Source organism: Pongo pygmaeus, chromosome 16, assembly GCF_028885625.2.
Source record: "Pongo pygmaeus isolate AG05252 chromosome 16, NHGRI_mPonPyg2-v2.0_pri, whole genome shotgun sequence".
Lineage (NCBI taxonomy): Eukaryota > Metazoa > Chordata > Mammalia > Primates > Hominidae > Pongo > Pongo pygmaeus.
In genome coordinates, this window is record NC_072389.2 from 102,851,705 (window position 1) to 102,995,883 (window position 144,179).

The following is a 144,179-nucleotide window of genomic DNA, read 5'->3' on the forward strand; positions in this document are numbered from 1 at the left end:
TCTAACTCACATTGTCATGAGAGGCCGTTTAACCTTCTTGCATCATATTGCCTTCATCTGCAAGTATTATGAATCACAGTGGTTTTGCTTGTCTTTTCAGTAGGATGTTGCCAAATAAAATACTGAAGTAGAAATCATGTCTTCTAGCTCTCATTTTATTCTCAGAACCTTGTAAGATAGCTCTCTGTGTCAGGCAGGCCCTTAATTAGTACTTCTATGACACCTGTTGAAGGATTTCAGGTGAAGAATCAAATAAAGGTAGTTCTAATTCATTGTACAATATCATTCCTACAATTATATGCTTCACAAAATCAGTTTACTGAATTCAGTTTGCGATGAGACATATTTAGAACAAGCTCATTGTTATTGCTTCTCTGAGGTGATTGAAAGACAGCTTTATAAAATGTTTACTATGAAGGAGTAAGCGAGAATTGGCATAAACAAGGGTTTTGCTGGGAAATTGTTTGATTTTCACCTGGTTTTAGGATCAATGACAGTGATATTGATTTCCATTTTTAATAAATTACATTTTCAAAAAACATATACAACGTAAGAGGCACCATGCAAAGCCACAGGAATTTATTTTAAAAAGTAATAATACTTGCTGTCCCAATTCAGGAGTGTATATGGTGTGTGTGTGTATGGTGTGCATATGTGTGTATGTGTGTGTTTGGAGGCAGAAAGGTGATCAACAGATAATTACAGTATTGTTGTAAACATACTGTTGTTGAAGTGGACACAAAACACTGTACAAATGCAGGGAAGTAGTGATCAATTTTCCAGATGGATCCAAGCTCTATAGCTAATTCTGCAGCTGCCATGGCCTTTGTGCTAATAATCAGTGTGTCAAAAGAGAGCTGCGTAGACCTGCCCACTCATGGTGAGACCATCATTTACCTCGCCTCTTGCCTTCATTGACAGAAGTACAGAGGGAATCCAGAAAACTCACCTATGGTGTGAGAAACAGGATAAAGTGGTCCTTAATCTGTGTGCTGTTTACACAGGTGGTTTCAAACTTCAATACATGTGGGTCTGTAGGTTCTCTATTCTTCAGTTAAAAGGGAAAAAAGATTCTATTGTGGACTAAATGTTTGCATCCCCTCCAAAATCACATGTTAAGACATTAACCCCCAGTGTCATGATATTAGGAGGTGGGGTCTTTAAGAGTTTATTAGTCCAAAAAACCCAAAAGCAAATGCAACAATAACAAAGATAAATAGATGGGACTTAGTTAAGCTAAAAAGAGTCTGCACAGCAAAAGAAATAATCAACAGAGTAAACAGACAACCCACAGGGTGGGAAAAAGTCTTCACAATCTGTACATCCGACAAAGGACTAATACCCAGAATCTACAAAGAAATCAACTCAAATCAGCAAGAAAAAAACAATCCCATCAAAAAGTGGGCTAAGGACATGAATTGACAATTCTCAAAAGAAGATATACAAAATGGACAACAAGCATATGAAAAAATGCTCGGTATCACTAATTATCAGGGAAATACAAATCAAAACCACAGTACGATACCTCCTCACTCCTGGAAGAATGGCCATAATCAAAAAATCAAAAAATAATAGATGTTGGCATGGATGCGGTGAAAAGGGAACACTTTTACACTGTTGGTGGGAATGTAAACTAGTACAACCACTATGGAAAACAGTGTGGAGATTCCTTAAATAAATAAAAGTAGATATACCATTTGGTCCGGCAATCCCACTATTAGGTATCTACCCAGAGGAAAAGAAGTCATTTTACCAAAAAGATACTTGCATACGCACACCTTTAGCAGCACAATTTGCAATTGCAAAAATATGGAACCAGCCCAAATGCCCATCAATCAACGAGTGGGTAAAGAAAATGTGACACATATATATATGCACCATGGAACACTACTCAACTTCAAAAAAGGAATAAAATCATGGCATTCACAGCAACCTGGATGGAACTGGAGACTATTAAGTGAAGTAACTCAGGAATGGAAAACAAAACATTGTATGTTCTCACTCATATGTGGGAGCTAAGCTATGAGGACACAAAGGCATAAGAACAAGACATTGGACTTTGGGGGCTCAGGGAAAAGGGTAGGGGGTGGTGGGGGATAAAAGACTATACAGTGGGTACAGTGTACACTGCTGTGGTAATGGGTGCACCCAAATCTCAGAAATCACCACTAAAGAACTTATTCATGTAACCAAACACCACCTGTTCCTCCAAAACCTATTGAAATAAAAAATCAAAATTAAAAAAAATGATGAGGGTGGGGCCTTCATGAATGGGATTAATGTCCTTATAAGAAGAGACATGAAAGAACTTGCTGTGTCTCTCTGCTTTCCCCTATGTGAGGATACAATGAGAAGACAGCCATCTGCCAACCAGGAAGGAGTCTCTTGCCAGATCCAAGCCTGTGGGCACTTTGATCTTGAAGTTCCTAGCCTCCAGAACTGTGAGAAATAATGTTTATTGTTCAAGCCACTCATTCTGTGGCAATTTGTTAGAGCAGCCTGAGCTAACTAAGACAGATCCCTAGAGTTTTGTGTGTACATAAGATTTCTCCCCCTGAGCCTCCATAGCATCATGGACAGGGGTGTCTCCTGAACACACCTACCTGTTTTTTTTTTTTTTTTTTTTTTTTTTGCAACTTCCTAAAAGCATCCTACACCTTCACACCATTATCTTTCTTGACTCACTCAGGGATAATTTACTATTCTGGCTTGTGGTAATTTTCTTTTCTGACTCCATCTTCACCCTTTTAAGGGACAGGTATCTTCTCTTCCACACACACCTGTTTGGTTTGGGGGTAGAATAGATGTCTTTCTCTCTCTGCCTCACTCCTTCCCTCCCACTTCTGTTAACACACCTCATATGAGTCTCATGTCATCACACTATATCATCCAATACCTTTCTTTTTGCAGTTATCTATGGGACCTGAGTCCCATGTTTTTCCATTGAGACTTTAGCTCCTGGCTCATAGTCCTTCTCTCCAGCATCATTGTCATAGTTCTTGATAATTTCATTATCCACATAGGTGATTCTTATCTTGGCTATTCATGCCCTTGACCTCCTCTCCCCCAGAAAGTCTTATTCTCCAATCTACTTCAGCCACCCCGTGTCCAGAAGTTAGGTCAAGCCATTATCAATACAATATGTCACCCATTACCTCAACTTCAAACAGGCCCCTCTCTGACCAGCACTTCTTGTTCTCCAGCTTGCCCCTAGTGCCCCAAATCCAACAATCCTCCATCCCCGCTGGAAAATTAAATCAACTAACCTACTTCCTTTTCACTCTCCTTCATCTCCTCATGCTCTCACTTCCCAGACCATTTACCTTCAGCTTCATGGGGGCATCATTATATTCATGCTCTTTGATTATTAAACTGCTCTTCTTTTCCCTTGCTTCAGCTTGCTAACCTGCAAAACCCCTACCTTAGTTAAGCCACTATTCCTTTTAATTTATCCAACTCATTTTAATAGTTGGAAAACGTATTTCAACCAAGCTGTCAGTGTGATATAACTTTATGCTAACTATTCTACTATATTTCCTCTCTTCATTTATTCTCTCAGTCTGAGGCTGGTGCTTCTTGAATTTTAGCACACATTGGGTCACCTGGGGATCTTCTTGAAATGCAGTTCCCGGTTCAGTATATCCAGGAGAGGGGACTGAAATTCTGCATTATGAAGGGACCCCAAAGTGCTGCTACTGTTGCTGTTCCATGGACCATACATTAAATAGCAAGATCCCAGGTTACTCTTTCATGCTTCTCTTTCCTGGAACCTCTATTTCCTCCCTCATTCACGTTTAATATGTGGCTTTGTCCTTCTTCTACTGAAAAATTAGAAGCAACCCAGAGCTTCCAGATACAATCTCTATTAGCTTTACTACACCTGTGCCCACATAGTCTGCTTTATCTCTTGAACCCGGGGATAGTCTGGTGCCTACACTTGGGCACTAAGTTCCATTTCCTCTCACCAGTCAAGCCCACAGCTCCAGGTTTCTCCTCTTTCTTCTGTACTATCAATTTTCTTTTTCAATTCTGCTGGTTCATTCTCATTAAGATTCAAAAATGCTGTTATGTCTTTCATTTTTGAAAAAAATAGTGATTATTATATTGATAATAAAGGCTCATAATCTGTCTCTCTGGAATCAATTTTCCCCTCTAGCTAGGAACCATGGTTCTGCTCTCCATTACAGAAGATTGTGTTGGAAGAGTTGTCTACATTCACTGTACCCCAAGTTATCCTGTTCTCTCCTAAGAAATTCACTCCAATGGCTTTGCCCTCCCCTTAGCCTGCACCTAACGGAAATGCTCTTTTTGAGGTCACCAATGACCTCCATGTTGCCAAGTCCAATATAAAATTCTCAGTCCTTATCCTAATTGACCTAAAAGCAACATTGGACATGGCAGACAACTGCTTTTCCTTAAAATAGTTGCTTCACTTGGCATCCAAATCATCACACTTACCTATTTGTTTGCTTGTTTGGTTTTTAATCTTCAGTAGGAAATTCTTCTGTCTCCTTCATTGATTGTCTCTTAACTCCCTGACTTCTTATGACTTGGATTCTTTTTAGACTAATTGATTGAACCTCCACTTTTTCTTATCTATACTCATTCTTCATAGAGTATAGACTTTATAGAGACCATAGACTATACATTCTCTCCCTCTAATTTAAAAATTTTAATCATGGGTCTAATATGCAAATTACTGTTTAAACTGAAACACTTTTGAGAGTGAAAGTGGGCCTTAAAATAATGAAAAGTAATTTTTGAAACATTTATTTATAGAAATACATACATTTGTTTTAATATACAGATGAATTTATAAAATAGTCCTATTCAAAAAATTTTCAAAAATAAATTTTTTTCTTAAAAAGTGAACATAACAAATTCATATGCATATAACTATTGATTAACAGACCATTAAATAATATAAGCAAATCGATTATTCTTGGTATTATTAATTTGCTTTAATGAGTTTCTTAATTGCATCTGTGTCTAATGCCATGCCATTGGTAACTTTTACAAAGAATATATTTTGTAATATGATCTCATTATTCTTCATATTTTATTAAAACAATAAAATACTAATTTTATTATTTAAATAAAAAATACTAAATTTATTATTTAAGAAAATTTCCAGTAGAGATCTTTAATGTTGCACTCCATGACTAACGTGTTTAATATTATCTCTATTCTTATAACCCTAAATTCAAATTTCATATTAAAATACACAAGTAAATATTTCAAGTCAAATATAGGCCATTATATAATAGGCCTATATAATAGGTCATTATAATGATGACACTTCTGTGATATATGGAAAGAATCTGGGTCTTTGAGAATGTTGTTGAACAACGGTATTTAATAACCCTGGAAGTGCTCTACTTCAGATTATTCTTATTGTTAAACCAGTCAAGTACTTTTTTTCTGTTAATTGCATAGAAAGGATTTTCATGGATAAAGTGTTTGCATTTTTTTACATGTGATAGTTTTCAAAATATTCAGTTACATCATGGTGTTCTACTATGTTGGTTCTGGTTTTCAGAATTTTCTATTTCATATCATCCCTCCTATCTCACTCACCCTGCTTCAACCAGCTCTTTTCATCTAAGTTAGATGTTATCTTAGCCCATATGTGATGCTATGACAAAATAGCTAAGACTGAGTAATTTATAAACAATAGAAATTTATTTCTCACCGTTTTGGGGGCTATACAATCCAAGATCATGGTGCCAGAAGATTCCATGTCTGGTTTCCTGTCTTTAGAGGACATTCTTCTTGGGGTGTCCTCACATCATGGAAAGGTGGAAAGGACAAATACCGTGTCCTCACATGGCAGAAGAAATATAAGGGAAAAAAGAGATTCATGTTTTATCTTCACATGGTAGAAGTGATGGAAGTTCTAGGTAGCTCTTTGAAGACTGTTCCATAATCCTATTAATCAGGGTAGAGTCTTCATGACATAATCAATTCCCAAAAGCGTTTCTACCACCTCTTAATACCATCACCCTGGGCTTTAAGTTCCAACATATGAATTTTGCAGAGACACATGCATTCAAATGAGAACAGATATTTCTTGATATTATTACCTCTAATCTCAAAGAGTTCATATTTTTATTTTTCTTACATTTTATTGCAAACATAGACTGAATTTTCACACATATATATGTGTGTTTGTATGTAATCTAGTTAGTCCTTCCCCAGATTAAGATCTTTCTCCACATATTCACTAGTACCTTCTTCCCTTGGTTGTTATTATTGATGTCAAATATTTTTGTAGACCCTGGGCAGGTTCATTCTGTTGAATATGCAAAGGCTACACAGAGATAGAGTGTGCCTATTGACAGAATGACTGAATTGCTTCTCAGTCCTTCACTGACCCCCTAAGTCCTTTGAGAATTTTCTCCTTCATTCAGAAGTTCCAACTTGCCTAATGCACACATCCCCTGTCCTGTGATTTGTTGTTTAGCTTTCATTTATTTTATGTGAATATACTGGTTAGTAGAGGGAACTGCATGGTTGTCCAGCTCTGAAATTTTATATTTATTTTGTGATAACCTAAAGCAACCAGTAGTTTATTTCTTCCTACCCGCCTGCTTTTTACCAGCAATAACAGACGAACTATTATACACTTCAGAGATTACCCCTCAAGTGGTTTTTCCAGGCTCGTCTCTTCCCACTTCTTACCTAAGAAAATTTTCTTTTAAATCATAAATTTTTTGCCTCTGGCCATGTTGTCATGCCAGAAATGGTGTCTAGGGTGTATTACAAAGGGACTTTAATGTCCTCAAGCTCTCAGGAGACGGCCAGCTCTGAGACAACCTTGCACCATGATGAGGTTTTCCCAACATTTAGCTGAGTTTTTTAATGCTGTGTAAGGGGGATGCTGTGTAAGGGGGATACTTACTGTTAGTGGGAGGCTGACATGTCACCTAAGAAAAGTTGTGCATATAGGGGGTCAGGAAAAAAACTTCATTTTTTGAGGATATAAAATATAATGACTAGAGCAGTAAGTATTCCTAGTCAAGCAGCAACAGAGCACTGAGCTGGCACCTGGTTGTGAAGGGCATGATGGTTGTGGATGTGTCCATAGACCTTGGGAGGCACCGGTCCCTGTCCTAGTGAGGATGTTGATCGCTGAAGAGCGGGGTGATTGTAAATACGTATGTTGCTTCAAAGGTGGTTTGAAGGAACAAAAATTCTGGTCTACAGTAATATTCTTCAAATAAACAACTGAAATCCACCTATGTGGAACATGATGTGAAATAGTAGGCCAATGTCTTTCCCTTCAGATAATGGAAGTGTGGGAAGGGCCACAACTCTGCGTGGGAGTTATATGTAGAGGGAAGATGGGTGGAAATCATCCTTTGTCTTAGACCCCATGTGTATTTACTGGAAATTCATCTGGGAATCCAGAAGTTAGTTCTGTGTTTTGGATTGAATTGAACACCCCTCATCTTCGTATGTGGAAGCCCTACCTGCCATCCCACCATGTGACTACACTTGCAGATAGGACTTTTGAGGAGGTAATTAAGGTTAAATGAGATTGTAAGAGTGGGGCCCCAATCCAATATGATTTGTGTCCTTGTAAGAAGAGAGAGAGAACAAGAAGGTGAAAGTACAGAGAAAAGACTAAGTGAGGACACAGGGAGAAGGTAGCCATCTGCAAGCCAAGAAGAGAGGCCTCACCAGAAACCAACCCTGCCAGCACCTTGATCTCAGACTTGCAGCCTCCAGAACTGTGAGAAAATAAAGCTGTGTTGTTTAAGTCACCCAGTCTGTGGTATTCTGTTATGGCAGCCTTAGCACACTAATATACCTTTGTGTTAACATTTTAAAATTTTGATTATCTTTCAAGTCTTTCAATGATAGCTTTTCGCCATTACAGCCCAAAAGTACAGATGAGGCCTTTAAAAAGGGTAGCTGACAGGTAAAGACTATTTGTCTCAACCTATACTTTTATGCCAATCTGACACACCTGCTGTAAGGGTTAATTTTAAGTGTCAGCTTGAATGGATTAGAGGATACCCAGATATCTAGTAATGCATTATATCTGGGCATGTCTGTGAGGGTGTTTCTGGAAGAGATTGGCATTTGAATCAGTGGACTGAGTAAGGAAGATCTACCCTTACCCAGTGGGACTGGGCACCATCTAGTTGGCTGAACGCCTGGATAGAACAACAAGGTCAAGAAAAGCTGAATTCTCTCTCTCTCTGTCTCTCTTTCTCTTTCTCTCTGGATCTGTGACACTCCTTTCCTGCTCTTGGACATCAGAACTCTAGGTTCTCTGGCCTTGGTACACTGGAACTTGCACTAGTGGCCCCTCCTTGGGCTCTGGCTTCCTACTGAGAATCACACCAGTGGCTCCCATGGTTCTCAGACCTTTGGATTTAGATGGAGCCATGCTATTGGCTTCCTTGGTTTCTGAGTTTGCAGATGGTCTATCAAGGGACTTCTCAGCCTCCCTAATTGTGTAAATCAATTCCCTAATAAATTCCTTCTTATTTATGTCTATTTATCTAATCTATCTATCTAATCTAATCTATCTATCTATCTGACTATCTATCTATCTATCTATCATCTATCTCCGATTGACTCAGTTTCTCTAGAGGATCCTGACCAATATACCTGGTAACCAATTAGGTGGACTAAGCACATGGCAACATCACCTGTTGTAACTGCCCAAGACCCTCTGATTGCCACCCCCAACTCCTCTACTGATTCAATACTTTCCCTGTTCCTGGATTTTTGCTTTATTTTATGTTAAGTCTTTATTTTTTGGTCCCAGAAAGGATTTCAGGGGTTTGGACTTCAAGATCTCATTTAAAATTCTGTGGGGAGCTGAAGGCCCGTGGGACATGACCCTCTCAGCATTCCACTGGAGGCTCTATGATCAAACAACAAACTGTTTACCGTGAATGCAGGATGTGGGCAACCTCATGGCTGCTCCCACTGCCAGGAGATTTGCTGAGGGCCATCACTTCCTGGCGCCGAGCTCCTTAAGGTTATCTACTGGGACATCTAGAGAATGCAGTCTTGCAACCCTACTCTGGACGGAGCAGCTGACCTCTTCTTCTACCCTCCTTCTTGCTATCTCTTTTGCCTAATGAATACGGAGGGCTGTGTAAAGCTCAGGGCCCTTGTCCACTAGAGGCAAGATGTCTGCTGACCCCTTATTCCATATATACTCTTTTTGTCTCTTGTCTTTTATTCCCGCATTTGCCCACCTTTATTCAGTCCCCCTAGGTCCGTGCGTGTTACATAGTGGCACCATGAACAGCGACAGAATCGGGTGCTCCACAAAATTTTGTGTCTCATTCCCCACTTGTTGGTTCTATCTTGCCTAGTTTACAAGGCTTTGCCATATCACTGCATCTTACCTGTCATACTGCTGTATTTTATTTGGTTGAATTTTGATATTAAAATGATCAAGTGTAATTAAGACAATGTCTCCTTCTGGTGCAAATTTTGGACAGGTTTGCTGGAATGTTCCCTATAAATTACAAACTCTATAATTAGTATTGGGAAAAATATATCACTGGTAAGTACAGAAGATAATCTATATCATGAATAAAACAGTTACTGCATATTGGCATTCAGATTTGAAGTAGAATTAAACAGTTTAAATGTCGGTTAACCTGGTAGTCTCATCAACCATATCAATCATGGCCATGGCTGTTAATAGTTTTAGCATGAAATGTACCTTGAATAAAACTGCAAATTATTAGATCTTGGTTTACTAAAGCTCAACGTAATAATCAGAAATTGAAATAATCACAAAGAAAATTTTTGAAAAGATAAGTGCTTTTAAATTGATAACACTTCAGGGCTGTGAGGCATATGAGCAAAATTTCTATGGACAATATATTTAAGATATAGGAAATGGCTGCTAATTTTAGTAAAAAGAAAATTTTAAAAAGCATAAGGTCATTCAGTTCATAATGTAATCAGGTTAGCGATTTCATAGACAAGAAACGATTAACTCCTCAAATTTATTCTTTTGTATAAAACTTTCAGAAACATGGGTGAGTCTAATACTCCCTTGAAGCAAAGGTCACAGCAATTATTATCTTTCCCCATGCTTAATTTCCAACTTTGACTTTTATGTGTCAGGAAATATATAGAAAATACAGAGTTGTGAAATGAATAGTTTACAGCAAAAAATGTTTGTTCAAGAGAATAGCTATAAAGGCTAGAAAGAACTAAGTTCAACATTAGCATTTGTAAAAGGTATGGAACATTTCAGAAATTCTTCCATTAAATATGAGTACGCTTAGATGAATAATAGATGATTATTGATTTAATTGATCAATAATTAGCTCATTTAGATCAAGAATGCAAATATTTTGCATTCTTCATATGTTTATACTGATGTCTTTTATTACACAGCTCCTGAGCTATAAGGTGATTTGCAAAGGTGAAAATGAGACTATACCCAGACTGTCTTCCTACTCCAGAAATGTTAGCCATGTAGGTAAAGCTGACGTATTTAACGTGTCTGTGAATAAAGGTATAGATTTCAACTATTATGGGGATTTCAGATAAAATACATACTGAAAATTTGTATTTTCATATTGCATGTGATTAACTCTTTGGATCAGTAAGCTTTTGTTAGATTGTTTTTCTTTTTCTTTTTTTTTTTCAAAATAAGAGATATGATTTGAAGAGTAATCATGAGTTTTTTAAATGCTATTCCTTATATTCAGTACATCACAAGGAATGTAGAGAAAGTTTAAAAAGAAATTATATTTTAACTTCAATACAGTGGCATCAATATCAGCTTTAGTGGCAGAAATAGGTTTCAGAGGACAACTTTCTGTTGTATTTCTCATGTTTCTTCATATCTTACAAGTAGAGTCACTGACAGTTTTTGTTCTAAACTATCTTTTCAAAGATATTTGTATAGAGAATAGCCTTGGAAGATAGAAACAGTTTCTCCTTCCAGAGAGCAAAGGGAAGAACTGTTTGCTATCCAGTATAGTAAAAATGTCTCCTTCAACATAAATGACCTGATGGAGCTGAAAAGCACAGCACATAAACTTCGTGAAGCATACACAAGTATCAATAGCCAATTTACCAAGAAGAAGGAAGGATATCAGAGTTTGAAGACAACATTGCTTCAATAAGGCATGCAGACAAGATTAGAGAAAAAAGAATGAAAAGGAATGAACAAAGCTTCTGAAAATATGGGACTACATAAAAAGACCAAACCTACAATTGACTGGAGTCCCTGAAGGAGATGGGAGAATGGAAACAAGCTGGAAAACACACTTCAGTATATTATCCAGGAGAAATTCCCAAATTTAGCAAGACAGACCAGCATGCAAATTGAGGAAATACAGAGAACACCACTAAGATACTCCATGAGAAGATCAACCCCAGGACAATAATGATCAGATTCTCCAAAGCCCAAATGAAGGAAAAAATGTTGAGGGCAAATAGAGAGAAAGGCTAGTTCACCTACAAAGGGAAGCCCATTAGACTAACAGTGAATCTCTCAGCAGAAACCCCACAAACCAGAAGAGAGTGGGGCCAATATTCAACATTCTTAAATAAAAGAATTTTCAACCCAGAATTCCATATCCAGCCAAACTAAGCTTCATAAGCAAAGTAGGAATAAAATCCTTTCCCAACAAGGAAATGCTGAGGGATTTTGTCACCACCAGGCCTGCCTTGCAACAGCTCTTGAAGGAATCACTAAATTTGGAAAGGAAAAACAGTACCAGCCACTGCAAAAACACACCAAAGTATAAAGACTAACGACATTATGAAGGAACTGCATCAACTAATGTGCAAAATAACCAGATGGCATCATGATGACAAGATCAAACCCACACATAAAAATACTAACCTTAAATGTAAATGGGCTAAATGCCCCAATTAAAAGACACAGACTGGCAAATTGGATAAAGAGTCAAGACCCATCAGTGTGCTGTATTCAGGAGACCCATCTTACATGCAAAGACACACATAGGCTTAAAATAAAGGGATGAAGGAAAATGTACCAAGCAAATAGAAAGCAAAAAACAGCAGGGGTTGCAATCCTAGTCTCTAACAAAACAGGCTTTAAACCAACAAAGATTAAAAAAGACAAAGATGGTCATTACATAATGGTAAAGGGATCAATCCAACAAGAACAGCTAAGTATCCTAAATATATATGCACCTAATACAGGAGCACCCAGATTCATAAAACAAGTTCTTAGAAACGTACAGAGACTTAGACTTCCACACAATAATAGTGGGAGGTTTTAACACCCCACTTTAAATATTAGACAGATCAATAAGACAGGAAATTAACAAGGATATTCAGGACTTGAACTCTGCTCTGGATCAAGTGGACCTAATAGACATCTACAGAACTCTCCACCCCAAATCAACAGATTATATATTCTTCTCAGTGCTACATGGCACTTATTCTAAGAGCAACCACATAATTGGAAGTAAAATACTCCTCAGCAAATGCAAAAGAACTGAATTCATAATAATCAGTCTCCTAGACCTCAGTGTAATCAAATTAGAACTCATGATTAAGAAACTCACTCAAAACCACATGATTATTTGGAAATTGAACAGCATACTCCCAAATGACTCCTGGGTAAATAATGAAACTAAGGGAGAAATCAAGAGAACATGTACCAGAATCTCTGGGACACAGGTAAAGCAGTGGTAAGAGGGAAATTTATAACCCTAAATGCTCACATCAGACAGCTAGAAAAATCTCAAATAAACATCCTAACATCACAATTAAAAGAGCTAGAGAAGCAAGAGCCAAATAATCCAAGAGCTAGCAGAAGACAAGAAATAACTAAGACCAGAGCAGAATTGAAGGAGACAGAGACACAAAAAACCCTTCAAAAAATCAATGAATCCAGGAGCTGTTTTTTTTGAAAAAATTAACAGAATAGATAGACTACTAGCTAGACTAATAAAGATGAAAAGAGAGAAGAATTAAATAGACCAATATGATAAAGGGGATATAACCATTGACCCTACAGAAATACAGACTACCATCAGAGAATACTAGGAACACCTCTATGCAAATAAACTAGAAAATCTAGAAGAAATGGATAAATTCCTGAACACATACACTCTCCCAAGACTAAAGCAGGAGGAAGTGGAGTCCCTGAATAGACCAGTAACAAGCTCTGAAATTGAGGTAGTAATTAACAGCCTACCAACCAAGAAAAGCCCAGGATGATAGATTCACAGCTGAATTCTACTGGAGGTACAAAGAGGAGCTGGTACCAATCCTTCTGAAACTATTTCAAACACGTAAAAAGGATGGAGTCCTCCCTAAATCATTTTATGAAGGCAGCATCATCCTGATACCAAAACCTGGCAGAGACACAGCAAAAAGAGAAAACTGCAGACCAGTATCCCTAATGAACATCAATGTGAAAATCCTCTACAAAATACTGGCAAACCAAATCCAGCAGCACATCAAAAAACTTATCCACCACAATCAAGCTGGCTTCATCCCTGGGATGCAAGGCTGGTTCAACATATGCAAATCAGTAAACATAATCCATCACATAAACAGGACCAAAGACAAAAACTACATGATTATCTCAATAGATGCAGAAAAGGCCTTTGATATAATTCAACATCCCTTCATGTTAAAAACTCTCAATTAACTAGTCATTGATGGAACATATCGCAAAATAATAAGAGCTATTTATGACAAACCCACAGCCAATATCATATTGAATGGGCAAAAGCTGGGAACATTCCTTCTGAAAACCAGTACAAGACAAGGATGCCCTCTCTTACTACTCTTATTCAACATAGTATTGGAAGTTCTGGCCAGGTCAATCAGGCAAGGGAAAGAAATAAATCGTATTCAAATAAGAAGAGAGGAAGTCAAATTATCTCTTTTGAAAACGACATTATTGTATACTTAGAAAATGCTATCCTCTCAGCCCCAAAATTCCTTAAGCTGATAAGCAACTTCAGCAAAGTCTCAGCATACATAATGTGTAAAAATCACAAGATTCTTTTACACCAACAATAGACAAGCAGAGATCCAAATCATGAATGAACTCCCATTCACAATCGCTACAAAGAGAATCAAATATCTAGGAATACAGCAAACAAGAGATGTGAAGGACCTTTTCAAGGAGAACTACAAACCACTGCTCAAGGAAATAAGAGAGGACACAAACAAATGGGAAAACATTTCATCCTCATGGACAGGAAGAATCAATATTGTGAAAATGGTCATACTGCCCAAAGTAATTTATAGATTCAATGCTATTCTCATCAAACTACCACTGACATTCTTCACAAATTTAGAAAAAACTACTTTAAATTTCATATGGAATCAAAGAAGACCGTGTATAGCCAAGACAATCCTAAGCAAAAAAAAAAAAACATAGCTGGAGACATCATACTACCTGACTTCAAACTATACTTCAAGGCTACAGTAACCAAAACCACATGGTACTGATACTAAAACAGATATATAAACCAATGGAACAGAACAGAGGCCTCAGAAATATCACCACACATCCACAACCATCTGATCTTCAACAAACCTGACAAAACAAGCAATGGGGAAAGGATCTTTTATTCAATAAATGGTGCTGGGAAAACTGGCTAGCCATATGCAGAAAACTGAAACTGGACCCTTTCCTTATACCTTATACAATAATTAACTCAAGATGGATTAAAGACTTAAATGTAAAATCCAAAATTATAACATTCAGGACATAGACATGGGCAAAGACTGCATGATGAAAGCATCAAAAGCAATTGCAAGAAAAGCCAAAATAGACAAATGAGATCTAATTAAACTAAAGAGACTCTGCATAGGAAAAGAAACTGTCATGAAAGTGAACAGGTAACCTACAGAACAGGAGAAAATTTTTGCAATCTACCCATCTGACAAAGGTCTAATATCCAGAATTTACAAGAACTTAAACAAATTTATAAGAAAAAAATAAACAACCACACCAAAAAGTAGGCAAAGGATATGAAAAGACACTTCTCAAAAGAAGACATTTATGCAGCCAACAGACATGAAAAAAAGCTCAACGTCACTGATCATTAGAGAAATGCAAATCAAAACCACAAGGAGATACCATCTCATGCCAGTCAGAATGGCAATTATGAAAAAGTCGAGAAACTATACTTGTTGGTGAGGCTTGGAGAAATGGGACCACTTCACTGTTGGTGGGGATGTAAATTAGTTTAACCATTGTGGAAGACAGTATGGAGATTCCTCAAGGATCTAGAACCAGAAAAACCATTTAAACCAGCAATCCCATTACTGGGTATGTACCCAAAGAAACATAAATTATTCTACTGTAAAGACACATGCACACATATGTTTATTGCAGCACTACGTACAATAGCAAAGACATAGAACCAACCCAAATGCCAATCAATGGTAGACTGGATAAAGAAAATGTGGCAAATATACACTATGGAATACAATACTATGCTGCCATAAAAAAGATGAGATCATGTCCTTTGCAGGGGCATGGATGAAGCTGGAAGCCATCATCCTCAGCAAACTAACAGAAAACCAAACTCCACATGTTCTCACTCATAGGTGGGAGTTGAACAATGAGAACACATGGACACAGGGAGGGGAACAACACACACCAGGACCTGTTGGGAGGTTGGGGGTGAGGGGAGGGAACTTAGAGTACAGGTCAATAGCTGCAGCAAACCACCATGGCACACGCATACCTATGTAACAAACCTGCATGTTCTGCACATGTATCCTGGAACTCAAAATATTTTTATTATTTTTTTAAAGAGGTCTTCTGGCCGGGCTCTGTGGCTCATGCCTGTAATCCCAGCACATTGGGAGGCCGAGGCAGTTGGATCATGAGGTCAGGAGTTTTAAGACCAGCCTGGCCAAGATGGTGAAACCCTGTCTCTACTAAAAATACAAAAATTAGCCAGGTGCAGTGGCAGGCACCTGTAATCCCAGATACTTGGAAGGCTGAGGCAGGAGAATCGCTTGAACCCCAGAGGCGGAGGTTGCAGTGAGCTGAGATCATGCCCCTGCACTCTAGCCTGGGCGACAGAAGAGCAAGACTCCGTCTCAAAAAAAAAAAAAGTCTCCTTCTGGATCAAACTTTGGGCAGGTTTACTTAGCACCCTCTTATAAATTATTAGGATTTCCTAAGCGCACTCAGAATTCCTCAGCCATGATGCACAATACTGTGTGTATAGCATCCTTCTGGCCCTGTGTTCCCATTATCACCTGGGAATTTTGGGAGACTACTGAAACTGACATAAACAATAATTTCATAGTGACTGCTTGGTTGTAAGTCATAAAGTCTTATGTCTTTTTCCAGCATTTGTAAAACTAAGGCAATTTTCTTTTATTTGAAAAACACACATGTAGAATAAAAAGCTCAGGCCTGATACAGTTGAGTTCCTCATAAATGTCTGATAGCAGCAGAAGTGTAGTAGCTACAGGAGTAGCAATGGTAAGCAACAATACAGAAATATACAAAGTCTCTTGTAATTTACAAAGACCCTCCAGTTTTCAATTTCAAACTATGGAAGTAACATATTTTCAAATGTACAAAGGTCATTTTGAAAGACTAAGTCAACTCCTGGCACAGCTTTGCTGGTCATTTTCCTGCAGCTTTGGCTATGTGTCCCCTTCTTCACTTTAATAGCCTTTATTTTTGTATACTTTCTTATTTATTAAAAACTCCAGCTGAGTTTATTCTTTTCAAATAATCAAATCATAGATGAATTGATTCTTAGTGTCCAAGCCAAAAGTAGAGAAAAATTTCCAAAACAATAAAGGACAAAAATGGTAATAAATAATAATTAATCTGATGGAAGGCAGGAAGGGAGAAAAGGAAAATAAGAAAATAATTCATTAAAATATAGAGAAAATATTAGATAAAACTTAAAAATCAAGATATATTAATATCAGTAATAACAATTGGTAAAAGCAAATTAGAAGGCATATTATTATTAAAATGTTATTAATTTTGTCTTTGTCTTCTATTTCCTTCCTTTTAGTGTTTCATTATTTACTATTCATTTTTATGTTGTTCCTAAGAATTAAGCATTTAGCTTAATTCACATTCTTTCTTAGTTTCTAACATATACATTTCAGACTATATATTCTCCTCTAAATACCAGTTTTAGCATCATGACACAAACTTTAATAAAGTGGAATTTTCATTGTGCATTTAATCCTGTATAGATTTCAATGTTAATCATTATTTCTTGACTGACCCCATAATTGTAGTGTGAGAATGTAGTCTTCTTTTAACAGGGTTTTCTTTTTTTGTATTTGTTAAGTCCGGCTTCAGATCCACTCTTGCTTATTTTATTTCTCAATTCTTTCACTTTCTTAACTATTTTTGTCCACCCAATTTTTAGCTCTGAAAAGAAGGTATTAAAAATATTGCAACATGGTTGTATATTTGTCCATTTTTTCTTGAAATTTTGTCAATATTTTTGATAATTTTTGATGCCAATTTTATGGATGCACAAAGACTCAAGTTATTTATGACATTCTAGAAATTTGGTTCTTTTGTCACTATTTAATGATGCTATGTATAAATAGTGATGAATTTTGCCTTAAAGTCTATTTAACATTTACATATTAGCTTTATTTTGGTTAATACATTATTCTAGTTATGCTATTAAAACTAGCATATAGTCATTTTTTAATTTAAAAAAATTAAAGGAAAACCTAATAAGAAAAAATGAGAATTTAGTAAAGTGGTGAGTTATAAAATAATCACACAAAAAATCTTCATAAATAGTCCTTTCATTAAACTGTTTTCTAATTACCTCATCTAAATGTACCATATGTTTCCTCTAGAAGCCTGATTGATACAGGTATCAATACAGGCGTCAGTTCAGCTAATGTGATGACATATGGTCACACAGCAATTAAATAGCCTACACAGGTTCCATACCCATGAGAACAGGCCTCCAAAGGCCTGTGATCCCTTAAACACATTGCCCCATTTCCAAATGTCCAAAAAATGGAAATATTTAATGTAGGCAATCAAACAAATGTTCAGGCCGTGGAGAAACTCCAAAATAGTTTAATAATAATAAGTTTTTCATTTAAGGTTTCCCAGGCCAAAGTGATGAATATTTTGAGTGATTCCTTGGAATTTCTGCATAACATTTTTTTATTTTTACTTCTGAATTAGAAACGTCATACTCAGCAGCTTTGACATGTAGTACTCAGCACATGGTGAAGAAAGTTTGTGTTAGGGGTTTAAAAAAATTCAGGAGTTTGACAAAGAAGGAATTAAAGAGGAGGCAGAACTTTTTAGCACTTATGGACAATGTGGGAGAAAAAGTGGAATATGCCAGACTTAGCAGGGGCTGGGGAGTTAGGCTCATATACTCCTTCTTTGTGCACCGTGAATGACATGGCATTTAAGCTGGGACATAACAGGTTATGAGATAAGGATGGACAGAAACAAATGCTATGAATAACTGGAGGCTTCAGATAGCACAGCACGAGTGCTCCTTGCACACACAGAGGCGCATGTATATACACAGACCCATGCCCCAAATCCTTAAATATATAGCAGAAGCACCGTAAAAAGTTGATGAGGAACCAAAATACTGTTCAGCTTTGCTAACTGTGCTCTGACATGGAGGAAATGACTGTGTATTGAAGAGGGTTCTTGCCCTCCCAACCTTCAGTGACTGAACTTTCCCCTTTGCTAAAGCTGTGACAATGCTAACAAATGGCACTCAAAACTTTCTTCCTGTTAAATATATCTATGATTTATCTGTAAGTCTGGGGCTTTTGGGGAGACAGCCTCTATACTCAAAGCATACCTGTAATGAGTTTGAATGATCAGGCTGCCATTTTCAAAAGCCCAACCTCTAGAATTTAACTATTCCATAGACCTCTGGAAGAAGTGGCAACAGAGGGCTTCACTGCTAAACTGTTCTAGGGAAACTTCTCATTGCTTACAATGCACCAATGTAGAAACCTCTTAGACTGGATGAGTCATATCAGGTAGGTGCTTTGCAAATCAGCCTGGTGTATTTTCTCACTTGGAGCCCAGGCTGTCAAACCCCACAATGTTGTCACACAAGGTGAACAATGTGGTAACCTGTTAATTTGCTGGATATAATGACAGCAATAATCTGATCAGGTTTGCCAGACTGTCTCCTTTTTAAGTGGACAGTGGACGCTCCTGTTAAGATTGTGTCACATTGAGACAAGTGTGTGATTACTGTATCCAGTTATGGCACTTACGTAACTTGAGACATCCCACTGCTGTGCGAGTAACCCCCATTTACCATCCTTTGCATCATTGGCTGTGATTGACATATTGATATGCTTGAACCTGTCTCCAGGTCCCTTATTTCCCTTTGAGACTACCTCAATCACAAATACCTTCAGCTGTACTCAAGTGCATTTATCAATATGTTAACCCCTCTCTGAAGATATTCCAACAGGAGTTATTTCTAGCCTATACTGAGAAAGCTACTTGACCACTCCAACTAAGGAGAAGAAAGGCAAACATGCTAGGGTTGTAGAAGATGCATCTTTAGACTTTTATGATACAGCAGGAATTGAATCTTTGTTTTCTTTTAGTCCACAGGGCAATTTTCTTCCAAGGTATTAGACATGCCATACAGTCCTCCTTGATACCTAAACCTGAGTCAAAAAGACAATTTGAGAATATGAAGACAGTAAAATCATTTCGGTTTAGGTAGATTTATTTTGACAATTGTTCATATGCAAACTTGTTCAAATAGTTACTATGTTCAATAGATATAATTTGGGAAATGTCATTTGAATGGTCCATGAAAGTACAAGATTGCAAAGAAGTTGTCATGAGATTTTTTTTCCCCAATCAACTATTTTTCTCAAAAAAAATTACACAATTATTCAAACATATTATTCAAACATACTTAGTATCACAACTGTATTACTTTAGCTTTACTTAAATTAAGGCCCACTTTAATATCCTGTTTACTGTCTTGTTTCTTTGGTTTGTTTTTATCGGGAGAAAAAAATGTTAAATCATAACAGGTGGAACAAACATTGGTAAAACAAAAAAAACTTTGTAAAATTTATATTTCAAATATCTTGTGAGATAAATAACGAAAAAGGCTGCTAAAAGAACTGGTTGATGGAAATAAGAAAGCTGGATAGATGCTGGCCCTAGTGGGGAATGAGCTAAAAGACTAGGTATAAACAGACATCCCAATGTGTGAAAATAAAAATATAAAGAGGGAGGATCTGCAAATTTTAGAAGTTAGTATGATGTCACTGGTCAGAAAAATTCTGGAAGTAATTATTATATGAGAAGCAATGATCATGGAACTTATGGACTCACCGTAAGTTCCAAAGAAGTGAGCCATGTGAGGAAACTTTATTTATTTGATAGAATATTCTTCAGCACCTCTTTTCTATCCTTTTGCTTTCTCCCCCTTTCTGCCACTGATTCATTCTTCACTCTGCACATTGAATTTTCGTTCTAGCTCATTTTCCAAATCTGAGTATGGGTCTTGACATGTTTCAATGGCTCTTTCATGCTTTATGACTAAATGTCGAAACTCCTTTTTGTGGCATACACAGTCCTCTGTGATTTGTCCATTTCCATAGCTTCTGCCTCCCCTAACCCCAAACAATTACCTCTGTCACACATTACTTATTGTTAAATTCCCATGTATCTTTCAATGCCTGGCTTGAATATTACTCACGCAAATTTCTTCTGACTCTTGCCTCCCCTTTCTCCACTACAGGATAGAGTCAGTCATTCCCACATCTTGGGGCAAAATAAAGTGTGCACTTACCTCTATGAAGTAATACAGGGAGAGGTGATACTTGTCCCCTTCCAAAACATCAATTTGAACAACTATCCACACATGACAATATTTTCACAAGGGCTAAAAAATCTAGGTAAGAGATTATAGCACCTGGGGATAGCACAGAAATAAGAAAAGATACATTAAAGAGGATAGAAAAGATAGTTTTGTGTTGCCTTCATCACCCCAGCCCCAAGCCTACACAGTAGAGCATAGAGAGAGATATCCTCCATGTGGGGTAAGGAGAATGAAGTGAGCACCTGACTTTGCTACAAATCCCAGCTCCAGGTCATCCCAGTGAAACCTGGTACGAGATCTATAATAGCAGACACAGGGTCCAGGCCCATCTAGTGCCAGGCTAGTCCCTGAAGACCAAGGTCTAGAATGGCCTCAACAGACCCAGGATCCAGGCCTGCCACTGAAGTCCAGGCTCTAGCTGTGCCACCCACTGACCCAGGCATCAGGCTGGACCTTTTGAGGACTCCAGCAGCAAAGCTGCTCACCCAGAATCTTTCCCAGACAGACAAGAACTATGTGAGTTCATTATCACTAGACTTGCCCTACAAGAAATGCTAAAGGAAGTTCTTCAAGTTGAAATAAAAACAATAGCAAATGCCGGGCGCAGTGGCTCATGCCTGTAATCCCAGCACTTTGGGAGGCTGAGGCGGGCGGATCACGAGGTCAGGAGATCGAGACCATCCTGGCTAACACGGTGAAACCCCGTCTGTACTAAAAATACAAAAAATTAGCCTGGTGTGGTGGCGGGCGCCCATAGTCCCAGCTACTCAGGAGCCTGAGGCAGGAGAATGGTGTGAACCCGGGAGGCAGAGCTTGCAGTGAGCCGAGATCGCGCCACTGCACTCCAGCCTGAGCGACACAGCAAGAGTCCGTCTCAAAAAAAAAAAAAAAAAAAAAAAAAGAAAGTGTAAAAGTCACTGAAGTGTAAAAATATCAACTACAAAATACTCTAATACTGTATAGTAGTGTGTAAGGCACTTTTAACTGTAGTATAAAAGTTAAAAAAAATTGAAAGTGGTGGAGGGGAGAGCATCAGGAAAAATAGCTAATGCATGCTGGGCTTCATACTTAGGTGATGGGTTGATAGGTGCAGCAAACCACCATGGCACATATTTGCCTGTGTAACAAACCTGCACATCCTGCACATGTACCCCAGAACTTAAAATAAAATAAACAAAAAAGACCTGGCTTTGGTAGGTATATCAAGAACTCTAGGGAATGAGGTGATGTATTGATACCTTGAGGATTTTCAGCATTAGGAACCTAGGAAGAGTATTCCCTTGACACAAACAACAGTATTCTCACAGAGTGGGAACATCACCAGCTGTGGTAGGGTGTAGACACCAACATGCAGTGGTTTTGTGGGAAACACATTTCCACAAGAGTACTGAAAAGGAAGAACTTCAGATGACAAGTGATGAGCTTATGTGAGACTCCAAACAAGACTCAAAAAATAAATAACTGGATGTGTGTTTAAGAGTCTAGGGGGATGCTGGAGGTATTTGCTGTACATAAAAGGGCAGAGCCAGTACAATTTGAGCTAATTACATAGTGCATAGTGGAGCAAAGACAAACTTACCCAGCTGAGGCCACTTGAGACCAACAGCCTGGCCACTATCAGTAAGTGAAGGCATCCTGGACCATTCAGTCGCCACAGGAGAACTTGACCAGAGAAAAGTAACTGCCAACTGGCAAATAGAATCATGAGAAATAATAAATATTAGTTATTTCCAAATAAGTAAAAGTAACTATAGCTACAATAATTTATTAATGAATATACAATGTATAAAAGATATAATTTGTGACATCTTTGACATAAAACAGGATAACTATAAGATGTTTTATGTAAACATCATGGTAACCACATAAAAAAGAACAGTAGTAGATACACAAAAGAGAAAGAGAAAGAAATCAAAGCACATCATACAAAAAAAATCATCAAATTACAGAGAAAGACAGCAAGAAATGAACAATGGAATGAAGGTGCTACAAACAGCCAGAAAACAATTAACAAAATAGCAGTAATAAGTCCTTACTATCATTAATTACTATAAATATAAATGGACTAAATTCTTCAATAAAAAGAAATCCAGTGACTCAATGGATAAGAAAAAATAAAGATCCAACTATATGGTGTATACAAGAGACTCACTTTAGCTTTAAGGACACACATAGGCTGACAGTCAAGGGACAAAGATATCGCATGCAAATGACAACCAGGTGCAGCAGAATGGCTATACTTATATCAGACAAAATAGATTTTAAGTAAAAAAAACTATCAAAAGAGAAAAAGGAGTTAATTACATAACAATAAAGTGGTCAATTTATCAAGAGGATATAGCAAGTGTAAATATATAAGCATCCAACATCAGGGTACCAAAATATATGAAGTAAATATTAACAGAACTGAAGGAAGAACTATACAGCAATACAATAGAGAATTGGAGGCTTCAATAACCCACTTTCAATAATGGATAGATGACCCAGACAGAAAATCAATCAGGAAGCAGGAGGCTTAAGCAACAACATGGACCCAAATAACATTTACAGAACATTTCATCCAACAGCAGAAAATGGTATCAAAAAGAATAAAATACCTAGGAATAAGTTTAAGACCACAAAAAATCCCACTTGGAACTAATAAGTGATTATAGGAAGATTTCAGGATATAAGGTTAGCATACAAAAGTCAGTTGCTATACTACATACCAGCAATGAACAAGTGGATTTAAAACTAAAAACACTCCATGCTCACAGATTGGAAGAATAAATATCATTAAAATGGCTATCCTGCCCAAAGCAATTTTCCAGATTCAATGCTACTCCTATCAAACTACCTATGTCATTCTTCACATAATTAGAAAAAAAAAATTCTGAAATTAATATGGAACCCAAAAAGAGCTCGATAGCCACACCAATCCTAAGCAAAAGGAACAAAGCTGGAGTCATCACACTACCCAACTTCAAACTATACTATTAGGACCAAAACAGCACAGCACTGTTACAAAAGCCAACAGATAGACCAATGGAACAGAGTAGAAAACTCAGAAATAAAGCTGCACACTTACAACCATCTGACTCTCAACAAGGCCAACAAAAACAAGTAATGGGGGAAGGACTCCCTATTAAATAAATGATGCTGGCCATATGCAGAAGAATAAAACTCAACCCTTACATTTACCACAGACAAGAATTAACTCAAAGTGGATGAAATATTTAAATGTAAGACCTCAAATTATAAATATCCTAGATGAAAAACTAGGAAACACCCTTCTTGACATCAACCTCAGCAAAGAATTTTTGGCCAAGTCCCCCAAAACAATTGCAACAACAAAAATTAAACAGTGAGACCTAACTGAAGAGCTTTCCATAGTAAAGAGAACTATTCATAGAGTAAACAGACGACCCACAGAATAAGAGAAAAATATTCACAAACTATGCATCCAACAAAGGTCTAACATTCATAATCTATAAGAAACTTAAACAAATTAACAAGCCCAAAACAAATAACCCCATTTTAAAAATAGGGGCAAAGGACATGAACATACATTTCTCAAACTAAGACACACAGGTGGCCAACAAATATATTTAAAAAATGCTCATCATCACTAACCATCAGAGAACTGCAAATGAAAACCATAACGAGATTCCATCTCACACCCAGTCAGAATGGCTATTATTAAAAAGTCAAAAAACAACAAATGCTAGTGAGGGTGCAGAGAAAAGGGAATGCTTATACACTGTTGGTGAGAATGTAAATTAGATCAGCCACTGTGTAAAGCAATTTGGAGAGTTCTCAAAGAACTTAAAACAGAGCTATATTTGATGCAGCAATCCCATTACTGGGTATATATCAAAAAAGAAAATAGATCATTTTACCAAAAAGATGTATACACTTGCATGTTCATCACTGCACTATTCACAATAGCAAAGACTTGGAATCTACCTAGGAACCAATCAATCGTTCACTGGATAAAGGAAATACGGTACATATACACCATGGAGTACTACATAACCATAAAAAGAATAAAATTACGTTCTTTGCAGCACCGTGAATGAAGCTGGAGGCGATAATGAGAATTAATGCAGAAATGGAAAACCAAGTACCACATAGTCTCACTTATAAGTAGGAGCTAAACATTGAGCACACAAGGGCATAAATGTGGGAACCACAGACACTGTGGACTATGGGTGGTGGGGGGTGCGAGGGAGGAATGGATTGAAAAACTACCTTTTGGGTACTATGCTCATTACCTGAAAGAAATATATCCATACAACATGTAACACCTGCACAGTATGCCCTGTATCTAAAATAAAAGTTTAATTTTAAAAATACTAAAAACACAATACCATTTACATTAGCTCTAAAAATGAAATATGTACTTAAAAATGAATTTTACTTGTAATAAAGTAACAATCTAAAAAATACATGCAGAAGCTCTATATTTTAAAAATCTCATAAAACCCTGAAAAAAAGAAATTTACAAAGCAAAAATGAGGAGATAATCTGTGTTCATGGATAGAAAGCCTAAATATTGTCAAGATCTCAGTTATTTCCAACTGATCTATAGTTTCAATGTAGTCCCAACAAAAATTCCAGGGAGTTATTTTGTGGATATTGTTAAACTGAGTCCAAAGTTTATATGGAGAAGCAAAAGACCCAAAATAACCAACTCAATATTGAAAGTGAAGAACAAAGTCAGTGTGGACTGTGACTATGTAACTTCCAGACTTATTATAAAGCTAGAATAATTAAGAAAGTGTGGCATTGGTGAAATAGTAGACACATAGATTAAAGGAACAGAATTGAGAGGTCAGAAATAGACCCACATATATATTATTAATTGATCTGTGATGAAGTAGCAAAGGCAATATAATAGTGCAATGATAATCTTATCAACAAATGGTACTGAAACAACTGCACATCTATATTAAAAAAGATTTTAGACACAGACCTGACACACTTTACAAAATTACCTCAAAATGGATCCTAGATCTAAATGTAAAATATAAAATTATAAAACTTTCAGAAGATAACAGCAGAAAATCTAGATCACCTTGGATATTGTGATATTTTAGGCATGATACAAAAAAGAAACAATTAAGGACTTTTTTAAAATCCGGAATTCCTGTTCTGTGAAAAACCTTGTCAAGAGAATGAGAAGACCAGCCACAGACCAAAAAAAAAAAAAAAAAAAAAAAAAAAAAAAATGCAAAAGACATGCTGATAAAAGACTGTTATTCAAAGTATAGAAAAAACAAAACCTTAAAACTCAGTAACAGCAAAAAGAAAACTTGATTTGAAATATCGGCAAAAGACCTGAAAAGACACTTCACCAAAGAAGATATACAAATGGCATTAGGCATATAAAAAGGCGTTCAATATCATATACCATTAAAGAATTGCAACTTAAAATAAAAATTAAGTCAACAATGAATTGCCACTACACGCCTATTAAAATGGTGAAAATCCAAAACACTGGCAACACTAAATTCTAGCAAGGATGTGGAGTAAAAGAACTCTCATTTATTACTGATGGGATGGCAAAATGGTACAGCCATTTTGGAAGACAGTTTGGCAGTTTCTTATCAAAACTGAACATCTTCCTATACAATCCAGTAATCATGCTTCTTGGTATTTACCCAAAGGAATTGTCTTTATGTCCACCCAGAAACTTTCACTTGGATCTTTTTAGCCCTTTACTCATTATCACCCAAATTGAAAGTGAACTGAGATATAGGTGAGTTAATAAATTGTGTTACATCCAAGCAATGGAATGTTATTCAGTGTTAAAAAAAAAAAAAAAGTAGCTATGAAGCCATTGCAAGACATGGAGAAACTTGAAATGTATATTACTAAGTGAAAGAAGCCAAACTGAAGACGTTCTAATTTGGGGTATCTTGACCTAATCAGGCTCAGCCACATTTTCACTTTTCTTGAACATTTTGTCTAATTGAAAGGCTTTACTGCTCTTGACAACCTTGTTTTGATCTTTATTCTGAAATAAATTATACCATTGGGAAGTTTTAACAATAAGTGTGTCAGTCATTCTAGTAATTTCAGTTCTCCAGGCAACATTGAGATAATTCATCTTTTTACTCAAAAGATTTATCAGTGTTTTTCTTTATGGGTATTTGTTGAGGAGATTTTCATTTTATTAACCATGAAAATCTTCAAATTTCTAGACTCTATTCTCTTTCATTTCAGCTTATGAACTATTTAATGAGTTCATCTCTCTCTTAAAATACCTTTTCAAATGCAGCCAGTGGTCACTAATAAATACTATACTAACTTTTAATTTCAAAGTGTAACCTTAAAGCTATAAATTTTAGGTGTATTGGCTACTTTCAAAATTATCTCATATAACTTTTTTTTACAATTGTTTACCACTGTTTATAGGGATTGATTTTTTCCCAGCCTTTCAGAAAAGCTTCCTTAATGTCGGTTCCCAATACAGTAACATTTATTTTATTATTTTTGTTATGAAAGAACCTTCCTTCTAGGTACCAGCTTTTGTATAGTCTATAAAAGCCCCAATAAAATAACACTTGCTATTTTTGCAGTGGAGGCATCCTCCTTCTAGGTATCAATTTCTGCACTAGTCTGCAAAGGCTATGTTACGTTATGGTAAAAAAACAACTCCAAAATCTTTTTTCCTTTTAAAAATTTTAGTATACATTTAAAAATATTTTTAATAAACTTAAAATTATAGATAAAATTGTATGTATTTATCATATATAACTCAAAAATCTTAATGACTTAAATCATCAAACAATTTTTTTCTCACCTTACATATCCATTTTGGCTATTGGGGGTTCTACTCCATGTGTTCCTCACTCCAGGAATCAGGCTGCCTAGTACCATTTGGAAATGAATAAGTAAACTTTTTCCTAAAATACCCAATAGTAAATATTTTATCTCTCAGGACAGTGTTTAATGAGAAAAAAGGGGTGTGAGATTAGTAGCTAAGCTTATATCAGGAGAAATGTAGGCAAAATGGCAATGGAATAATGTGCTCAAAGTGCTTGAAAAAAATTTCAAATCCATCAATCAATAATTTTTTATTAGAGAAAATATCTTACAAAAATTAAGGTGAAATAAAAACATTTCCAGCAGGGCATGGTGGCTCATGCCTGTAATCCCAACACTTTGGGAGGCTAAGGCAGGAGGATTGTTTGAGCTCAAGAGTTCAAAAACAGCCTGGGCAACAAAGTGAGACCTCAACCCTACAAAAAATCAAAAAATTAGCTGGGCATCGTGGCACAAACCTGTAATCTCAGTTGCTCAGGAGGCTGAGGTGGAAGGATCACTTGAGTCCAGGAGGTAGAGGCTGTGGTAAGTCACTATTGCGCCACTGCACTCCAGCTTGCCTGGGTGACAGGGTAAGACCCTGGCTCAAAAAATAAAATAAAATAAAATAAAATAAAATAAAATAAAATAAAAACATTTCTAAACAACAAAGCTAGAAAAAAATTCTAACAAAATAGCCTTACAACAAATTCTACAGAATTGTTTAGAATAAAAGGTTATGATACTGAGAGAATTTGAAACCACAAGAAGAAGTGAAGAACACTGGTAAAGGTAATATTTTGACAAAAATAATAAGTTCATGAATGTCACAGGATGCAACATTAATATATAAAAATCAATAGTCTTTCTGTGTAGTAGCAACAGAGGCATTTTTAAAAAATTCATTCAAAGTAGCACCAACATATCAAATAGAATGGAGTTCAATATTCATGGATTGGAGGGCTGAAATTTATTAAAATGACAATTTTCTCAAAACTGATCTATAAATTCGATATTATCCGTATAAACATTCCAGAAAGTATCTAGTAAAAATTGACAAGGCATTCCTAAAACACATATAAAAATGCAAAAGTCCTAGAATAAACAAAATGTTTCAGCTAAAACGAACAAAATTGGAGGACTTATACTTTCTTTTTATTATTATTATTATTATTATTATTATACTTTAGGTTTTAGGGTACATGTGTGCAATGTGCAGGTTAGTTACATATGTATACATGTGCCATGCTGGTGCGCCGCACCCACTAACTCCTCATCTAGCATTAGGTATATCTCCTAATGCTATCCCTCTCCCCTCCCCCCACCCCACAACAGTCCCCAGAGTGTGATGTTCCCCTTCCTGTGTCCATGTGTTCTCACTGTTCAATTCCCACCTATGAGTGAGAAGATGCGGTGTTTGGTTTTTTGTTCTTGCAATAGTTTACTGAGAATGATGATTTCCAATTTCATCCATGTCCCTACAAAGGACATGAACTCATCATTTTTTATGGCTACATAGTATTCCATGGTGTATATGTGCCACATTTTCTTAATCCAGTCTATCATTGTTGGACATTTGGGTTGGTTCCAAGTCTTTGCTATTGTGAATAATGCTGCAATAAACATACGTGTGCATGTGTCTTTATAGCAGCATGATTTATAGTCCTTTGGGTATATACCCAGTAATGGGATGGCTGGGTCAAATGGTATTTCTAGTTCTAGATCCCTGAGGAATCTCCACACTGACTTCCACAATGGTTGAACTAGTTTACAGTCCTACCAACAGTGTAAAAGTGTTCCTGTTTCTCCACATCCTCTCCAGCACCTGTTGTTTCCTGACTTTTTAATGATTGCCATTCTAACTGGTGTGAGATGGTATCTCATTGTGGTTTTGATTTGCATTTCTCTGATGGCCAGTGATGGTGAGCATTTTTTCATGTGTTTTTTGGCTGCATAAATGTCTTCTTTTGGGAAGTGTCTGTTCATGTCCTTCGCCCACTTTTTGATGGGGTTGTTCGTTTTTTTCTTGTAAATTTGTTTGAGTTCACTGTAGATTCTGGATATTAGCTCTTTGTCAGATGAGTAGGCTGTGAAAACTTACTCCCATTTTGTAGGTTGCCTGTTCACTCTGATGGTGGTTTCTTTTGCTGTGCAGAAGCTCTTGAGTTTAATTAGATCCCATTTGTCAATTTTGGCTTTTGTTGCCATTGCTTTTGGTGTTTTAGACATGAAGTCCTTGCCCATGCCTATGTCCTGAATGGTAATGCCTAAGTTTTCTTCTAGGGTTTTTATGGTTTTAGGTCTAACGTTGAAGTCTTTAATCCATCTTGAATTGATTTTTGTATAAGGTGTAAGGAAGGGATCCATTTTCAGCTTTCTACATATGGCTATCCAGTTTTCCCAGCACCATTTATTAAATAGGGAATCCTTTCCCCATTTCTTGTTTTTCTCAGGTTTGTCAAAGATCAGATAGTTGTAGATATGCGGCGTTATTTCTGAGGGCTCTGTTCTGTTCCATTGATCTATATGTCTATTTTGGTACCAGTACCATGTTGTTTTGGTTACTGTAGTCTTGTTGTATAGTTTGAAGTCAGGTAGCTTGATGCTTCCAGCTTTGTTCTTTTGGCTTAGGATTGACTTGGCGATGTGGGCTCCTTTTGGTTCCATATGAACTTTAAAGTAGTTTTTTCCAATTCTGTGAAGAAAGTCATTGGTAGCTTGATGGGGATGGCATTGAATCTGTAAATTACCTTGGGCAGTATGGCCATTTTCACGATATTGATTCTTCCTACCCATCAGCATGGAATGTTCTTCCATTTGTTTGTATCCTCTTTTATTTCCTTGAGCAGTGGTTTGTAGTTCTCCTTGAAGAGGCCCTTCACGTCCCTTGTAAGTTGGATTCCTAGGTATTTTATTCTCTCTGAAGCAATTGTGAATGGGAGTTCACTCATGATTTGGCTCTCTGTTTGTCTGTTGTTGGTGTATAAGAATGCTTGTGATTTTTGTACATTGATTTTGTATCCTGAGACTTTGCTGAAGTTGCTTATCAGCTTAAGGAGATTTTGGGCTGAGACGATGGGGTTTTCTAGATATACAATCATGTCGTCTGCAAACAGGGACAATTTGACTTCCTCTTTTCCTAATTGAATACCCATTATTTCCTTCTCCTGCCTAATTGCCCTGGCCAGAACTTCCAACACTATGTTGAATAGGAGTGGTGAGAGAGGGCATCCCTGTCTTGTGCCAGTTTTCAAAGGGAATGCTTCCAGTTTTTGCCCATTCAGTATGATATTGGCTGTGGGTTTGTCATAGATAGCTCTTATTATGTTGAGATAGGTCCCATCAATACCTAATTTATTGAGAGTTTTTAGCATGAAGGGTTTGGAGGACTTATACTTTCTAACCTCTAAACTTATTACAAAGCTACAATAACCAACACTGTGGTACTAGAATAAGTATATAAATATATACCAATGTGACAGAACTGAGAGTCTAAATATTTACCTTTACATATATAATAAAATGGTTTCTGACAGTGATGTCAAGGCAGTTCAACGGGGAAGCATATATTTTCAACAAATAATGTTGGTACAATTGGATAATGATATATATCTGGATGAATTTAAACCCTTTCCTAATGGCATGTGGAAAAATGAACTCAAAATGGAACAAAGAACTAAATGTAAGAGCTAAAAATGACAAAACTTCTAGAATAAAACACGGGAGAAAATCTTAATGACTTTGGATTTAGTTACGAGATTCTGGATGCAACACTAAAAGCACAATTCATGTAGGAAAAAGTTGATATGTTCTACTTTATTAAAATTTAAAAATTGCTTTATTACTCTTTATTATTATTTTTTCTTTGTGTTCTCAGATTGCATAATCTACGTTGATCTATCTTCAAGTTAACTAATTCTTTCTTCTGCTAGTTCAGATCTACTGTTGAGCCCCTCTACTGGATTTTTCTTTTCAGTTATTGTACTTTTCAGCTCCAAGATTTCTATTTTTAAAAATAATACAGTCTCTTCATTGAGATTCCTTAAGTGTTGTAACATTGTCATCAAAAAGTATTATTTTATATCTTTGAGCATGGTTTTCGTTAGTTCTTTGTATATATTTATAATGGCTCTTTTGAAGTCTTTTTTAAATCTGACACCCATTCACTCTCACTGGGCAGTTTCTATTGCCTAGAATTTTTTTTTCCTTGGTACATGTCAAATTGTCCTGTTGCATTGCTATATCTATCTATCTCTAAATATATATATATATTTGTGTGTGTATGTGTGTGTGTGTATGTGTGTGTATCTCAGACACTTAAAATAATGTGTTATAGCACTCTGGATATCTACCCCTCACACCCACCTGTCTAAGATTTGTTATTATTACTCACTCAGTGACTACCTTAATTATTTTAGTGAAGCCTACTCATCCCCACTGTATACAGCTTCTGATTCTTCCCCTTGGAAATGAAACCTTGGGCATATGCATTGTCATCTGGATTAATTATGGTTTTGGCAGAGCCATCTTTGATTGTCTTTTTTTTCTGACCACGTGTAACTGTTAAGTTCCATGAATTTCTGGCTGATTGCTCCATTATGTTCAATAATGACCTGGGGCGTATACTGCTGCACAGAGTGATCCAACTAAATTCAGGCTCCTGTAGGGGGAGTTTCTGAGGTCTGTGTTTGAGATTGTTTTCACCACAGAATGTCTTTCCTTAGCTATGTATTTCCCTGATTTCTTCTGGTAAAATATCCATATAAGGATTTAGCTTACATGTCTAAACAACCTGCCAGTTTCCTTTTAATTACCTTAAGCCACACAGTCCATTGATTTAGTGCTCCTAGGCTTAACTTTCCCATGCTGTTGCAATTCGAGCAGTTCCTTCAGGAAAAGAACGTGGACTGCTCTGTTTTATGGCCTGCCTCTACCCTGGGGCAGAATCTCTGAGTCAGGGCTCTAAGAGCTGAGCGGAGGGACAGCAGTGCATTTCTGTCTGACACTTCTTAGGAAGTGAGCAGTCAACTAGATATAGGGATGGGGCAGTTGTGGCTGAAGCCTCAGGTCTTCTCAGTTTGTTTCTCTCTGAGTGGGACAGAGAGGTGGCCATCTGGGTCTCAGAATACTCTACACACTACACCCAAGATAGAGCCCCTATCCCACAAGTTGGGGCGGGGCAGAAGAATGGTGCTCTTACCTCTTGGCTGTGCCTGTTTGGAACTCAGCCTCTGCAATAGGTAGCTGGAGCACCGTGAGCAATTTTGATGTACTGCCCCTCCTGAAGAGATACCACAGCCCTGCAGTTGGAAGCTGTGTGGAGAGGATTCCTGTATTCTTGGCTATACCTATTTGGAGAGGAGTTTCCATCATAGTGAGTTGGCGTGGGGAAAGGAGGGAGTGGACGATGGTTCAAACACCACAGGTGCTTACTGTTCTTAGCAAATTTGAGTAGGTTTTTCAATTACATATGTATATTTTTTCATTTGCTGTATGTTCTTAGGTACATTTCCAGAAACTTTAGATTGTCATTTTTCTAATTCTCAGCAGTTTCACTACGGAGCCTGTCCACACTGCTCCTCAGGCTGCCCACCAGAAGTCCATCTGTCAGGCCTTTTTGACCCTGGTTTCCCAAACTGTCCTGGAGACCTCAGGACAGAAAGAGAGTTCCCACACTGAATCTTTTCTCAGAAGCTCCAACATATCCTAAAGTTTCCATTGAGCCCTGTTTTGTATGGTCCTCAATAGCTGTTTTTATAGGGAAGTTGGGATTGGAAAGAAAGGAAATTCTGTTCCTGACACCAAGTTTCCAGACCTCTGTCCACCTTTTCCCTTATATAACTCCACTGTGCAGAAGAACAAAACACTCAACAATTTATTAATGTGAACAAACTTTTCCAAAAATACTTGGTCCACTATTTTAAAATTGGCACCATGGTAATGAACAAAATCTGACTCATTGTCTTCAGACCCTAAGTCTAATTCTACAAAAATCCTCCGTGATGCACATATTCTGCATGAATAATTTTATGGCTCTTTCACTTTGACCTTTGGCTATATTAAAGCAATCATAAGATTTACAGATGAGAAACATAAGAAATATATAATGATTAAAATTTAAAATACATAACATAACCTTTCATAATCAAATTGAATGTTTTGCTAATTTGTTCTCAAAAGTATATTGATTAAATGTGTTTTATAACTAAGAAATGTAAGAAAATCTAATTAATATGTGCCTGAAATGAAGATATTCATAACAATGAACTCTAGATCATACATGTTAATGCATCTTAGAGAATTCTCCAATATATTTAGTAATTGGGTCTCATTCTTGGCAAACATTTTAAATGATATTTCCTATAATTGTTTGTAAAAACATTTTATTTGCCATTTGAAATATTATTCATTCTTTATGCAGATAAATTTAAAATAATTTTTGTATACTCTCTTTTTTTCAGCATCAGTGCCTTAATTATTGATGCTGAGGGTGTTTTTTTCTTTTCGTCAGAAGTGTGGATTTTGTCAAGGACCTAACATGAATACTGGCACTAAACAGATGTGCATTGGTAAACATATGTGACTAAATGGATAAACACTTTTAAATAAAATTATATCTCTTTCTGAGCTCTTTGAGGATGTGTAGAGTACCTCACTCATTTTGGTATTTTGAGGGCCTGAACCTTCCGTAGCAGGCACTCAACAAATGTAGAAACACATGTTAATCAAGCACTTTATAATACGGTTCTATTTTTAAAACTTATTTTATACAACTTAGTTTTATCACTTATAAAAACAAATGCAATATTAATAAAATAATCTTTGGAAGTACAAAATGCATATATAAAAGGAAACATAGGCCTGGCACGGTGGCTCACGCCTGTAATCCCAGCACTTTGGGAGGCCGAGGCGGGCGGATCACGAGGTCAGGAGATCGAGAGCATCCCGGCTAACACAGTGAAACCCCGTCTCTACTAAAAACACAAAAAAATTATCCGGTGTGGTGGCGGGAGGCTGAGGCAGGAGAATGGCATGAACCCAAGAGGTGAAGCTTACAGTGAGCCAAGATCGCGCCACTGCACTCCAGCCTGGGCAACAGAGTGAGACTCTGTCTCAAAAAAAAAAAAAAAGGAAACATAAATTACTGAAGATTACACAATCCAAAAATGAGCAGTGACTGATTTAGTATAAATATGTACATTTCTATTTATATATTTCTTTTTGTGCTTAAATATTTTTAAATAGATATATTTTATCTTATGACTGTTTCACAACCAATTTAACTATTCCTTTATTGTAAGCCATTTAGAGAGCTTTTAGTTTTTCTCTGCTATAAATAGTGCTAGAGATAAACATTTTCCATATAACTCAATCTATATCTTGAATATTTCTTTTTTTTTTTTTTTCTTTTATTGTAATTATTATTATTATTATTATTATTATACTTTAGGTTTTATGGTACATGTGCCCAATGTGCAGGTAAGTTACATATGTATACATGTGCCATGCTGGTGCACTGCACCCACCAACTTGTCATCTAGCATTAGGTATATCTCCCAATGTTATCCCTCCCCCCTCCCCCCAACCCACAACAGTCCCTGAAGTGTGATGTTCCCCTTCCTGTGTCCATGTGTTCTCATTGTTCAATTCCCACCTATGAGTGAGAATATGCGGTGTTTGGTTTTTTGTTCTTGCGATAGTTTACTAAGAATGATGATTTCCAATTTCATCCATGTCCCTACAAAGGACATGAACTCATCATTTCTTATGGCTGCATAGTATTCCATGGTGTAGATGTGCCACATTTTCTTAATCCAGTCTATCATTGTTGGACATTTGGGTTGGTTCCAAGTCTTTGCTATTGTGAATAATGCGGCAATAAACATACGTGTGCATGTGTCTTTATAGCAGCATGATTTATAGTCCTTTGGGTATATACCCAATAACGGGATGGCTGGGTCGAATGGAATTTCTAGTTCTAGATCCCTGAGGAATCGCCACACTGACTTCCACAAGGGTTGAACTAGTTTACAGTCCCACCAACAGTGTAAAAGTGTTCCTATTTCTCCACATCCTCTCCAGCACCTGTTGTTTCCTGACTTTTTAATGATCGCCATTCTAACTGGTGTGAGATGGTATCTCATTGTGGTTTTGATTTGCATTTCTCTGATGGCCAGTGATGGTGAGCATTTTTTCATGTGTCTTTTGGCTGCATAAATGTCTTCTTTTGAGAAGTGTCTGTTCATGTCCTTTGCCCACTTTTTGATGGGGTTGTTTGTTTTTTTCTTGTAAATTTGTTGGAGTTCATTGTAGATTCTGGATATTAGCCCTTTGTCAGATGAGTAGGTTGCGAAAATTTTCTCCCATTTTGTAGGTTGCCTGTTCACTCTGATGGTAGTTTCCTTTGCTGTGCAGAAGCTCTTTAGTTTAATTAGATCCCATTTGTCAATTTTGGCTTTTGTTACCATTGCTTTTGGTGTTTTAGACATGAAGTCCTTGCCCATGCCTATGTCCTGAATGGTATTGCCTAGGTTTTCTTCTAGGGTTTTTATGGTTTTAGGTCTAACATTTAAGTCTTTAATCCATCTTGAATTGATTTTTGTATAAGGTGTAAGGAAGGGATCCAGTTTCAGCTTTCTACATATGGCTAGCCAGTTTTCCCAGCACCATTTATTAAATAGGGAATCCTTTCCCCATTTCTTGTTTTTCTCAGGTTTGTCAAAGATCAGATGGTTGTAGATATGTGGCATTATTTCTGAGGGCTCTGTTCTGTTCCATTGATCTATATCTCTGTTTTGGTACCAGTACCATGCTGTTTTGGTTACTGTAGCCTTGTAGTATAGTTTGAAGTCAGGTTGAATATTTCTTGATGAAGGGTATAAGAGGTGGAATTACCATGTCATAATGTAATACCTCTTTAGAGCTCTTGAGCAATATTGCCAAATTGCTATGGCTGTTAGATATATTTAGGATTGGGTCTTTTTTTTTTTTTTTGGCTCTAGTTGGCTCAGAGAGAAGTCTTTGAACCAGAGGTTTGAAATTTAATAATGTCAAGATTTTAAAAATTAGTCACCTCAAAACAAAATCGGCTTCTTCAAGAAGTCTGAGTTCTATTACTCTCCTATCTTCAGGCTTTGCACCAACCCTGGTGGGTCTGTTTTCCCCCCGTGCCCTACCACTCCCACACAACACCTTCAGATCCCAGCTTGGTGCATGGTAACGGCTATTGCTGCCACTGCTGTCAGAAGCACTGCTGTTCAGGGAGTGTTTGTTGTGTTCAGACATGCACTAAGAACTACCTCCCACGTCTTGGTTCTGTTTCACATAACTCTATTCTGTAGGGGTTCTTTTTAGCTCCTCTTAGAAAAGATAAAGAGCTTGTCCAGAATTACATAGGTAGGATTCATATGCATCTGTCTGCCTTGTGTTAAGCATGGGAGGGCTGAGGACTGGTGTTTCCATCAAATCAAGTGTCATTGGTCTCTATAATCTCCACTGTTGTGTAATCAACTTCCTCCTCATTGTTTATCCCATCTATGGCATCTAAGAGTGCACAACTCAATAAACCTAACCTGTATCTCTACTACGTCTCTTCTGTTACCAGAAAAATCCAGAGATATTTTTCCCCTTGTGCAAATATGGTGGTGTGCCTTGTGGTCCTTCTGAACTGTTAATCAGTTATACATATTTCATTTTGTTCCATCTGCTAATATGTCTGGAAAAAGTACGTCTGTAAGTCTGTATCTGTTGAGAACCCATTTCCTTCTTGTACACGTACAAGAGAATGTAATGGAAACTTCAAAGGAAAAGTGGGTTTTTATTGGAAACTACAAAAATACCTAGCACTTCTGACAAGATTGGGAAATAAAAATACCACTGAAGGTGGACTGGGGACATTTCTGCTGTCAATACCCGATTTCAGTTTGGGAAGAATTTATGTTTAAAGATTTTATTATGGAAGTTGTTTTGACTAGGACTGCTAATGTGTGTGTGTGTGTGTGGGTGTGTGGGTGTGTGTTTGAGAGACACACAGAGAGAGAGATTTGAACATGCCACAAAAATGGCTTAAATCTCAATGCTGATTTTAACAGAAACAGAGTGTAGTTAATCTACCCCAATTAACTCTTGTATACATAATTAACTCTCTGGGAACTATCCAAATTCTATCAGGAGGCGATGGGGAAATTCACTGTGAGGGTTCTATATCAGCTAAAAACCAGGATCTGAAATTCCTGTGAAAAGCAGAATCAGGTGGCGATGTTATTCAGACCCTGGGGCCAGGAACAAGAGAATCCAATGAGATCCCGCTTCCTCTGGAGGGCAGGGCTCCGGAGGGCAGCTCCACTTAGGCCTAAGTTGGAAAAGCCAGCTTGAGGGCACTGACAGAACCCCTAATTGTGTGATGCCAAGACAAAGATTATTTATATAGAAAAGAAATCTTTAAAAGTAATAAGTACCAGCAATGGTACAAAATATTTAGATAGAATTGTAGATTGTTAGACTTGGGAAATTTATAGTTAGAATTAAGTTTCATAGGTGAGGAAAGTAAGTCCCAGAGTTGTTAAGGGACCAGTCTAAAGTGACACAGCAAGTAAGTTAGAAAATGTATATCAAAGGAGAGCTCAGGTTTCTTGATGGCTTCTCTGGGTTACTTGTCATGAACTCACATTGCCTCCTTTCATAGTTTGCTTCTGGTAGATTATTTCAGATTTGTTCCGCTGGAATTTAGATATGTATTGCACATGCCATTTTTTACAGTACTTTGCAGTTTTGTTTATAGGTTGCACTGCTGGATTTATGTTACTTGGTGGGTCTAGTTCATATCTAGTTGTCCCTGGTTAACCACAGGAAATACGTTCCAAGGTTCCCAGTGGATGCCTGAAGCCACAGTTAGTACTAAACCCTGTATGCAGTGTTTTTTTTTTTTTCCTACATACATACCCACAATAGAGTTTAATTTTAGTAAGAGATGAACAATAATAACTATAATAAAATAGAACAGTTATAACAATATACTCTCATGAAAGTTATGTGAGTGTGGTCTCTCTCTCTCTCTCCTCCCCCATCTCTCTCTTTCTCTCTCTCATATCTTATTGTATTTTAACTCATGTTGTTTTCCATGAAAACAACATGGAAAATTACTACATTGGTGTGGTGAAATGAGATGTGACATTAATGTTGTCATATGTGTATAATCACTGATCTTATCTTCAGGCAGAGGATATACTATTGAAAGATACATCTAGAAAGTTATTACGGCCCCCAGTGAAATTAAATACTAACCTGCAGACTGAAAACTTCTCACCCTGATGGTCTAGTGCCACATCTAATTTTTATTAGAATGTTCATCGTCAGTCAGGGGATAACCGATCCTCAGTCCTCCAGGTCATCTGCAGCTTTCCCCAGTCTTCCCTCCTGTGCCATCACAGTTCCTAGATAAATGTTATTAGTTTCTAGTAATTTATTGCTGAAATAAATTACCACAAACCACGTGGCTTAAACCCACCAAAATTCATTATCACACAGTTCTGGAATCCAGGAGTCTGAAATCAGTATCACTGGGCTGAAATCAAGGTGTTGATAGGGCAGAGGGAATCTTTTCCTTTCATCTACCAACTTCAGGTGGCTGCTAGCATTCCTTGGCCTGTGGCCACATCACTCAAATCTCTATCTCTGTCTTCACATCATATTTTCCTCTACTTGTATTCAAATATATCTGTGCCTTTCTCTTATGAGGACAATTTTGATTACATTTAGAGCCTCCACCAAATAATTCAGGACAATCCTCTGATCAGGGTAGAGGGGGAGGTCTTAATCTAATCATACCTGCAAAATCTTTGACATAGAAAATAACCTTATAGGGATTAGGACCTGCTATCTTCCAGGACCATTATTCAGCCTACTACATAAGTCTACATTACCTTCTGGGCTTACACACGGAAAGCCACACAACACAGTGGCAAAACATGGGAAGTCTAAATTCTGCTTGAAAAGCTTAACAGCATTTACCACCTGGACATTATATGAATCATAAAGAGGAGATTTGGGAGTGATATTTTTATAGATAGTCTGATACTGTTAAATCCATATGAGAAACTGCTCTTCTCTGGCAAAGGGGTATAGATACAACATAAAGAAGTACAAAGCTGAGCTGCTGAGCCCTGGAGTTCTTTTTTTTTTTTTTTTGAGTTTGGGTCCTCTGATGGACAGGCTGGAGTGCAGTATACAATCATGGCTCACTGCAACCTCTAACTCCTGGGCTCATGGAATCCCGAATAGCTGGGCCTACAGACGTGCACCACCATGCTCTGCTAATTTTAAAACAGTTTTGTGTTTTTTGTTTTTTTGTTTTTTTTTAGAGAGATGATGGTCTTGCATTATTGCTCAGATTGGTCTTGAACTTCTGGCCTCAAGCAACCCTCCCACCTCAGCTTCTCAAAATACTAGGATTACAGGCGTGAGCCACCACTCCTGCTCAGTTCCTGGAGCTCTTTAGGCTTAGAAGTCAAGGAGACGAGGAAGTTTCCGAGAAGCGTTTTCTGTAGGAGAAGCCAGCAAACTAGGAGAAAAGCGAAGTAAGAAGAGCACTCTGTGAAGTCGGCTGGTGCACTTCATCAGAGGAGGACTGAAACAGTTAGCAAAGAGGATGTTGATATGGTTTGGCTGTGTCCCCACCCAAATCTCATTTTGAATTGTAGTTTCTATAATCCTCACGTCCTGGGAGGGACCTGATAGGAGATACTTGAATCACGGAGGCAGTTACCCCCATGCTGCTGTTCTCATGATAGTGAGTGAGTTTTCATGAGATCTGATGGTTTTATAAGGGTTTTCCCCCCTTTGGCTAGTCACTTCTCCTCTGTCCGCCATGTGAGGAGCAATGTATTTTCTTCCCTTTCCGCCATTATCGTAAGTTTCCTGAGGCCTCCCCAGCCATGCTGGGGAGGTGAATCACTGAAACCTCTTTCCCTTATAAATTACCCAGTCTTGAGTATGTCTTTGTTGGCAGCATGAGAATGGACTAACACAGATGTCATTGATGAGAACAGTCTTGGGAAATGGTGGGGACAAGCTGGATTAGAACATAAGCAAGGGGATATGAAAAGAACAACATGGAGCTGGAGCCTCATGACAGGAGGCTGAGGAGGAGGGGCACATATGGGAAGTTCAAGGAGAGGGGAATTCTGCTAAGGCAATCAGAGAGTGGAAGAACCAGGCACGGCTGGGCGTGATGGCTCACGCCTGTAATCCCAGCACTTTGGGAGGCTGAGGTGGGCAGATCACAAGGTCAGGAGATCGAGACCATCCTGGCTAACACGGTGAAACCCTGTCTCTACTAAAAATACAAAAACATTAGCCGAGCGTGGTGGCAGGTGCCTGTAGTCCCAGCTACTACGGAGGCTGAGGCAGGAGAATGGCATGAACCTGGGAGGCAGAGCTTGCAGTGAGCCGAGATCGCACCACAGCACTCCGGCCTCGGCAACAGAGCCAGACTCTGTCTCAAAAAACAAACAAACAAACAAAAGAACCAGGCACATGCATAGAATTTCTAGGTGTCAGTTGGTGTTAGAGAACATATAGAAAGTGACATTAGTTAACAGCATATGATCCCAGCAATCCTGCTGCTAGGTATTTATCCAAAAGAAGGGAAATCAGTATGTCAAAGAAGTATCTTTGCACTCTGCAAAATCTTATATAGATAGACAATGGAATGTTAGTTGGCCAAAAAAGGGGAAATCCTATCATTTGCCACAAGGATGGAGTTTTTTCTCCATCAGCAGAGATTTGTTTCAGACCAGATCCTGAGGAGAAGAGAGGGCTATGGCCAAGATACAAGTTGGGTCAGGTTATACGTAGGTGGGAGGCAAGGCAAAAAATAACTAGGATGAAGGACCACAGAATTGAAGTCAGGAGTGCACAATCATGGTAAACAAGGCCAGCTTCATGGGTATGTAACCTATGCAGTCACACAGGGCCCTGTATTCAGGAGGACCCCATGTTTGGTTTAATACTCTGCAGTTGCCACCTTGAAATCATTAATCATTTTATCTTTGACTCTACGCTTTGGCAGGGATGTCAGAAGAGTCAATGGAACATATAGTAGGAACTTGAAGGCTTGATCCCTTGGTTCATGTGCTGTTCAGCCTCCTGCCACCTCGCTGCCTTCAAGGGATGTGTTCTCAGTGGCCCACTTTCCAACTCCATGGCCTCCCAAGACCCACCAGGCCCCCCTCTTCTCACTCTACCTAGCCACCACTACTGCCCCAGCTCCCTGGTGCTCTAGGTGCCAGCCAGACAGTTCCTGCATGCTCCCCTACCAGTTACCAGAACCACCATCCATTCCTGGCAGAGGCCTGGACCCAGGCTCCAGAGTTGTGCATATGTGCCCTGACACATTTTGGGGCAGTGCACTTTAACTCTGTGCTGGCGGTGCCACAGTGCATTTGGTGAGCACTTTGCCTCTTGCTTACCCCAATCCACGTGTTGAGTGTATCTTGTTGAAGTGATTGCCATCTCATGCCTAAACACCCATCGTCTGTGGTTTAGGGTAGTGGGCCTATGGGGAGGAGAGTTTCATCTCCATGTCCCAGGCTGGGGCACAGCATTTTGCTCAGGCAGCTGGTGGGCCTCAGCACACAGTCACAGAGCGTGGTGTCCAGGTGCTTATGAGACTCTGCATTCACCTGAGTCTGAGGGAATGCCACATTAAATCACAATTAAAATAACACCATCACTGGTTGTGAGAAAGACCACAGAAGAAAGGAAAATATTTAATGTTTGAATCTTTAACTGCATTGTTTTGCATTTTCCCTGCTTTTTGAACTAGGGAGCCCAAATTTACAATATGCATTGGGCCCCAGAAATGTTGGCAAAGCCCTGGTGACAAGATCGATGCATTAAACATGCTAAGAGAGTTGAAGGATCATTGAAAGCAATGTGCTAGAGAAAATGAGGAGGGTGCCAGGAGATGGTGGTCAGAGAAGAACATGGAGGAGGAGGCTGCGGATGACGTCATTGGAGTTATGACCATAAGAATGAGTGGTTGAAGTATGAAAAAGAAAAAGACCATTGTCAAAAAGTCAAGGCACCAAGAAATTGACTATTAAAAACAATCAATGATGTGAATATTGAGGAAATATGACATAAGTAGGATTAATAGGGGTAAATTTTCGAGAAATATGGGGAACCCTGGGAGTTACAGGGAGTTGTTACAATTAAAATGCCCTTTTTTTCATTACATTTTCATTCAACATTTGGAGTTAATAAATTGTTTTACAACTATTCATTCAGATCTTAAGTTCTTCTCATTGTTTCTGGGACAAGAATAAAATATTAAGATAATAAGATAGAACTACTTGTTTTTCTTTTTAGAAGACATTATTAAGAAAATAAAAAGACAAACCACAGGCTGTGGGGAAGTATTTGCAAGACATGTGTATTAGTCCATTCTTGCATTGCTATAAAGAACTACCTGAGACTAGGTAATTTATAAAGAAAAAAGGTTTAACTGGCTCACAGTACAACATGGCTAGGGAGGCCTCGAGAAACTCAAAATCATGGTGGAAGACAAAGGGGAAGCAGACATGACATACATGGCTGGAGCAGGAGGAAGAGCACAAAGCGGAAATGTTGCACACTTTTAAAACAACCAGATCTCATGAGAACTCACTCACTATCACGAGAACAGCAAGGGTGAAAATCAGTGTCTGTGATCCAATCACCTCCCACCAGGCCTCTCCTCCAACATTGAGGAATACAATTCAACGTGAGATTTGGGCGGGGACACAAATTCAAACCATATCAACATGTTATCTACAAAGGTCTTGTATCCCGACTACATAAAGAAATGTACAAAGAACCTTTGCTACTCAATAAAAGGGCCAACAATCCAATAAAAATACAACAAATGAATAAGCACATCGGAAGGTGTTCATGAAAACTAAAACCAAATGAGATATCACAATAAATCTACTAAAATGATGAAACTAAAGAATATGGACAATACAAAGTGCTGATGAAGATGTGGAGCAACCTGAACCCCTTACAATGCTGATGAGAATGCAAAATAGTAGAAAATTGTTGGTTGGTTTCTTATAAAATTAAACACTCATTGCCCAAGGCCTTGGGAGACCACCTCTTGCACTAGTGTGCCCTAGATATGGGACGTGGAGTCAGAGGAGATTATTCTGGGACTTTAAGATTTAGTGACTGCCCTGCTGGGTTTCATACTCACCTGGGGGCTATATCCCCTTTCTTTTTGCTCATTTCTCCCTTTGGGAATATGAATGCGATATGGTTTGGCTATGTCCCCACCCAACTCTCATCTTGAATCATAATAATGCCCATGTGTCAACGGTGAAGCTAGGTAAAGATAATTGAATCATGGGGTGGTTTCCCCTTATTGTTCTCATGGTAGTTAATAAGTCTCAGGAGATCTGATGGTTTTATAAATGGGAGCTCTCCACACAAGTCTCTTGCCTGCTGCCATGTAAGATGTGACTTTCCTCCTCATTCACCTTTCTCTATACACAATTGTGAGGCCTCCTCAGTCATGTGGAACGGTGAGGCAATTAAACCTGTTACCTTTATAAATTACCCAGTCTTAGGTATATATTTATTAGCAGAGTGAAAACAGGATAATACAGAATGTTTACCCAATGCCTGTATCTTGGAAGTAAATAATTTGTTTTGATTTTACAGGCTTGTAGGTGGAAGAGACTTGCTTTGTCTCAGATGAGACTACAGACTTTGGGCTTTTGAGTGATGCTGAAACAAGTTGAGACTTTTGGGGGCTAGTGGCAGAAGATGGTTGCATTTCGCCCTGTAAGAAGGATATGAGATTTGGGGGCCAGGGGCAGAACAATATGGTTTGGATCTCTGACCCCACACAATCTCATGTTGAATTGTGGTCCCCAATGTTGAAGGTGGGACCCTGTAGGAGGTGACTGGATCACAGGGACAGATTTCTCATGAATGGATAATGCCATCCCCTTGGTACTGTCCTCACTATAGTGACTTCTTGTGAGATCTGGTTACTTAAAAGTATGTGGCACCTCCCCACTCTTTCTTTTATTCTTGCTCTCACCATGTGACATCTCTATATCTGCTTTGCCTTTCACCATGAGTAAAAGCTCCCTGAAGCCTACCCAGAAGCCGAGCAGATGCCAGTACTATGCTTGTACATCCTATACAACCGTGAGCCAATTAAATCTCTTTTCTTTCTAAATTACCCAGTCTTAAGTATTCCTTTATAGCAATGCAAGAACAAGCTAATACACTCACTTCCATGACCCCTATATCCCACTCTTAGATATTACCTAGTGAAGGCATTTGTACATACAAAGATCAATATGCAAATGATTATTAATAATAACCCAAAACTGGAGACAATGGCGTTTCCCAAACAGGAATCCAATGAATAAAAATAACAATGGTGGTCTATCCATAAAATGGAATACTATGTAGCAATAAAAGAACAAACTTCAGCTATACGCATCAAAACAGGTAATTCTCAAAAGTATTCATAATATGCTATATGACAAAAGCCAGAAATAAATGGCTACATATTGTATCATTTTATTATATGATGTATGGGTTAAGTTGTATTCCATAAAACTTATGAGTTGAAGTCCTAACCCCCAGTCCCTTAGAATGTGACCTTATTTGGAGATAGTCTTTTACAAAGGTAATTAAGTTAAAATCAGGAAGTTATTAAGATGGGCCCTTATCTAGTATGATGGGTGTCCTTATTGAAAGGGGAAATCTGGGGACAGACACAATGTCAAGAGATGCTGAGAGAAGAGCCACCTACAAGCCAAGGAGAGAGGTGTAGAACAGATTCTTCCCTCCAGGACCTCAGAAGACACTAATTTATCTGACACCTTGTTTTCAGACTTCTGGCCTCCGGAATTGTGAGACAATGCATTTCTTTTGTTTAAGCCACCCAGCTTGTGATATTGTGTTATGGCAGCCCTAACAGACTAATACCCGTTGACTTCTGAATAGAGCAAAACTATAGTAAGTGAAATCAGAGTGTTTTCTAGGGATAATGGAGAGGAAGGGGTTTACTGCAAAGGGGCATGAGAAACTTTTCTCGATAATGACGATTGATAGTGGTGGTGGTTATATGATTATACATAGTTATAAAAGCTCATCAGACTTTTATATCCCACAAGGATGAATTGTACTCTATGTAAATGACATCACAATAAGCCCAACTTCAGCAGAATTTGCAAACTTTTTCCTGGATGCTCTGCTGGCAGGCCTTTGTGGAGTTCCTCACAGTCATTGGTAGGGATGTATTATTGAAGAAGAGAGCAGGGAAAACTGTTTTGCACACAGCATGGGAGAGAGAAAAGGACAGAGAGAAAAAAAAGAGGTAGGAAAGAGGAGAGATGAGATGCAGGGAGGCTGAGAGCTGGAGGAAGGTGGAATTTCTGAAGAGACAGATTTTGGCAGAGTCACATGGAGTATTACTTTGGGGAGAGATATGGGTAAAGAGAATTTTTAGGAAGTATTATTGTGTGCAGTTGATTGAGTCCTTTTGTTGCCACTCTGCCCTCAAGGAAACCTTCAGTAAATGTCTTACATTACCTATAAAGGTTTTTGAAGTCAGACATATTGTTTATTTGGTTCTTATCACTCTGCTGAGAAGAGCCTTAAAAACGTGGAAGTCCCTGTTTTGCCCAGGTTTCGTATTTATTTATTTATATACATGCCTAATTCCCCCAGAGAAAAGGATGGGAGCTGGTGAATTTTAATAACATTTGCCCTCCCTGGCCCCTGCTGTTTACACTGAGCATAATTTCAGGTGCAACTTGATGGCTGATCATTGAATTTAATCTGAAGTGTACCTACTTTTCCATTTTGTATACTGATGGCCTTGGTTGAAAGAAGAAAGCAAATGGAATACATTAATCTCAATAAAATAAGTATGGAATTATATTAGAATAAACTATGTGTATTTGCACATAACCTTGCATACCTACATATCAAATTTTTTTACAAGTATGCGTTTTATGAGGAAACACCTAGACATTCCTTCTATTAAATAGACGTGAAATTGCATTCTCTGATTTTTCCTGCATGTCAGAGTAGGAGAAATTAGGTCTTTGATTCTGTACTATGATTAAGGCAAAGTTTCCTGAGTGTTCAAGGGTGAGTTTGACATTGCAGCCAATATTTTGGAGGCTGGATATTTCAATAGATCAAGGTCCTATTTTGTTTTCTATTTGTGGGCATAATCAGAGGCTAAAAATATTGCTATCTGCTCAAATACCATATAGTAGAGAGAAACAGGCATATCACATTTTATAGAGTCCATGAGAGAATTAAATGAAGAATCACATGATCAAAGGACTAATGAGTCATCCCAGAGCATATAATGCCTGACTTTTTAACCTACAAACATTTGGATGTTTTTCATGTGCAAGAATATTATGGCGTGTAAAAAAGAATCCTTACAAATGACTGTTTCTTTGGGAGTTGCCTCTGAGTGGAGACAAGCACAGATGTCTTTATTAGGCTCTAGTCTAAGTAGCTTCCCTTGAGGGGACCCTGGCGGGTAAGCATTAGCAGGCTGATGCCTAATCTGTGAGAATCTCCGTGCTCATTATGGTGCTCATTAGTGGTGGGTGACCTCACAAGGAGGCACATGGTATTGCTATTTCTGTGATTCTTAGGTCCTGTGTATACTCTAGGGTAGGCATGTGAGATTCCAGATTCAGATTCTCAAAATGAACCACTGTTCACACTCAGATCAGAAGCACATTTCGCCTAAACATCTCTCTTCAACATGCAGTTTCCATATCATGAGAACAATGATAAGGTGTTCACATATATGGCATTTTAATCTGCAGTCCAGAGCATCAGCTTCTTCTGGCTTTCAGTTAACTGCTGGGTAAAACAACTGTTCCAAGAGTACAGAACTTTTCAAGTTGTGAATTTTATTCATTGGTTTATTTTGGGGAAAAAAAAGGTATGACAATTTTTACTACTGCAATTTTCCTTGTAAAAAGTGCTTGTCTGCTTTTATCTCTGGCTCTTTCAGGTATAATTTCTCCCATAATTTAGGTCATATGAAGGGAAATCCAAGAGCATTGATCTGGACTGTAGTGAAAATTTTGAATATGTTCTATATAAAGTGGTGGAAATACTTTTCTTTGCTCTAAGCAGTTTGATTTGTGTGAGGATAACCTGATGGTGGGGAGTCTATGTCTATGTATATGTGTATGTATAGGTATTTGCATATGTATATGTATTTGTATATGTGTATGTATGTGTGTATATGTGTATATACACATGCTTGCATTTTTGCAATAGCCCTTGAATCTTGCCTTAAGCGCCATTATATCAATTTCCCAACAAAAAAGAAAATGCTATACAATTAAATATGTATTACTTTTATGAAATTTCATCCTGAATGAAACAATGGTACACTTACCATTAAAGTACACCCTTTATGTAACCACTTAAAACAAGATTAGAATCATGAACCGGAGTTCAGGATTATCTCTGCCGTGTTGGTAACGAGCACAGAGAAAAGGAGCACAAAAATGTTGGCCTTTCTTCTAGTCTATGACTATATTGCCATTTCCCCTATATTCATTTGGGAAATTAAAAAAAGAAACTCATTTAACAACCTTTCTTTTAAAACAGAATTCATTACAAACTCAGTGACTTTGCATATTTTCAGTGATTTTATGTCCATCTACAAAGAAGTACTTTTTGTGATTCACCTGGGGGGAAAAATAGCCTTGACCCTCACTTTGAGTCACTTGCTTAATAGAAACTGGCTCAGGAACACCGTAAATGTGGTTAAACCACAAGTTAATTAAGTTTGACACTGTTGCTGGGAGTTGGTGAGAGTGGAAAAAGAATTATAAAGTTAGTACTTTGACACCAGGGAGATTTCTTTTTGTCAAAAAAAAAATACAAAAGTTATAACCTTACATTAGGGAATTAATTTACATAGAACCAAAGGAAGTTTGTTTAAAATCTTAATAGTTCTTCACATTTCTCTGATCTTTGGCACACATTCTCTTTGCAATCCCTTCCCTGGCTTTTTTTTTAACATCAAGAACACTTTTTCTTAAATGTACGTATGTGTGCACGCGCGCAGACGCACACACACACACACACACACACACACACACGCCTGCACACAGCAATGAACCGAAAGAAGAGGGTCCAAATCTTACCTGCCATATGCCACTGCATGTTCTCAGAATTGGAAAACAGCATATATCATGCAGTAAATTAAATAAAAGAATGTTATTTTAAGCTAACCAACCAAGGAAAGCTACCAAATGCATGAGAAGAGTTTTTGGAATTTTCAGATAAGATTAGTGGATCCCATTCCAGCACAAGAGATTAAATTGGTATGTTTAAGACATGAGTTTGTATCATGAAGATAAATGATCTTTTAAAAAGTATCTTTCCCTGTTATATGAGATGTATAATATGCCTCAATAAAGTCATATCCATGCATATGAATGATTTTCTCTTTGTGCTAGTGGTAGGTTGGAATACACCCTCCATAGCAGGGAGGGAAGGACTTCGACATTTTTGGGACCCTCTCCCACACACACAGGCATGTGAGAGTTTACAAAGGGAATGTAAGGCTCTCAGTTGCTCCACGGGGGATGCTTAGGGGCCCTTTCCATCACTTGTATGCTTCATTCACCGTAGGAATCACTTTCTTACAATCCTTCCTTCATTCACTCTAGGAATCACTGTAGGGATCACTTCCTATGATAGAGGAGAGGTAACTCTGTCTATCAAATTCCTGACACATGTCTCAGCAAGATGTAGGGATTTTGAAACCAGGGTTTAAACATCAATAAAGGGAATTGGTGGAAATAAAACTGGTCTAAGAAATAAACTAGCAGGTTACTAAAGTGTTAGTGGATGGATGAGGAGTACAGAAAAATAATAATGATAACAAACAGACCCTGTGATAGTTAGGGTCTAGTAGTCACTACCAAGCCCATATCAATTAGCAGAGATCTACATTTTCTTCCCCATATGCAATTTCAAAATCTAGAAAGCTCCAAAACCAATAGTTTTGTTTCCCCATAATTTATTTGGTGACAAACCTTGACCTGCACTATCATAAGGCTACTTACAGTCTGTATTTATCCTACTTACTGTGACTGTTCATGTATTTTAGTTAGAAATATTGTGCTAGATAATGGTGGGGAAGAAGGGGCTCCCTCAGACCACACTGGATCTATCAGGTGCTGCACCTTTCTAAAATCCGAAAATACATCTGGCTCTGGGAGTTTCAGGTGAAGGATTATGGGTGTGCATTTCAACAATCTTTTTATTCTTTGATTTAACCTGTTTATTTCTTGGCATGCTTTTCTGTCTCATATTGAGTCTTCTCTCCAGTGATGAATGCTAGGTTGAGTACTTTCATGACCCATGTTGATACTTACATGCAGGATTCTTAATCTCTCAGTCATCATTTTGAGTTCAGTCTTCACAGATCTTTGTACAGAGCTTGGTGGTCATTTCTACTTCTATTGGCCTCTGAATATTGGCTGGTGAGGAAGTTCAGCCTTCACTTTGGGTGTTGCAGAGATAAGAGCCTCATTTTTCTGAAGAGAGCTTGTCCTCTCCCTGCTATTCTTACATGAAGAGAAGGACTGAAGGGACATGTAGATGTCTGTCTTTTGGTTGCAAGTACTACTCCCCCAAAGCCCTTTATATCGTTCAAACATTTTTTACACAATTCTTTCCTAGATTGTCATAGCAAAAGTACTCTTAGATCCATTGATCATGGCTTTTAGGTTTTATCTGCTTGATATACATGTATAAATGAACCACGTTTTCATTTATACTGATATTCTCCAAAACCTTGTGAGTGTTACTAAATCCATTTATAGATTTGGTAAATGATACTCATAAATGCTGAGAAATGTATTTAAGTCTCTATTGCTCAAAGTGTGGTCTAGATACCACTGGCATCCCCACCACCCGGGCACTTGGTAGAAATGCAGAATTTCAGACCTTACTCCAGACCTACTGGATTGGAATCTGCATTTTAATAATATTCTGCATGAGTCATATATGCACAACATAGTTTGAGAAGCTATTAAGTAAGAACTCCAGTGATCTGTCTTCTCTACCATAAATGTTATTGAAAAAGCAAAGGTATGAGATATATGTGGAGACTTAAGAATCCACTCCTCAAACTAGGAAACCACTTGTTAAATTGAAATTTCAACAAAAATCATAAAAGTAAATAAGGCTTATGAAGACACATAGGGTAAAGATTTATTCTAAACACACGATTTATTTTCAATACTTCGAATTGTTTCAATGAGCCTTAGTATGCAGCCTAAAATAACAACTAATGCTGCAGAGTTAATAAATGACTGGATAAGAAGAGGATGGTTCATAAAGATGAGGCAAATATATGGTGTGAATACATGGGGACTTTCCGAGTGCAGCTGGTGGCTCACTGAGTTGGCGCCTGGCTAATAAGGCTAAAGGTCAGGCCCCTTTCCAGTTGCTATGTGCATGATGAAAGCACAGAATGAGGGGCTTGATCCTTGAAAATTCCTCTTTCTTCAGACCATCTAAGTCCGGGGGTGGGGGGTGCTTAAACCCATTGTAATCCTAAAGACTTGAGTTTTCAATCAGAAGATACATTTTTTTTTTTTTTTTTTTCCAATCTGTAAGGCCCAAGGCAGCACAGGTGCAAAAGTACTGCCTTCAACTACCTCAGCTCCAGAGAGCTCTGGTCTTCACTGTGCATTGCAGAAGCTACCTCTGGCTTTCTGGATTTCTCTTTCACTTGCACATGTGTGCATCTCTTACTCCAACATCCAGTCGAGCAATCTGACAGCCTGAGAGACCCAGAGACTCTCGTCAGATGGTTGAATCACTGACTCTCACCCTAATTACATCCACTCTCCAACTGGGTAGATGTTATTACTCTGCTGAGCCTTGGTGCCCCTGCCACTCCCAACAGTTACACAGGAGAAAATGGGGGCTCAGAAAGTTTGCGTAAAGTCACATCAACTGCAAGTGGCAGAGCTGGACTCTAAGCCCAGTTCCATTTTACAAGTTTGTTTGAAATGATCATTTCAGGTCACAAACATTGACTGGAACCAATCTCCAATCATGAAAACCTTTCTACTACAAAATAATTTTGTAATAAAAAGTTGTTTGAATGAAGGATTCTATGATGTATTTCATACATATTGAAAACACTTTCAGTTCAAAGACATTATGTCCTGGGGTAGAAAACCGGTGTCAGAAAGACTGAATTTAAACCATAGGTACAATCTTTCCATTGTTGAATATTATTATTATTATTACTAATTTTTAAAATGGTAATAAAAATGTCAGGTCTTTCCAGCTGCCATGGACTTTACTTCTCTTTATTGTTTTATACTTTCCCTGATTCATAAATGCATGTCACCTGATTGGTTCCACCCAGGTATTTAAATTTGTAACTGCTGAATTCTATTTTACTAGCCAAAAGACCATATTGTTTATCAAATATGTTCATTCTTAGAACCTCATATACAGTATTTTCTGAAATAAAACAAAAAGAACAAGATGATTCCCCAAAATATATTATTTTATTTTTTCACTTAGTCTTCTTCAACATTTATCCATATTTCAATGTAATCATGTAACCTATATATGACTTAAGAGGTATGTGATTGGCTGACATCTTTTAGTCTTCATGTATGTTTATAGCTTTTAATGGTAATCAACTTTTAATGGTAGCTATAAGAAAAGCTAACCCATAAAAAGCATCATTCACATCTTTTTGTTGCCTCCTCCTCCCTCCAGATGAAGTAGTAGCTTTGTCTCAGCTCAGTTGTGTGGGGTATTTGTTCTGCATGAGTCAGGATGAACAGGTTGTGCTGCAATAACAAAGAGTCCTAGAATCTCAATGGTTTGAAACAACTGTCTATTCCTTGCTCAAGCTCCTTGTGGTGTGACACAGATGCTGTCAAGTGACCTAGGTTGACTGACCACTGCCACTTTAAACATGGTCAGTCATTACACAAGAGGGCACAGAGCTCCTGGGGGTCTTGCCCTGGCAGTGATGTCCTTGATCCAGAAGTGATACACATCACTCTGGTCAGAGTTCATTGGTCAGAGCGTTTCACATGACCCCACCTACACATGAAGGGGACAAGAGTTTTCCTCCTCCATGTGCCTGGGATTCAGAGACCTCTGCCCCCTTTTTTAAAAAAAATCTCTCTCTTTTACCATTCTATATTCTATTTTCATAAGGACCTTTTATTAAGATCATTGACATTTCTTTTTACCTGAACCTCAATACAATTCGTAGACCATTATGGCACCAGTGAACAAAATTCTGAGATAAAAGCAATTTAACCAGAGTAGACTGATTGCCTGCATTTCCTATTAGATAAAGGCTATTAAGGACCAGCCATGTCATAATAAAATCTACTATTATGATACATTTTCGTTTCTTTATTATTCAGAGACAGTGGTCTTATTTAATTACCCATATTTGTGTAACGTCAATGTGTAGTGATTCTTTTGGGATGGTGATTATTTTGCTGGTATCTGATACCACCCTTTATGAGCAAAAATTAAAGACATCTACTTATTTAATACATCATTTTAAAATGAAAACATCCCATTTTATTTCATTTTGTATAACTGGATTTATAATTATTTTGCAATACTTTTTTTTTATTTCTGGACTCAGTACTCTTTCTGCATTTGGAACCTGGCTGTACATTTTCCATTAGATTCTCCTAATATAGGATATCTTTTCTATTTATTGTTGTTTTCAGAGTACAGAACCCTCAAAATTGATTGAAATTTATCAGATGCAGTAAGAATTCATATTATAAATGAGAAAGAGACCGATCTTTATATTTCCTTCTATGACTCCCAATTTACTATCTATCTTCCCTTCCCTCAAATCACATCATTTTAACAGTGAAAAAAAACAAAGTTATGAGCCAAAAAGATGGAATTCATACAGGTCGTCTACTGTACTATTAGCAACTCTGGGAAAGAGTACTCATACGACGTACTGGAGTTACTCGGTTGTTTTAAAAGCCTCTTAAACATTTTGGCAAGAGGCTGTATTCTCATCCTGCTCCATTCAAAGCCAAGCTTGCTTTTAATCAGATTCAGGATAAATAATATGCACAGCAGAACGTTTTAAACTCTTGATGTCAACATGGTAAGTCCTGTAAAATTATATGGGTACAAATAATGCCGTTTTATCCAAGCGATTGACAGAAACCGGTGGTGCAGAAATTCAGAAAGCCCCTCTGGTAATACTCATGTAGCTGGAGAGGGGACCAGCAACTGGTCACTAGCTCCACCAGGGCCACTCCTGTCTGAGCTTGTCAAGAGGCAGGCAGCTCGCTGGGGTCTGTGAAGTCATTCTATAAAGCTCACCATAGGAACCGAGGAGAACGCTTTGCTGTAAGGACATACACAGCTGTGATGTCACAGGCACAAAGATAATAAAATGTGGCTAGTGTGATGTCAACTACACCTTGGCTCTTTTGTCTTTTTTCACTCCTCGTATAATTTTGTATCCTTGTGCGAATCGCCTCATTAGGGAAAGAGACTGAAAATTGGGGTCAGGGTATTTAAACCTGACCTGTGCAGAGGCCAGACAAGGCCGGGGCCCACCGAGGCTTCACTTCAGAGCCCTGGACCACCCCTGAGGTGACACCAATTCAAGCCTCATTTTATAAAGGCCTTATTAATTATTGTCCTTATAAGAAGGAGAAGAAGCCTTATAAAGAAATGTGTCATTCTTCGAGTAGGAGTGGGCAGACAAAAAAAGGAAGAGAGAGGGAGAGGGAGAGGGAGAGAGAAAGAAACAGAGATCAAAAGGGAGCTTTTTTCTTCCTTTTGCTTTTCATGCCTCCAAACCTCAAAGGAGGTCGAGGAACAATCAGGCTCAGGGGTCTCCTGTGCTTTCTGGCAATTAGACTCAGCTGATGGGCTGAAAGGGATTGAATGGCAGGGTTCAAGGCCCTTCTCCGGAGCTGCAGACAACAGGCTTTTCCAAAGCAGCCGAGCAGCAGACACCATCGAAATCATTTCAAATGGAGACTTACAGCGAGGATTCATTAATTCACTGGCCTAAACAATTACGGGAACATATAATGTCTCTATAAACACTTTGATAAAGACTGTCATCTTAGACCTTCATTTTCCCTATTTTATTAGAGATTTTTAATGCCGGGTTGGAAAGGCATCTTTTATTTCTCCAATTACTGAATTATAAATCCTTTTTCTGAAAATCATCCACCCCCCAAATAGCTGAATATTTCATTTTTAACATTAGGCTGCAAAATCTAAAAGGAAATATATATATATATATATATATTTATTTATATATATATATTTATTTATATATAAATATATAGAGACTAAAAGGAAATATATATATATATATATATATATATATATATATATATATCTCCATATATCCATTTTCCACCCTGAAATCCATAAAGCTTAAGTTGTCATCTGGCTTAAGCACAGCAAATTCACTCTCTGGATTATTTCTTTCACAGCCCCTTTATGGTTCCTAGTTTCTCTTTATGTAATTTTTAGGGGATAAATTTAAAAAGTAAAATTTTATTATCAATTTAGTTAATGCTAGCTAATCACAGGTGAGGTAAATACAAGAATCTAGTAAGATGTGGTCAGGGCGGGGGTAGTTAGTGATCTTCATTTAGATTGGAAAAAAGAAAAAGAAAAAAGATAAGCCTATGAGCTGTTAGGCTTTAGGGATAGCTGGACAAATGTCCCAAAGAAAATCAAAGTGTTGGGGCTCCAGGTTGAGCAGCAAGAATGAATGATGCTGAATTTCAAGAATTCTACCTCCCGAGTGTAACGGGATCAAAATGGTTGTGATCGGTTTGGTCACTGCCCAAATGAGTGGTAATTTGCAAAAGAGCACCATTAACCAGCCTTTCAAAAGATAGGGACTGTTTTTAAAACTGTGCCGAGTGGTTCTGTGAACCAAAATCAGCTTGTAGCTCCACTTTTATTTTCTCCATGGGGTTTCACCTATCACAACTGTTAGACTTTGATTTTTTAGGTGGAGCTGACCTCGTGCACAGCACCCAGAGCAAAAATAGCTGCTCCTCTGCTAGCCAACGTGGAGAAAATGTTTATGTGTGTGTGATCGCATCGGGCTGCTTAGCAGGGCAAGGGTTAACAATTTACATACTGTCGACCCCTTTCAAGCAGGCACTGAGAACTGCTGCTTCTAGGCAACCACATCAAACACTCGAGGGCTTTGGTGATCACTGATGACAAAGTAATAATAAAAAGAAATATGGCCGCTCTCAGGGCATCTTTCATCTGCTTACAGTGGGGCACTTGTTGCACAAAAGGCCAGTACTTTGTTTGACATATTTGGAAACTGAGGTAGCTGGCTCTTTTGCCACCCCCAGAGGTGGTCAGGCAGACTGGAAACTGAGCCCAAAGCACTTGACTTGTCCACCCCACTTGGGAGACAGCAGCCATCTTGATTCACAGGGAAAATGTTGAGGGACTGCTACCTTCTTCATTCTCCAGGGGCCTGAGAGGGAAAGACAATCGGCTACTGTTACACAAATAGACATGGATTTAGGCTTCCAAGAGACCATTTTCCTGGGCAGACCATACTCTCAACTTCTGGACTAACACTCAGCTTAAGCATATAAAGTGGTATCAGAAAACTCCCTGGGTATGGCAGGTTTGCCATGTCCACTTTGAATAGTTTCCTTCACTTTTCTGGACTAAGACAGAAGGTTGAACGGATGCAAGGAATGCCATGAAAATATTAGTCTAGGAGTTTCGGGTATATTCACCTGAGCTCATCCTTCTGCAAACACTACATTGTTAAATAAGAACTGAATGCCGATATGCATGGTTTGGATGAGTGAAATTTTATTTTCATGAAAATTGTATCCAGGTTACTTTTCTTCTTTGGGTAGGTAATAGGGCAGAAAAGGAAAAGAGTGTACCCTGGCAATCATGGTAGTTTCATTCTTTGTCTTCACTCCAACTCAAGTGGCTGAGGGAAGATATCCACCGCTGCTAACTCTGGCCCTCAGCAGAGGGAGGGTGACTGACTATGCTGGCCAGCTTTCTAATTTAATCCCTTCTCTTCCTTACCAAAAAGAAATAAGATTTAGGGAGGTGCAGTTCTTTACCCAAGTTTGCAGAGCTGGTAATGCTGGTCTAGGCCTTGACTTGGTTCTGTTTTCCTCGAACGTGCAGGTTCTTTCCACTTCACTTATTCACTTGTTTTCATTTCTCAATTTATTTTGCCATCTATTCATTCAATAAATATTTTTGACAATCCAAATGTCCATTGGTGGATGAATTGACAAACAAAATGTAAAATATGCATATAATGGGATATTATTTAGCCTTAAAAGGGAAGGGAATTCTGACATATACTGAAATATAGATGAACCTTGGGGACATGATGCTAAGTGAAATAAACCAGTCACAAAGGACAAATACTATCTGATTCTACTCACATGAGGAAGCTGGGGTAGGCAAATTCAAAGGCAAAGAAAATAGACTGGTGGTTGCCAGGTGCTGGTAGGGGAAGGGTGAATGGGGAGTTACTGTTTAATGGGGACAGAGTTTCAGTTTGGGAAGATGAAAAAGTTCTGGAGATGGATGGAGGTGATGGCTGCACAATAATGTGAATATACTTAATACATTGAACGGTACACATAAAAATGGTTAAAATGGCAAATTTTATGTTACATGTATTTTACCACAAAAAAAAGTTTTAAAAACTGTTTGTATTCTATACGAGTTCAAGAGAGAGGATATGAGGCTGAATACAAAGTCTACTTTCATAATTAAGAAAAACAAAATAAAAAACTAAATAAAATGAAAGATTTTTCTCTCTGGTCCAGATTCAGCCCAGGCTTGGCCTAGAAACACAGGCTATGCCCAAGTGGAGCAAAATGACAGATATTCAGTGCCTTGGTTAGGCAGTGAACACACATTCTTTGTGTTTATCTGGGAACAGTATTTGACTCAGTTTTAATTATATTGAGATACATGGGCAGGATATGCAGAAACTGTAACACTAAATAAAGTAGAGAAATGTCAATATTGGTAAATTTATTCTAATTCTTACTCTCAATATTTGCTATTTGTGTGTTTTTATTGTTGCTTCACTTTGTTAGACCTGAGGTTGTTCTCATGCAATTTTTAAAAGAAATAAGTCCCAGTGTGATGTTCCCCTCCCTGTGTCCATGTTCAATCTTTACGATGTGCACATGTACCCTAGAACTTAAAGTATAATAAGAAAAAATTCAAAACAAAAAAAAAAGATTTGCAAAAAAAGAAATAAGTCACAACACTATTGTTGAGACATAGTATCTTCTCTTAGAGAAGCATGCTGTTTCCTAAAAACAATACTTCAACTTCCTTTACATTTATCTCTGTTAATTTCTGGAGTTGATTTGATCTACATATATTATTCTTGGGTTTTTGAGTGCCAATTAAATGTTGAGCTTGCCTTGGGGCAGACACTTTCCTTCCCGTTTTCCTAGAGTGCCCTTTCTCTGAGTACAGGGCTCACAGACCCTTCGTTGCTCTCTTGCTGGGTGACACGCAAGTTCCTCTCTCGAATCTGAAATATTAATGCCCTGTGTGTGGTAACACATTACCAAAAGAGGCACTGGATCTGAGATTTGAATTAGCTTTTTCACTCTTGTCTCCTAAGAGTTTTTGTGGTTACTGATGTTTTGCTCCAATGTGTATATTTTGAAATCTGCCAGGTAGATTAAAGAATTTAATTTTAAAAATGCCAAGCTGAGAATTTAAACTTTATCATCTTTGAGCAGAGATAAAAATCCTTTATTCACTTCTAGTCATTTTGATTTTTTTTTGTAAAATCTTTATTTTTCTATTGAAAACTGATATAAAAGCCAGTTGAAGAGGGCAAAATGAGATATACGTTGGTCCGATTGAAGAGGGGGATGGATGTGGGGGAGTTGTGAGGGTTCTAGAGCCCATCTATGTCAGTCTAGGTAATCTCTCCACTAAAGAATGTCTGAGGGCTTTATAATGAACACTATCAGTGAACATAGTTTGAAATATTGGTGGATTGAATTTATTGTCAATCACTTTTCTTTGGGCACCTCACAATTGTCTTCTCTCTGAGATGTAGAACATAACATTGATTGTGCTTAAACCACCACTTTCTCTGCATGACAGAGGGGGACAGCATTTCAATCTGCATTCACTTCCAAAATTATACCTCCTTCCAAAATTTTTCTCTACTTTTTTTCCTCTGGAGAACAACTACCCTACTCATTTGTTTTGGATCCACTCCAATCCTTGGATTCCCTCCTTCCTTTTTCCCAGCCCGTTGTTGCCGCTTCCATCATGATAAACAATCCTCATTCCTCTCCTAGCTAGCCACTTAACCCTCTAAGTTCTGAAGTAGATTCGTTACATCTTGTTTAGATAAATGACAACGCCTGCTTTTGACTTGAAGTATTACTTAAAGTATTAATATATGAACCTTTCTGACAATTTCTTGTTCCTAATGAGACACTATTTAGATGCCATTTAGAATGCTAACATTAATTCAATAAACATTCACTGTTTTCCTCACTGGGGACCAGTGGAGATGAACCTGCCATACCCTTGCCTTCAAGATACTTGCAAACAGGTAAGGGGTAAAATGTAGACTTTCATGTATGAAACATAGGATTATGAAAAAATAATGATATGAGCTGAGGGCCTGCAAGGTGTCAGACATTTTGCATTTATTTTTTTTTATTTGAGTCATCACTGCAATCTGATACAATTTTTATTTTACTATCATTTTTAACATAGGATGAAACAGTTTCAGAGGTGTTGGTTGAATCAGATCTGATTTCAAAGACATGTCCTTTCCACTCTGGTAAATCGCCTATGAGCCACTCTACAGAAGGGCATTGAGGCCCACGATGTGCTAAGTAGGGCAAGGTACCCTAGATTACCAAAATGCAAGATCTCCTAACCATGGTGCTGCTTGTGTTTTGCACCTACATTTCATTGTTCTTAGGATCAATGGAAACAGCACAAAAAGATACCCACCTGGCAACTACCAAATGGCCAGGCTGTGGCTTCAGCAAAATTCAATCAAATCCAAGGCACACTTCTTCATTCACCCAAAACAACTGCCCGGAGGTCGTCAGCGCAGATTTCGCATTTGCCCAGCCCACACTCATGGGAAGAACCTACCCTTTGCTTTCCAATGAACTGGTCTCTTGCACTGAATGAGTCATTTAAGCATCTCCAGGCCTGAAAACCAGAGAGTGCAAAATGAATGTGGAAATACTTAGCATAACGTCAGGTTCTAACCATTGATTTATGCTCCAAAAGTGTAAAAGTAACACATGAAGACTAATCAACAGTCTCCTGTAGATATTATAAGTTCTTGGGAAAGACTTTAGAGGATTCCTGCACAGGAGAAATGTGCTAAACCTTTAGTGAGAGGAAATCTTTTTATGGATGGTGTTCAGTAATGCCTGAGAGTAGTGGTAGGGGTTGGCAGGGAGAGAGTTAACCAAATGTGCCCCAGAGCCATCCAGAATTTTCATCTAAGAGAGTGTTCAATGTGCTATGAACCCCAATTAAAAATAACCCCCCTAGCTGGGTGAGCCCACCCCATCCTTAGGATAAACAAGATTTGATTCACTGCAATTGCACTGTACTAGCTGTATTGTGGAGGAATACTGTATATATGTCTCCTCTGGGGAGGCACAAAAGAGGCAGCTTAATTATCATCTAGCCAGAAGGATGGGGCATAGTTAACACCTTTCTGGGTGGGCTGAAATTAATGACCCTTTCCCCCCAGTATTGCCTACCTCCAAGCCTCTTTATAAATGACTATACAACACAGTAGTTGGTATTCAGATCACAAGAGAGGGCATTTAGCCAAAGCATTTGTCTACAGGGTTTGATCTCTTTTTAATTTTATTCTGATTTACAACTATGTTATTAAGTGAGATAACTGGATCCTGTCTGAAGTAGACCAGAGCCTTCCGTACTCAAATCTGAACATCTGAAGTTAACATTAATTTTTGAGATTGGGCTTAATGCTTTTTCCTTAAGTGTTTTTGCAGGCTGCTTTCCCATAGCCACATTGAACCTTCCATTCTGCAGGACTGTGTGTGCAGCCTGCCTGCCCACTTCAGGCAGAGAGAGTGGGCTTTGGAGACAAAAAAGACAGGCCTTGTGAAGTGTGTTGCAGAAGGTTTAAAATTCACAGATGGGCAAGTGCCTGGGGAATTCAGCTCTCTTTTTTTTGGGCAAGGGAAGAAGTGTACCCTATCTAATAATGATTGAATTTAAAATAGCATTTTCTCATATATATTTGTGTGTGTGTGTGTGTCATATATATATGTATATGTATGTATATATATACATGTATATATATATATACGTATATGTATGTACACACATATGTAGATGCATAAATATACACCTATTTAATAGTGTTTTCTCCTTACATCAAGCTTTTGCCATTTACAAAACAATGAGTGAAGATTTGGTGATGTCACAGATGTTATGTGATGTAATTAGGTCACGTGGTAATCCACAATACAATCTTGAAAAAAACACTATTAGCCCCATTTTACCTTTGATAAAAGTGACCTTCCAAGCCTAAGTGATTAATTCAAAGCTAATGAAGATTAGAGTGAAGGCTCAAACTCATTTTTTTTTTTCTAACTCTAAATTCAGTGGCATTTAATTGCATTACTCTGTCTTTTCCGGAGGTAAAGACATGGGTACAACGAGTCTACCTGCTCATTCTCTCCACTTGTTTTCTCTAGAGTGGCACTGACGTGTAGTAGTTAGGACCACCGGGTTCAATTTCACTTACTACTCTGTGTACTAAAGGGAGGTTTTTAACATCTGCAAACCTTGATTTTCCATAATCCCAGCACTTTGGGAGGCCTAGGTAGAAGGATTGCTTGAGTACAAGAGTTTAAGACCAGCCTGGGCAACATAGTGAGACTGCTTCTGTACTGAAAATAAAAAATTAGCTGAGCATGGTGACTCATGCTTGTAGCCCCAGCTACTGGGGAGGCCGAGGCATGAGGATGGTTAGAACCCAGGAGGTCAAGACTGCAGTGAGCCATGACAGCATGACTGCACTCCAGCCTGGGTGACAGAGGAAGAGTCTATCTCAAAAAATAAAAATAAATATAAACATGTAAATAAAATAAACCTTGGTTTTCACCTGTAAAAATGGCATTAATGAGAGTACCTATTTAATGGGAAATTTCTAAGGACAAAATAATTCAGAAAAAGTGCTCAGCATATGGTATGCACTCAACAAATAGCATATTCCAGTCCTTTGGAGGTTTACACAATTTCTTTATGTGATAGTGCTTCATTTTTTGTGTGCCCATATGATGCTTCCTATGATTCATTATATCTTGAGTTAAGTAATGTTCATTGAGTAGATCTTGAGGATCAAGACCTAAACTAAAAGATTTCATAATTGTCATTCCATTGTGCTCTGTTACCTTTATTCATGTAGCTCTATGGGGAAAGGCCTGTGTAAAAGTCCCCCTTAAATTTGATAAAATAACAGGATCTTTCTATCTTCCCACTCTTGATGCCCATATAGGTCATGTGGATAAGATCCTGAGGTCAAGGATGTGGCCTCTAAGACCTAAAAGGTAGTAGTCAAAATATCATGGGCAGATCTAAAGTAAAGGATTACGGGGAATTAGGCGAAATGGGTATGACCTAGAGGGTCAGCAAAGAGGTAGGTAGATCAGATTTTGTTGAATGCGTCACTGCTCTTTCAGCTGGCTTGCATACATCTCATAGGGTATGTGCCTGTCCTTACACTAGAGAAGCTTGAAGCCAAGCCACCCTATACACTTCTGACAATCAGCATTAACAATGAATTCTCAAAAATTAATGTCCTCTTATAATGACTATTATGTGAACTACTCCAGAAATCCAGAAAACACTTATCCATGCTGAAGAAAAATACTACTGCTTTACTTCTTTCAACATTTACTCCAGAGTTCATTCATTTATAGAAGCAATGTTTAATGAGTACATACTATGTGCTAAACATTGGAGTAGCTGCTTGGGATTCAGGAGAAAGCAAGAGCACATGAGCATATGACTTTGCTGTTCTAATGGAGCCTTCACTCTAGTGGAGCAGATAGAACTTCATCAAATAAACACAGTAATGAGCATTTAAAGATATCTAGAGACAGGATAAAAGTGAGCAACAAAGCATACAGGAAAATGGCTTTGTGGAAAGAGGTAATGAAGAAATATGACCTCAACCAGGGGTGAGGGAATTCTTAGGCTTTCCTGAAATACATGTGGCTTATGCTGCTTGACGTTTAAAGGCTGCAGAAAACTAGATGGGATTGGAGGGAAGGTTACCAACAGATGGACCAACTTGTGTAAAAGACCAGTGGTGGAAAGAATATTAGCTTATTAGAAGTCCAGAAAAAGCCACTGGAGCTATAACAGAGGGAATGAGAGGGAGGAAAGTGTGGTGTGCAACTGGAAAGATAGTCAGTGGCCAGAGTATGTGGTCCTGCCTTGATTTTGGTGTTTCCTTATGAGTGGTGAGAAACCTTTCAATAGTGTTAAGAGGGAAGTGACAGAATCCAGTTTTTCCTCTGAAAAAAAATATGTGTGCTGCTGTGGGGATGATGGGCTGTGAGAGATAAACATCGCAAAAAAGAAAGTATGGCAGCTTGGAAATGGTATTTGAGATGTGGGCAAATTAATGGACTTGAGAAATATTTTGCACATAAAATGGAAAGGATTGAGCAATGGATTGGATATTTCTGAATGTGAAGAGCATAAAATCAGAGAGAAGCTCCAGACTTGTATAACTGGTTTCATGGTAGTATCATTCATTGAACATTCAGCCAACACTGAAAAAAATATCAAACTTTTATGTCGAGGTTGAATGATATTGGATCATTCAAATGAAGACAGGAGAGTTGGATATTTGGATTTAAAGGTATGAGGAGATTCTTTGGATGCATATATAAAACTGTGAGTCTTTGGCATTTGAAGCCCCAATAATTGAGGCCATGCACTTCCAATGTTTTGGGAAATGGAATAGAGCAAGATGAGAAGAAGCACATGATAAGACTCCAAATATGCAAGACTAGGTGGATGGATGGGCCTACAAAGCAGTCTGAGAGGGTACAGCAAGAAAGCAGGAGAAGAACTGGAAATATGCTGTGTCATGAAAATCAAAGGACAAGGAAGGAGTGACTGAGGATCAAACGTTCCAAGAGTCAACATGAGGGCTGAAAAATCCTTTCCTCGATTTAGCAACTTTGTGACTGGTGGGGTAAAGAACTGTTTTGCCAAGTGAAGGGACATTACTCATCCTCTCATTCATACTGTGGGTCAAGAGGCAACTGGAAGGTTAGCAAATGGGAAATATGAACACATATTTTTCAGGGAATATGGCTATAAGAACAAGAGGGGATATAAGGTAGTGCCTGGAGGCCATCATCTACCCTCATGATTGTAGCTAACATCTACATGGTACTGGTACCCAAATCTGGTTTTCTATCCCTGACACCTTCCAGTGCTACAGATCCGTACCTGCCAGACCTTTGAACTTCTTGAAAATCACACAAATCTCAACCCCATCATATTCAAAATAGAGCTTGTCCCATTTGCCCTTGGGCAAAACCCCCTTTTCCAGCTGTGGTCCTCAGTTCAGTGAATAGCACCTTTCTTCAACCAGCTTACAAGACAGAAAGCTGGGTATCATAATCCCTTCCCCTTCACTCTCAGATCACCATTTAAATAATTCCCAACTCTTACATATATCTCAGATCTATTCATTTCTCTAATTGGCATCTCAAACCTTGCATGTCCAAATAGGAAATCTTGATTTGTACCCCTGACCTTCTAATTTCCCACTGACTACTTCTCACTGCTTCCTCTGGTACCCTGAACACACTACCAAGATCTCTTGCTTGGGCTATTGCAGTAGAACTTCTAGTGCTTCTGGCCATTCTCATTTACGATTCTCCACAAGGAAGCAAAGGCAATCTACAGAATCATTTCTTAAGTCTCACATCTAAAGTAGCTACCCCCATTCTCCTTGCCACTGTCTCTCACAATGCCTGTTTTATTTCCCTCACAGCACAAGCACTGATCTCTTCTCGAATCTCTTATAGAAATATGTGTTTCCTTCTTTATTTTATGCCTCTCCCCATTAGAATGCAAGCTGCAGGAAAGACAGATGTTTTCACTGCTGCATTTTCAGTAAGTTATACAGTGTCTGGTACATAGGAGGGTCTCATTAAGTAAGTTTTGAATAAATAAATTCTAGGATTGATATTAATACAAGGAATAAGCTGGAGGAGGACCTGCTGATGAGATCCTGCAATTGTTCTAAATGTAAAGAAAGGTCATATGTTTTGAGTAGCAAACAAGAGGTGAGAATGTAGATACAGAAGGTGCTATAGATGAAAACTATTTGTTCACTTGAACTTAGTTGAAAAATATCAGATTTGGGTATTTTGTGGTGTGAATTCAAATTGTAAGTTTTATTATAGAAAGAGTATGAGAGGATGGTATCTAACAAATATAAATAAACTGTTGATTCTCTAATACTGAGTGGAGAATTACTGCTATAGGTTTCTTCTGTTGTTTCAGAGGTATCTTTGCTTATTAATGAATTCAATTTCTCTCCGTGCACTCCCCGAACTAAACATTATTGTCTGACCTGGAAGAGCAAATTCATCCTTTTCAAAACTATAAACATTATTATTTAATAGATTTGGATAGAAACAAAATTATTACATGCGCTGCAGAAAGCAAAATTAGTCATGTCAGGAAAATCTTCATCCAAATAAGTTAAATAAGTTGATTAGGAGAAAGACACAGGAGAGCAGGTTGTCATTTGAGCTAGGATAGAGTAAAAAATATAAATAAATTTTTTGGTTGCTTTTTACTGTCAAAAACTCAGTAAAATAGTTGAGATTTGAGGACAGGAGTGAAGGAAGAAATAAAATGAGCATAATGAATGTGTTGGGAGAGATTATTCTATGGGGGAAGGGAAGTCTGCAGAACAGCAGAGCAGGGAGTCTGGAAAGGGCTCAGGGGACTCAAGGAAGTCAATCTGAAGCAGAGAGTTGTGTTTTTATCAAATTTCACCAAGTCCATGATATTCTTCTGAGCAATACATGGTACATTACCCCATGCCGTTGTAATAAATAATTCATTTACTATTTTGCATGGGTAGAAAAGCAAGGGCGCCATTTTGACTTTCTACTGGCACTCCCACTTTGTTTCAAGGGAAATGAGTCCTTCTCATCTCTGCAAACATCTCCCAGCTGCAAGAAAGGCAGTAAGCAAATTTCTATACCTGTCTGGCAAACAGGATTCATTTCTTTCTTTGAATTTAGAAACTGTCACTTCTGGGTTTCTTTTGTGAGAAATAGTTCCCATAACAACCTGAGAAGCCAGACCTCTGGGGGACCTTCAGAGGAGCTCTGGAATCTTCTTTGCCTCGGAGGTAGGGAGGAGAATGCCAGCAATCCCGCTCAGGCTCCCTTGTTGATGCACACTTGTACCTGGAAGAGAGCCAATCCCTGAACACCACAGGCAAATCCACTGCCCTCCCAGGTTGCCGTAAATTATGCAGCATCTCAAATAGCAAAGCAATAGTTTTACATCTATCGACTAATGACTAAAAGAAGGAACTATTGTAAACTATCTAATATTCTGAAAAATTATGTGTGTCTCAGAGCATTTTAAACACTGATATTGATAAATTCTCTGTAATTTCAAATATATTGTATAAATAGATGTGCATGAAAACATTTGCTTGCATTCTTGAATATATGTATATTTCCTATAAAGGTTATCCATTGAAATTTTCTAAAGAATATTAAGAAAAAAATAAATACAACAAAATTTAGAGAAGATAGCTTCTTTGTAACTGTACCTCACATAACTCACCTATTATACACCCTTTAAGAAACATGTTTAGAATAAAGGCGGAAGCCACTGAATTACATAGTAATTCAAATAAATACATAGAAATATCCTATTTTTCAATAAATTTACTTTGCAAATGTTTAGTTTTGAAATCATTTTTTGTTATGGTTATTTATTGCTATTAATGAATATATTATCTCTAATTTATTATTTAAATTTAGCTAGATGAAAAATGATTGGCTGGGGCATAGTAATATCTCTGTAATGTAAGGTTGCAACAATAGGTCACTTTCTCTTCACATTATTTTATATTTCTAGACCTGCTATAATAGCACAAATGATTCCATTATACAGGTATTTTTCATAATAATATTAAATTACCTTTACGCTCTTCCATAAATTGTACATAGTGATTTGTGCTATATCCATCTTCTTTTCTTCTGCTAGTGGAAATGAGAATTTGCCATGAGATTTTTAACCCCAGCTTTCCCAACTGCACCCATCCTACATTTGAGAAAGTAAACAAGGTAATGGAGAAAAAATGCTATTGTTAACAGGCCAACATACAATGATGGAACTAAGAGAATTCTGCTAAATAAGAAAGTCCTAATTTAATTTTTTTCCGTTTAATATATGTAGGTTGCTTTCATTTGTTACAGCCTAATATCATAAAATTTTCAGTACAATAAGACTTTAAGAATTCAGACTTTATAAATCTACATATTCCCCCTCATGTGAACAGGGACTGAATTAAAATTTAACTTGGTCCTAACCGTACTGGAGTACAGAAGTACATACTTAATACAATAAGAAGAAAGTTTATGTTTTAATTCTAATTTTTAGTCTAATAGACCATGGGCATTTTTTGAGAATGGAATATTTTGTGTTTGGCATTGGTATGATGTTTCTTCATGGTGGGATTCAGGTCATGCATTTCAGTTCGAAATAATGTATGAGAGATGCTGTGTTCTCTGCACATTTGGATTCAGATTATCTCCATCACCCAGTCATAAGTGTTGTCTGAGTATCGCATTATATAGTCACTTTTTTCCCCTTTGCTATTAAGTAATTCGGGAGCAGATTTTCAATAGTATTCTATAATATTTCTTATTATCAAAATCCCCTCTTAGAGTTTTAAGTCTTTATTTTCTCTCTTCTTCATTTTAAAGAGTTGTTATTGCTTTGTTTGACATCCATATCTCTTTGCAATTGCCTTTCTCTTTTCAGATTTTGGAATGGGCTTTTGTCCTGTGACTTTGATTTTTAGATAGGTTCCTGAAAAGTTGTTTCTTTGCTCCATGTCAAGATTTTCTGGTTGCAAGGATGACAGCCTCTGTGTGTTTTTTATTTTTATTTTTTTGGCTCTCTACTTGTCCAAGCTGAGATTAGAAGCCTCTGTTTTTGGCATTTAGATGTTTAATCCATCTGGGGCCGGTTCTTGTATATGCAACTAATTTTAGCCTACTGATTTTTATTTATACTCTATTCCTTTCATATTTATTCTTGTATATGCTATAAGAAAAAGTAAAGAGTTTGAAATTGCCTGTGTCCCTCACCAGTTGAGTAATTTTACGTTTAGCATGGTGTACCAAAGGAGGTCTTGGATTCCAAAAGCAAATAATTAATGGGGACTACTCCTTACAATTTAGAGCAATCTGGAAAGAGGCTTGCTAAAAGTTACCTTAGAGACCTTTATGGTATTTCAGATGCTCTCTCTTTTAATTGTCTGCTCTATTTCACTAAGAGACTCTTTAAAGACTTTTGTGGTAGACCGTTGGAGTCATGAGTTAATTTTCTACTCTTGTCTTGCTTTTTATATTCTTCTCTTCTTCGATGCAATCCTCCCTGGCCTGGCTGCTTTTTTGGTTCTGCAGTAGGGTTTCCATAGTCTATTACCTATGGTGAAAACGATCCAAGATGTGAAGTCAGAGAGATCTGGATTTGAGGCTTGTTTGTAAGACTTTGGTCAAGTTATTTAAGTTCTCAGTCAGTCAACTTCCTCATCAGTGCTACATCTATTGCTAAGCTATTTTAATTGCTGTTTGTTCATAAATTTTATTTTTTCCTTTTAAAAATCTTCTCAAATTTTATTTTTCTCTAAAGCCACCTGCACCTCAGTGTGGATCTGAACTTTCTAGTTTTTCACATGTTCACAGAGCCTCACAAACCAGAAATTATCTTCTCTTCCTAGGTAAATTCTCCCATTCCCACGACTTCCAATGCCAGGTATAAGCTGATGATTTTCAAATTCTTCCTCCATTCCTGAACATCTTTGAATCCCAGACTAAACCCAAATGCCTACGCATCATTTTCACTTGATTCGCTAATAGGTATTTCAAACTTCACACCCAATACTGACCTTTTGATTTCCCTCAGGAAATATGCCTTACCCTTAGTGATTCCGTTCTCAATAAACAGCACCAACCATTATTCAGTAGCCTTGGACAAAATAATTTGAAGTTATTCTTGACTCTTTTATTTCTTTACAGCCCATATCCAGTCCATCAGCAAACATATATCCCGAATCCTTTAACACATGTCTGCTACTACATCCTAGTCCACATCAGCATCATCTCCCACCTAGAAAACTGATGTTGACTCCCAACTGATATCCTCTGGAAATCACGACCTGAACAGTCTGGATTCTGTAATTGGCTCTTCTAGCCCAACTGGAGTTACTTCCGTTATTCACAGCCCATTTCTTCTAAATGCCACACATCTGCCTTGCTCATCATGATGTTACTGCTTTCTGAAGGATCTTTTTTATTTGTCATGTACTTGACAATCTAATTCTATCCATTCTGCAAAACACAGATCAAATGCTGCCTATTTATTACATAAAATTTTCCTTGTTCTCAAAGCCAAAAGTAGTATTTTTTTTGGAAATCCCATGATACATTTTTGTTACATAACTTTCCTTTAAACTATCTATTAATATTTTTTAAATTAGAAGAGTAAGACAGCTATAGGTTGAAAATTGAAACAATGCAAAGGGATGCATTCTAAAATAGGTATCTTTCCCTTCCTTCACCTCTCTCACTGATTTAAAGAAGTAAACATTGTTAACAATTTTTCATATTGAAAGTATTTTTCTAGACTTGTCACATGCCTTTTAACTTTGCTCTTTATAATGTTTACTAAATGCTTAGAAATGTCTCAACTTGGCCAATTGTTTCCTTCTTTATTAGAATGTAATGTCCATATGGTGATCACAATGTGTTACACATTGAAGGTACGCAGCTACTGTAAAATGAGAAAAAAAAATCAGAGATGGGAGTTTTAAAAGGCTCCTTGCTGAGCAGTTTTAACTACAATATAGTCATATACTACAGTATCCAGACAGAATTTAAGCATGGATTTCAGTAAATTTATTTATATGCCCTTAACAACACCCCACATCATGCCAATATGCTATTCAGCTGATTTATAACAACCATACCCGTCTGCCTTTTTAAGAAACCATTTAATTTTAAAAATTACACGTATAGAGTTTTTGTCCTTGACCTTCCTACAGATATTACTGAAAAATCAAGCTAAAAACTCTCCAAAATCTCATAAATTACCTCACTCTTACAGCTTACATCACCCTGCCTCTTCCTTGACAGCTGAATTAATTTTAAGAAGTCCCATGGAGTCACCCTCAGCCATTCATTATCTCAGGCCTGTGGCAGAGCCCTCTATAGGCATTTGCCAGCTTGTCTTTTTAATCATCTCCTAATGATGAATTGGCCTTGAGTGATTCTGTGTTCTATCCCTGTCCCTTTACTGACTCCCTTTTCTCTTGTTGGCCATTGTTTCTTCCTCCCGGGACCTTATTGGAATCCACAGCCCCAGAGTAGAAACAAAGATGTGCTTCACGATTACCTGCACAACCTTAAGCCATGCATTACTTCTGTACAAAATTTCAGCTTTATCAAGTCTTTATCACACAACTCACTCAGCTTTCCCACTTCATTTTCTATGTTTGTCATTGTACTTATTTATGGAACTGAAGCCAGCTGATTTTGTTTCCAAGTCACAAACCCAAATGGACCCTCTAGTTTCACTATTTCCTTTCCCAGCATGCCCTTGGCTTGACCACACCTCTTCTGTTTCTACCTCAAGATTTCTCCACCCCCACCCTTTCCCTTTTCTTTGTGATGCAGCTGGTACTTCAGACACTTTTTAGGTGCAGCACTGTGTCATCAGGATCCACTCAGGGAAACAAAGACCACACCAGGTATTTCAACAGACATAATTTAATATCAATTACATAGGTGTCGGAGGACTGAAAGAGCAATAAAAAGAATGAAATAACTCAGAGATGCTAACACCAGGAAGAGCTTCCACCCACAGAACTGGGGAAGACTGGGAAAAGAAACGGGTTGTCATAACCTACAAACAGAGGAAGCTCTACACATCTGGAATTGAGTCCTTAGAGGGCACTATTTTTTTTGGTGCTGGTGCACTTGAGGTATGGATGGTGCTGGGGTGGAGAAAGTAGCTGGGCTTGAATCAAATGGTACAGTCATGGTGAAGAGTCATTGTTGGTGTCACCCTTGCAAGAACCAGAAGCAAACAGAAAGAAGGAAATCCCTTCCCTGTTTCTCTTGCTTCCTAGTTTTCCTCTAGTGCCCCTTATCAAAACCTAACAGGAAGTCAGCTGACAAGGAAGAAATAAATTTTTCACTCCAACAAAGCAGGACACCAGAAGGTGAATTTGAATCTGAGAGACAATAGCTTAATAATTAGCATTCAAAGAAGCTCCCTTAGTTTGGTTCATCTCAAACTATTTGCATTATTTTAAATTTTCACACTTCCATTCCTCTGTCCCTTCCTCTCCATTTCCACCTACTGAATTCTTTCTCAGATGTCATTTATTTCTGGAAATTTTCTTCACGTATTCAATTCCTAGAGGAGGAAGAAAACCAAATCATTCCTCTTTCAGGGTCCCATAGTTCTTTACACACATGGCTAATACGGCCTCCGGCAATGCACTGTGTCTACAGTTACGAGGTGTGTTTCTCAGCATGAGTTAGAGGTCCTCAGAGATGGAAACTTGTATATCCAACTGTCTATTCACAGGTTCTAGATCAAAATTAATGGTTCTGTCTATGTTATAATAATGACTTGACCGGCACTAAAAAGTGATATACATTGTCTTTTTATTCCACTGGTTGGAACCCAGCACTGTGGCCCAACTCACTGTAAAGGGAGGTTGGAAAATGATGTCTTCCCATATCTGTTGGGAAGATGGGGATAGATGAGGAGTTGTGAGCATCTAGATAGGCTCTGCAACACTTTCCATCTACAAGTATATCCCACCTAGCAAAGAATGTCCTGTAGACCAAGAACACACACAGAGAAACACACATGCACACACACTGCATGATAATACATGACTCTTTATTCAACTTTGGTTGTGGAAAAGGTTTGAAGGCTGAGAACATCAGAGAAAACCATCTTTGTTTCGCCTTGACATGCTTTCATAGAAACTACTAAATGAGGAAATATATGAGCAACTAGACCATATATCTTCAGAAGGAGACTTAGCCACATAACTAGAAACACTGATTTCTAATATTTAAAATAAAGTGAATATCCTGCCATTTGTATTTTTGTCTATAGTTGGATGGAGAAAAGCTGTTGCAATACAGAAACATTATTATCAACTTGGATTGTATCATTTAGGGGAGGATTTTATCCAATAGTCCATTTCACAAGTATTAGGGAATTTTCTCATAAGTTCTCATCTCTCTAGTCTGACAATCTGCATACATAACAGACAGCATTTCATACATTCTAATGTTACAAGTGAATAAACAAAGAAATGGCATCACTTTTGGCAGATTCAACACTAACAGTCTTCTTGTATTTGGAATGTCTTTTTTGTGTAATAGATACAATGCTGGTTTGGCATGTGGATATCAAGAGTACCAGTCAGAGGGCAAAAGAAAACTTTTAGAGGTTGATATTTGGGAAGTAAAACTATTTCAGGGAGAACCGAGTAGGAGCGAAGTCAAGCAGCTGGACTCTTGATCTTTCCTCCTATACCCATTCTTCCACAGTCTTCCCCATCTCAGTGTGTGAAAACTCCATCCTTCCACTTGCTATGCCCAAATTCTTGCAGTTATCTCTGACTATTCTTATTCTGTCACATCCTGCATCCAATATCTCAGTAAATCTTGTGGTTAATACCTTCAAAATAGATCTAGTGTCTTACCGTCTCCAGTGCTGCCCTCGTCAACTCTCACCTAGACTATTACATTTGCTTCCTAGTTAGGCTATCATAGCCAACCCTCGATGCTACAGTCATTTCTCACATAGCAGCCAGGGTCAGCCTCCCAAACCATTCCTCCCCTCCAAAGATGCTCTCAGAGTAAAACTCAAATGTGCATACCATGGCCTCCTGTGTCACACCAAATCTTGCCCCCTTTGACCTCTTAGGCTCCCTCCCTCCCTCCCTCTCTCCATTCCAACTCCCAGCTGTGCTGACACAGCTCTTCAAACACTGTCCTAACCATGAATCGGGCCTTTCTGTCTCCTTTCCTCCCTCCCCTCCTCCTTTCCTTCCTTCCCCCCCCACCCCCTCCCTCCCTTTCTCCCTCCCTCCCTCCCTTTCTCCCTCCCTTTCTCCTTCCCTTCCTCCCTCCATTCCTCCCTTCCTCCCCTCCTTCCATTTGCTCATACCTTGCTATTCTTTCATGCTGCCTTGTTCTTGCTCCTGGTCAAGTCTCAGTAAGGTGTCCCTGTCAATCTTTGTGAACATTGTATTCTCTCTCTTCATCTTTCTGTAACTTCATTCTCTGCTTTATTTTCCTCCAGAGCACTTACCATCTTCTAGAATACAAGCCTTTTCTTATTTATTTTAAATTCTCAGTCTCTCCACAATAGAATAAAAATTCGCTGAGGACAGGAACTGTCATCTGTCTTTTGTCTGCTGTATTTTCAGTGTTCAGTACAGTGTCTGAAACATTGTAGGAGCTCAGCAAATACTGGTATAATATATTACAGGAAACACTAGACAGCAGAAACAAGAGAAAACAACTGCCCCTTTTACAGGATTGTTGGGAGTGTCCAATTAAATGAGGTTTTACTTTGCAAGTTATAAGGCACTAGTTACATGTGTCCGTATTAGTGCTGATAGTAATACTCAACAATTATTGTGTTTACTTAAATGAGGTGCTGTGTAAAATCTTAATCTTAAATATGTGATTCAGAGTGAAGCCAGTGCAGAATTAGAGATAAGTCCACTTTTTCACTTCTGCCTTTTTTCAGTCAGCTAACGTGTTGCTGTTCTGATACATTCCCTTTCAAGATGAGTAAAATGGGTACATTCCACTGTTTCAGAAAGTCTGGGAAATTTCACACTGGCCTAATGAAACCAGTTTATGGTAGAGTCAACAACCAAATACATGACAGAATCAAGAAAAGTTCACATTATTTTTGCCACAAGGTAGTTTGTTCAGAAACTATCTTGAATAGTTTTTGAATAGTGACAGCTTTCTTAAACAGAACATGAAGTGGTAACTTTATAGGAGAAACAGGATGAATCAGATTATATTAAAATTACAAACACCTATTAATCAGAGGCTACTGTTGAATAAATAGAACAAAATCCAAAGAGTGGAAGAATATGGTTGCAATACATACATTGCATGAAAATCTCGTATCTAGGAGATGTACAGAACCCCTACAAATTGGTAACACAGCCAATCTAATATACAAATTGGCAAATTACTTGAATGTACATTTAACAAAAGGGAATATCCAAATAGTTATTTAAGTAGTTATCATATGTAAAAAAGTACTCAATGTTTTAATCTTCAGGTAAATCAAAATTAAACCCACATGAGACACCCTACACACCAAGCATGATGGCAAAACTTATAAAAACAGAAAATACCAGATATTGGAGGGATGCAAAGCAACCAAGGCTTCTTATCATATGCTCCTAGTGGAAGTGAAAACTGGCGCAACTGCTTTGAATAACTGTTTAGCAGCAGCTGTTAAAGCTGGGCATGTCCCTCCCCTGTGACAAGGCAATTATACTCCTCAGAATATACCCAGTAGAAATGCTTACCTATGTTTACCTATGGACAACACTATTTGTAGTGGCCAGAATTTGGCTACTACCCACATGCCCAAAACATGAGACTGGATAAATATTCACACAAAAGACACTGTCAGAAGGAGAATGAACCATCCACAATTATATTCAATATGTGTGAATCTCATAAGCATGATGGTGTGTGCAGGAAGTCAGATACAAAAGAACACATACTGTATGATTCCACTGAAGCTCAAAAGCAGACAAAACCAATCTGTGCTGTCTGACGTCAAGGCAGAGGCCTAACTTTGGTGATAGAGACAGGGGGCAGAAAGGTGATTTCTAGAGTACTTGTGCAGCTCTCTTTCTGAATGTGGTTATGTGTAGTTTATAGATGTGTGCAACATGCTCTTCTGTATGTATATCATATTTCAAAGTTAAACAAGACAAAAGCAAAAGCGAATAAAGATTCCTTCCCTATCTTGCTCTATCACCCTTTGAAATAACATTCTGCATATCTATTTTACATAACTGTAAAGAAAACGAAAATCTAGTCTCAGAGGCACAATGCATCTCATTAGGCTGACACATTCAGAAAGCAGGAATACACTTTCAGAAATGAAAATTCTAGTCAAAGACAATATATTTGATAGTGTTCATCATTATGATGGTGACATATCATTATAATGTAAGGGATAAATAGGCATAAATATTATAATGCAAGAGATTAATCATACTGTGATATTTACTTACTTTTGATAAATTCAAGTTTCAAGTGGTCGAACATTGTTTGTTCTTCCGATTAGGAGTGTCTTATCGGCTGCATCATGTTTTTCTAACCCGGGGTTGCTGATTTCTGTTGCTGGACACATGTAAGGGCCACAGGGAAAGAGGCCTGACAAGCATTCCTGCAGATAGTGCCTGGTTCCCTAGCAGGAGTGCTTGGAAATTTTTCAATGTTTCCTCTCTCTTTTGTGAAGCAACATAAAGCAGTTCTTTTAAAATAAGTCCAGATTTATTTGTGATTGCTGTGACCATCACAGGTGAGTTTGTCAAGGCCAGTATCCTTTGCCCTTCTGGGAAAAAGACTGCAGGCCACCAGTGCATGAGGGTCCTGCAGCCCTGGGGCTAACAGAGAGGCAGCATAGCCTAGGGAAAGCTGCAGAGGACAGGGCAAAAGGACTAGGAGGGCATGAGAGCTTGGTTCAATTAAACCAAGTAGCCACTATACCCTCTATCCTTTCACCAGCACCGGTAAGGGAAATGATCCTGACCCTTTGCAAAACACCACGATGACTCTAGGTGGATGCTTAACTGGTGGCTGCACTGGCCTGTACCACCCATTTCAATCTGGGCTAAACTTTTTATCTATCCCTCTCTCCTTGTGCCAGTTTTCCCAATGTTTCTCGACATCACATTAACTCCCCTCCCAGTACAATAATCGACTCCAATCTGCTATTATCACGGAAATAGAAGAGGTAAAGTGCCTGTAATAGGATCCAAATCAAATCACTTTCACTTCAGCCGGCTTTTGCTGTGAAGCCAAGGATTCCCCAGGGAGATTCAATAGAGAGAAACACCTGCAGACACAGGCTGAGGCCCGGAGAGGAGATGGAACACGACAGGCTCCACTTGCCTGTAGCATCTCCTTAGTTACAAGACAGTCACCTCAGGAGTAATGGCCTCAGGCAGGCTCTGATAAACTTGTGACTCAAAGGCAAAGCCAGGATCTGACTCTCACTCCATTGGACGCATCCTGAAGCAACACGTTGGTTTACAAATCACAGCACTGGGACTGTGGTTAAGTGTCCTTCCCTGAAATATTTGCTTTCAGTGGGGTTGCTTTTGCATGAATTGCTGCTTGTTCTTTGAGCAGCCTACCCTCAAGGAAAAATTTACATGTATGTATCACTTGCTCTTAAGAAATAAGCAAGGCCAGAACAAATGGAATTAAACATAATTGAGACCCGGCAGCAGGTAAGGTAAGAAAAGCCCAGCAACATTTTCCCTTGGACATTTCAAATATTGAAATCCCTCCACTTTTCCTTCCATTGCATTTCCCAGATGGTTACAGGTTAAAGTGCTTCAGAGTGAAGCCTTTTCTTCTATACACAAGTCTATCAGTCCACATCTATTTTGTTGACTCTCCTGATGCATATTTCTAGTTAAGTAGCAATGCTGCATACATTTATGATTGTACATAACTTCTTGGTTTGGCTCAGAATCTGACACAGACTTGGGAAGAAGACCTTGCAGTCAGTGCTTACTTTTCTGCCTGTCTGAAAATGTTAGCTACCTAGACTAATTGATAGTTTCGGTAAGCAAGTTATCAGACAAGCAGTAAGTGCAATTCTAATCTTCATTTCACAGACATATTAGAGCATCATGGTAGATATTTCCAAAATAAATGATTCACTGAAAACATTCTCCAACAAATGCCTCCTTCCTTACTCTTTTGGAGTTTTACCCTTGAACTTCATCTGAAAAGTAGACAAAAGGGTTGGATAATAAGAAAACCAGAAATAGAGTTAAAGATACTGAGTTTGCATTAAGGTTTCACCCTTTGCCAGCCATTTGACTTTGGGCAAATATCTTAATCTCTCTAAACTTGTATTTCCTCCTCAGAAGAATTCTTTCTTCTGTGTAGTCATGAGCATTACCAGAGGTGTGGTATTTGAAAGCATTTTGTTATCTCTAAATCATTATGCTGATAAGAAATTGTAAATTTCCTGAAAGTGTTATGAGATCAGAATGTAAAAAGGTAAAACAAATATTTCTTCTGTAAATGAATTTAAAAGGATCAAGAGAGAACTGTGATGATTTGAAATATGGGGTACTTCTCAGGAATGGTTCTGCTCAGTTGGGTAGAAAATAATGTGTAAGTAAATCCCACCAGAGCAGGTACAGGGCAGTGTGCACGTGTGATTAATGTTAGTGGTAACTGGAGTCTCCATGTAGCCTTTCTGGACGAACTTTTTGTTCCTAGGGCAACCAAGGCTGTGGGATCTGGGGGAGGCAGCTGGCAGGAACTGCAGTGGCCAGCTGGGCCTGAAAGTTATGGTTCTAGAAAGTGGTCACTTCCAGGCTTCTTGTGGGTGCAAAGAAAAGAAGAAGCATTTCCAAGGGAACATTGCAGGGATTCCCTAGGGATGAAACCATCAGTAGGATTTATGCCTAGACTTCTGCATGAGCTCAGACCCCTTAAATTACAACATGTATCTAAGGAAGATGGTTTCATAGTGAATGTGGCTATCAAGGGAAGAGCTGATTGTTATTAACAGTTACAGCCTGTTTCCTTCAGAGGCCGTAATGCACTCTATTTTTATTTGAGGCAGGACCCCATCATGGCCTTTCAGATAACAGGAGAATGTGATGTGAATGTGGCAAGGTCAGGACCAGGTTGTATTACATACGACAGGGGGATGTAGGCACACATTGAACGAATGGCCACCTGAAACCAAGACAGGCCTGATTTTGCACAAATTATTTTTTCAGTGAAGAACTTGTATTAAATATGTAACTAGCCTAGTTTAATGTGCATTGCTTTGGAAGAAATTTTATACAGATACATGGACATGTAAAAAAATTACGTGTTCCAGAAAACCAAACACTGCGTGTTCTCACTCATAAGTGGGAGTTGAACAATGAGAACACATGGACACAGGGAGGAGAGTATCACACACCGGCGCCTGTCGAGGGTTGGAGGCAAGGGGAGGGAGGGCATTAGGACAAATACCTAGTGCATGCAGGGCTTAAAACCTAGATGACGGGTTGATGGGTGCAGCAAACCACCATGGCACATGTATACACATGTATCCCAGAAATTAAAGTATAATTTTAAAAAAAGAGTTAAAATAAAAAATTATGTGTTCCAGTTTGAGGTTTTCAAAACAATGATTACTTTATTCTGTCTTTCAACAATAGGCTTGTTAATAGTTTTGATTTAGAAACGACATATGTGATTCACATATTAAAAAAAAAATCAAAAAGAAAAAAAATCCTGAAAACCAAAAACAAACATACCCTACTGCAAATCAAAACAAAAACACAAACAAAACAACAAAACCACAGCATCTGTCACATGCTGGGAGGTGCTGTGCAGAAGCTCAAGGACCCACAGCACAAGGCACATGCTTCCGTTTTCCATGCCATGTGTGTCTGGGCCTGTGCTGGGGAGACATGAAGATGATGAAGCTATGGTAAGAAGATTGTGCTCATGGAAGGCACCTGGTGAAGAAGAGTGCAGGAGAATCCATGCCTGACTTCACCCTCAAGATTTGGGGGATGCCTGGGAGAAGAGGTGATGCTTGAGTCAAGATGTGGAGGCAGAGTAGAAAGTTGTCAGGCAGAGAGGACACGTGGAAAAGGAAATTCCAGGCAGGAAAAAATAGCAGGTGGAAAGGTTATGGAGGCATGAGAAAGTATGTAACACTTTCAGTGTGTACCCACTGGCCAGTTCATCAGAAATGCATAACCCCATGGGAGTACATACATTATGTTACAAGAACTGACTTAAGTTCCTGATTTAAGAATGCACAGACTCCAGCAGCCTGTGACTTTAAAACAGCTAAGGTGTGCACAGGGAATAATCAACAGCAATAGCAGGTCCAGGTGGGCTGTTCTGTGGTCCTTGGTGTACCTCTTTTCCCTCCTTGGCCACCCCCTTCTGTTCAATGACCTCCCCTACTTGTTGAGCATTTAATTTGACCAGGGCATTATCACCCCATTTTATATATAAGGAAACAAAGTTCAATTACACAGAATTAAGGGATGACGTAGAATAAAATGGTGCATTCAGTCAAACCTATGATTGATTTCAAACCCAAGTTCTCAACCCTTTCCTTCAGTTTCCTCCCTCCTAATTGCCTGGAACTTTACTCACATTTCTTAGCCATATTCATTTTCTTTGTCTCACTTTTTTAAGAGACATTCCCAGGTCTGGTTTCCATGATGGTGAAGACCAGCATGGGGGACAAAAGCAAAATGACTGTCCCTAAACTAGCAAACCGTGGATGCAAAATTTTTACAAGAAAAACAAGTGACCTAAGATGGTCCCCCAAAATGGCTTTCATTTACCATTTGGGAAACTCTTTCTATGATATTCCTATAATAGCAACTCCAGTGCATGAAGAAATCTGGTAAATTATGTGCAACTCACTATTTCTCAAGCTCTATTGATGTCCACTTTTGCAACATACTTGTTAACATCCTGGGAAGAGAGAGCCTGAGGAACACACTTTTTCTCATAGTTCTGAAGGCTGAAGTCCAAGACCTAGGTGTCAACAGAATTGGTTTCTCCTGAGGCTTCTCTCCTTGGCTTGCAGACAACCACCCTGATGTCTCTTTCTGTGTGTCCCTGGTGTCTCTTCCTCTCATAAGAACACCAGTCATATTGGTTTAGAGCCAACCCTTACTGACAGGTAAAGCCAGCTGGACTTCTGGGTCAGGTGGGGACTTGAAGAACTTTTCTGTCTTACAAGAGGATTGTAAAATGCATCAATCAGCACTCTGCAGCTAGGATTGTAAAACGCAAATCAGCGCCCTGTGGCTAGCTAGAGCTTTGTAAAATGCGCCAACCAGCACTCTGTAAAAATGCACCAATCAGCTCTCTGTGGCTAGCTAGAGGTTTGTAAAATGGACCAATCAGCACACTGTAAAATGGACTAATCAGTGCTCTATAAAATGGACCAATCAGTGCTCTGGAAAATGGACCATTCAGCACTCTGTAAAATGGACCAATCAGCAGGACATGGGCAGGGACAAATAAGGGAATAAAAGCTAGCCAAGCTAGCCATCCCAGCCAGCAGCAGCAACCTGCTCGGGTCCCCTTCTACATTGTGGAAGCTTTGTTCTTTCACTCTCCACAATAAATCTTGCTGCTACTCACTCTTTGGGTCCACACCACCTTTAAGAGCCATAACACTCACCATGAAGGTCAGTGGCTTCATTCCTGAAGTCAGCGAGACCATGACCTCACCGGAAGGAACAAACTCCGGACACATTATCGCCTCATTTAATCTTAATTACTTCTTAAAGGCTCAAATGCAGTCAAACTGGGCTTTAATGTATGAATTTTGGGGAACACAGTTAAGTCCATACTGGTTCCATTCCCATTCCATTCCTATAGTAAAATGTCCAGGTTAGAGTGACCAGTTGGCTTGCAGGAATATAACGTTGTGCTTACTTTAGTTACAATGATCTTTTCAGTTCCTTGAAGATCCATCACTGCCACAATCTAAGTGAAAAAGAAAAGAAACGAAGGGAGGCATAAAAGTAGTGACTTCTCCATTGCATTTATGATTATTGCTCAGAATAGGACATTTCAGAACATGCCAAGTAGTCACCTGCACCTTTGGGGACAGGAGAGAGAAGCTGCCTTGGGGCATTCTACTTTCCAGCAGCGAGGAAGGGAAATCTGATGATAAAGTCTAGACTGTATTGGTTCCATGTTTGCTTTCACTGCTAGGAAGCTCAAAAGTGCAGCTTTAACTTCTGCTGTTTTCTTTGGCCAAGAATTCTTGATATAATTATATTTTCCTTTCCATTGTGTTATATGATATTTACAGTTTATACATTTTATGCTTTGGTGTACATGTTTTTAAAATGATTGTGTTTTTAAGTTGGCTTTTGGCATTGAGTGCGATGGTGACATTGAATAGGGAAGTGGGTGAGCCAATCCTGGTACTAATAGAAAAAAAGTGGAAACTAGAGAATTAAGTTTATGGGCACTTGTGTCAACATTGTTTGAAGTAGAAGCTCCAGAACCCTTTATTCAGGAAGGAACAGCAGAAATGTTCACCTAAATGCAACACTGCACCAGGGGATCAAAACCATTTTCAACTTCTGGTGCTTTTGGTAGGTTCATCCAGAGACTCACTGTTGGATTTTAACTTGATTTCTGACATTGCCTTAGCATTGCTTCAATCAGAACTGATGGAATAAGGCCAAGTTACTAATCGTAGAACACATGTCAAATATAAACCAAACAGCATTGGCATTTGCTTTCATCTGTAAAATGGGGGTAAGAATCCCAACTTCACCCAGTTTATGAGCCAAACTAGATGGCATATTCACAAACACCCGACATAAAGCCTGCTGTTCAAATGCTTTCCTTCTTTTTCTTTCCCTCCTTCCCTTCCTTCTTCTTCCCTTTTTTTCCTCTTCCTTCCACCCACATTGATTCTTGTCTCCATTAACTTCCCTAGTCTTTCTGCTGTTTCATTATATGATTCCAGCTATGTGATACATAATTTAATATATATAATTTTCTTAAAAACTGTACAAAATTTTATAAACTCTTGAAAGATGCACAGGAAAAACCCCAACATATAGACAAAGTATTAGTCTAGGGTAAGGGCCACATATAAGATTTCTCTTTGTTCTCCCCTCGCTCCAGTACCAAGCACAGTGCTGCATGCAAAGCAGGCACTACTAAGCAATTTAAACTAAAAGAGGAAGTAAAGGATGATTTAAAGATTCTAAAAAGTTACAGCCAGTACTCACAATCGCAGAATTTGACTCCAGGAAGACAGGCGTTGATTTTTGTCATTTCTATTATGACACATTTTATGTAGGAAAATCCATTTGTGTCCATTATACATCCGTATATACGCATATACATTCTACTTGATATTACTGAAGTAATCTGATATACTGGTGATTCTAAAATAGCTAACATTTATTGAACACTTATAAATGACAAGGATTCTAAGTGCTTGGCATGAGTCAATAATACTTATGGAAACATAAGTATTAGATATGCTAGTGCATTGTACAACACACCACTGAATCTATGTGCTGAACACAAGCCCCTCTTTTTATAGGACTTCTAAAGAAAAAACTTACAGTTGTGTTTGTATGTAGAATTATTCTGGTAATGTTTACTTCTTTGTTACAAACATGTAGGTAATATCTAGATATAATATCTGCATTCATACTCTTTCTCCAGAATTCTGATGTTATTTTCATTATTTTATATGTCTGGAGAATGAAACTATCAGATTTGAAGTTGATCTTGGACATTCCCTTTGAGAAACGCAGGGACCCCCGCTTTCAGCATGAAGGTATACTAAGTCTTCCAGATCAGTTTATCAGCTTCATTTGTAAGAAGCTTAGAGGTTGAGCATAGGAAAAAAAAAAAAAATCTCCAACGCACTATAAAACTGTAATTGTTATTTTCTTGGACTTTTATCATCTTTTGGCAGAAAGCTTAATGTTTGGCTTAAATACACTGTTAGCTAAGGAGGGATTTTACATTCTGTTCAATAATAGCCAGGTGGATCACTTAAAATAAAATATAATTATATCCAGAAAAAAGGAAGTTATCCTCTATGATATTTCTGGGAAACAATGACATATTGTGGATCTTTTATGGATAAACAGAAACATTTCCCCATGTCCAATACCCACTGTAGCATTTATATCATTAGAAAATTATAGTGGTGACTGCAAATTTTTGACTAATTAGGTTTCTTAGATAATAAGAGCTTTTTAATAAGGTACATATCATTTACAATATTGCAAATGAAATGTGAAAGCGATTCAGTACCCGGTAAGATAATGGCTAACTTGTTTTAATTGTTAACATTTTTTCTTGCCTACAATGACACAGTCATTATTTAACAGTCACCACTTATCATGAAATCCAAGAGGATTAATGGTTTCACTTATACTGGCGAAAATGTTTAAGCTGTCCCGATTATCAGTGCAGTTGGAAAGAATAATGGTTATTTGTCATCGTGTTTAGCAGGAGAATGAATTGTCCCTCGGATAGTGGCGCCATTAACCCTTTGGGGAGGTGGTAATAGAGTTTTACCACACAGCTAAAGGATGCCAAGATTTAGGATTGGATGTTTGTTTGTAGGTGGTTTATTCTCATCCGCAACTGCCTTAAAGAATTGCATACTCTGCCGGCAAAGTGGAAACACACAGCTAAGCTTGTTATACAATTTTGGATATCTGAAATTAAAACTAGATAGCTACTGATCTGTTCTTATGATGAATGGACAAACTGCTGCATTAAAAATATAATCAAGAGAAATATAAAACCTGTAAAAGGAAAAAATATATTTGTAAATTCTTTGCTCTTTGCTTCCTCTCTTAAAGAAAAATAAAAAAACGTGGATTGCTGAAAACAGCCTCTCATGATTTCTCATGCACAACACTCAACTATTTTAACTGAAATACTACATTTTAATAGATCCTATATTACTTTAAAAATTATTACCATACATACCTGGCTTAACCATACATAGGTAATAATTAAGAAAACTTTCTCAATTTTTGAATGACTAAAATTATGCTAATTGCAGATAAAGACTGATGATAATTGATAAAGTCCGTACATAAGAATCAAGACTTTGATTCAGTAAAAATGTAAGTGTAGGAATATAAATATACATCTGCTGCATGATGCTTAACATTCTGGCTTAGGTGAGTGATTTCAGTTACAGATTGCAATGGTAAAACCAAATTACTGTATCAAAAAAAATGCAGGGCTATGTTAAGAAAATAAATGTTTGCCTTCAGTAAAATTAACAGAATCTCCCCCTTTCTGGACGGTGGCTGGGATTGGAATGTAATGAAATACCTCTCTCATCAGTTCCCCTCTCAGCATAACCAGAGCAGGAAATGGCCCTGCCTGCCTCCGACTCCCCTTGTTCCCTCTCCTATGGCTGAGACAGTAGGGCAACTCTTAATTCACAGAAAGGGAAAGGTGGCCATAAAGCGCATGTACTTCTCGGGAGGGCACCGAGGGCCGACCTGGGGGAGGGGATGGGAGGGGAGAGGGCAACAGCAACAGCAACAAAAATAAAGCGTGTTTTAGGAGATACAGCTGGGCTGCCTTATCTTGTTACAGAGAAAACAGTGTTCTGTCTCCTCTGGAGAAGCAGCCACAGCTCAGCCCTGTCAGGAAGCATGAGGGCCACTCCGCTCAGCACCTAGGCAGTTGAGAAATCTCTCTCCTAAAGACATGCACTTCTGAAGCATTACACTGCGTTCAGACGCCTCCAATTTTAAAAGGAGGCAGCAACAAGAAGACCATCATCCCTTTCAGCAGAGCCCATACACACAGTTTCCTTGACAAAAGCTAGCTCTATCCCCAGCACATTCACAGACCAAGTTTCAAAATGGAGTGGGATGCCTCTGGAAGTAAGTAAAGTGCAGGCAGTTGAGGTGTAAATAGAAATTACATTATTCAACATTATAGGGAAAACATGTGACTCCTTGGGGGCCTTCCATCTTTGGAATCAAGATGGTCAGTATATGGAAGCTTCTAGCACCACCACGATCATTATGTGTGTTCTATTGATAAACTGGTGTTCCTTTGAGATGATAAACAAGACAGTTTCTCCTAGAGCCCCATGAGGTATGCCGAAACTACACACACCACTCGATTTAGATGTACGAGGTCAGGGGAAACAGCTGCCAGTAGATGAAAAGACATAGGTGAAAAAAAGAAAATAGAAAACAAGGAAAGACAGACAGAAGAGAAATAACAAGCCGCAACGTGTTTGAGTCGTCCAAGTACAGTGATACAGAGACACAGAGCTGCAGATGTGGCTGACAAAATTATAGTGAGAATTTAGCGAGCAGATCCAATTCAGAGTTTCTGACTGACACAATGAGATTATGGTCCCTTCTGCAGATTGGAGTCTTTGTTTCTGTAAGGCTGCTTTTTGAGTTTCCCTGACTTCATTTGGTGAAGGGCGATTCTGGTGGAAAATGAAGCAGAGTGCTAAGGATGATGATTTCTCAGAAAGACAGCACCAGAAAATACCCTCTGAGAATTTAATTCCTTCATAATGGAGTTCAGCACCTTCTAAGTTATAAAACAAAATGGTACCGTAGCCTTTTTCAGCCAGCCAGATGCTTGATTTCCAAATAGCACAGGCTAAAATAAAATTTAACTTTTATTCTTGTCTCTAAAATAAATGTAAATGTATTATCTGGGTATGGGTAAGCAGAAAAATAAAGACCCCAGACTGTGCCTTAAAACCCTACTGACAGATGGTGAGGTTAAAGAGTGAAGGCCCCAGACAGAGGTCCCAGTGCCCAAGAAGGTGAGCAGCCATCTGAAAAGAAAAATGATGTATGTGTTTGAAAGATTTTCCTTTATAATTATTTACTTCAATTTTTGTCTTCTTTGCTTGGATTTTTATAGAATTAACAATCTATAGATTGTTAAAATATAGAATTAAGGAGTGTGCATATCTTAGTAAGTGCTGAGCGTGAATGTAATCAGGACAGTTTTTGCCTCTTAACTCTTCCATTTTGTGAACCTGATAAACTCAGACATTTTTAAAGAGGCACATAAAATAGCCTTCAAAATTCTGGACTGAAAAAGATAGGAAAAAAAGAATTTAAAAAGTGATGTTTACTTGAATATAAAAAGACAGCTATTCTCCATAACGAAAATACAGGAATGGGATGCAATTTTTATTATAGCAGTGCAGGGACCACAGTTGTTACAAAATGGTAAAAGTTAGATTTTGAGGCATACTGATCTAGTAGTAGCAGAGTAGCAGCTTGAGTATACTGAATGGCTGCTAATCCAAGTTTTTATTTTTCTCAATTATAACCACCTCTGCCATGCCATGCCACTCCTCCAGTATTTATTATCCTGGAATCTGTACTCCCTCTTTTTCCTCCAAAGGGCACATTTTTAACTGACATATTCCTGGAAATACACTAGGTCAATTTAGCTGAGAATGTGCCAAATATATATGAAATTCTAGTTCTATCATAGGACAATTTCTTAAATGATGGTATGGTTCAATTTTCATTGTCACATACTTAAATTATGAGTTACCTGTACAAAAAAAAGTCTCTGTTATCTAGTAATCTAAATTCACAATTTTCTATCTTGTCTCACTCCCCTAACAACTAAACAGGATCATCCTCTGTAATTAAGTGTCCTTAATGTGCCTGCGTTCTGAAGCAAGGTCATCATTTCACTAGAAATAGCACATGCTCTGGTTTGCGAAGCAGCCCTAATGGAAGATCAGGTGAATAAAATTCCCGGAAATAATTGGCTCACCTGGTGATAGAAGTGACTGGATTGGGGCACTAGGATGCTGTCCAGTGTCTTGGGTAAGATCTTATCTCAGATAATACTTTGGTGCCTTCCAAGGGCAACTGGAAGTCCGTGTCTCATATAGCTAGCTGACAATAGGCAAAACTGTTCTGAAAAATTGCTTCTACTGCTTTGGAGAAATGGATGCAACAAGAAAAAAAAATCCAAGAAAGCATGAATGCTTGGTAGAGAATAAGGTAAAAACATTGAGATGGAAATCTTCCTTGCTGACATTTCTACCCATTTGTTCAACAACTGATATCCATAATAATTTTAACTGACATTTATTGAGTACTTCCTGTGTGTATATGAGTTCAATTCATCTAGTCTACACAATAATACTATAGGGCAAGAACTGTCATGACCCCCATTTTACAAATATGGTAGCCCAAGCACAGAGAGGTTAATCACACACAGTTAATAATTGGTAGAACCATACATGATTTCAGGCAATCTGAACCCAGTGCCTACACACCTAAACATTATTCAGTATAGCATCCTCAATATATTGGACAGAGCAATGTTACACTGTGCTGTTACTCTCAGGAACTGGGGGGGACATCGTTAAGTTAACAGGAAGCAATGCCTGGATTATATGTTTTATTTATTTGCTTTTTAAAAGAAACAAATTACTTGACTAGCTTTTAGATAGAGAAGTTTTTGTGTGTGAGAGGATAGGATTAATTAAAAGATAATAGAGGCTCATGAATGAAAAAGACAAATTCTTTCTCTTGAACGTACTCATCAAATGACCTTGGGGAGGCACCTTGCCTCTCTAAACCAAGTTTTTCCATTTGTAAAATACAGATGAAATGCTCAGCTTTCAGGGTTGCGACCCGATGCTCAGCTCCAAGCAAGTGCTCGATATATGTATGATAACCATCAGTTACCGATGTTACTGCTATCAAATACCTTGGCTTCCACAAACTCTAAACAATTTTCTCAGCTTTATTGAGACCTCTTGTTATTCTTCATGTCTTTGTTTTGTAAGCTAAAATTTATATTTTATAAATATATAAAATATATATATATTTGAAATTATCAATGTTCATAATGGTCACAAATGTCTTTAAAACCTATTCTTGAATGCTTTCCAGTTTATTTTAATTTCTAAGGTAATCATTAAGGAGCACGAAGTCTCCTGTACAAAAAAAAGTCTCTGTTATCTAGTAATCTAAATTCACAAGTTTCTATCTTGTCTCACTCCCTTAACAACTAAACAGGATCATCCTCTGTAATTAAGTGTCCTTAATGTACCTGCGTTCTGAAGCAGGGTCATCATTTCACTAGAAATAGCACATGCTCTGGTTTGCGAAGCAGCCCTAATGGCTAGAAATTTTTTACCCACCATGAAGCTTCAAAGAACTGTGTGAAGTCTGGGGGACAGAAAAACTAAAGCAAACCCAAATTCACTTGGTTGGATGCTGCAGAAGATTAAAATTCAGATAAGATTTTAGATATTTTGTCCATCACTTTATTTCAAAAATTGGAAAAGGTAATTATTAAAATACACCAACTGATGTCAAACTGCATCATTACACACCTTTGGAAGTTCAATGATGAAAAGTCCCTGTATTACAACAATGCATTTCACTACCCCACTCTTGACTGGTGCAGAAGCTGTAGATCTTTAACTATGTTTCTTCATTAGTTGTACTGAAATGGTTACCAACTTATAGTTATTGTGTGGATCCAGGAGATACCTGAAGCTATTGCCATAACTTTCTAAAATTTTCTTCATGGAAAACATTAACGCTGGAAGATCAGCAAAAAGAAAAGGAGTTCCCCCTGATTTGAGACCCTAAAACCCTGATACAGCTCTTACATTTCAGGTGATGAGACAGCCTTTGCAAGTCTGGGCCAAAGTGCTTCCATTGTCCCAAAATATGGGTGCATGGAAGATGGTGAAAATGCACTAGAGAAAGCACATTAGCAAGACCTCAAATAGAAATGGGAAACAAGTAAGTTCACACTAGTTGTTTCCTTATGAGACAGAGTGAAAACAATAGCTTTGGATTTCTTCTGTTTAGTATTGTTAAGATAATGGTGTTGTTCTTGCTTTAGTTCAAACTAATAGATAAATCATACCCCAAGATTAACCCATAAAACACATACAGAATTGGCATCCTATGGCTTGTTCATTTGCCCTCATGATCTAGTTACTTATTTCTGATTATAAAACTGCAAAATGAGTAAGTGATTTTTTTTACAATTAGTAGTAGCAATTCTAAATTGGTCATTGAAATTTAGTTCCCAAATGGAATCTTTCCCACTGAGGCTAGGTTATCTAATTCTTTGTAAGATATGTGAAGAGTTAGGATATACATTACCATGTTTTAACTAGCTGTTTTCTGTCACTATGCTTTAGGATAGAGGTGCTATAAACTTAAAAAAATAAAATTATGAATGTAACAAATATTTCCTTAATTCCAATGTTGCAAGTTTTATGAGGACTCTGGCCTTCAAAGACCAATGAAGTTTAAAAAAAATGATGGGTTTGTTGGAGAAGCTCTGTAACATAATAGTAAAAAAATATGATTTGATTTAGACAGATCTGGGTTCAAATACCAATGCCAGGTGCTCTAGGGCAAATAAATAAGCATCTGGAGTCTCCACAGTTTCTTATGCATTATGGTAGCTATTACTGCTTCCTTGAGTTTTGCTATTGGCATTGGATGAGACTATTTACATACTATGTCTGGTTCATCATTAGAAACACAATAGATGGTAACAATATCATGGTATATGTCATGAGGGAAATGAGTGAGCAAGCCATGCTGCATTATGCATCTTCCCACAGCATGGCATAAATCGGAACCATCAAGCTCTCTGCACACTGGGCGGCTCATTACCAGAATTGCATGCTTAGTTGTGGGTCAGCAGAGAAGCACTCTGGCATTTAGGAGTGTGTGGGGAGTCTGCTCAGCATCTGCCTGCATGTTACCCAAGTCCAGATGGTACTGTGTTACTGTCACTAACATGAGCACGCAACGTCACAAATTACCCCTTTTTCTGTCTTCATCTATCCCACTTTCTCTCTCCTATGAAATTAAGAAACAGAACAACAATAAACTAAAAACTGAAGCATATATACACCATACATCAGTCTGATAAGTTTCCTCCCATGGAATCCTGCCATCGCTGAGGCATCTCATATAACACACCGAGCTGCTGGTTGACTATTGCTCACTGTGTAGCTATGGCCACATGTGCTTGTGCACAGTCACCACCCTGCATCTAGCATATTATCATTTATTTCATTGTTCCATAAAGTGTGCAAAGAGGCAGAGGACGGAAAGCACCAAGGCTCTGTGGTGCAATTCAATTTAGTCAAATATCAAACATCCACATAGAGTAAATGGAACGTGAGTAAAGAATCTGATCCAACTGCCTACTGGTGTAATTGACTCAACAGAGCCAGCCTGTGTCATTAGTCCTATAAACAGTTGCATTTACAACAATAAAACTGAAAAGCATGGAAATTAAAAGCTGTTAGGATTTTCTCTGGTGTGCATTTATCTTTGAAGAAGTGTGTACACTCTCTAAACAAATTTTTTTAAATCTCTTTGGTAAACTGGCATCATAGCAACCTGTGTCAACAGTACCTTATGTATCAAATGGTGATCAAATTTGAGATAGGTGAAAGGAGAGTGGGAGACAGTGGGGGTGATGTACTAATTTAAATGTCTAGTATGTGAATTCAGGGTTAATTTAATGGCATGGCATCAAGCCTCTGAACAGTAATCTAGGGGTGTATCTGTAAAATGGAAGTTATTTTGGCAAATACTGTAAATATGATATTCATTGTCATACAGAATATGTAGCTTAAATAACTGTTAGCCTGAAAGTTCAGCCTGTGGTTTCTTAATAGTATTTATCCTGAGTAACTATACTATTTGAAGGACAAGTGCCCCCTAATAATGTTTGGCTGATTAGCAGAACTCTTGTCAAACAAGCAGAAAACACTCTATAGGGGTGGCCTTTTTACTCACCCCTCCCATTTCCATCACTGTTAAAATAAAACTTGAGCTTGTCTTTGTGCAGTCTCATGTCAACAATGAAGAATTAGAGTGTCTTTCTGTCCCTGGTGCTATACCACTGGACCACTTAACCAAAAATTGCAAGAGTACATTACAAGGTTAAAGAGCAGAGAGCTCAGAGATTGTTATAATTCTCATTAAGTGATGTTTCTATGCACTGACTGCAGGTGAATGAATAGATATTTCCATCTGAAAATGTTCAGACTTGGTAAAGATGACTTGAAGGAGATGTTGTTCATGGAGAGGAGCATTTATGAGTTTTCATGGCAGCAGTCCTCATAGATTATGTGGTTCGCAGCAAGATGGGATATGACAATTGAGATGACATAAGACTTTGACATTTCAGGCCTCCCTGGAGTAGGCAGCATGAAGAGCTTTAGGATTGGTCCAGAACTCCTCAAATCCCAAACTGAAATTTGTGGTTTCATACACACATCGATAGACTGAAGTATGTCTTATGTAAGATTTCTCGTTTCTTAAATTTCATGTTATTTCTGCAGAAGAGAGAACATTAAACTCATAGGTTTTCCAATCTTTCATGAAACTGTCTACCTCTAACATGAAGAACCACTTTTGCAAACACATATTCAAGTAACAAATTGCAAGAAAGAAAAAAAAAGCACAAATTTAAATAAAAACAAACCCTATTGCAATCCAAAGAAGGCCATGAAGATTTGAACACACTTTGTACTCCTAGAATTTTTACCACCAAAAATTACCTTAAATTAAATTTCTATGAATAGAAATCAAAGTTTTATTTAAAGAGGCCTATAATATAACCCCTCTCTTCTAATTCCATATATTTATATGGACTGATGCTAAATATGATTAGAAAACTATAAAGAAATACCTTTTAAAACTAAAAAACATGTCATATTCACATTGATTTTCAAATCTGGATACTGTAAATGTAAAGGAAAGTGTGACCTTCTGAATCTACACAAACTTTGAATAATAGACACATATGTGTAAGCCAGTGAAGGAGCCACCAATTTGTTTTATATTCAGAGGTTTAAAACTATAAATAATAAACAATAGTGTTGCTTATTGAAAACTTTACTCAGCTCATCAGTTGGTTTCCAAAAGTTGAACAAATCTGTTCTCATATTAGACACTTCATGGAAATGCTAGTAAGAATGTAATTCCACAGGAGGCTTAACAGTCCCTGAGGTTTATGACACATATTCTATAAAGCTCAAGAACTCATATCCAAAGTGTATCTCTAACAAGTACTTTGCACAATGCTCTATTGTTCTTATTTAACAGTTTAAAAATCCAGGGATGGGGAGAGGAGATCAGAATACAAACAAACCTCAGATATATCATGGGTTGAGTTCCAGATCGTGGCAATAAAGAAAATCTTGCAATGAAGCGAGTCACAATTTTTTTCCAGTACGTATGAAAGTTATGTTTATGCTACACTGTAGTCCATAAAGTATGCCATAGTATTATGTCTAAGAAAAGTATGCACACCTTAATTAAAAATACTTGACTGCTAAAAAATGCTAGTAATGATCTAAGCCTTCAAAAAATTGTAATCTTTTAGCTGGTTGAGGGTCTTGCCTCTATGTGGATCGCTACTGACTGGGTGGTGGTTGTTGAAGGCTGGAGTGGCTGTGGCAATTTCTTAAAATAAGACAATAATGAAATTTGCTGTATCAATTGAATCTTCCCTTCACAAAAGATTTCTCTATAGCATGTGATGCTGGTTGATAGTATTTAAACCACAGTAGAATATCTTTCAAAATTGGAAACAATGCTCTCAAATCTTGCTGCTATTATATCAACTAAGTTTATGTAATATTTTCAATCCTTTGTTGTCATTTCAACAATGTTAACAGCATCTTCACCAGGGGTAGATTCCACTTCAAGAGACTGCTTTTATTGCTCATCTATAAGAAACAACTCCTTGTCCATTCAAGTTTTACCATGAGATTGCAGCAATTCAGTCTCATCTTCAGGTTCCACTTCTTATTCTAGGTCTCTTACTCTTTTCACCACATCTGCAATTACTTCCTCCAATGAAGACTTGACGCTCAAAGTAATTTATGAGGGCTGGAATCAACTTCTTCCAAATTCCTGTTAATGTGGATATTTTGACCTCCTCTCATGAATCACAAATGTTCTTAATGGCACCTAGAATGGTGAATCTTTTTCAGAAGATTTTCCATTGACTTTGCCCAGATCCAACAGAAGAATCACTATGTATGGCACTATAGCCCTAAAAAATATATTTCTTAAATAATAACATTTGAAAGTTTAAATTCCTCATTGATCTATCAGCTTCAAAATGGATTATGTTAGCAGTCATATAAACAACATTAATCTCCTTGTATATCACCTTCGGAGCTCTTGGGTGAACAGGTGCATTGCCAATCAGCAGTAACATTTTGAAGGGAATCTTTTTTCCTCTCAGCAGTAGATCTCAACAGTGGGCTTAAAATATTTAGTAAACCTTGCTATAAATAGATATGCTGTCATCCAGGCTTTGTTGTTCCATTTAGCATAATTCTTACGGGCCCTGGGATTTTCAGAATGGTAAATGAGCATTGGCTTCAACCTAAAGTCACTAGCTGCATTAGTGACTGACTCTCCCTAACAAGAGAGTCAGCCTGTCCTTTGAAGCTTTGAAGCCCAGCATCAACTTCTCCTCTCTCGATAGCAAAGTTCTAGACTGTACCTTCTTCCAATAGAAGGCTGCTTTGTCTATATTGAAAATCTACTGTTTTATGTAGCCACCTTCATCAATGATCTTAGCTGGATCTTCTGGATAACTTGCTGCAGCATCTCCATCAGCACTTGCTGCTTCACCTTGCATTTTCATATTATGGTGACGGTTTCTTTCCTTAAACTTCATTAACCAACCTCTGCTAGCTTCCACCTTTTCTTTTGCAGCTTCTTCAGCTCTCTCAGTCTTCATAGAATTAAAGAGAGTTAGGGCCTCACTCTGGGTTAGGCTTCGGCTTATGGAATGTTGTGGCTGGTTTGATTTTCTATCAATACCCATAAAACTTGCTCCACATCAGTAATAAGGCTGTTTCACTTTCTTATCATTTGTATATTTACTGGGGTAGCACTTTTAATTTTCTTCAGGATTTTTTCCTTTGTATTCATAACTTAACTAACTGGTGCATGAAGCCTAGCTATTGGTTAGTCTCAACCTTCATCATGCCTTTCTGACTAAGCCTAAAGGTTTCTGCCTTTTGATTTGAAGTGAGAGATGTGCAACTCTTCCTTTCATTTGAAAACTTAGAGATCATTTAGAGTTATTTTGTTTTGTTTGCTTGTTTGTTTTGTTTTGTTTTTTGAGAGGGAGTTTTACTCTTGTTGCCCAGGCTGGAGTGCAATGGCGCTATCTCAGCTCATTGCAACCTCCGCCTCCCAGGTTCAAGAGATTCTCCTGCCTCGGCCTCCAGAGTAGCTGGGATTACAGGCGCCCACCACGACGCCTGGCTAATTTTTGTATTTTTCAGTAGAGACAGGGTTTCACCATGTTGGCCAGGCTGGTCTCGAACTCCTGACCTCAGGTGATCTGCCCACCTCGGCCTCCCAATGTGCTGTGATTACAGGTGTGAGCCACCGCGCCCAGCCCATTTAGGGTTATTAATTGGCCTAATTTCACTATTGTTGTGCCTCAGGGAATAGGGAGGCCTGAGGAGATGAAGAGAGATGGGAGAATGGCTGTTTGGTGGAGCAGTCAGAATACACACAGCACTTATCGATGAAGTTTGCAGTCCTGCATAGGTGCAATTCATGGTGCCCCAAAGCAAGTACGATAGTAACATCAAAGATCACTAATCACAGATCACTATAACAGATATAAAAATAATGAAAATGTTTGAAATATTGCAACAATTACCAAATCACATTTTTGTGGTGCAGAGACACATATAGAGTACATCTTGTTAGAAAAATGAGGCCGACAGTCTTGCTTGACACTGGGTTACCACAAACTTTCATTTAGTAAAAAACACAACTATCTGTGAAGCACAATAAAGCAAAACACAGAAAAACGAGGTGTGTCTGCTCTCAGTCCTTACAGCTGCAAGTTTCTTTTTGCCAATACCCATGAAGGGACTTTGAAAGAGCTACATTGATGAGAATGGAAATCTGTTATCATAGAGGAGAGACTGGCATCACAGCTATTTAGAAGTAAAATGAGTTAAGTTAAAAAAAAAAAAAAAAAGTGAAAATGCCCTGGTTGACAAGAACTTGGAAAAATGGCTCTGTCAGAAACGTACAGTGCAGAATTATAAAATGTTTTCTTTCCTATGAGCACAAAACAAGGTGAATCAAACACAGAGATTGAGCTTCTTTCCTTTCCTTCCTTTCCTTCCTTCCTTTCTTTCTTTCTCTCTCTCTTTTCCTTCCTTCCCACCTCCCTCCCTCCCTCCCTCTCTCTCTTTTCTTTTCTTTCTTTCTTTCCTTCCTTCCTTCCTTCCTTTCTCTCCTTCCTTCCTTCCTTCCTTCCTTCCTTCTTTCTTTCTTTCTTTTCTTATACAGAGTCTCACTCTGTCTCCAGGCTGGAGTGCAGTGGCACGATCTCGGCTCACTACAACCTCTGCCTTCCGGGTTCAAGCAATTCTCCTGCCTCAGCCTCCGGAGTAGCTGGGACTACAGGCATGTGCCACCATGCCCAGCTAATTTTTGTATTTTTAGTAGAGATAGGATTTCACCATGTTGGCCAGGATGGTCTCGATCTCTCGGCCTGGTGATCCGCCCACCTCGGCCTCCCAAAGTGCTGGAATTACAGGTGTGAGCCACTGCACCCGGCCCAGAGATTGAGTTTGACCAAGAAGATTTGAGCTGTGAGACTTTTCCTTGCTCAATGTCAGTTAATAAAATGATAAAGAAAAATAATACCCGCAAAAGAAGAAATAGTAACTCGAATAACGTAACACAGATTCCAGATAGTTAAACTTGAAGGAGAATCTGAGGAGAAGTATGGCAGGTACCTGTGTATTGACCAAAGCCAGGGTCATAAGGGGAACACTGGAGTTATATGTAAAACATTACCCAAACCTATGTATTCCAGAGCCTCTGTGCATATTACATTAGTTCTTTCCCTTCTGTTTTGTAGAACCAGTGCCAATAAATAGGGTAGTTGCAAATCCACATTGTCTCACATGTTCTGCCCCTGGTTTGGTAGCCTAGAATTGACTTTAGTCCAGAAGAAGTCAAAATGTACTCTCTGCAAATTGGCTGTAGATTGTAACTGTTTTAATAACAATTAGGAGTAGCCTGTAGGGGATGTGAGAATAGAACCAGGAATAAATAATAATCTTCTGGGGCAAAAGAAAGTCAAAAAGCAAGAGGTATTCTGTACTTATTTTCTAATTTTCTTGCATATTATTATGAACTGAGTTGTGTTCCTCCAAAATGTATATGTTGAAGCCCATCCAGTTCAATCACTTGAACTCACCCAGTCTTTGGCATTTTATTATGGCGGCACAAGCAGACTAGCGTACATGTATTATTGTACTTTGGTATGTATTTACTATTATTTATACGATTCTCAGAGAAATTGTATGAGACACATATTATTGCTTCCATTTTTAGGTGACAAAAGGAAGCTTAGTTTCTAATTAATTGACAGAGTTTACAAAGCTGGCAGGTGGAGAACTCTGAAATGAACCCAGGTCTTATTACTCTGATTACCATGAACCTTGTTTATCCCAGCTTAGTAGAGTAAAGGCTGAATTTATTAAAGAACTGCAGATTTCAATTCCAACTGTCTGACTCATAAGCGGATGAGTTTTGAGAAAAATATTCTCTCTTAGAACCCTACTTATGCATGAAAGAATGATAATAATGATATATTTAAGGTTGTCATCTATAAGGTTGATGTGGGATGATGCAAGGGCTGGATGCATTTACTGCATCTCTACGTGTTTAATAATTGTTAGCGCCTCTGTTCTCTGTGACTTCTTCTATCTTACATTGGAAAGAAACATGTTTTCACAGCTTTATTGGAGTATAATTGGCATACAACCAACTGCCCATAATTAAATGTTGCAATTTGTTATTTCGACATCACATACACTGTGAAACCATCACTCCCCTTACTTCCTCCATCCTATATTTTTGTCAAGAAGTTTTGTAGTTTTAGTTTTTACATTTAGATTTAGACTCATGTGATCTATAAACGTATTTTTGTATATGATAGAAGGACTAAATCAAAGCTATTATCTTTTTCATTTGGATATTCATTTGTCCCGGAATCATTTGTTGAAAAGGCATGTTTTCTTCACTGAATTGTCTTTGCATCTTTGTAAAAGTCAGTCGTCCATATATATGTGTGTTCTGTTTCTGGATTCTCTTCCGTCCCCTCAGTGTATTTGTTTAGCTTTACATCAAGACCTCACTGTCTTTATTAATCTCACAATATAAGAAGTCTTAAAACCAGTTGGTGTTAATTATCCAACTTTGTCCTTTTTTAAAAAAAAAATAACAACTTTGTTCTCAGAGGCTTTTTACATTTCCACATACATTTTAGAATTAGTTCGCTAATTTCTACCATAAAAGCCTGCTACCATTTTAATTGGGATTGTTCAATTTAAATACTGATTTGGGGAAAATTGACAACTTGAAATATTGAATCTTCTTACACAGGAACAAGGGGTATGCCTCTCCATTTATTCTTTAATTTTCCTTAGCAAAGTTTTGTAGTTTTCGTTGTGAGGGTCTTGAATATTTTTGTCAGATTTTATTCCTCAATATTTCAAATTGAGTGAAGCTATTGTAAGTAGTATTTTTTAAAAATCCAATTTTGGAAATTTATTGCTAGTATACAGAAATATTGTTTTTTACTTAACAATCTTGTATCTTGCAACTTTGATAAACTCATTTATTACATTTAGGAGTTTTGTGTGTATTCCATTGAATTTTCTACATAGTCAATCATGTAATCAGATAATAGAGTTAGATTACTGACTTATTTATTTTTTCCTTTCCCATTTGGATGCCTTTTATTTATTTTTCTTTCATTACTACACTGGCTAGTGCTTCCAATACAATATTGAAAAGACATGGTGAGAATGAAAATTTTGGCTTTGTTCCAGATCTAATAAAGAAGCATTTAGTCTTTTACCATTAATTAAATGTTTGTTTTAGGGTTTTCATAGATGTGCTTTATCAGGTTTACAAAGTTCCCATCTATTCCTTGTTTGCTGATAGTATTTTTTTTTTCTAATCAGGAATAAATGTTGGATTCTGTCAATTTATTATTTTTTTGGTCTATTGAGAAAATCATACAGATTTACAGATTTTATTTTTTAGTTTGTTAATGTGGTGAATTCATTGATTGTTTTGCAATGCTAAACCAACTATGCATTTCTGAAACAAACCTCCTTGGTCAGGATATATTATACTTTATATTTGTTGTTAGATTCGATCTACTATAATTTCTTTATAGATGTGGGGCTACTTAAGTCTTCTATTTCATCTTGAGTGAGTTTTGACAAAGTTTGTATATTTCAAGGAGTTTGTCTGTTTCATTTGCTGTAAAATTTATTGACATAATAATGGCTAATATTACTCCCTTAATATCTTTGTAATATATATACAATATGTAGTGCTATAATTTTTCTCATTCCTCATAGTGATAATTGGTGTCTTGTCAGTTTTTTTCCTGATCAGTATGGTTAGAGGCTTAACAGTTTTATTTATTACTTCTGAAAAAAAGATTTTTCGTTTTATTCCTTTTCTCTATTGTTTTTCTAATTTCTTTTCTTGTTTTTTTTTCCTTGTTTTTTTTTGAGACAATCTTGCTCTGTTGCCCAGGCTGGATTGCAGTGGTGCAACGGGTTCAATCAGTTCTCGTGCCTCAGCCTCTTGAGTATCTGGGACTACAGTTGCGCATCACCATGCCCGGCTGATTTTTTTGTGTTTTAATAGAGACGGGGTTTCACCATGTTGCCCGAGCTAGGTCTTGAACTCCTAAGCTTAGGCAATCCTCCTGCCTGGGCCTCCCAAAGTGCTGGGATTGCAGATGTGAGCCACCACATGCCCGGCCTCTAATTTTTATTTTATTGTTTCTTCTTCTATTATTATTATTGTTTTCTCTCTTCTGCTTCTGTTGGGTTTTATTTCCTATTTCTCTAATATCTTAAGAAAGAAGCTGTAGTCATTGCTTTGAAGCCTCTCACATTACAAATTTTTCCATAAGTACTGACTTTCAAAATCCACAAAATTTGATATGTTTTCATTCTCATTTAATTGAAAATAACTTATAGTTTCTCTATTGCTTTATTTTTATCAAGGGGCTATTTAGAAATGTGTTGTTTAGTTTTCAGATACTTGGGAATTCTCCAAGATCTCTTTGTTATTTTTTATTTAATTCTATGGTGACTAGAGAGCGTATTTTATAAGCCCTGACTTATTTTAAATTTATTGTTACTGTTTTAAGGTTCAAAGTATAGTCTGCCTTGATAAATGTTCCATTTGTGCATGAACATAATGTGTATTCCACCATACTTGAAATGTCAATTAGGACAAGTAAGTTGATAGTCTGTTGCCCAGGCTGGAGTGCAGGGCACAATATCGGCTCACTGCAACCTCTGCCTCCCAGCTTCATGCCCTTTGCTTGCCTCAGCCTCCTGAATAGCTGGGACTACAGGTGCCTGCCACTACACCTGGCATATTTTTTATATTTTTAGTAGAGATGGGGTTTCACTGTGTTAGCCAAGATGGTCTCGATCTCCTGACCTCGTGATCTGCCCACCTCAGCCTCCCAAAGTGCTGGGATTACAGGCGTGAGCCACCGCGCCCGGCCTAAGTTGATAGTTTTATTCTGTTTTTACTCTTACTGGTTTCTCTATAATTCTTCTATTAATTATTGAGAGAGGAACACTGAAGTCCCCAGCTATTATTTTGGATTTGTCTATTTCTCCTTTCAACTCTATAAGGCTTTACATTGTGTATTTTAAAGTGTTGTTATTAGGTACATGGAAATTTTGTATTATAATGTTCACTGATGAAATGACATCTTTATCATTATGGAATGGCTTTCTTTTTCCCTGGTAATATTCTTTGATCAGAAATATATTTTGTCAGATATTAATACAATCACTCTAGGTTTCTTTTTACTAGTGCTAGCATAGTATGTCTTCTTCCATCCTTTTAATTATAAACTATTTATGGATTTATATTTAAATTCTGTTTCCTATAGTGAGTTACATTTCCTATAGTTGGATTTGCTTTTTGACCCAACTGAACACTCTCTCCCTTTTAAACAGGTGCTTAGACCAGTTATGTTTAATCTAATTGTTGACATGTTTAGATCAAATCTAACATATCACTATGCTTTTTATTTTTGTCTCATCTATTGAAGTTGATGTGACTTTTTTTCAGAATGCTTTCATTCTTATCACTGATTTTCCATGCTTAAATATAATATGATTTGGTGTAATTTTCTCTGTTCTTGGCATTAATTGAGTTTTTTGGATCTTTGGGTTTATAATTTTTATCAGATACAAAAAATGTAATTTCATTGTTTCTTCAGATATCTCTTTGGTATCCACCTCCTTCTCTCTTTTACAGATTTTCAATTATATATGTATTAGCCTGCTAGAAATTGACCCACAGCTTACTGATACTCTTTCTAAATTTGTATTATATTTCTCCTTGTATTCTCTTTTGAATTGTTGCTATTAGTATGTCTTCAAGTTCATTAATCTTTTCTTCTGCAATGACTAATCTGTTGTTATTACCATCCAATATAATTTTAACCTCAGTAACTGTACTTTTTACCTGTAGACATTCAATCTAAATATTTTTAATATTTGTTATGCTTCTATTTAACCTTATTAGCATGTGTACTGTAGCTGTAATCATGGTTTTATGTTCTTGTATGCTAATTCTAACATCTCGATCAGTGCTTGGTCAGGTTCAGTTGATTTATGGTTAAATTTTCTAGCTTCTTTCTATGACTGGTAAACCTTGTTTGGATGCCAGGCACTGTAAACTTTACCTTCATTGTTTCTTTTTATTTTTTGTATTCTTATAAACATTTTTTGAGCTTTTTCCTGGGATGCAGTCATTTGAAAACAATTTGACCCTTTCAGCTCTTTATTTTAATATTTGTTACATGGGATTAGGGTTTTGTCTACAGCTAATTCTTTCCCATGATTGAGTAAAGATCTTTCTGAATAATCCACCCAATGCCCATTCTGGCTGATGAAAACAGGAATTGTTCCTATTTCCATCTGGGCACCAAGCACTGTTCTTTCTACTCTCTTTGGATGGTTCTTTTCATAATGTCATATACGGATTAGCAGTCAGCTGAATACACTAGGGGATGATTTTGTCCTGAAAATTCTCACCACGTTGGTATCTCAGGCCAATTTCCTTAACTCCGGGAGCCCTCTTCCCTGTGCCATGGCCCAGAAACTCATTCAAGGCAGGAATCTGGGGCAGTCATAGGGCTCACCTTCGTTATTTACCATTTCTCAGGGATGACTGTTCTTTCTTTTCTAATGTCCAGTGTCTTGAAAAACCACTGATTCAAGCCATTTTTCTTTCTATTTACTTATTTTTGGTTGTTCATGGTGGGAGGATCAATTTTATTCCAGTTACTCTCTCCTGATTGGAAACAAAAACCCCAAGACATTCTTTATCAAGTAAATAATTACTAAGGAAGAAAACGTTACCAGAAAAGGGCTTTGTAACACATGAGAAATAATGAATAAGAATTATGATGAGGGTGATTATATTTGTATATCTTTTCACAATATGCTTGCAATGATCCATTTTACATTTTCACAAAGTAGGTCCACTTTTTAAATAATTTAGTGACCGAATAACTTGGCATATACATACATTTATTTTATACGTATATTATTTGCTAAGAAGACAATCAAGTTTTTAAAGATATGAATGTAGTTTTACAATGTAAACACAAATGACCAGCTGCAAATAAAATGGTTTTTTTTGTTGTTGTTGTTTGTTTTTTTTTTTTTTTGAGATGGAGTCTCGCTCTGTTGCCAGGCTGGAGAGCAGTGGTGCGATCTCAGCTTACTGCAACCTCTGCCTCCTGGGTTCAAGCAATTCTCCTGCCTCAGCCTCCCAAGTAGCTGAGACTACAGGCACACGCCATCAAGCCCAGCTAATTTTTTGTATTTTTAGTAGAGACAGGGTTTCACCATGTTGGCCAGGACAGTCTCCATCTCTTGACTTCCTGATCCGCCCACCTCGGCCTCCCAAAGTGCTGGGATTACAGGTGTGAGCCACAGTGCCTGGCCATAAAATGTGTTGTTAAGCAATTTTTTTGTTTGCTTCTAGATTCAGAATATTGCTTGCACAACAGTAATCTCTTAATAACACTTTATCTTCTTTTGTGCATTCCTTTACCTTATCTAAGTCAGTCAGTCTTCATGTAGTCCACTATAATGGTGAACATTTCACTTTTACTGATAATGCAAATATTCACATACAAACCAAGTCCTAGGAATTTCTCTCCAAGTAAAGAAACTTTGGTCATAATGTCTGTGTTGCGATGAACAGATGAAACATTTCCATTCTTAATATATTTATTATGATAAGGAGGAAATATATGTTTCTAAATTTCAGAAAGTAGTACTAGGTTGGTGTAAAAGTAATGGTGGTTTTTGCCATTACTTTGAAATTTTCAAAACATGGGAACTTCTGGGCAAAAATCATGTTATCTGTCATGGTTTCCAGAAAAGCCAGGTAGATATAATGAGTAATCTTCAATGTCAGCATGAAGCAAATTGCTCAATTACTAATGGCCACATTTCTGTGAATTTTTATATTTTACGACTTACTTTTTGAGATAACTGGTAGGAAAATCCTTCCTCTGAGTAAATATATTTGTACAAAACCATGTAGTGAAGCAGAGAATAGCAGCTATCATAAGAATTGGTGATTTATGCAGTCACTTTAGACCCCAATTTTTAGACCTAACAACAAATCTATAAATACATCATCGTATAATTCCACTGCCAGTTTTGGTGAAGTCTTTCTTGCTTAATATGGTTGCTAATAACATACTAAATTTGAAATCTGGATTACCCATAAAACGTAGGGAAAGATCTAGAAAGGAGATTTCTGAGTATAGAGATGAATAAACAATACAAAATTGCTAGGAAACAGCCACCACTCAGAAGAAAAAACATTCTGGATGTTAGTATGCAAAAGGGCACAGCATGGTATTTTTGAGTAGTTTTCATACCTCCTGAACAAGGCAGAAGAATTTGCCTCCTTTCCCAGAATGCTGTATGGAGCCATAATCCTAATGCAAAAATTTATAATTAAAAAAAATTTCTCTCTAGGCACTTCTCCACTGTATGGAGTTTATTTTTGTTTTTGTTTTGTTTTTTGCCCTAATTCTTAGAGGAGATAAAAGATTCTCTATTGTTATAGAAAAAGTGAGATGGGAAACCTTGAGTATAGTAATAAACTATATGGGAAATGAAATTGTTTATTTTAGCAACCAAATAAGGGCTTGCTTTGATTATACACAGAATGAATCTAAGATTGGCTTTCTGCTCTACCAGTCTGGGTTTACATAAAGACATGCTTTTAACACCTCTATAAATACTGCTAATATCAGGGGGGACATGATTGGGTTAGAGATAAGCACTGTTGAGATGCAACCTGGGATGATCTTATACAGTCAGTCACCAGAAAAAGTATTCAGAGCTGACCTCCCACTCCCACTGCCCAAGCCCAGATCACTCCCACGCGACGTGATGAAATACTGAGACACAGCAGGTGTTAGACTTAATTCTCGGGAGAAATCCTATTTAGAAAAGAAAATGAATAAATAAATATATGAATGGAAAGAAGGCAGGAAGCCAAAACACATGCCCCCGGCTGCCTCTATCTGATGAAAATTACACATAGGGGCCTTCCTCACAGACAGCCCAAGCTTACTTCTCTTCAAAACGTCAAGAGTGTTAACATGGGAGAATGGAGAATCATCCCATACACTTTGAGTTGCCAGCTGCAAAGTGTTTCTTGAACAGCAATTAAACACATGCTGGGGGACCATCACAAGGGCCAGAGCCAGAGAGCTGCTGCCACTGACGTGAGGATTCTCAATCTCAGGGTCCTCGGGCTGCAACTTGCCAGGGTGCGGGTGTCACGGGGCTGAAGCCCATTCCCAGGCGCTGACCTCCCCTCTGTTGAAATGGATTTGTTCTGTCACGTGCAGCGAAGACCTCTTCATGTGTCAGGTGCACCCCATAACCTTTGTGCTAATTCCCATGACATCCTCTGTGTCTCACTGTAGGATTCTGTGAGCAGGTCTTTCCAAGAGCAAGGAGAACAAAAGATTCTTCGGCACATCTGAAGAGGGCTGGTTGAGTGTGCCTGAATGTAGGGTCATGGTTTGAAAAAGGCTGAGAACCCCCTACCTTACACTAAAAGGTTTTCAATACACTGAGACACATTTTTTTAAACATGTGCTCCTATAAGCCATGTTAGGCCCCGTTCATTTGTGTATTCAGTTCAGTTGCATCTGAATCAATTGGTTCCCAAATGAGTGAATACGAAAAAATCTAAGATGTCATTTTCATTCTCTTATTTTCTTCTCTTTTAAAAACTATAAATTAAGCCATCTTGGATCAAAACTGTGTTGTAGATCAGAGAATTTCAGAAGGGAAAAGAGTACTACAATAAGTATACGCTGATTCCAGCATAATTCACACGTAAAACCCTCTGAGTGTTAAACATTCTCTGCAGATAATTTCTTTAGCTATTTCTTACAACTAAAGATTGCAGTAATATAGGAGTCATGTAAACACTGGTTGGAAGAATAAGCATTTTCTTTAGCTCAGTTCATGTATATTGTAAATCACTGTAACAGCTGTTTACTTGGTGTATCAATGAGGGCTCTAAACAGGAAATGAAGTTGTGTGTGTGTGTGTGTGTGTGTGTCTGTGTGTATGTGAGTGTATGTGTTTTGCTTATATTGTACTGTAGAAACCAAAGGTTTATCTCAATTGAGGAATGCCTAAATGCCTAACAAGTATATGTAGAGATGTAACATATAAATTTATGTAAATATGAAACATCTTTGGGATCTAGGAATAATCTATGATGATATCAATGTTAACATTTGCAGCAATTACAAATTTGCCTCCCTTTTCAGCCCCTGTGGTAAATACTTAATTTGGAATATTTACTCATTTTCATTGATGGGGCTGAAAAACAGATCATGACTAAAGTGACAATCTGAAAAAAGTTCTTATCAGAGAATCATCACAATAATTTTGTTATATAATTTTAATAAGTTAATTTAAATAACTTATTTTAATAATCTGCACAATATAATCATTACTGATATTTTATTGGTAATAATTATTAAATTATAGGTAATTATTATTGATCATTAGAATACTTTATTCAATTTAGGAAATTTAAAATTGGCTTATTTATTTTAAACCTATATAATCTTAATTCTTCTAATGACATGGCTGAGCACTCTATATGACCTGGCATCATGCTAGCTACAGCCCACATGTCATCACTCAACCTCACAAAACCATGTTTTACATGGATTATTACCCTTATTTGGTGGTAAGCAACCGAAACTCCTAGAGTTTACGTAACTAGCTAAGGGCACAGAGCTAGAAAGCAGAAGATCTAGCCGTGAATTTTGTTACCATATTATATATATATATGTTGTTGCAAAAGTAATTGCAGTTTTTGCCATTACTTTCAACAGCAAAAACCACAATGACTTTTGTACCAACCTAATAGCAAATCTGGGTCTATGCATTTCACAGTGACAATAAGAATTTGTTGATCGAGGTTTTAGTACGACTTAATCCTATATAACATTAAATGTAATATTCTCTAGAGCAGCGCTTTGTGTCTGTCTTTACGTTTAGTTACTCATTAGGGGACAGCCACTGTAGTTGTGCACTGCTTCCAGCTCCTCTGAATTCCTCAATGTGAAGACAGAAGACTTCCTATGAAGATCTGAACATTAAAGAACTGTTAGCTGCCTCCACTCAATGCAGATTATGATGGATATTGTGGACTTATAGTTCTATTGGTGGCTCTTAGTAGTTGCCAGGGGACTTACCTACATGGTGACAGCAGTGGATTCTGATAAATATCATATCCATTGCGACTAAGTGTTGAAATTGAATTTGCCTATTGTCAATTTGGTAGTGCTTTTTATAATCAAAATGGCCATTGTCATTGTTGCCTAGTAATTAATGTTGCTGAAAATATATCAAACTACTTTTCAAATATTTTGTTTGGCAAAACCAAAGATGGGTTTTGCCAAACACTAGCTCCCTTAATTCCTGAGCCCATGTGTACTTTTAAGAAATAGTCAATCCATATGTTCCTGGTGTGTTTACATTTAACTCACCAAACTGTTGCCTTATGGGAATTATATTGATGTCCAAAAGTCCTTTAAACATTATTTTACAAGTGTCTTTCCTTTTATAATGCTACCATCCAAGAAAACGAATCAAAAGAAAACACTATATGTGCACCACCAAAACGCTACGAAGGACTTCAACCTGGCACTCATCTCCCTGCATTACTAATAAGTTTTGTTACTATTGAAATTGGAATTACTGCCACATATTGAAATAAAGGGATGTAATTTTAAGGCATATTAAAATTTTGGATAGATCATTGTTTAAATATGAAATTTCTAGCATAATAGAAAACACATTATACCTTTATAGAACTGACAAATCTAAAGTCTTTCAAATCAACTAATTCTCAGCAAAACTAGACCCAGTCAAAAAAAAAAAAAAAAAAGGAAAAAGCTGAAAGTGCCCAATTCAGGAGCTTTGTTTATTCCAGTGACATATACTTGCTAAGCCAAAGTGATCCTTATTCATGCACAAGAGGATAGTTTAATTACCTGATTTTCTGGAAATGCCTTCAACCTGATGCATATTTTAAAAATGAACATGTTATAACTATAGCAGTTTTCAAAACGCAAGAAATCAATTTCTGGCCTCATCAGCCGTAGGACAGCATTATGCAGTCCTTAGGAGGGGAGAGAATTTTAGAGAATTATATGATATATTAGGGAGTGAAGGATTATTCACAGCCATGAGGCCAGCCCATGTTTCAATAAGACAAATTGCTGTGGAGTGTTCTGGTGGCAACCAATGATAACTCATGATCTTGAGACAGAGTGGGTGAAAATTATAGAGAATTGATGAAAATCAGGAGCAAGAGGACAAATGGCTCTAAAGAGAAGAATCTGTGATTATTATTTCCTAATCCTTCAGTCTGATAGAGCTTGAATCTATTTCCTTTGAAAAATTTATAGAGCAGTAGACACTATATGTCAGTGCAAAAATGGCTGCATTTGTTTCTTGCCAATGGCAAATGATTAACTTTTCAGTATGGATGTAGGAATCAGCCCCCAAGGGAAGATGCATTTCCAAGGAGATGGCTCATATGGTTTGCAGCCTCCCCATCAGTCAAGTGCATCCTCAGAAATCTAGGGGCTACAGACACTTCAGTCCCATCTACACTATTATCAAAAGAGCCGCTGAGTTCCATACTTTTAAAAGAAACACATTTGTTCCATCTCTGAAACAAATGTGTTTCTTTTAAAAGTTTAGATGGATTTCCTAAATAATGAATGATAATTGTTATTTTATAGTTGTTATTGTAATGAATTTATTAGGGAATGAGAAAAAACATTGAAAACTCAGGTAAGATTTATAGTGAATACAATATGTACATGATGGAGTCTTCAAAATTACTGATGGCTTGGGATCATAAGATAGTTTAAGTAGTTCCCTGTGTAACTTGGACATGCTTTCTGGAATTGTTTAAGACAGTGCAGTGTTATATGGCAAGATGCTTCCTGGAATATGTTCTGCGGTCACTTTATTTTGTAACCTCAAGATTAGTCATCAAGGTTACTGTCACAGGTATTTTTCTATTCTTCCTTAAGGAGTAATTAGGCCAAACACCAGTGTCTCTGAGTTTTCCTTAACTTTTGAAAAATTGAAAATAGTGCTTAATCTAGCTTTAATTCACATTTGAGTGTTTATACACGATTAGTATCTGAATAACCCACATTCAACTACTGGTACTCGATAGCCCCACGTTGTCATTCTGGAATTTATTTGTACTTATTATAATATAAGTAATATGGTTAAAAAAACTGTTTCGCTCCTAAATTGGCTCATTTAGTTTAAAGATGCATCATCAATGATACGGGTTCTTAATTCAGTCCTACACTCAGGTGAATCTTAGATAATTCATCACGGAACTTGGCTTTAAGGTAAGAATTTGAGTGCTCTATTTAAAAACATTAGCATTGCTTCCAAGTCATTTGTATTGGACTTTTCCAAAAGTACATAGTAAGCCATCACGGAAACTTTGGGAGGAAAAAGTGAATGTGAACATTCTTTTAAAATCAAATACAATCATAATGCTGAAGCAGTACCCACTGGCCTCCTTCCCCTGGGAGGGTGGAGGCTTGCTCAGAGTCCTGCTGAGAGGCTGCAACATGCTCTTGCAGTGCTCGTCAAGCTCCTCCCTAGCAAAGTATAGCCCAGAATGTGCCCTGGGGCATTTGGCTGGTCCTTTCTAAAAACCCCAAAGAATACAGTGAGCAATGCTCATTTCAAGATAGGCACACCAATGGCTGCAGAAGTGATACTGCCATCATAGTCACATCCCAGTCCCTCCAGACAGCTGGTACATGGAAGAACTGTCGTTACAATCCCTTCAATACCTCCGCATCACCAGCGGATAGAGTCCAAACTCCTTAGCCCATCTCTGACCTCGAGCCATCTCTAATCAGAATTTTGGACCATAGTATTTGACTTATTACCGTAGTAAATTTCCTCTTTGTGCCACCACTGTTTAAGGAACACACTTCTATTTCTGCACTCATTACTGTGTTATAGTTATTTGCTTGAAAGTCCATCTTTCTAGGCTGTGAGCATATTGATTCCTGACCTGTATTTTGTTTTATCTCCAAAAATATTATGAAAATTTTCAAACATACATAAAAGTTGAAAGAATTTTGTAGTGAATACCCCTTATCCCAAAGTGATTCTACATTTGACATTTTAATGTACTTGCTTAGTAACGTCTATTCATCTGTCCATCCATCCTTCCAGCCATCAGTCCATTTTATTATTTTTATGAATATCAAAGTAAGTTTTTGATCAGTAAACTTCACTTTATACACACAAAATAGAGTTGAATATTTGTTTAGAATTCTTTTTCTTTAAAGTAAACATAACACATTAAAACCACAAAACTTACGTATACCATTTGGTGAGTTCTGACAAATGCATTCATCTGTGCAAATCAAATACCTATGATATGAAATATTATCAACAGAAAATCTTCCCCCATGCCCCTTTCCAACACCTTCAGAATTAACCTCTGTTCTGCTTTTTTCCCCAAAATATATTTGTTTTCAATTTCAGAACTTTATACAGAATCAACTCTTTATATCTCTTTTTTTTTCATTCCCAATTTTAAGATTTACCCATGTTGTTTCAAGTTGCATGTATAAGTTCATTTGTTTTGGGGGCGAAGTAGTAAAAAATTGCGTGTATATATCACAGTTTGTTTACTCATTCTTATATTGATGGATTTATCAGCTGTTTCACGATATGAATAAAACTGATAGGAATTTTCTTGAAAAAGCTTTTTGTGGCTATATGTGTATTTTTTCTCAGATAAATAACTAGGAATCAGAATGGCATAGTGTAGGTGGATGTATAGTTTTAGGATAAACTGCCAGAATTATTTCCAAAGTGGTTCTATGGTTTCACTCTTAACAATAACTTATGAGAGTTCTGTTGTTCCACACATTTTTGATCATTTGGTGTCATCTGTCTTTTTCAAATTTTGAGAATTATAGTTGGTGTGTACTCAAATATCTTTTTAGTTTTAATTTGAAATTCCCTTATAACTAATGATGCCGAGCACATTTTTGGTTGCTTACTAGCTAATTAATGTATCTGTTTTTGTGAGATGTCTATTAACATTTGTTGCCTATTTGTGTTTGAATGTTTGTTTTCTTATTATTGAATTATAATGATGAGCTACATATCCTGAATACTAGGTTTTTGTCAGATACATGTTTTGCAAATTTTTTCTTCAAGTCTGTTCTCATGATTTATTTTGTTAATGGTGCCTTCAGATGAACAGAACTTTTTACCTTGATGAAATTTAAATTATTATTCTATTCATGACTCTTACCGTTTGTGTCCTAAGAAAATTTTGCTTGTCCTCAAGTCACAGATAGCCTGGAGTGTCTATACTAATGACAAAATAAACCTTAAGAGAAAAATTAATAGAAAAAATGGCATTTTATAATGTTAGATAAGACATTCCATCAGGAAAACATAACAATTATAAACATACTTCTACCTAAAAACAGCAACTCAAATACATGAGGGGAAACTGACAAAATTGAACAGAGAAATAGACAATTTAACAATAATAGTTGGAGACTAAAACACCCATTTTTAATAATGGATAGATCAATGTGGAAGATGATGAAACAGAAAATAGAAGACTTGAACAAAACTATAAATCCACAGAACTAGTAGACATTTTTAATACATTCTATACACTAACAACAAACTATTTCCATGTACACAGAAAATATGCTCCAGGATAGACCATACATTAGGCCACAAAATAAGCCTCGATAAATGTAAAAGGATTACAATCATACAAAGTTGTTATCTGATTATAGCATAAAAAATTAGAAATCAATAACAGAAGGAAATTTGGGAAATTCACAAATATATAGAAATTTAACAACACACTACTGAATAACAAATGGTTCAAAAAAGAACTTACAAGAAAATCTATAAAGTATTTTGAGACAAATGAAAAGAAAAACACAACATGGCAAAGCTATTGGATGCAGCTAAAGAGAGTAGTTAGAAGTGAATTTATACCTCAAAATGCTTATATTAAAAAAGAAGAAAAAAGCCCAAATTATAATTATTAACTTCAACTTCCACTATAAGGAACTAGAAAATGAACAGCAAATGAAATGCAAAGCAAGCAGAAGGAAGAAAAGAAATATCAAGTGTAAATTAACAAAACAGAGAGTAGAAAATCAGTTTAGGAACACAACAAAATTGAAACTTGTTCTTGGAGAAAAGATCAGTATATAATTGGCAAGCCTTTACCTATGCTTACCAAGGAAAAAAATAAAAGTCTTAAATTAATAAGATCAGGAGTAAAATAAGGGATATTACTGCCAACATTATAGAAATAAAACAAATTATAAAGAAATATTGGGAATGATTGTGTGTCAACAAAATAGACAAGCTAGATGTAATAAACAAGTTTCCAGAAAAACAAAACTACCAAAACTACCTAATGTAAAAACATAAAATATGAATCGATTTTTAAAAATATAAAGTTAGTAATCAAATCTTGCCATAAGGAAAAGCCTTGGCACACATAGCTTCACACATGAATTCTGCCAAATGTTTAAAGAAGAATTAGTGCAAATCCTCTTTCACAAACTCTTTCAAAAATTAGAATTTGAGGAAGCACTTTTCAATTCATTTAATGAGGTCAGTATTATCCAAATACCAAAACTAGACAAGGATATTAACAAGAAAAGAAAACTATGAATTAATACTGTTTATGAATATAGACACAATATTTCAATAAAATAGTTAACCTTTGAACAATGCAGGGTTTGAACCATGCAGGTCCACTTATATGCAGATTTTATTCAATAAAAGATACACCAAAGGTACCTGCCTCTCCTGCTTCACTTTTCATCTCCTCCATGTTTTCCAACTCTTCTACCCCTGAGATAGCAAGATCAACACTTTCTCCTTCTCGGCCTACTCAATGTGAAGGTGATGAGGATGAAGACCTTTATAATGATCCACTTCTATTTAATAAATAGTAAATATATTTTCTGTCCTGTATGATTTTATTAACATTTTCTTTTATCTAGCTTACTTTATTGAAAGAATACAGTATATGATACATATACAAAATATGTGTTACTTAACCATTTATGTTACTGGTAAGGTTTCTGGTGGACAGTAGTCTATTAGTAGTTAAGTTTTGGAGGAGTCAAAAGTTATACATGGATTTTGGATGTTAAATGGCACTGAAGTTCCTAACTTCTGTGTTGTTCAAGGGTCAACTATGCTAACAAACTGAATCCAGCAACATATATAATGAATTATATACAATGATTGAGTGAAATTTGTCTCAGGAATTCAAGGTTGGTTTAATATATGAAATTAATCAGTGTAATTCATAATTTAATAATGAACAAGAAACACATAATTACTTCAATAGACATAGAGAAATAATGTAACAAAATGCACAATGCTTTCATTATAAAACACTCAAAACTAGGAATAGAAGGGAACACTACATCATTCTGATAAAGGCCATTTACCAAAAACCCATAGCTATCATAATGCTAATGGTGAAAAACTGAATGCTTTCCCCTAAAATAAGAAAAAAGACAAGAATGTCTACTCTCATTTCCTCTATTCAGTATTTTCTGGCGATTCAAGCCAGAACAAATCTACAAGAAAAAAATAAAAAGGAAAGAAGTAAACTATCTTTATTCACAGAAGATATTATTTTATGTAAAAAATTATAAAGGACCCCTCCCTTCCCCCAAAAAACATTAGATCTCATAAACAAGTTCACTAAGGTCACAGGAAAAACATCATGACATCATCCTAACAAAATCAATTGTATTTTTATATGCTAGCAATGAACAATCCAGAAACAAAATTTAAAAAAAACTTTAAAATATCATCAAAAAAGAATAAAATCTTAGACATAAATATGACAAAAGAAGTGAAATCTTTGTTCACTGGGCACTACAAACATTATTGAAAGAAATTAGAAACCTAAACAGAGACATACATGTTCATGAATTGGAAGACAACATTTCTTTCAAAATGCAAGTTACAGCTTTTGCATAAATTTACAAGCTCTTCCTAAAATTCACATGGAAATTAAAAGCATCAAGAAGAGCCAAAATAATTTTCGAAAACAAACAAGTTGGAGTACTCACATTTCTTGTTTTCAGAACTTACCAAACAGCTGTGGTAATCAAGACAGTGTGGTATTGGTTTAAGGATACACACAGAGATCAGTGGCGTGTAATTGAGGGTCATAAGTAAACCCTTACATTGATTTTTCAGTGGGTTCCAGAATAATTGAAAAGGGAAGAAGTAATATTTGCAATAAATGATTCTAGGACAACTGAATATCCACATACAAAAGAATGAAGTTAAACATCTTCATTACATCATATTCAATAACCCAAAATATTTTAAATGCCTAAATGTAACAGCAAGTTTCTATGAAATTTATGGTAGAAATCAAAGGACTAAATCTTTGTGACCTTACCTTAGGCAATGGTTTCCTAGATATCACACCAACAGCACAAATGAAAAAGACTATGTTAGATCTCATCAAAACTAAAAACTTTTCTGCTTTAAAAGACATCATAATAAAGTGAAAAAACAATCCAAATAATGGGAGAAAATATTTGGAAATCATATATCTTACAAGGACTTTCACCCAGAATATAAGAACTCTTACAACTCAGAATTCTCTGTGAAGAATCTCCTCACCAGACACCAAACCTGTCAGCACCTTGATCTTGGACTTTCCAACCTCCAGAGCTGTGAAATCTACTTTATTCAACATGAGGTACAGCCACTCCAACATCCTTATGAATATGCTTTACACTGTATTTCTTTTTCTATTTACTTTCAATCTATCTGTGTCTTTATATGTATAATACTTTTATAGTGGACAACATCTATCTAGTTAGTTCTTCATTCTATATCCATTCTGAAAATCTCTAACTTTCAATTAGATTATTTAGTTCATTATCTTTTAATGCAATATTTGTTGTCATTTTACCATTTGCTTTGCTGTGTTTCCTCTGTTTTTTTTAATTTATCAGGTTTTCCTTTCCTGATTTTTTAAAAAATTAATTGCAAGTCTTTAAAAATTTCATTTTAATGTATGCACTGGATTCCTATGTCTACATATTGGCATTAATTTTTAGTGAATCTTCTATGGATTAAAGTATACATCCTCAACTTTAAGATTTGTTATTATGCCACATTATGAAAAATATAGAATCCCTGAGATGATACAGTTCCATCTGCACCCTCTTTCTATCCTTTATACTATAGTTTTTATTTACGTACATTAAAAGTTCCAGAATACTATATAAGAATGTGAACTTTGAGCAGCTATGTGAATTCTAAAGAAATTTAGAGGATAGGCAGTTTTAAAAAAAAAAATTACGTACTATTTTGAGTTTCTTCATATACAGAAGATCTGCATATCCATCTTGTCTTATTTTTTTTTTCCTTCATCCTGAAGACCTTCCTTGGGCATTTCTAAGTAGTGCAAATCTATTGGCAATGATTTCTCTTAATTTTTGTTTAACTCAATATGCCTTTATTTTGTATTCATTCTTGAGGGTTATATTTGCCAGATGTAGAATTCTAGGTTGAAAGTTTATTTACTTTTCAGTGCTTCCCTTTGGCCTTCTCTCCAATGTTTCTGATGAAAAGTCAGTGGTGATTGAAATCACTGTCCTGTATTTAATATACTCTCTTGCCACTTTCTAGATTTTCTTTGAAAACATTTTGACTATAATGGACTTAGTATGTTTTTCTTTGCATTTAGCCTGGTTGAGTTTCACTAAGTTGTTTGAATTTGTAATATTATGTCTTTAACTAAAATTTGGATATTTTTGGTCAATGGTTCTTTGATTTTTTGGAATCCCCATTCTCTTTCTGATCTGGCACTTCAATATATTAGACCTTTCAACATTTTCCCATAGGTCTCTACCACTTTATTACTTTTTTCTGCCTTTAAAAAAATCAATTTTCCTTCATTTACATAATTTCTATCATTTTAATATCAAGATCAGTGATTTTTTTGTTTTGTTTTGCCTTGTGATCTTCACTTTTCTGGTAAGCTCATCCAAGGTAGGTGGATAGATTGATAGATTAGACATATACATAGATGTGAGTATACATAAATAGATAGATATAATACATGAGTGTATAGATGCTGCACTTAACAGTCCTAACATTTCCATTTGGTTTTCTTTCACCCATTATATTTGTCTATTGAAATGTTATCTTTTCCCTCATACTTTGTTTTACATCATTGAGTATCATCAAAACAATTGCTTTAAAATCCTTTCTGCTAATTCAAATATCTGAGCCATGTCAGGGCTTATCTCTATTCATTTTTTCTTGTTAAATGTCATTTTATTCTGTTTTCCATGTATGCCATAATTTTCAATTGTATCCTGGACACTTTGAAGAATATTGTACAGAAGCTTTTTTATTATCTTGCATTCTTTTGAAGAGAAAAACTTTTTTTAAAAGTAACCAGTTAACTCAAACTATAATCTGAACTCAAATTATAATCTCTGTTTTGTCCTCAGGAAAATGGAAGGTTAACTCTTCTTGAGTTCTTTTTAGATTTAACTGGCCTGTTTGGATTCTGTCTTGCATATGTATGTTTCAGGGTTCAGCCAAAGACTTGAGCAGAGTTTATGCAAAGAATGTGGGGCTGATTCTCTATAGCGTTTCGTTTTCCAGGATTTCCACCAACCCCTCGTTGCCCATTGATTCCCATCGTTAGTCATTGCTTCAATCTCTGTCGTATAGTTTGTCAAACCAGTAGGACTGTGGGCTTCCCACTGGAGTTTTAGCTACCTCTTGTGGTACAGACAAGGGACTGTTACTGGGTGAAAACTTATAAAAACAAGAAAATTACCCAGCTTTTTTCCCTTTTCTTTTAGTGGCAACTCTCCTCAAATTTCTGCCTTCTGTTCATTCTTCAGTGCCTGCATGTGGAAGTTTCTCTGTTTTCTCCAGAATTTATTGTTTGCTGTTGTTGCTACTCAACCATATTGGAGGCAAAAATCTCTGTATCTTCTCAAAGTTTGTATTATTGGTCCTAAACACAGTACAGATACAGGCAATATATGTTTAATGAATTGAGGAATATTTAATGAGGAATGAATAAAATAATAAATAAAAATAAATGAATGAATGGAGACTAATTTGTACCCACGGACCACCCGAACATCTTGCAATAGTGTATCTCATTATAGTTCACCTTTACTATGCTGTTTTTCTCAGCTCTAACTGCATACCTCTGTTGAGCTAGTCTACAGAGAAGAGGAAATTATGTGTCTGATGCAGAAGCTGAAGGAAGAAAAACGGTAACTGAAATGAGGAGCAGGGCAAGTCCTTCCACATCCATGACATTTTCTACAGTTTACAAACCCCTCTTCATCTCACAGGCTAAGTAATTTCCACAAGTCAAGGGAAAGTTTGAATTCAGTTACACGAAATAGTTTACAGTTCACAAAATAGAGCTAGTCAGATCAACCTTTTAAAACCAATAAAAATTGTGCAGTGTATAATCCCATAGTTATAAAATAAATCCCCAAATTTTGTATTTTTTAAAATTTTGGAAGTGTTGCAGACTTCCAAATTCTCAGATATCAGAAAGCCATATTATAGTCTGGGCCTCCAGACAAAGCATCATCATGCCAGCTAGTCATGTTCCAAGATAGCTGAGTCTTCTTGTAAACAATATTTCAATATCTCATATGTCACAGGGTCCCTCACTGTCTCTTTGTTGCTGATGCTTCCAGCATAGAGTCTGGGGCCATTGATCCCAAGTGATCTCTTGAATATTTAGAACACATTTTTTACTCCTTGTCCTACTTCAGTCTTCCTCATAGTCACCATGGTAATTGTTCTAAAACAAAGCCATATAATATTTTTGCCCCTTCTTGAATGCCTGTGATCATGGTCTGCTAGTTAAACAATAAAATCAGAATGAATTACAGGCGTATGCAATGTCCCCCATAGTGCTCCCCCAGCGTACTTCTCCAGAGGATCCTATCACATTCCTGAGCTCAAACACACCTTCTTTATACATGCACTTTCTTCGGAGGAATTAAAGTACTCAATGTGTTGCAGTAAGAAATCTTCTACCTAATTCCCTTCCTCACTGTGAAACAGAAATGTAATTATTATTTGTTTGTATGTTTCATGTTGTCACCCAGCCTTGAGTGCAATGGCACAATCTCAGAGCTCACTGCAGCCTCCACCTCCCGAGTTCAAACAATTCTGTCTCAGCCTCCTGAGTAGCTGGGACTACAAGCATGCACCACCATGCCCAGCTAATCTTTGTATCTTTAGTAGAGACAGGGTTTCACCATATTGGTCAAGCTGGTCTCGATCTGCTGACCTCAGGTGATCCCCCTACCTCGGCCTCCCAAAGTGCTGGGATTACAGGCATGAGCCACCGCTCCTGGCCTGTTTATTTGTTTTTAATCACCTAGGCCTTGCACAGGACCCAGTGTCAGGATTTTCTAAACACATATTTATATAATTATTAAATAACACTCAGGAAATTATGAGTAAAAGTGGCATAATCATCAGACACTTAATAATTTCTTTTTTCCCCAGAAATATATATTATTTGAAACACATCAACATTTATTTTAGTCAAGCTTTCTGTCTTCTGGGCTGAATGAAGACTATGCCTTAATCTTTACAGGTAGAAGACAAAATCTGACCAAAATAGCCCTTAGAGATATCTGAGGACAATCAGGATATGAGCACTGTTGTTTATTGGTGAGCATGATAATGGAATTTGCCATATAAAAGAACCATATAAAAGAATGAATCTTTCAAAAGCACATGCTTTCTAGAAGTGGTGAGATTGAAGATATTCCTTTGTATCTTACTGATGCAAGACAGGGAATAATATAATCCTTGATTCCAGAGCTCTAAGTAATTCTTGCTTCCAGAATCTTTGGCTTGTAAGATTTGGAAGACCATAAGCAAGCAAGCAAGCAAGCAAGCAAAATAAATAAATAAATAAATAAATAAATAAATAAATAAATAAATAAAATAAAGTTATGAATGCAAAAATAGGTGAATAAAATGAAAATTTATTTCAAAAAAAACACCAAACTATGAAAATTAAAAACCTGAGAAATAGCACATATGTTATAAAATAAAAAAATTTTATCTTTGAAAAATTTCTGTAGTATGCTTTTTCTTCATTTTTGGCAGAATTTAAAAAAATTTTATATGGTAACCATTTTATAATATTATATTTCTGCAGATAAAATAGAGAAATAATTTGTACTTTCCTTTAGCATGTTTGCTCAATAATTGTTTTGCATGGCTTAGAGATATTCTTTCAGATTTACAGAAAGAATATCTTTGGTCATGTCATGTAATTTTCAGGAATGTTGTCAAAATGGGAAAAATTATACCAAGTTTATGTTGCATATGTTTTGTCACAGATATTCCCATAACAGCCCTGCTATGGGTCAATGTTCTACCAACACAAGTATTCTGGTACATTTCATTTGTGGAAATCTTCAAAAAAAGAAAAATAATCATTCCTGCATTGATAATCCTATACACAGTATTATCAATTATATAACTGACAAGATAGAAATATTGTTCTGAGTACGCATTGATAAGAAAAAATCTTCTACTTATAGTTGTGTTTACTGATGAGAAGAATTTTTCATAGAGTAACTTCTAGCTTTGTATGCTTCCGACTGTGTGCCCTTGCTGTAGCCACATATTTTAGATGGCATAGGGCATGTTTATACCAACACAGGCCTCTGGACTGATCTTGGTGTCACAAAGCTGGACAAATTGACAAAATAGGGAGTGGAAGTACTCTTGGAAGTCTTCCCTATACCAGAACAACTACACCTAGACGAGGAAGTAGCTGTAAACTACCTCTCTATTCATTTAGACACAATCTAAATGAAACTGTAATTCAACTTTCCTTTAATCAGATGCTCAAAATGACCAAGGCCACCTCAGTGTTTCAACAGCTATGGAGAAATATAATGGAGGGAAAAATGTATGTACTGAAAAGTGATTTAATATCTTTAGTAAATATTATGAAAATTATGGCCACGTTGACACTGTGCTGATATCTTTGAAGGCTTGGGAGAGCCTTGTATATGAATGACTCTGAAGTCTGTTCCTTTCTTTCCATAGTAAATCCACCTCTGCTTGCTTTATGTCTTTTTGTGCCAATGAGTTTCCAGTCTCTTTAGGGAAACCAAGGTGGCACCCAGTATATGCCCATTAAATTAGGTTTAATAAATAATACAGTTAATTAGCTAATAAATCAAGCATTTCATAGTTTTCATGAAATCAAGGTTTAATTATTGGGATCACATTCAGCAAGGTTGATACTGTTCCTCTATGTGCTCTTAAAGAGGTTAATAAAAATGTTTTTCCCATTGCTCTTCAAAATAATTTTTTAAAAGTTATTAGAATCACACATGAAAATGTGAATATCTCACCATAAGGCTCTGGATATCAACATGTTTCCCCATTTTGCTCAGAACAATAAGAAAAGGCGAGAAAGAGAACTGAGTTTCATTTTCTTTGTCTTTATTTATCACTTGTCTCACTCATCATTCTGTACTCATGTCCGTTTATGAGCTCTCTTCCAAATAGGAAAACAGCAAAGAGAAAGAACACTGATGGTGGCAGCAGATGTGATTTAATCTAAACTCTCACCACAGTCCTGCATTTCAGTGGATACCCACATCACATCTTGTGCAGAGCCTTGCCTGTTAGGTTGGAGTCAGCTCTGTGTGTTTTACCCATTTCTTCAACTTAACTCCATGTTGAGCCCATAAGCCTCCCTACATGGATGTTTGATCAAAGCTCTTACTTTCTAGGGAACAGAATGACTCCCACTGGGGTATACTAGCTACAAAAATTGCTGCTAAATTACCACCATTTTCACCAAATCACCTTCCAGACACCATCTCTCCAGTCTGCCACCTAGAGAAGATATTAAGCAAGGAAGCAAACTGCATCAATGCGTCTCATTGGGGGCCAAATCTCCAGGCCTGAGGCGGTGAACTGAATTCATCTTCTGTGGAGTCTGGAGACCTGGAAGGCATTGCTTTGAAGAGAGCCGATATCATAAATCCAGGCTTGTTTAATGTAAAAATGCTGTCCCCTGTAGGGAATGTGAATGATTCTGTCAAATGTGATCGTATCTATCAAATGTCTCAAATTATGCTTATAATTTTTTGGTGCTTTTTAAAAGTATAATTACTATCTTAAACATTTTAAAATTTACGATATTTGAGGACGGAAGCTTATTTTGTGGGTTTAACTGTAATCAACCAATTTAACTCTGAAGCCAATCTATAAACTTAAAAACTTAGGAAAACTCTTAATAACCTTCAGAATTTATATGCCCATATTACAGAATATTGAATATCTACATATAAACTAGGACCCCTTTGCAAAAATTAATTAAAATGAGACCAATTTGGGAGATCAATTTTGTAGCTCACATGTGGAAGTTTTGTTTTAGTAATCAGTAATGTTCAAATATTAATTGATTGCATGTCTTATTTTGTATTAGCAGATTAGTGACTATTGTCTTTGCATGCACCGATGCTATATTATAAAAGCATACCTACTTACATATTATTCTGTATAAATATATAGCATGTTTAGGATATGAAAGACAATCAAAGATAGAAATGTGACCCTGTGTGTCCATTTTAATAGTAACAGTTCTCTAAGGCTGTAAGATTTTTTTTTTTAGACAGTCTTGCTCTGTCGCCCAGGCTGGAGTGCAGTGGCAAGATCTCTGCTCACTGCAGCCTCCAACCCCCAGGTTCAAGCGATTCTCCTGCCTCAGCCTCCCAAGTAGCCAGGATTACAGGTGCCTGCCACCAGGCCTGGCTAATTTTTCTTTTTTTTTTTTTTTATTTTTATTTTTTGTAGAGACGGGGTTTCACCATGTTGGCGAGGCTGGTCTCAAAATTCCGATCTCCGGTGATTTGCCCACCTTGGCCTCCCAAAGTGCTGGGATTACAGGTGTGAGCCACCGTGCCCAGCCTAAGGCTGTAAGATTCTTAAAAGAGAACATGGAAAATGACCGTTTTAGGCACTAGATAAGATGTGGCTTCCAATGGAACCATGCTACTTCCTCACTAAGGACGTTATTTGAATGGCTCTGAAACCCTCAACTTTAATATGGAATAATACATCCTTCACTAGGTCGTTAGGAAAATTAGATGAGAATGTACACAAAGTGGCATGCACAGCATTTGGCAATAAAGAGTTCTCACCAATTTTGGCTTCCATCTCCATAGCTTTGTAACATGGGTTTCTTAAGAAGGACTGCTTTAATGTATTTTACTCAGTCACTATGAATATTACATGTACATTTGTTACTTTCAAATCTTAAAGGAGGAGACCTGGTTTTGCTTCCAACCTGCAGGTATGCAGACACACATATGCAGACCTTCAGAACTCCTCCCTGTTCCTAGTGATTCGCTTTCTTATGTTGATTCATTCTTACTTCAGATATCTACTTCAAACATTTAAAATAAATTTGTTTGGGTTTCCTAATTGTATTTGAAACAAAAGAAAAACACAACTCTGATGAGCTTATAGTCAGTAACATAAATAGAATTCAAGGAACATATGTAGTTTAATAAATGGAAAATTCCCCTCTCACATGCCTTAATTAGAAACACTTGTTATATAACAAGAAGACATTCATAGCTTTCCCAATAGGAAAATATTACATGGAGGTGATAAATAACTTATTAGTTATATTTGCAACTCTCAGTCTTTAAGCTCCTATAAGTTGAAGCCAAGGATATCGATGCCGGGGAAAGAATAGTGGTTAAGAGCCTAAGCTTTAGAGTCCAGATGCCTGGCTCTCTCACTCACGACCTGTTTGACTTTGAGAAAGTTTAGGTAACTTCTCTATGTCTCAGTTTCTTCTTCCTTTAAAGAGAATAATAATAGCACTACCATTCAAGGTTGTTTGAAGATTAAATGATACGTTGATGTAAAGAGCTTAGAATAGGGGTTGGCTAAGGGAAAGTTACCAGTTCTCTAAGTTATTACTATACCACTCCATGTAAAATAAAATTAATCCTATCTCTTCAATACCAGCATTCAGACAAACCAGCAAACAAAATAGGCTCAATCATTCAAAGTCTAAGATTTTACTCTTCATAATCTCATTGTGTTAGAATAAGTATGTTGGTTTATTCTGTTAGGTTGGTGCAAGTGTAATTGTGATCTTTTCCCTTACTTTCAGTGCCAAAAATCACAGTTACTTTTGCTTCAACCATAATTCAAGAAAAGAAAGTAGTTGGTAGAACAAAAAATAATTTAAAACTCTTAAAATTTTAGGTGAGAAAATGTAACTCTAATTTACTGAGAGACGTTAAAGGGCAATACTAACTTAGATTATTAAATAAGTGTTTAACTATGATTTAGATTTAATAAAACAATTATGTACATTAACTTATAATCGATCATTATTAAATGTATAATTAGTGAGATCAAATAACCAAGGAAAAAATAAGTCTATCTATATCGTTCACTCTCAATGTGTAAGATTCTAGTAATCATTGGAACATAATATAATTATGAAGTTATAAATATAAATTAGATTACTTTGTAAGATGGATTTAAAATCCTTGAGCATTTTATTTAATTACTATAAATTTGATTATGGATAAATAGCTAAACTATAATGTGGTATTTGAGAGTTAAGCTTTTCTGACTAAAACCTTGCATGCTAATCTCAAGCTGTTCACTTTTATAATGATTGAGCAGCTGATCACCAAAATTAGAGACTAAGATAAAAATATAAATAATAGATTATGACTAAGTTTGAGTTTACATTAAAAAAGGTAAACAAAAACTTGGAAAGATAAGATTCATCAAGAGATTGAAATACTGTTATGAAGTTAAACTATTTTTTATTTTTATGAATGCTCCTGATGTATTACTCCCTTAGATATGAACAACCTCCTCATTATAATTAAATTATAATTAAATGAGTGATACTGTGTCACAATCAGGCCTATAAATAAGCAGCATGATCCATGCTGCAACCCACACCATAGCAAATGCTAAAACAATTTTATATCTCCTGATCATCAGAGAGCTCCAAAAATATATGCACTTTCCTCTTTGGTACTGAAATTCGCATTTCTTAGTGCTCAAAGAGAACTTTTTAAGAAACAATAATTAAGCAGAAAACATCACATCAATTTGAGTCATTCTTATTTCAAACATTGGATGTTTTTCATACATAAGAAGGAATTTAAAGTTTGTTTTGAGTGAGTAATCTAATTCATGACTGAAACTAATAATCAGAATAGGAATAATATACTGGGAAAGGTCCCCCACTCCATGTAGTAAATCTGTCAGCTACTCAAAAGGAAGTGAGTCAGTCCATTTCAGCTTGGAGGAGTGCTCACTCATCTACATCAACCAATGCAATGGCCTTCAGCTCCTGGCTGCTCCTCAGGTGAGAGAAACTAGAGTGTTGGCATTTCTTTCCATGATCCTTTGACTGGAGATGTAATAGTAACTGTTCTATTTGTTGCTGTGAGTCACAAAGCAACCATTTATTTTAAGCCCCCAGAACAGTTATTGGTACCTAAAATTAATTATTCATTTAAAAACAGTGACAATTATTTTGATGATTACCCCTTCCTTTAGCCTTCACATCTTGAGAAGTGTTTAGTAAAATAACTGATATGGACGAGAAAGCAAAATCTACTTTTCCTACTCCTGATTTGTCAAGTTTAATAAGTTCTGTTACCCTCATCTTTAAGTACACCTTTCAAGGAAGGTGAGACTGGGTATGTTGGAACCACTTGTCTCGTCTTTATACCCAGCATTACACATGAGTTGTAGAGTTTCTACTGTTGCCTTAAGCCTATCTTTAGCAGGAGGGGGTGATCACTCTGCACATTATTTTAATAACCAATGTTTGGGAAATACAAAGAATGAAACACTGTGTTTTCACCTTACTATGATATTTTGTTTTAATAGCAAATGTGTATTTTCCTATATACAACTATCATTAAGTTGTATCTGTTTTCTGAAATTTATATAAATAGGTTCATATGGTAAGTATTCTTTTTCATCTGACTTATTTTGCTCAATATTTATCTATTTCTAATGTTGTAGTATATTAATCACTACAATTTCATAATGTCTTGCTATCTGGTAAAATACTTATTATTCTTTATTACTGTCATGTCTACTTTTGTCTTTTGTGTTTTCAACATAAACCTGCAAACAATGACTTTTGTTTTCCTTTTCTATACTTTAACTTAACTTTCGGTAGAGCTTCCAGTATGATGTTGAATAGATGCTCTGATCACAGACATACTTGTTTTCCCCAGATTCTAGAGGGAAACTTTTAACATTTTATCATGAAGTATATTTGCTATAGGTTTTGTAGATACGATTGATCAGATTTAGAAAGAGCATAGATGCCTAGATTGCCTTTTTATTTTCTTTAAGAGATAGAGTCTTGCTCTGTCACCCAGCTGGAGTGCAGTGGCACGATCATAGGTCACTGTAACCTTTAACTCCTGGGCTCAAGTGATCCTCCTGCCTTGGACTCCCAAAGCATTGGGATTACAGATATGAGCCAATGCACCTGGCCCTAGATTGCCTTTCTATTTCTAAATTGCCCATGGCTTTTATATTAAAAGAATCCTAAATTTTATCAAGAGGTTTTATCAGGGTGACTATATAATATGATTTATTTCTTTTTTTGTCTTGTCTGCATCAATTATATTGGACAGTTTTTAAATGTTAAATCAATCTTGCATTGGATTCCCAGAATAAACTAAAGTTGATCTTCCTTATTTATCTTCTATGTATTGCTGGTTTCAATTTACTAATATTTCATTTTGCTGTTGTGAATCCAGTTATATGATAGCTGAGTTGGAATTTTCCCCTTTTGAAATGTCTCTGTCAAGTTTAGAATCAAAGTTAAGGTAGTCTTATTAAATAAGTTAGATAATATTTGCTCATTTTATTCTCTGGAAAATTACTGGCATTATTTCTTTCTTTGAATGATTTTGTATAAGTGGAATTATTGCATCAAAACAGCACATACTTTAAATTGTGATAAATACTATCAGATCTCCATAGCTATTGTAAAAAGCTACTATCTGAAACTTTTCATTAGAATGCACATTTTCAATTGGATGGTAATAGTTGACTAGTCTATAATTGAACCATGATGTTTTAGTATTGTAACATGCATTTAAAAATTACTAGTCATACTAAAATTCTATTTTAAATCTATTAATCATTTGTACATTTTATTTCTCATATTGCATACATGTTTCTGTTCATTTTTCTTGTGGGGGAAGCTTATTATTTATTGACTGATTAGTAAAACATATTTCTAAATTAGAATGAATTGTTTTAATGCTGTCATTTGTGGTGCAAATTTATTTTCCAGGTTTGTTTTTCTTAAATTTTAGTACTGATTACTTGAATACATAAAATGCAAACAAATTCTCTAAAGAAGAAAAATTGCATTTATCAACTAATCCATATTTCTTTCAGATGTTTTATAAACTGTTTTCATTGTGCATGAGATTCCCATAAATGATTGGCTTATTTCAGGGCTGTGTGCTTTAGAGTATGTTAGTGGAAGTTTATTATCATTATTATCCCTTTTCAATATATTGTTGGATCTTTCCATTGTTTATTCATCTGAAAGAATGTTTTGTCAGGGTATCCAGATTCTGCCAGGTTGAGGCAGAAGGATCTCTTGAGCCCAGGAGTTCAAATCCAACCTGGGCAACATAGCAAGAACCTGTCTCTTAAAAAAAATTAGAATTGTAATGATAACACTTGTAAATGTCACCTTTTTATTTTTTTGAACAAGTTCTTGTATTTACTATTGAATTTTAATGAGTGAAGTTATTTTCTTTATTCTCTTAATTGAAATCTTCCTGTTTGCCTTATGTTTCTTGTGAAGATATTTTCAAAGTTCTTTGAAAAGCTAAATAATTAATTTCAAAGCTAAATAATTAATTCACATAAAATATTTCATAATAATATATTAAATATAATAAACTTATTTTGTGTATAGTTTTGTTTCTACATTTTTCGATTATTTTAGCCTGCTTTTTCTTACATTTGCAAATGTAGGCTTCATATCCTTTTGATTTGTTAAATATTTAGAAACTTTTCTGTATTTAAACATTTGAAAAGTTATAGTTTTTACTTTAGAAAAAAGTTAATAGTTTCTAGGGTTTTATTTTTAATGAGTTCATATAAATTCACTGTATAAATTGTGCTTTGTGACCATTTGGTTAAGAATGTGAGTTTTGGAATAGACAGATCTAAGTTTGATATCACTATAGAACTTATTAGTTACAAGACCCAGGAAAATAACTGATTTCTCCAGTCTCAGTATGTTTTATTTTCATCTGTAAAATATATGACAGAAGTAACACTCTAAAATGTTATATGCATCATCTTGGATAACCCATTTAAACACGCATTGAGTTAACTGTTAGGCAATCTTAACCATTATTGTTATAGGTAGTAAGAACAATAAATATACAAGTCAACCTTATTATATTTCTTTTTTCTTTTTTTTTTTTTTTTTTTGAGATGGAGTCTTGCTCTGTCACCCAGGTTGGAGGGCAGTGGCACGATCTCTGCTCACTGCAAGCTCCACCTGCCGGGTTCACGCCATTCTCCTGCCTCAGCCTCCCGAGTAGCTGGGACTACAGGCACCCGCCACCACACCTGGCTAATTTTTTTGTATTTTTAGTAGAGACGGGGTTTCACTGTGTTAGTCAGGATGGTCTCGATCTCCTGTCTTTGTGATCTGCCCACCTCGACCTCCCAAAGTGCTGGGATTACAGGTGTGAGCCATATATTTCTTATATTTTTAATGTATCTATGTTTTCTATGGTCTACTTTTGAAATACTGAAAAAAAATTTCCACGTCTCCCACAATAAGTGCATTTCTGTTCATTTTTCTTGTACTGCTTTTCTTTCCTTTTTTTTTTTCACCCTATAGAGTCTCATTCTGTTGCCCTGGCTGGAGTACAGTGGTGACACCTTGGCTCACTGCAACATCTCCCTCCCGGGTTCAAGCGATTCTCTTGTCTCAGCCTACCAAGTAGTTGGGATTACAGGTGCATGCCACCATGCCTGGCTAATTTTTGTATTTTTAGTAGAGACAAGGCTGTGCCATATTGGTCAGGCTGGCCTCGAACTCCTGACCTCAGGTGATCCACCCGCATCGGCCTCCCAAAGTGCTGAGATTACAGGCGTGAGCCACCACGCCTGGCCTTTCCTTGTATTTCTGATAATGGATCACTAATATTTTTGCTCTGTGTTATGTCTCATATGAACATATACTGCTTTTATATCACCATGATGAACTGTACCTTCTATATAAGTAGACAATGACTGTTTTTCCTGCTTAATGGCTTCTGGTGAAATCATATTTGCAATAATGGCATGGCCTTATTTTTTGTTTGAATTTTCCTATAAAATCTTTGGTCTTTTTTACCCCATTTTTCTTTTTTTCTTCTATACTGTGCATGTCGTGTAAATAGCATTTAGTCATGATTTGGTTTTTTTGTTTGCTTGTTTACTTATTTGTTTTGGATGATTTATCAGAAATTTTCTTGGTAGTACTAATATTTAATTTTTACTCGTTGCAATATCATTTTAAGTTCTTTAAATGTTTTATTATTGCACTTTTAGCTTAGCTTTCTAGTCTCTGAGAGTGAGTTTATTTTTTGATTGATTTTGTTTGGACAATTTTATTCCACTTTTCTTTGATCTCCTTCTTCCCCTGCTCCCCTCTGCGTCAGTATTTTTAAAATAATCATCTTATTCTAAACTTGTTTATCATTACTTTTGAACTTTACAAAGATATTACTTAATTTTTATTTTTCTAAATATAGAAGTTTAAAATACATTCTCCTAATGAAAATGAGGAATCAAACATATCCTTATTCTCCCCACCAGCATTCTATGTGCTTGTAATTTTTCCTGGAAATATGTTCTTAGTTTTATTTACTGTTGCTCAGTCATTTTATTCTTTACAAACATTTTAAGAGCATAATCTTTGATGTTAGAATCTAATACTACAATCAAATTTAACTATCTAGAATTGCTATCAAAATTTGTTATATTTATATAAATTCAGTCCTTTTTATAGTGAATTTTATGTTCAATATTTGTATTTATCTCTTCTTTGACTGGACTGTATTCTTCAGATAATATTGCAAACATAGCACGAGTTGTATATTTTCTTGGCTATTACATACTTGAAATTTACAGTAGAAAAGTGGGCTATTTAGAAATATACTATATCAAAACCGTTCCTCTTCATAAATGTATGGGCATTTCCAAATGTGTTTCATCATTCAGTGCTGCAAAAAATGTCTGAGTCTAACCTATTTTGTGGTTATTAGTGGAGCTGTAAATCAGAGAATATTTTTCTTAACCATGTGACTGTAATTTTTCCTTTATAAATAACATGTAATTGTCTTTTCATTGCATTTGGAAAAAGGATATGTCACTTAGATCTTATTTCTCTTTTGAGTGGCAAAGCAGTATCTGAAGACAGTTTTCCTCACTATACCGTGTTTTCATTTGCTGCTTCTGTTTCACTTTTCTGAGGGATGCCTAAAATTCTTAAATAGTTTTCCATTGTTCATTTCTTCATTCACATCTATCTCTTTGTGTTTAGTTGTTTTGAAGGTTACCATCTGACAACATGTTTAAAGAAAGGTAGTGACAGGAGAAGTAAGCCACACTTTGGCTCTTGAAAAGCAGATCGTGGGCTAACATCCAGAATCTACAAAGAACTTAAACAAATTTACAAGAAAAAATCAAACAACCCCATCAAAAAGTGGGTGAAGGATATGAACAGACGGTTCTCAAAAGAAGACATTTATGCAGCAACAGACACAGGAAAAAATGCTCATCATCATTGGCCATCAGAGAAATGCAAATCAAAACCACAATGAGATACCATCTCACACCAGTTAGAATGGCGATCATTAAAAAGTCAGGAAACAACAGGTGCTGGAGAAGATGTGGAGAAATAGGAACACTTTTACACTGCTGGTGGGACTGTAAACTAGTTCCACTATTGTGGAAGACAGAGTGGCGATTCCTCAAGGATCTAGAACTAGAAATACCATTTGACCCAGCCATCCCATCACTGGGTATATACCCAAAGGATTATAAATCATGCTGCTATAAAGGCACATGCACACGTATGTTTATTGCAATACTATTCACAATAGTAAAGACTTGGAACCAACCCAGATGTCCATCAATGATAGGCTGGATTAAGAAAATGTGGCACATATACACCATGGAATACTATGTGGCCATTAGAAAGGATGAGTTCATGTCCTTTGTAGGTACATGGATGAACCTGGAAACCACCATTCTCAGCAAACTATGGCAAGGACAGAAAACCAAACACCACATGTTCTCACTCATAGGTGGGAACTGAACAATGAGAACACTTGGACACAGAGTGGGGAACATCACACATTGGGGCCTGTTGTGGGGTGGGGGGAGGAGGGGTTGCATTAGGAGATATACCTAATGTAAATGACGAGTTAATGGGTGCAGCACACCAGCATGGCACATGTATACATATGTAACTAACCTGCACATTGTGCACATGTACCCTAGAACTTAAAGTATAGTAATTAAAATGAGAACTTAAAAAAATTATGATATAATTTATATGTAATAAAATTAATATATCTTAAATATACCAATCAATGAATGTTGACAAATATATATACACTAATGTAGTCATTACACAAATAAACATGTAGAACATTTTCATCACTCCTGAAATTCCCTTGTGCTCCTTTACAGACAGTCCCCTTACCTGTTCCAGAAGCAACTAGAGTTCTAATTTCTATAAGTAAAGGCTTGTTTTACCTATTTCTAAATTTCATAACAATTAAATCATACAGTATGTAAAAAAATAAAAAAGAAAAGCAGATTGTGGCCAATTTTCTGTTTGGGTGAGAGTAAGTTTCAGGTCCAGTTGTTAAATGTTAGCAGGGACTGAATGACAGTGACTTCTTGTCCACTCTCAGACTGATAGATTTGCTCTTCTTCACTAAGCGAAGTGTTGTTATGCCAGCAGCCTTACATTTTCAATCTATTTCAGCATTCCTAAAGTTAGTTCCAATTCATTCAGATACATCAATACCTGATAGGCTATTCATTGTACTTAGAATGACTCTATGATAAAAATAAACCAATTGCTCAGAAAACAAGTAAAAATAATTGCTATTTAAACACAGAAAACAAAGAAACTTCCCCTAGATTCTCAATCTCCAAAATATTTAATAGCCTTCCATGAAAACCTTTCATATTATCTTCCAAATAAATACCTAAAAGGAAATGAGAAGGACTGCTCTTCATAATATTGTAAATACAGGCTTGTGACACACTATCAGAGCATATCCCCAACCTTACAGTTCACTGAACTCTCTCGCTCTCATTGAACCCAAGGGCATGTTTTAGAGTACAAAAAGGTGTGAATAGACAGCATAACCAATACCTTGGTATTGTTCTTTAGACATAGCAAACGATATCTTTTGGTATGGTATATACTTTTAAATCCTTTATCTTTTCTTACATTAATTTCCATTATCTCACTTTTATGATATTGTCATAGAATGCTTATGTCTGTTTTTTTTTCATTTTTTGCTTTTAAATACCTATTTTTAGTTATGTTGTGTTTCATATAGGCAGCACATAAATGGCCTTGTTTCTTTAGAGCCTGAAATTCTCTGGATTTTAATTAAAGTGTTTAGACAATTTACTTTTGACGTAATTTTCAATTTATGTGAGTTTAAGCCTCCAATCTTGCTATTATCCATCCCATTGGGTCATTGTTACTTTCCCCCTCTTCTTCTTTTTTTTGTATTGAATATTTTAGTTATTTCATTTTATTTATTCTATTGGCTTAATCTACATCATTTTTTAAGTGATTGCTGTAGAGAAACCTCTCTGAGTGTAAGGTAGGTTTATTTCTATTGATTTATTTTCAAATTCATTGACTCTTCTATTAGCTCTATTGTGCTGTTAAAACACATCCTTGGAAGATTGTGCTTCAGTTACTGTTCTTCTTAGTTCTATAATTTTCATTTCGTTTCTTTTCCTATTTCTACTCTCCTAATATTTCATATTTTAAAAATTTATTACATGAATATTATGACCTCAGTAACTGTAATTATAACAGCTGCTATAAATTCTTATTTGCTGAAAAGACTTCTGACCAATGACAAATGAGAAGGTCATTCAATCCTCTCCACAACAAATCAAATATAATGGTGGACAAAGTTGACCAAAAAAACCCACAACAACTTCAGCACCCTGGAAATCAGCTGATACCATACAACAACCCAAGAAGCATTTATGCTTGACAAATTGCTGAATTTCGAGTAAAAGAAGTAAAAGTAGTGTGAATCTGTGAGTTTCTTACCTGGAGATGTTCCCATCCTAGTTCTTCTGCTGTGAAGATTCTACCACAGTGGAACAGACTGTGAGGACTGGCAGATCTTCTGACATAGCTAAATGGGTTTTCTCCTTTCCCAACAGTTGCTGAAGCACTCATTCAGTACCACTGTCAGTGGCAGGAACAATCTCAGTGGTAGGTAAGCAGGCGGTGAGAGGTGACAGACAGCGTGTTGGCAGCCCTCGCTCTCTCTCTGCGCCCACTCTGGCTGCGCTTGAGGAGCCTTTCAGCCCCCAGCTGCACTGTGGGAGCTCCTCTCTGGGCTGGCCGAGGCCGGAGCCGGCTCCCTCTGCTTGCGGGGAGGTGTGGAGGAAGAGGCGCGGGTGGCAACTGGGGACTGCGCCCGGCGCTGGCGGGCCAGCGCGAGTTCCGGGTGGGCACGGGCTGGGTGGGCCCCGCACTTGGAGCCGCTGGCCGGTGACGCTGGCCCCAGGCAGTGAGGGGCTTAGCACCCGGACCAGCAGCTGCGGAGGGTGCCCCGGGTCTCCCAGCACTGCCTGCCCGCCCGCACCGCGCTTGAATTCTTGCCGGGCCTTAGCCGCCTCCCCACGGGGCAGGGCTTGGGACCTGCAGCCCGCCATGCCCAAGACCCCCGACCCCGCATGGGCTCCCGCGTGGCCCGAGCCTCCCCAACGGGCGCCACCCCCTGCTCCGCGGCCCCGGGTCCCATCTACCACCCGAGGGCTGAGGAGTGTGCGCGCATGGCGCAGGAGTGGCAAGCAGGTCCGCCCGCGGCCCCCGCGCGGGATCCACTAGGCGAAGCCAGCTGGGCTCCTGAATCAGGCGAGGACTTGGAGAACTTTTTTTTTTTTTTTTTTTTTTTTTTTGAGACTGAGGACTTGGAGAACTTTCATGCCCAGCTGGAAGATTGTATAAGCACCAATCAGTGCTCTGTGTCTAGCTAATCTAATGGGGACTTGGAGAACTTTTGTGCCTAGCTAAAGGAGGTAAATGCACCAATCAGCACTCTGTTTAGCTCAGGGATTGTAAACGCACCAATCAGCGAGACCACGAACCCACCAGAAGGAAGAAACTCCAGACACATCTGAACATCTGAAGGCACAAACTCTGGACACACCATCTTTAAGAACTGTAGAACTCACTGCGAGAGTCTGCGGTTTCTTTCTTGAAGTCAGCGAGACCAAGAACCCACCAATTCCGGACACAGCGGGACAGCGGCTCTACCAGTTTGGGGTTGTGGTTGTGGTAAGCACATCCCCGGTTGATACATATGCCATGGAGATGAGAGGGTACCCAAACTATCCACATAGTCTTGTCCAACCTTGGGGTGTGTACATGCATAGAGAAGTGAAAGGGCTGAGCAGAGAAGATGAGGTGAGACAGACATCACCGTGACTGAAGCTTTGAACACATTCCGCTAGCCACATGTAGATCCCCTGCGGTGGCTGATCACTAAGCGCTATCAACATGGGGAAGCTCTAGGGTAGAACAAGAATGAAAATGAGCAGAGGTATCAGAAACCACATAATGTAGGGGAGAGAAATTTCAGATTTAGCCTAGGAAAGTTAAAGAAACAAATACATCAACAAAAGCAGTAACAAACTTCAGTACACATAAGAGAGAGTGATTATAGTAATATCAGAATCAATTATAGTGAGATAGTAAATACTAGACACCAAAATATTAGAGACAAAAGATATATTTTATTTTGCTAATAGTTTAATGTATGAGGAAAACAATTATAACAGAGCCTCAAAATATATGAAATAAATTATGACAAAATCAAATTAAAAAATAGTCATTTCAATTTTAATGCTGGGAGACTTCAGCATCCCATTGAAAATAATTGATAGCATACCTATGGATAAAATGAGCAAAAATATAAAACACCTTATCAACAGTTTCAACAAATCTGACCTAACAGGCATATATAAAACTCTCTATAGAGGGACCATATAGATATATAATATTTTATGCACACAGAATATATTATTCAGGATGTATCATATACTAGGCCACAGAGTAAGTCTCAATGATTTTCAAAACATTAAAATTACACAAAGTGTAATATCTGATTATAATGTAATTAAGTTAAAAATCAAAAACAGAAGGAAATCTGGGCTGGGCACTGTGGCTCATGCCTGTAATCCCAGCACTTTGGGAAGCTGAGGCGGGCAGATCGCTTGAGGTCAGGAGTTAGAGACAAGCCTGGGCAACATGGCAAAACCCCGTCTCTACTAAAAATACAAAAATTAGCTGGGCACAGTGGCGGCGCGCGCATCTGTAGTCCCAGCTATTCGGGGAGGCTGAGGCACGAGAATCGCTTGAATCCGGAAGGCAGAAGCTGCAGTGAGACAAGATGGTGTCAGTGTACTCCAGCCTGGGAGACAGAGACTCTGTCTCTGCCTCCTGCACCCCCACGCCCCGCAAAGAAGAAGGAAATCTGGAACGTATCCAAATACTTGCACATTTAAATAATCTACTTCTAAGTAACTTATGGGTCAAAGAAGAAAGCCTATAGAAAATTAAAAAATATTTTGAACTGAATAAAAATAAAAGTACATTGTATGAAAAATTATGGGACACAGCTAAGTAGAACTTAGATGGGACTTTTCTGTTTCAAATGCTTATATTAGCCAAGAAAAGTCTCAAAGTAATCATCTAAGCTTCCACCTTAAATAATTAGAAAAAAAGTAGAAAACTAAACTGAAGACAAGTAGAGTAAAAAGAATAATAAAAGAAAAGAAAAAAATGAAGAAAATCAATTAACTCAGAAATCGGTTTCTTAAAATTTCAAGAAAATTGATCATCCTTTAGCTAAACTAACAGAAAAAAAGAAAGAAGACATAACTTATCAAAACTAGGAATGAAAAAATGGATATCATCCTTAACTCTAACAAATGAATATGATTATAAGGGAATATGATGAACATTTCTTCATATTTTATATTTTGATATATCAGAAAATTAGGAGAGATAAAATGGCACATGCCTTAAAAGACGCGAATTACCAAAATTGACTCATAAAGAAATAGAACATTTGAATATATTGATAACAAGCATAGAAAGTATGTAATAACAAACATCCCTCTCTCCCAAAAATTTCAGGCTCAGAAGATTTCTTTGGTGAATACAATAAAATATTTAAACCAAACCAATCTTTTACAAGCTCTTTCAGATGATAGAGGTAGAGAAAACCTGTCCCAACTCATTCTAAGGATTCACAATTACTCTGAAACTGAGGCCTGACGAAGACACCACAATAAAATAAAACTGCAGACCAGGAACCCGTATAAACAGAAACACAGGTATCTTTAAAAAAAAATTAGTGAATGAAATCGAGCAACATATTAAAAAAGCATCATATATCATGACAAGTGAGGTTTACTCTAGGAATCAAAGCTTAGTTTAGCATCCAAAAAAATTAATGTAATGTACCATATTGATAGAATAAAAAACAAAAATAGTATCCTTTTAATAGATTAAGGAAGCATATTACAAAGTTTAACACACATTCAACAATTTACCAATTTAACAATCATTCTGCAAATTGGTTATAAAATGGAACTTCTCAATTTAATAAAAATATCTATTAAAAATGCTTCACAGCTGACATCAAGCTTAATGGTTAAAGACCGAAGCAGTAGTGTTTCTAGCTAAGATGGGGGACATGACAAGTTTGTCCAGTCTCACCACTTTCTGTTCAACATTTTCCTTGATATCTAAGTATATTTCATAGTGGGGGAGAAAAAGCAATGGGTTTGGAAAGGAAAATTGCAAGTCATTTTTTGCACCTAACTTGATACTTTGTGTAAAATATCCTGAGGAATCACCTCAAAAACTACTAAAACAAACATTTTCAGCAAGGTTACAAATTTGTTAAAGATACCAATTGCCCATAGATGTACAAATTTACCTATGGAATTTGAAATCTGTTCCATTAATCTAAATGCTTATATTTGCATAATCACAGCACTTTTTGATTAATCTGGCTTTACAGTAATCTTTTCTATAAGGTAGTTTGGTAGGCAGCACCTTAAAATTATCTTCTAGATTTCCCACCATAATCCCTGGGACTATGAATAGGATAAAATATTATGCCTAGATTATGAGACACTACTTGGTAATAGTGACTTTGCATGTGTGATTAAGGTTACTAATCAGTTGGCTTTGAGTTAATCAAAAGAGAGCTCTTGGGTGTGGTGAAGATACAAATTCACTCTCCAGAAATCAATTGCATTTTTGTTTACTAGCAAGGAACAATTCAACACTAAAATTAAGAAAATAATTCCATTGATAATATCATAGAAAGAAAAAACACCTAGTTTAGGACATCCGTATCAATTTTGAAAAAGATAAAGTTGAAGAATTTACAATGTCTTCGTTAGTTTACTTTTGTCATAAAACAAATGATCACAAAATGGAGCCATTTAAACAAAAACCATTTAGTCCATCACAGTTCCGTGTATCAGAAGTGCAGCATGGCAGGGCTGATTTTTATGCTCAGTGTATCACAGGAATGAAATTAAAATGTCAGCTAGCTTTGTTCTCAACTGATCTCAAAGCTCATTCCTGTTCTTGGAAAAAGTTGCCTTCTTCCTGCTGCGGAACTGAAGCACCTACTACCATGCTGCTTAGAAGCTGCTTAGAAGCTGCTTAGAAGCTGCTGTTTGATTCTAGAGCCCTCCTGCATTTGTTTTCATAATGCTTCCTCCATCCTTAAGGAAGCAACAGTGTACCACATCTTTCTCACACACAAAATCTCTCGTAGATATTCTCTGCTGCTGTCAGAGAAAGTCTGCTCTCAAAGCACTGGTGTCATTAGATTAGGTCCATGCAGAGAAGCCTTTTTTTTTTTTTTTTTTTTTTGAGACAGAGTCTCACACTCTGTCTCAAGGCTGGAGTGCAATGGCACGATCTCGGCTCACCGCAGCCTCTGACTCCCTGGCTCAAGCAATTCTCCTGCCTCAGCCTCCCGAGTAGCTGGAATTACAGGCACACGCCACCACACCCAAGAGCTCTCTTTTGATTAACTCAAAGCCAACTGATTAGTAACCTTAATCACACATGCAAAGTCACCATTACCAAGTAGTGTCTCATAATCTAGGCATAATATTTTATCCTATTCATAGTCCCAGGGATTATGGTGGGAAATCTAGAAGATAATTTTAAGGTGCTGCCTACCAAACTACCTTATAGAAAAGATTACTGTAAAGCCAGATTAATCAAAAAGTGCTGTGATTATGCAAATATAAGCATTTAGATTAATGGAACAGATTTCAAATTCCATAGGTAAATTTGTACATCTATGGGCAATTGGTATCTTTAACAAAGGTGCCAAGGTATTTCAATCAGGAAAAGAAGAGTCTTTTCAACAAGTGAAGTTAAGACAAGTAGATACTGCATGCACAAAATGAACCTGATCTCTACCTCTCACCATTCGCAAAAGCTAATTCAAAAAGGATAATAAGCCTAAACGTAAGGGATAAAAAATATAAGTTCAAAATTAAAGATTTGTGAGAAAATCCTTCCTAACTATCAATACACAAAGAGTTGATAGATAAGACACCGAGGTCTTGATATATAGAAGAACAGTTGGATAAATTTCACTTCATCCACATTCAAAAGTTCTGCTTAAAAGGACAGTGTTAAGAGAATAAAAAGAAGTGAAAGCATGAGAATAAATATTTTCAAATCATATATCTTATTTTAAAAAATCGTAGATCTACAATACATAAATATCACTTACAATTTAATAATAAGAAAGTAAAACCCAATTTAAAACATGGGCAACAACTTCAATAAAATTTCACCAAAGACCAAATAAACCCATGAAAAAATACTCAACATCATTAGTCATTAGGGAATACAAATTTAAACCATAATGAGACAACACTAAATATCCACTGGAATCATCATAATGCAAAAGTCAGACAATAACAAGCATCAGTGAGATCATGGAGTAACAGGAACCTTCATACATTGCCCAAGGGTATGTAAAATAGTACAGCTATTTTGAAAACTCTTTGGCAGCTTCTTAAAAAGTTAAACATAAACTAAACATATAATCTGGAAATTCAACTTCTAGATAGCTGCCCAAAAGAAATCAAAAGATATATATTCATTTCAATGGCATACATGCAAATATTTATGGCAGCATTAACCATAATAGCCAACAACCTGGAAACAATTTAGGAGAAAGACATTCTATAAGAATTTTTTAAAGATAAGGAGAGATGAGAGGGCAGTGTAACTCTCTTCAGGGAACCCGTATTAAGTGTAAACCTTATCCTGCGTACTAAGATTAGCGTATTTTAAAACAGGGTCAAGATAAATATTTAATTAATTGAAAATCACTTCTTGGGCACTTCTTGGGTACTAAACTCTGTAGTCAGTACTTAGGACAGGCTTAATAATGTAAACTCATAAATAACTTGGTCTACAATATCTGCATTTCCTTAGAAGTTGAAATGCTATATCTGTTTATGCATAATAATAATCAGTTAACATTTATTGAGTATAAATTCTTTTTTATATCCTAGGCTCAGTACTTTACATACATTCACTTATTTAATTGTTGTATGCCTAGATAAGCCAATTACTATTTTTATTATAATGTTGCAAAGAAAAAAAAATAATGCCTAAAGAGGCAAGTTAGTTACTTGGTTGAGGTCATTCTGGGGTAAATGATAGGAGAAGGGCTCAGATGCTAGCCCTGTGTTAGTCATTAGAATGATAAAATAACAACAACAATAATATAACATTAACAATAATAAGAAAATCTAACTAGTAGATTACTAATATTTTCAGTGTTGATGGGTGGGTTAGTTTCAAAATTTAGTAACTATTTGCAAATACATCTTTTATCATCATCCAGATTATAAAACACACAAGTGGCATGTATGTGTTACACACATGGGCACATATATATGTACAAATGTTCAAAGGGTGTAGCTATATACTTTACATGGGTTCTATGGGGGATCACTTTTCTGAATATGGGCTGCATCCCACAGCTAGTCCTGCCTGCTTTCTGTGGGTGGCCCACAGCCTTTTTTTGGGGAGTCTTTTTGTCCAGCTGATCTTTTAAGGCATTGTCTTTCTGGAGATGAGTGCAGGAGGAGCACACCTCATTTCTTTAAATGGGATGTATGCTTGGCTCTTCATTCCACATATAACTGTGTGGGAGCACGGGGATTCACTGCATCAGCTTGTCAGGCAAAACATTATCTCAACACGGGCGATCCAAATGTGTGTCTTTGCCTAAGTACTTCAGTTTCTACATTTGAGAAGTGATAATCTCCTGTCTCATGTGGCTGTCATGAGTTTTAGCTCATGCAAGCAATTATTTAAAAAAAAACAGTCTTGTGAAGGTAAACTTTGAAAAACTATCTGTTCTATGCAGTGGGCTAATCTTGAATTTAGTCCTAGCATCATTCACAGTTATACTGGTAAGTTTTTTGAATACTTTTCTAACTTTAGAATTATTATATCTACATTCTGTGTAGATATTTTCTTAATGTGTTCCTTTCAGAATTAAATGCAAGCATGAGTACCCCTCCATGACAAAAATATGAATTTTATAATCTAATATCCTGTGAAAGCTGACCTCTCAGTTCTCTCTGAGGTAATTCTACTAATGTGGAAATCATGTGAAACAAATAACTAAATCATATACAAATATATTTTTCTGAGCCTATTTTTTTATGAAGAAATAAAGGAAGGAAAGAAGAAAGGGAGGAAGGAAGGAGGAAAGGAAGGGAGGGAGGGAGAGAGAGAGGGAGGGAGGAAAGAAGGAAAGAAAGGCAGACTGACACATTTAATATCATTTAATAATAATAAATTTATAAAAAAAGAAAAAACAGTGTTCAAAAGTGAAACTGAAAGAACCAAATTAAACCTTTCTTTTCCTCTACATAGTTCCGTCCTAGGCTGACTCTAACCAAGAAATTGCCATGGAGGCTTATTTGTAGGGGAATCGGCAGAGAGCATTTGGTCCAGGAGAATTTCAGCTCTTGCTTAATTTCTAGTTAAATGTCTAAGATGGGGGGACGATCGCCCAAGATATTTTACTGAAAACAATGTGAAGAGGTCTCTCGCAAACTGTTTTCTCTCCAGGACTCCCATCTCAGATGAATACTTAAAAAACGATGCCTGGGCTGCACTATTCCCCAATTGTACCTGCTTAAAAAGAAATGTATAACCTGCACACTGAAAAAAGTTCTTCCCTGCCTTCTTGGAATGATAAATTATTCAAGTGGTGTGCTCCAGAAAGAGCCACCAATGAGTTTACTATCTTGTTGCAGTAGAGATATTTTCCTAATCTGGAGACATCTAAAAAGGTTCTTGAAATATGTGTTTATGTATCATTTTGAAACAAAATACATGTCTGTGTGAGTGTATGCTTTGTATTATAAGCCTCTGGAGGATAGGAATCAAATCTGGTTAATTTGCTTTTAGGGGTACTTTATAAATTTTGGATACTTTTAAGTGAAAATTGTTTTTTAAAATAACTTATCTTGGCACAGAAACATCAGTAAAGTTGCATAGCCATATATTTTTCTCATATCAAGAAAAGAGTATACAAAACAAAACACAGGTTTCTTCTGCTGTAAGTTATCACACCATTGCCCCTTTATCAGTTTGGGGGCTCCCTGCTACTGAACACCTCGAAATCTGGCCAGAAGTCTAGAAATAGCTACTACTATTCTCTTTTTGTAAATAAATTTCCATAGATCAAGTCAAAGGAAAAACTGTGTTTTTCATATGTGAGTAATTTTCACTGACACACATTTCCCTGCATAGGAAGACAGTACTAATATAGCAATCTGAAAGTCCTTGTGATGAAAGCGTGTGTCACCATGTGCAAACTGTGAAATGTAATTGAAAGTAAAATGTTTAATTAAAATGGACATTTCTGAGCCTGCTTCTGGCAGCAGCCATCTTGCTGAAAAATTATATTTGTTACACCGTCAACGTGGGAGAACAGTTCAAGAGATTGTGAGTGCCAGGTTTCATCCAAAAGTAAATGGGGTGAAAATCGGAAAGAGAGCTTAAATGCTGATCCTTTTGTAACTGTGCATGTCTCCAACACATGTGCCCTGGTACAGACCAGTCAGAACAAGGGGACCTGCCACGTGTAGCTGTTCTTAAGTCAATATTAATTATAGCAAAGCATCCTTTTCTGTCCAAATAATTGTCATCAGCAAGTTTCCTTAACAATTGGGCTTTCAGACACTGTGCAGTTATTGTACAGCTTGAAATGTGAGGATACTCATCATTTCCAAAATTATTTCTCCGTTGAGACCACTGGGATCTTCTTCCACCACTCCCCAACAGGAGCCACTAATCCTAGGTAATTCACATACTTGAGTGGAGATGAGCTTCACTGATGTCTTCAGTGCAAATGTGAGACCTGAATTGGAAAACAAAATACTGTCTGGCATCCAAAGGGCAGCTTCTCCTGCCTTGGGATTCGGGTATCAAAGAGCCCCTGGCCTGAATGGGCAGGTTGGATCATCCAGGAAGTGTCACAGTTTCCAGAAATTTCCTTCTTGGAGAAAATTGTCTTTGACATTTTATAAAGGGCAAGCAAAATAAACTTTCTCTTTCATCTCTCACTTAATCCTCTAAAATCTCAGTAGCCAGTAGTGGATCCCGTGATACAGCAGAGTATGTGTACTGCTTCATAAAGGCAAAAAGTCCCAACTTTTATCCATTTTTCAATGTTATTAGGCTTATTTGTGCTTTTTATTTGTCTACCTGCTCCTGAGTCCAGCGACCATCTCCAAAAATGAAGAAATGAAACAAACCAACAAATAGATAAATAAAAGATGTGTAAATGTAAAACCCGTTAAAAATGTAAATAGCCAAGTATTGTGGAATAAATTCAGAAGATTTGATCACTGTTCTGTAAATCATGATTTGGGCATGAAAAAAACTCTCATTGTCTAGATCCAGCAACCATGACATTTGATCATTTTTTCCTACCTGACCTTGTTTAGTGAGCTGTTTCTCAATAATATGTTCTTTATTGCCAAACGAATGCTCTTTGAATTTACTTTCTTTATGATGTGATTAAAAACCTTCATGACATCCCTAATGATTCTTCTCTTTTGGAGCTGGGCAGAAGGATAACAATTTCTATAATGCACACATTTCATTTAAGGTGAAAGCAGAAGGAGATTTATCAATCAGAACAGCGTTTTCGATGTCGTGAGAGGTGAAGCCAGCTGGACTTCTGGGTGGAGGGACTTGGAAAACTTTTCTGTCTTACAAGAGGATTGTAAAATGCGTCAATCAGCACTCTGTAGCTGGGATTGTAAAACACACCAATCAGCCCTCTGTAGCTAGCTAGAGGTTTGTAAAATGCACCAATCAGCACACTGTAAAATGGACCAATCAGCGGGACATGGGCAGGAACAAATAAGGGAATAAGAGCTGGCTACCCCAGCCAGCAAAGGCAACCAGCTCAGGTCCGCTTTCCGTCTGTGGAAGCTTTGTTCTTTCACTCTTGACAATAAATCTTGCTGCTGCTCACTCTTTGGGTCCATGCCATCTTTAAGAGCTGTGACACTTACAGCCAAGGTCGGCGGCTCCATTCTTGAAGTCAGCGAGACCACAAATCCACTGGAAGGAGCAAACTCTGGACATGGTAGGGTGAACTGCAACCATTGTAAACGAATCTCTGGCACATTTTCTGCCTGAAACATCCAATAACCCTTTAAATAGGAGGTTGCTTTTAATTTGTACATGATCTAGACCACGGTATTTTTCCTCTGACAACAAATGTAAAATTTAGCCTAAGCCATAATATGGAAATATTTAGTGAATATGGAAAAATATTAGCTAGATTATTTTACATATGTTAAGTAAAATAGACTACTTAATTTGAACTTAGATTAGTGGTTGTTTCCTGGGTTTTGCCATTTATCATTAAAATTTTTAAAGAGATTTCAGGGATGCTAAGATGAGAAATCCTCTTCTTTTTTGGGGGGGGGGTTGGGATTCACTTCAGTGAGCCACCTGCCTCATACTATTAACAATATTGCCCACACCTTTGACAAGCTTTCAGTCCTAGATTTCAATGGCCTCAGCAAGGTGTTCATGATTGGAAAATCCTGAGTCCCATGGGGTAAATATCTCTCCCAAAATGTTCTAGCTCCACAGTCTTGTGAAAACAGAAAACTACATGAGCAGATTACAAACCTATTCAGGAGAAGCCAACAACAGGGGAAGAAAGCCTTCTGCAAAAATACTTCTGAACTTCAGAGGAGGAGACACATGCTCCGTCCACGGAGCTAGAAGAAATAGAAGTTTTTTTTTTCTTTACAGACATATGTAGAACATTTGTTTCCATTTTATTTCTGCTGTCATAATATGATGGTTTTATTCAGTTTTTAAACATGCTTCAGCTGGAAACACTACATCTTTAAATCAGGCAACCCTGGCTTCAGTGTGAATTCCCTTGCCGCACTCCCTCACCTTACCCAGGTGCATGTTAAATCAGTATTAATGACAATATCATTCTTGTGCAGTCATCTCCTGCCTGCAATTTGGTTTTAATTACCCGCCACGTTGTCTTTCCCCCTCACTGACAGCCATTAAATAGGGAATGACACCGGAGCCATAGTTGTGTGGAATATTCACTTCTCCAGATTTCATCCCCTTCATAAAGCAGGCTGCAGTGCCTCCTAGTGGCAGAGATCAGAAAGGGAACGGTGGACTTTCTGGGCACTCTGTAGGTGAATTTGGAGATCTGGGCAGATTTGTAACTGCAATGACTAAAGAAAAAAATAAAGTTTAAAGAGCACCTATTAATTAAAGGACAATAAGTGCGATTTGGTAAGTTGTTTTAGAAATTGATATATAGCAATAAATCGATGCACTATTTAAGCCTTGTCTGACCATCTAAAAAAGTGAAAATGAGGATTCAGAAACAACAAACTTGTGGAATAAAACGTAACTGACAAAGTTCTCAAGGCCAATTGTTCAACAGAGGTGAGCTGCAAGTGCCCAGTGAGTTAGAACTTCAACCGTTTCTATTTCCTCTTTCGCCACAGCACGGGTCTTCTTGTTTTCGTTTTTGTTTTTCTTTCTTATTTTCTCTTTTATTCCATTGTACAAAATAATTTTATATATGATCTTAAAACATTCTTCTAAACTACAAATGCATAAATGTCTGTGAACAGTATCTTTTTTGTACAATTAGGTCCTTAAGTGTTTTTTTTTTTAAAACAAAGTTTTTCCTTAAAGAGGAGTTTAAAATTAAAATTATTTGTCTAAATGTTCAATTTAGACACTGTGCAGATGCTCTGGATTGAAGGTATTCATAAAATGGCTATCACATTTTGAATCTTCGAAGATTTTGGTTAAATCTGCAGGCATGTGCTTTTGCAGGAAGGACGTTGGACTCTTGCACTATAAATTAAAAACATCGCTTATAAACAATACATCGCAGCACACTTGCAGAGAGAGCACTGGTAAGATGTCACATTTGGTTTTTACTTTCTGATTTTTCTCTCTTCCAACTTCTTGGTTTAAAGGTTGCAGATCTATGAGATGCTCTTTCACAGTTGCTAAGGCTGTTTCCTAGCCTCTTTCAACAAGCATATTACTCATTTTACGTGCTGCTAAATGAGAGTCATAGCTAACTGCTTTAATTAGAATTTTAAGTATACATAGTATATGCAATAACTTGTACATACATTTATTGTGTGCATTTGTGTTTGTATTTGCATGTTTGTAAAAATCCAAACATAAAATAGAGAAACCAATAATTATAGTGCATCTCAGTCATTCCCCATTCACCAAACGAGCAGGGCAATGATAAACATAAATTCATTCCCGGTTATTGCTGCGTATTTTAATAATAACTCTTTATATTTTTATATGAGACTGAATATTTTCTTGGTAAAAAGGGAAGTGCCTTATAGTAAACTAAAATAATGTTAAGCAAATTATATTGGTTAGAACTTGATCTTGAATTAAAAAAGCAAAGACTTTGGAATAAGGACTTTTTTGCTAAATTAGAATTTTCAGATTGCCTCATAAACTGATTTTTAGTACCTTTGATAGCATCACTAAAAGAGTAAAAATATTACTCCCTTTAAAATTTAAGAAATTAACATTTTAGAGGG